The sequence below is a fragment of the Sprattus sprattus genome (assembly GCF_963457725.1).
Source record: "Sprattus sprattus genome assembly, chromosome: 16".
NCBI lineage: Eukaryota > Metazoa > Chordata > Actinopteri > Clupeiformes > Clupeidae > Sprattus > Sprattus sprattus.
In genome coordinates, this window is record NC_137914.1 from 28,804,600 (window position 1) to 28,948,778 (window position 144,179).

Sequence of the window (144,179 nt, forward strand, 5' to 3'; positions counted from 1 at the left end):
CATAGGGAGGTGGGGGTGGGTAGGGATGGAGAGGGTGAGCATACTTCACCCACATGCTGTATCTTCAACCTGAGGCCTGTGCATTCAGGACGGTGTGTCTGTGTGTGTCTGTTAGGAGGAGGGCATTGCGTCATATGCATGAATAAGTCAGGGGCTTCAGCCTGCACTACATGGAAGTAATAGGCAATGTCATCTTAAGAGCCTGCAGTTGGGCACCTGCTGGGGGGGGGGGGGGCTGTCAACAGGACTGTGTGCTCGCTTGGATCAGACAGCTATGGAGATTTCAGCTTTGGCCTGAGTTATGCGATTCAAGATGTGTTGTCTTCACAACGCTGGAAGTTGCATATGATTGCGTTTGTTTGTATATGAAAAAACCTACACATGACCCAAAAACATCCCAAACCTACATTTTATCCAAAAACTGATAATCTGATAGTGCCAGACAACAAGTAAAAAGACAACAACCAGTGAAGATGCAGTACGGTGTGCCTGTGGCTGCCTCAGGGTGCTACATGGAAAGAGGACATATCAAATGTGGGGCGATATATTTCAATGCAATTGCAAGTAAAATGGCAATACCCACATATCAGTGTGTTTTCTGCTTTGAAAGTGCAATGCGTGTTGAGATGCTCTCCATAATTATTCCTCCTCCTGTTATGAAATTTCTGAGCTGAATTCTCAGATGAGGCCTGAGTTCAGGGTGTATTTTGGTTAGAAATTCCTCGCACATCCAATTTTGTTATGAGGTCCGATGTTTATCCCAATCCTCAAAGCCAGCTGGGCAGGTTTTATTAATGAGGTACGTGCTTGGCCACACCCAGATCTGTGATCTACTGTGCTGTTGTGTGCAATCAGAGACTCCCTCCCTCCCTCCCTCCCTCCCCCACAGACACATACACACACACACACACACACACACACACACACACACACACACCAGAGGGCAGGCTGTGGGCTAGACCAGCTGATTTAGGACCAACTTGCAAAGCTTCCCTTGGTGAATAAATAATCCGGTTGTGAGCACTAACACACGATATAGCCTTCATACATTTTTCAACTTGTGCATTTTCAGTTACTTACCGAGTGTGCATGCATACTCTGCCTGTGAAGCATTATCTTCTCCATTGAACTCTTGCATTTTTTATACAGCACATTGCGCACCCTGAGTCATTCATCTTTTCCTGGAGATGGAGGGCAATGGGAGATGGAAATTGTTCCATTTCTAGGGGATGTCTTCAGCGGAGGGATCACCGACCGCTACATCACAGAATCAACCCTGAGATCCTCTCTTCAGGAGAACTTCCTTAGATTAGAGTGTCTGGTCCTCCCAAGGAGATCTCTCCACCTGCAGTGGTTGGTTGCCCCTGAGGGTAATCTGTGAGGAAGAGATGATGATGTGGGTACAACTGAACTCTGTTTGCATAGATGGGTTCTTTGGGCCAAATTCTTCTAAAGCAGTTGCACAAAGATCTATTAAGAGTTTTAAGGAGGGTTAGGGTTCTGAAGGGGGAACGTTTTGTTATAAGGTATCTTAAGCCCTTTTCACTCTGCTTGTTCAAGGCGGCATTATGGTGGCATTTTGACGACTTGACATTCTCTATAAAGCGTGCAGACTCTGTTTGTGGGCCATTTCTGATCTGGCATCATACCGAAGGAGTTGAACTGCCAAATCCGTTCTGGATCGTAGTCTGTGTGAAAAGGAAAGGCGACTCGGGGGCAAAAGGATCTAATGTTTTGACGAGCTCCTCTGCCCTGCTCTCTTCTCTGTCACTTTCTCTTCCAATGTGTCCTACTGTACAAACACATTGTTCCCATGGCACTAGATCTGTCATCAGTCACATCTTCTACACGATGCATAGCAACCTCGGTGTAGTCAGAATACTGTTGTGGATGGGCAGACTACCAAAAGCAGATCAATACTCGGTCCAGCCACCATTGATTTAAGAGAAACGGTAGAATACTTCCAATGCGTGTGTTACACGTTAAACGTCATACCAATGCGTGTGTTATACATGTGTTATTAAACGTCATATCTTTGGCACGGAATGCTGGAAGCTGCCTGAGAAAACAGAACACAGGCAGTATGGCTTTGTTTGGTACAGTGTGAATACACAAAGTCGTCATAATGAAGGGTCAACCTAATGCGATAGATACCAATAAATTGGGATCTCTGTCGGGCTGAAGTATCTTTTAAGGGCCAAGGTTTTCTCTGAAATGATTCAGGATAGACCTCATGTAACTGGGTGGTTCATCCCTAATCATACCTGGTTCATCTCTGAATGCTCTGGATGCTGAGTTCCCCCTCTGAATGTCCTTAGATTTCAATAAAATGAAGGAACCTGTTTTTTATTACTTTCCTCTGCTTTCCCAGCAAAGGGGGGAAGTGGGAGTTTCCCCGTTGTGATGGGTCAGTTGAAAGAGCCTCACACTGACGTGAGCTCAGCACTTGCCCTGTGAAGAGTCTCTACTTAGCTCTTCACATAAAGTTTTTAAATAGTTTGGGAAGGGTTTTAAATCTCCAGCCTGTGAGAATGGAGCTATACATACAGTACTGTGCAAAAGTTTTAGGCAGGTGTGAAAAAACGCTGTAAACTAAGAATGCTTTCAAAAATGGAAGTGTTAACAGTTTATTTTCATCAATTCTTCATTAATTAACAAAATGCAGTGAAGGAACAGCAGAAAATTCTAAATTAAATCAATATTTGGTGTGACCACCCTTTGCCTTCAAAATAGCATCAATTCTTCCAGATACACTTGCGCAGTTTTTGAAGGAACTCGGCTGGTAAATTGTTCCAAACATCTTGGAGAACTTACCACAGATCTTCTGTGGATGTAGGCTTCCTAAAATTCTTCTGTCTCTTCATGTAAACCCAGACAGACTCGATGATGTAGAGATCAGGGCTCTGTGGGGGTCATACCATCACTTGCAGGACTTTCTGTTCTTCTTTAAGCTGAAGATAGTTGTTATTGACATTGGCTGTATGTTTGGGGTTATGTTCCTGCTGCAGAATACATTTGTAGCCAATCATACGCCTCCCTGATGGTATTGCATGATGGATTAGTATCTGCCTGTATTTGTCAGCATTGAGGACACCATTCATCCTGACCAAATCTCCAACTCCACTTGCAGAAATGCAGCCCCAAACTGGAAAGGAACCTCTTCCATGCTTCCCTGTTGCCTGCAGGCACTCATTATTGTACCTCTCTCCAGCCCTTCGGCGAACAAACTGCCTCCTTCTACAGCCAAATATTTCTAATTTTGACTTATCAGTCCAGAGCACCTTCTGCCATGTTTCTGCACCCCAGTTTCTATGTTTTCGTGCTTAGTTCAGTCACTTGGCCTTGTTTCCTTGTCGGGGTAGAGCTTTTTGGCTGCAACTCTTCCATGAAGACCACTTCTGGCCAGACTTCCCCGGACAGTAAATGTCTGTACCTGGGTACCACTTGTTTCTGCCAGTTCTGAGCTGATGCCACTGCTTGAACTCTTCCGATTTCAAAGGTAAATAAGCTTGATGTGTTTTTCATCAGCTGCATTAAGTTTCCTTGGCTGACCACTGCGTCTACGATCCTCAACGTCTTCTTCAAAAGAGCTTGAACTGCACATTTTGAAACCCCTGTCTGCTTTGAAATCTTTGTCTGGGAGAGACCCTGCTGATGCAGTATAACTACGTTGTGTCTTGTTGCTGTGCTCAGTCTTACCATGTAAATGGATACAAAATAAACATTTATTGTTTACATTTTTCAAAGCATTCTTAGTTCATAGCTTTTTTTCACACCTGCCTAAAACTTTTGCACAGTACTGTATATATATGACATACATCTCTCTCCTGGTGTGAGAGAGCTGAGCAGTGGGTCGATGGATATTCTTCTAATATGACCCCTTAAGAGACCCTAGACAAATATGAGATTCTGGTTTAGTTAGATTATAACTTATATAATTATGACATATAACCATAAATAAGAATACTTTTGGTCCACTTTGATAAGGAAGAATAATGGACAACCTGAATTTATCCTGTACCCTGTAATTACCCCTGTATTGTCTTGAGCCTAATGAGTTCTCTGCCTGTCTTCATGAAAACAGACCAAATAGAACCATGATACAGACCTTGTTGACTGCCCCATCAGCTCATAACAATATATAGCTGTGAAGAACCCTTTGTAGTCCTAAATAATATTATCTTGTGGAAAGGATTCTTTGTAAGGCCCTTATATTTCTAAAGATACTAGGAAGATTTGTGTTATTTTTGTTTTGTTTGTTTTCTGACTATAAACCCCTGCCACGATCAGGCAGTAGCAGGCTGTAGCAGAGCACATGAGTGACCATATCCATCTCTGTCTGCTCATACAGCAGTACACATAGATGGGATCTTTGTGGTTAGTTGTGGTGATTGTTGTGGTCTTAATGATATTAATCCTCACTAACCTGTAGAATCAATGAGGAAAAGGAACAATATGGGATTGGCTAAGTCATTTTCTTACATTAACATTCTACTGATATTGTGCCATCACTTCTCCAAAGAGGATCTAATGATTAGAAAATGGAAATTTTTGTGGAGTTTGGCTTGTAAACACATTTCTTCACTGAGGCAAAATGCAATTTCAAGGACACACATATTTCCTTGCTACAAAGTACAGGACAAAGCATGTTAGTTAGACATATTCATTCAAAAAACAAGCAGTGAATTTATTAGCATGGTGCTTGGAGTGACAGCCCGCCACAATGTTTAAACTATGTAAAAATATTCATTTCAGCTCATTACTCCATGAAGCCATTTTCTTTCAACAATAGGGAAACAGCCTGTCAGCCACAGACAGGGGCATGTGAATGACTCACCAACAGAGTGAAAGCCATGACTGCCTGCACAGTACAGCCTTTAAGTGCCTCACTGCCATTGTCTGCAGGAAAGAAATGAGTATCCTCAAGAAGTATCCTCAAGAATGTAGGGATACTAGTCAGTGTGAAAATATGAAGCCTACTTTACCTGGGACTGTTTACAGTTTTCCCCTTAACTGATTGTTTAGTAAAATGTATGTTTATGTAACTTTTTTTGGTTTCATAGCTGTGCCGTGGACACAGAAGACGAGTTTATTAGTTGTGTATTCTCCTGTAGGAATCGTGCCATGGACACAGAAGACGAGTATATTAGTTGTGTATTCTCCTGTAGGGATCGTGCGAACCAGGGTGTTTTTCATGAGAGTGAGTTTGGCTGAGCGGTCATGCAGAAAATGTTGTGGTCAGCACAGCCGGTGCAGGTGCACAGGGAGAGAGATCCACTGCACTGGGTGGGTGTGACGTGAACTGACCTCCTCCCTCCCTCCCTCCCTCCCTCCCTCCCCTTCCTGGAGGGATATGGCCAGCCTCTCAGGAAGCGTATGTGCGCAGTTCTAATGCGATGGGATATCCTTGTGCACCCTACTCCTCACGTCTGTTCCCACAGACCCCCTTTCACCTCCACGGGAGGCCATCACAGCACATTGAGCAGAGACGACAGAGGACACGCCTGAAAGCCCTCAGAGGAGGGGAGGAGTGTTTCATGTAAAAAAAGGAGAGGACAGTGAGGCAAAGATGATGGAATAAGCGTATCAGCAGAGAGCATAGAAGAGGAATGAACTCCTACACCAACAGTCAAAGCATTGAATATTAACATGAAGCTGCTGGTGATGCTGGCCTGTGGGAGCTAAGCAAGGCTTTACTGACAACAAAGGATCTACCACAGGTTTCTGGCAAAGGAAACACAAAAAAATATATAAAACCAAAACCCCAAGAGCAAGCTTACAGTAAAGTCACCCTGGGTAAACATAAATGAGGTCACACTTATCATTTTACAGACACTGTATCCAAACTCTTGATCTTTTCCCACAAAGAATGACTTGTGTCTCAATAAGCATCATTGTGGTTTTTGTACACTGGGTATGCCTTTCATGGCTACTTTGCGGGTACATTTGAGAGAAAGTTTTCCTCTCCCTGTATTTCTCTCTCCCTCTATTTCTCTCTTCGTCTCTCTCTTTCTCCCTCTCTCTCTCTCTCTCTCTCTCTCTCTCTCACTCACACACATTCACAGTCAGCATCTCCCCTCTCCCCCTCTCATAACATCAGAGGGCGTTCACACTTGAACTTCAATAGAGCTCTGGCATGGCCCACCTACTTTTGATCCCATAATTACTGCTTGCCTAAGACATCAACATTATTACTCATCAAGGCAGGAGACAACAACATCACAACTCCACACACACACACACACACACAAACACACACACACACGCACGCACGCACGCACAAACACACACACACACACACACACACACACACACACACACACACACTTCAAGATGATCTCACATATCATAAAGCAAATATAAACTTCATGTATAATTCATCTGAAAGAACAACGAACTGTGTAATGCCTCTTTTTCTACTCTGATTTTGAATGGGTTCTGGGGAAACGACTGAGACTGATCAAGGGTGTGTTTTCAGGCTTGCAGGGAGTCATCCGGGTTCAACTCATCCCCATGCTAAATGCCCTCCCAATTACAAAAGGTAATTTTTCACATAAGTGGCAATTTCAATCATCGTAATTTATTTATTTGTGTTTTGCAAAAAAAGGCTCATATCTATTCTTCCACTGGGGATTTGCAACATGTTGAGATGATTCAATGCACCAATACTGCCCCCTTGTGTGTGACTGAAACCAATTGAAATGGGTTTGAGGCACTTCCTGAGCACTGCTATGGTTATTGTGTGTGTGAGTGTTGCAGAAAGAGAAAAAAGTGAAAAGGGGTGAGAGAAAGAAAAAGAGTTTGTTTATTTGAGAGCTAGTTGCGTTTCAGAATTAGCACAACACAGGAATCAGTAACATACAGAAGTTATTAATTAAATATGGAAAGGGATCTAATGTGGATGTTGACAAGGGAGCTTCACAAACAAACAACTGGTTTGGACTTTTCTAGTTTTCTAGTTTTATATTTTACAGTCAAGTCCAATCCTTTAAGCATGTGTAATAAATAACCTGTGTTACTCTGTGTCTGCTGTCCTGTAAGCATGTGTAATAAATAACCTGAGGTACTCTGATTCTGCTGTCCTGTAAGCATGTGTAATAAATAACCTGAGGTACTCTGTGTCTGCTGTCCTCTAAGCATGGCTCATAAATTACCTGTGTTATTCTGATTCTGCTGTCCTGTAAGCATGGCTCATAAATTACCTGTGTTATTCTGATTCTGCTGTCCTGTAATCATGGGTAATAAATTACCTGTGTTATTCTGATTCTGCTGTCCTTTAAGCATGGCTCATAAATTACCTGCCATCCTTGCTGGTGAAGCAGCTGCCACTTTTAATGCAATTAGCTAGGTTACTTACTAGAATTATCAGGTAATGGCCAGTTGCCTGCTAATGCCATTACATCTAGTAAGACAGGGCTAAATTCACAAGATGCATTGTTGGATTGTTCTGGATTGTTGGATTGTTCTGGAAGGTTGGATTGTTCTGGATTGTTGGATTGTTCTGGAATGTTGGATTGTTCTGGATTGTTAGATTGTTCTGGGGTAGAAGTACAGGACTGCACAAAGGTGAAGTCTCTCTAAGTCTTTGTAGGTTAAAAATGACATGCCTTTAAATTCATCTAATTACTCTCTGATTATATTCTGTTTTATTGACAGTGTTACGAGCCTTCTTCAAGAAAAGCCAACATTTGAAGTGAGTATTGATTAAAGTGTGAATGTACTGTTAACACACCCAAACAACTGACTGAAATGTGACCTCTAAGACTGAAAAAAAATATGTTCATGCAGTGATTTCCCTGCGGTGTGAATATCTGTCTCTGCCAAGAAGAAAGATTTGGGAAAATTGTTGCATGTGTCGTATTATTTTTAGTAGTTTGATAAGGGTACATAAACAATGGATTAACAGATCCCAAGCCTTCAGTAATTTACATTTCATCCAGAAAAACAATTCCCTAATGCAGCTTAGCCTCCATAGCACACAAGGGCCCGGAGCTTCCACATCTCATCATTAATCAGCAGAGCACAAATGAAGGAGGCAACATCCCTTAGGAGCAGGGAAAGGTTGTGTGTGTGTGTGTGTGTGTGTGTGTGTGTGTGTGTGTGTGTGTGTGTGTGTGTGTGTGTGTGTGTGTGTGTGTGTGTGATACAGCACATTTGTGTAATTGACTGAATGTGTATGAGAATGTGTTTGTGTGTGTGTTTATGTGTGAAGACTATGCTATGCTAGCAAGTGTGTCAATGTGGATTTTTTCTACTGCAATGTAATATTTAGTGTGGAGAAAAAACTCCATCTTTAATAGCTCTGTGACCTACTTTCCTGCATAGTCAACTGTTTTGGAGAAATGTCCTTAAACCATCTTAATGTCAGTGACATGTCTTTTAATTATTCAGTGGCTGGCTGTCTGTCCTGGTTATCATGGCACCTCTTAATTGTGCATGAAATGCCCTTTTCTGCATGGCTTCACTGTCAAGTTTGACAAACACTACACATATAATGTCACACAACATAGCATTTTTAATAAAGAGGTTGTCAACCAAAGGTCTGCCTGTTCACAACCCTCAGTAACACCAGACAAAATATTTATAGAAGCTCAATCCTGAGCCCCCTAGGAGCTTGCATCAAACTGCTGCGACAGGCTGAGGAGGAATTATGAATTATGAATACCAAAAACAATATATCTCCATGGCACAACCCTGATGGAGTTGTAATGTTGCACAGATGTCATCAGAAAAAAAGTAAGACATATTTAAAACCAAATGATTCTAACTCCACTGTGAGGCTTTTCAAATCAGTTGACAGGGCTGGTTGAGATGACCTGAATTAAACATAAATGTTGCAGTGCCTGTAAAGATGTTGATGAAATAATGCCATTTTCCATAACATGTAATCATCTCAGACATCTCAGAGTCCAACATGGTAAGTCAAGATAGGAAATATATTCACTGTTGTATATATTCACAATTATAGGGATATAGTGTGGGAGGGGGAAAGAGTGAGTAGACAGAGCTAGGTTGCCTTATATGCACATATAAACTGTATAATAATAGGTTATGGTGATGGTGAGGAATAATGTTGTCACAGCCATCAGGAATTTCAGGCAAGAGACAGGTTAGAAAACAGAATATCAATCATTTCACATGCACATCTCAGTTTCTGAACTATGTACTAAAAATCTAAACATAAATCTCATAATGCCATGGGCATGGCAATGGTACTGTGGAACATATGACACTTGATGGCATCCCAACTATCAGAACTTGAACTTGTGAGGAAGCTCTGCATAGGATTGAATATTTTCCTTTTCTTATTATTTTCTATATCGTCTTTTCTCTTAAGATTGTATCTGCAATCATACCAGAGAACTGACAAGCTGTTCTGAACAACTGAGAAGCTGTGTGGCCTCAAGTACTGATGTCTCATCTGAGACTGATACGTGGAGCTGTGATAATGTAACCCAGTTACACAGATCCCTCCAGCATGAGGCAGTTAAACACCCTTGGAGACCTCAATGTATGTTCAACTGAAACCTCCATTTGTCATTTTAGAAACAGTCAATAGAAAGAGCAATGTTTAAGATTACATTTGGATTAACTATGGCTCCAAGATGTAATGTATAGTTTGTAAAGTTAAGATTTGAGCTCAGCAGAAATGAGCCATTCAGTGATGGTTAAGGCTTGTAGGTTTCCTTTTAGTGATTTTTTGTGGTGAACAGCAAAATGAAAGAGCATCCCAGTTTGCCGTCTGTCCATCAGTAAGGTCAGGTGTGGGGCTGAGATTACCATCAGGCCCTTCCATATCTGCTGTTTTTCAAAAGAGAAACAAGCAATTCCTTTAGAGAACCATGATTTCTCACTTTTCTTTTTGGTTGAAGATCCTTCATCTGTCAGTGTGATCGAAGTGATACAGAAAGTACCGATGGAGACCAAGCTCTGGACTAGAGCTCTTCTGGCTGGACTGACAACGCCAAACCATTATGAAATGAAAATACACTTAAAGCAATACATGCAAGGGCGATCATGGTTTCCTCCACATAAGCCTTAAAAGTGCAAGATACTCTATGAAGTGTTTTGTCATGTTCTTAGCTGTGAATTTTTAGCCTCTATTAATTGTTGACCACTTGGGTATTTTAAGATGACAAGAATCTTTGTTTGTCAGTTATACCATGCGTTACGTTACATTACATTATGTTGCAGACCACATATATGACACTGATGTTATTCACAGACCAGACGCTTTTCTCCAGATAGACTTACAGTATCCTATAGTACAATGAAACAAGTTGAAGAAGGGTCTGATCCCGATCGTCCTGTAGATTGCAAGCGGGCAACATCTTCAACCAACAGCAAGCCCATCATTAGTGGAGGTCAAAGGGCACAAATGACAAATGGCCGTCGGCCCAGTGGGGACCCTTGCTTGTCTCCTTGGTTGGAGAGGACAGCTATTTTGCTGGGTGCAAGTGGAACATGCAATGTGTGTGCAAATGGCCAGTCAGCAATCTGTACGAATGGGGCCTTGAAGATCATCTAGTCCCCGGGCCCAAACAGGACACACAGAAGCCCAGACCAGCAGCCAGCTGCAGGGAGAGGGACTAAATATGTTTGCCATCAGGCCACTAGGCAGATCTCATGTAATTTGCTGCAGCTCAGGAGAGTGTCTAAATGAGAAGCTCTGTCATACGTGCTTCCCCTTCAACACCTTCTGTTACTAATAATGACAGTAATTAAAGTCATGTCATGATTTTCATGATGTGAAAAGAAAATGTGGAAATCCATTTACTGATGTTTGTTATAGTGGTAACAAGTGGCAGGTGTTTTTTTTTTTCCTATAAAAGGTTAAAAGTCCAAATTAGCATTTTTCTTTTCTCCCTTTTTAAAACCATGTAAACAGAGGATGATGCAGAGGGAACACATTGAAAATGGATAAATGCAGTATGTAAGATCAACTGTTGAAAAAAATCGTGTTTGCAACATGATTCATTAACGATTATGACAGGACTACAATCACTCATTAACCGACTATACAGTGGAGAAAATAAGTATTTGAACCCCTGCCGATTTCGCAAGTTTGGCCACTTGCAAAGAAAGTTTGATCTAGAATTGTAATGGTAGGTGTATTTTAACAGTGAGAAACAGAATATCATCAAAAAAATCCAGAAAACTGCATTTTATAAGATGTATGACTTTATTTGCATTTGATAAAAAAAATAAGTATTTGAACCCCCAAGCAAACAGCAAGAATTCTGGCTCCCAATGGCCAGTTATGTGCCCAAGAAGCCGCAGATTAGTCCTCATTAGGTTTAACAAGGTATACCTGATCTCAACTGGTGACCTGTATAAAAGAAACCTGTCCAAAGAATCATACTTCACACCTTCAACCTCACCACCATGGGCAAGACCAAAGAGTTGTCCAAGGATGTCAGAGATAAGATTGTAGACCTGCACAAGGCTGGAATGGGCTACAAAACCATTGGCAAGCAGCTTGGTGAGAAGCAGACAACTTTTGGTGCGATTATTCACAAATGGAAGCAACACCAAACAACTGTCAATAGCTCTAGGACTGGGGCTCCATGCAAGACATCCCCTCATGCTCTATCGGTGATCATCCGAAAGGTGCAGAATAACCCAAGAACTACACAGGGGGAAATTGTGAATGATCTCAAGGCAGCTGGGACCACAGTCACCAAGAAAACCATTGGCAACACAATACGCCGTAATTCTTTGAAGTACTGCAGCATTTGCAAGGTCACCCTGCTCAAGGAAGCACATGTACAGGGCCATCTGAAGTTTGCCAATGAACACTTTGTAGTAGAATGTCAGGCCACTAGGGGGCGCTTGACCATTGAGTACTACTGACTGATGTACGAGGCTGAATATGGTACGAACAGGAGTGTTATTTTAATATTTTGAATGAGACCAGTGCAACATAAGGGCATCAAAATGGAAATATTCTGGATAAGACAATCTTTATGATATTGACATTTACTTCACCATATTAGCACATTTGCATCATTATTTGATACTTTGGGCGTTAAAAAGAGCGCTAAAACTAGCCGCAAGAGCGTAGCCCTTTATTAGTGTGCTTGCCCGAAGGGAAGCACAGTATTGTTGTTGTCAAGTTTTCTTTCTTTATTTATTCTCCCCGTTTTTCTTGCAGCTAACTTCGCCTCGCCCGTTCGAGGTACAGACACCGTTGAAAAACCGAAACGTCCGTCCCGATCCGATGCAACCTGCTATATCTTTTCATGGCGGTACTCCTTGCCACTCCTTTTTTATTCCTCTTTTTCCATCACCTTTTTTCTCCATAGACTTGCATGGCAGAACTCTGTGCCATTATGACATCATAATAGGGTCATTAAACTGGCTTGCACCTGTGCTTCACTGACAACTCTCACTGACACCTGCGCACGGCTCCTCTTCTCTCTCTGTCCCTCTCCATTCAACTGTATAACTAGGAATATTAAGAGACACCTTCCATACCAGGGCTCTACTCACTCATGCATACTCACTCATGTTTACTCACTCGTGCATACTCACTCATGCATACTCACTCGTGCATACTCACTCATGCATACTTACTCATGCATACTCACTCATGTTTACTCACTCATGTTTACTCACTCATGCGTACTCACTAATGTTTACTCACTCATGCATACTCACTCATGTTTACTCACTCATGCATACTCACTCATGTTTACTCACTCATGCATACTCACTCATGTTTACGCTCTCATGCATACTCACTCATGTTTACTCACTCGTGCATACTCACTCATGCATACTCACTCATGCATACTCACTCATGCATACTCACTCATGTTTACTCACTCATGCATACTCACTCATGTTTACTCACTCATGCATACTCACTTGTGCATACTCACTCATGCATACTCACTCATGTTTATTCACTCATGCATACTCACTCATGCATACTCATTTGTGCATGCTCATCCAGCAGGAAGAGCTGGAGAGCTGACACCTGCCCCAATTCCAAGGCACTTGTTTTCTCGGTCATGGCCGCAACAGAGCAAGCACACTCTCGCAGTTCGTTCACGAAACGCATTCTAGTTAGTGTGCTTGCCCGAAAGGAAGCACAGTATTGTTGTTGTCAAGTTTTCTTTCTTTATTTATTCTCCCCGTTTTTCTTGCAGCTAACTACGCCTCGCCCATTCGAGGTACAGACACCGTTCAAACACCGAAACGTCCGTCCCGATCCGGTGCAACCTGCTATATCTTTTCGTGGCGGTACTCCTTGCCACTCCTTTTTTATTCCTCTTTTTCCATCACCTTTTTTCTCCATAGACTTGTATGGCAGAACTCTGTGCCATTATGACATCATAATAGGGTCATTAAACTGGCTTGCACCTGTGCTTCACTGACAACTCTCACTGACACCTGCGCACGGCTCCTCTTCTCTCTCTGTCCCTCTCCATTCAACTGTATAACTAGGAATATTAAGAGACACCTTCCATACCAGGGCTCTACTCACTCATGCATACTCACTCATGTTTACTCACTCGTGCATACTCACTCATGCATACTCACTCGTGCATACTCACTCATGCATACTTACTCATGCATACTCACTCATGTTTACTCACTCATGTTTACTCACTCATGCGTACTCACTCATGTTTACTCACTCATGCATACTCACTCATGTTTACTCACTCATGCATACTTACTCATGCATACTCACTCGTGCATACTCACTCATGCATACTCACTCATGTTTACTCACTCATGCATACTCACTCATGTTTACTCACTCATGAATACTCACTCATGCATACTCATTTGTGCATGCTCATCCAGCAGGAAGAGCTGGAGAGCTGACACCTGCCCCAATTCCAAGGCACTTGTTTTCTCGGTCATGGCCGCAACAGAGCAAGCACACTCTCGCAGTTCGTTCACGAAACGCATTCTAGTTTATTGGTGCTGTCGGCCAAGAAGACGTGTTGCCGCTCATAGACATATATAGTCTATGTTGCCGCTGGAAGACGTGATGAAAACGGAAGTCGTCACTTCTCTCCGGTATCTGGTTGGTTAAACCTTGTTATCTGACCGGAACAGAAAATTACCAGGACCTTTGTTTTATTCTTGAGGAACCAAGTCGATTGCCTGACGTTTAATGTTGTGTCACGTTGTTACAGTTCAAGTTCAATATTAAATGCGATTGAATTACCCTTCTGACGGTGTAATCCCTAGCGGTAAATAAACGTTAATACTTTGAATGACTGATAAAGGATATATGTTACACATCACAAACACACGTAAACGATGTTTTTTGGGAAAATTAGGTAATTGGTAACTGTAAGCTTATTTACAGTTATTTACACAAGCTAATTGACCTAGCTAGCTAGCTAGCAAATTAATTACTTGTGTGTCGGTGTAATCGCTAGCGGTAAATAAACAAAAACGTAAATAACATAAATGACTGATTAAGGATATATGTTACACATCAAAAACACATGTAATAGATCTTTTTTTGGGGGAAATTAGATAATTGGTCAGCTTAAATTACAGTATCTGAGGCGAGCTAATTGACCTAGCTAGCTATACGTTTTGGTAAGCTCAAGCTAGCACTCTCACAGACACACAATTGATGTTTTTGTCAAGAGGATTAACAGCAAAGACATATTTTTTTATAGCCTGTTTAGCTCATATTCACTAGGGGTGCCAATATTTGTGGAGGGCACTGTAAGTTGATTTACTTGCTTTGCAATTACAGATACAATTTGCATTTAACACGGTTCATTCACATAAATGCTGGATTTAATTGTGTGTTAACTTCTGTCCACACGTTGACCAATCCATCAGGTACTTATGGAACAGATGCACATTTCGCAAAGTGTCAAGGACATGGTCATGATCAACATCGGAATATGCCAAGCCACATTCCGAGACTTAAACGGACAACTGAGTTCATCTGGATGACCGGTGATGTAAGTAAAACTTTTTCAATCAGGTTGACGTTGCATTTCTTTAAATATGACAACCGAATGAAGTCTTTAGAAATGTAATAATGTAACACAGTATTTCATAACTGGCACAAATTGGTCTTGCAACATGAGAATGCATTTTGCAACTGGCAATTCAACTTTGCATTATTTTGATTGAAATGTAGAGGTTAATACTTGTTTTGACAGTGGTTCTGAGCAACCTACAACTTGAAACTAGAATTGCTATAATTATGAGGCTGTTTGATCACCACTGACAAGCAGGGCTTTGAACCAGAATTTTTTCCCAATTGGTTCGTTCCGAACAGAAACAGTATTTTAACGTTTCCGGTTTTCGTTCCAACCCTAAAATTGACGTTCCTGAACCGGTTAGAACAAAAAAATAAAGTTCCTGAACCGGTTAATAGTGTTCCATGTCAGCTGCGGGACATACAAATAAGTAGGCTGATCATTAGGACTTTAAAATAATCTTATATGTCTCTATCTTGTCATTAAACATTAAAAAAGCACTATAGGCTACATTATGTAAGCGGCAACTGTAATTCTGACATTTTGTAAGTATTATACATGAGTTAAGACAAGGAAAATGTATGCCATGTTGTTTATTGGGCAAACAAAACATAACAGCATTTGGCCAAACCTCGTCAGGGCCCAATCAGTGCATTTTTGTCAACAGAGACAATACAAATATTACAAAACTACAATGGTATCTACATACATCCATCAATGTTGTATTTGGATTTGTTAGTTGCGGGGTCAAATGAATAATGCTGCCGCATAGGATTCTCGCAATGTCTTCCCATCTGAAAACAAAAAAGTTAAAATTCCAAATATGAGAACTACCGTATTAGCCTACGTTTTAAATAAAGACTTAACAAACTAGGGTAGGTTATGCTGGGCAATAGCCAGGTAGTCTACTGCCAATGCTAACTGTATAACTTAGCTATAATTTCCTTAACTTGACCCTGCAGATTTTTACAACAATGCATTAGAAATTCGTAGCCTATCTTATAGAATTCCTATTTAAAAACAAACATGTGTGAGATACTTGGTACAATATTTACCTCTTCTTAAGATTGAGTTTGAGAGACTGGTGGCTATAGATTTGATCCGATAAGGCTACTAGCTGGCGGCCGCGGCAAGGTTCTCTAAGTGAACGACCGGAAGAGAACATCACCAATCATATTGCATTTAGGAATCTTGTGAAAGAGCGAAAAAATAACGTTATTAACCGGTTACCATTATTTTAGGGAAACGATTCTGATCCGGAACATAATTTTTTTAAAGTTTCTGGTTTCGTTTCTGTTCCTAGCAAAACATCAAAAGTTTCTGGTTTTCGTTTTCGTTCCGTGAACCGGTTCAAAGCCTTGCTGACAAGTACAAAAATGCTTTGTCAAGGTCAGAATTTCTTATTTCAAGCATCTCTTAAACCAACCTTCTCATCTCTTCAAAACGCTTCAAATGATTTTCAATTAGTAACTTCAACCTAGACACAGTTGCTATGGTAAGAACAGGTGCAAACACTATCTGCACATTCTCTATTATCTTAATGATCTATTTCACATATGCATTGACTTCCAAATTCTCCAAAACAAACGGCAATATCCTCAACAGGACAAGCATCTGCCCAGATGACTGTTTTAGGTTACCAACACTTGAAGTTAATGTACCAACAGAAATTGGGGATGGCCGATCTCTTACCCCTAGAGGGGAATAAGGGAAACCAAGAATAGCAGAATTCACTGAGTCAAGACCTGTCTGCCCAGACTGAACAAGATGATTCAAACCCATTTGATTTTTCAATGCCCTCCGGAATTGCATGCATAATGTTTTGCAGAGTTTGTTTTATAATATCAAAGCCTGAGAATTCAACTTACTTACTCCTTTGATTGATTGTGTATGTTGTAATTTTATCACACTGTCTGACATGTTTCACCAATGTCCTTTTAGTATATGCATCCTCATTGAAGTATGACTGCATTTCCACCATAGCACAATACATCGTTTTTTCTCGGTTAATAGTTTGCATTTTACCACCACTGTACAATGCATCCATGTCTCCCTTGATTCTATTCAATATTACATCTACGACTGATTGACGGAGGACTGCTGATCTAGCCATGGCAAGTAGCCTTATAACAACCAGTTGAGACCTTTTTTTTATTTAGGGTGTAGTATAACATTAACAATCTGTTTTCCAATGCAAAGGATCCTAGTGGATTACAGATCTCTCTTTTATCCGTGTACAAAACAATCTGCAATTTAGCATTGCTGTGTCTAGCCCTAGTCAAGACTTTACATTGCCCACCCCCCTCCTCACACTTTGCTTTACCTCCAATTCATTGTCTATGTTGTAAGAGCTCCTCTTATGCTGTTACCTAAGAACTAGCTTTGAGTCTTTGCTACAGTGCAATATTAAATGTGTTTGTGGATAATACAATGTAAAACTACACTCCATTGCTTAAGAGAGGTGGCCATTCAACTGTATGGACATCTTGGGGGATGATTAGACACAAACGTTATTTAAGCCCAGCCCCACTGATTGGCATGGGTTGGTCAAAATAATAGAAACACTCGTCAGTACAACGCAATACAATTCAATAGCACTACAAACTGCAGCCTCTTAAAAAGTTAAATGGTCTTTAGTTTATCATGAGAACCATCTTTTCCATTAAGTAGTAGTTTGGGGTGTCCATTATGTGTGCTAACTTCTGTACGCATGCTTCCAATCCATCAGGTACTGACGTAACAGATCTGCAATGCTGAAGCCAACAAAGACCCGGTCATGATCAGCATTGGAAGTTGTCGTGCCATGTTTCGCGACTTTCTAGCAGGCCCAGATTTCAACTGGCAGACCGATGATTTAGGTAAAACTTTTAAAAATACATTTTTATTTTACTTTTTTCCAATCATGTCGTCATCAGATTTCTTTTTCTTTGTTGTACATTGTGAAAACGTGCATTGCAGAATTGTTGCAGATCATAAACAACGTTCCACTGTAAGTAGTTTCTATTTTCTCTCTAGTCTGACAACCTACCAGTATCTGTTATTGTTTTGTAGAAGTTTACACTGTTGTAAACTTTGTATCTGTTATTGTTTTGTAGAAGTAAACACTTTGTCTTCACAGGACAAAGCAGTGTTCCACGCCCTTACTAGACGCATACACGTTGTAGTGTTCTGACTGGACAGCATATAGTTGTGTTACTGACGTGCTGTGTCAATGGCGTGGTGCTACTGCCCCGTCTCGTTGGTCTTGGCTCTCCTGACCGTGACAACTTTGTGTTTTCATTAACCTTGTCTTGTCTTGTCTCACTACCACCCCACCCATAACATGTACCTTTCAACTAAACAGCGTCGTACTGTAGCTGTACAGGTTTGGTCAGTGGACACCTGGGGTTAGATGCGTCGTACTGTAGCTGTACAGGTTTGTCAATGCCAGCCACTTGGAGTTAAAGGTATGTAAGCATAACTTGTATATTTCCACAGGCCTACAGAATTAAACACATCAAGACTCTGTTAATTTTGACTGACCACAGCATAAAAGATCCTCCACCTGAAGACTGGCATCTATCTCCCACTAAATAAACACACATTTTAATCAACAGCTCTCTAAATTAATTAAACCAATTAGGAATAGTATGGTGTATTTATGTATATTTTTGTATTTTGTGTATTTTTGTTGTCTTACAGGTGTGGTCAGCGAGCAAGGTCATCAGAAAGCTCTCTTAGCCTACAGAACCACCCCATTAGCTCATGGATTCTCCCCTGCAGAACTTCTGATGGGATGAAAATTGACATCTACAGTGCTAGTCCCACCACAAACTCTCAAGCCTAAGTGGCCAGATCTCCAAGCTTTCAGAAGAAAAGACACAAATCTGAAAGATAATCAAAAGAAAGCGTATGGAGCACGACACAGAGCAAAAGAGTTGCCGATACTTGAACCAGGCCAGAGGGTATGGATCAGGACGGCAAAGACCACTGGAACAGTCCAAGAACCGGCATCGTCTCCAAGATCATACAACGTGGAGACGGAGCTGGGAACGCTGAGAAGAAACCGGGCTCAGCTGACTGTTCTTCCAGAACCTGGCCAGCCGCAGGAAGACCAGCCCGACTCTAATGTGACTGTGACCAGATACGGGAGAGTCTCCCGCCCACCTGAAGGCTGGACTGGTAACACACACAACATTGTAGCTTAGTAGGCCTGCTGTGAAAAAGGGCAGAATAAACCCCTGCCGCAGAGCCGGAGGGTTTTAGTAGTCTACCATTTCCTTCAAGTTTAGAAAAAGAAAAACACTAATGAATGTTTTACACATGTTGTTCATGTTTGATGGAAATGCACTATGCTGAATGTTTGGTTTGTTCTGTGGCCAGGTTATTGAGAGTTAAATGAAGTGTTAACAGTAATATGGTTAATGACTAAAAGGGGGGGATGTAGTAGAATGTCAGGCCGCTAGGGTGCGCTTGACCATTGAGTACTGACTGATGTACGAGGCTGAATAAGGTAAATAAAGTTACGTGTGCTGCTGAAGAATAACCTCGTCGTTGCTGTCTGGTTTAACAGAGCTAGTTCACATTATACCATTGTACACACCTGAATGATTCTAAGGAGTATTGGGAGACAGGATGTGTTCAGATGAGACCAAAATCAAGCTCTTTGGCATCAACTAGACTTGCCGCGTTTGGAGGGGGAAGAATGATGAATATGACACCATCCCCACCGTCAAGCATGGTGGTGGAAACATTATGCTTTGGGCTGTTTCTCTGCCAAGGGCACAGGACGACTCCACCGCATCGAGGGGACTATGGATGGGGCCATGTAACGTGAAATATTGGGCTTGAACCTCATTCCCTCATATTGAAACGCAACCTTAAGGATTTGGAGAGGATCTGCAAAGAGGAGTGGACCAAAATCCCCCGAGATGTGTGTAAACCTGGTGACCAACTACAAGAAATGTCTGACGTCTGTGCTTGCCAACAAGGGTTATTCCACCAAGTACTAAGTCATGCTTTGCTAGGGGTTCAAACTTATTTTCTGTATCAAATGCAAATAAAGTCATAAATGCTATAAAATGCAGTTCTCTGCAGTTTTTTGATATTCTGTTCCTCACTGTTAAAATACCCCTACCATTATAATTCTAGTTCACAAATTTCTTTGCAAGTGGCCAAACTTCGGCAGGGGTTCAAATACTTATTTTCCCCACTGTATACCCACTCGTGATTTTGGAGGGTTGGCAGAGTGCCAACTATCACACCAGTCATGCCAAAAGAGAACACTGACATCTGATCGATGATCTGTATGAGAGAGCCAATGGAACCCTGGAGCTTCTGATGTCAAATGAATGATTTGACTGAAATAGAGACCATTAAAGCTAAAGTGCTTTGTGGCTGACATTCAGTCATGGCAAGGACTTCCAATGAGTGACACTAACATGCTGAAATGCACTCTTTGTATGTAGATACCAAAGTGTCACTTACAATACCAACACACAACAACTTACAATGGAATATGTAAGTTGTTGTGTGTTCCAACTGATGCTTAAACATTAATCATAATTAAAATCTTACTTAATTGGATTTAATTAAGTATGATTTAACAACTGCCTAGTCAAAATTGAACACCATAATTTGTAATTTACGAGAGTGCAGTGTATTCTAATGGGCTCAAAAGAAAATGGAGAGTTTTATTCCAATGTACCCTCTTCTAACTCCAAATGTTATGAATGCAGAGCCTGAACTGATGAAACGCAGAAGGGGAAAGAGCTCGAAAGACTTGATTCAGAAAAGGATTCAACTCCCTAAACTGTTAATGTTGACATTCTGGTCATTTGAGCACAATTTATTGAATGTATTGTGGACAATCAAAAATATTTTACTGATCTTATCTGTGAGATTTTAGGAATAGAAAGGTGAGTTAAAATAGCAGAGATTAAAACACCTCCCTGCATTTCACTCTTGATCAAAAAGCACACAAAAATTTCACTTGATTATGCAAGATGTACTTTGGCTAGACCTTTGGAGTTCTGGGAACTGGTTTTATAGAGTAATAACAATATAAAATGGAACTTGTTGGTCCCATAGATCCGTGGTATGTCTGGCATAATAAAGGCAAGATCTAGGACAAGAAAAAATACAATCCCCGGTCAAGCAAGTTTTTGGAGTATTTTATACATAATGAAAATAATAGTGATGTGTACAGCTGTTAAGAAGATATACAGGTAAACCCAATCTTGCACACAAAGTCAAAGAAACTTCTCCCTGTGCTATAGGCCTGTAGTACTATATTCTAGACCTATTTGGAACTATTTGTGAACTCAGCTTTCATATAACCTAATAGACTGTAGCCTACTAATTTGTAAATTTTCTTTAAATAATTATGTTTTTGTTGCATAACAAAAATATTTTGAAAGTTAAGTGGGTTGTATATTTTTCAATTAATTTGATATTATATTCAATTCAATATTATTTTAATAATTATTATTATACAATACTATGGGGTACAAGAGAGGAGGCAGTCTGCAGTCTGCAGTCAGGCGACTCGGTGGCTGATTGTCACGGGTCATGGTTGTGTTTTTTTCTCTCTCTCTCTCTCGCAGATAGTTCTGCGTCCCCTGCAAAAGTATTGCGAGGCAATGCATAAGCAGCTCTGAAAAAATAGTCACTATGACGCTTAGGCGGCTCTGTAGACTATCATAGAAATGACAGAAACTATTAGTCGACAGCAGCTTCCTTTGAGAAACCACAAGAACCAGGATGCTTTGCGCATGCAACTGTCGTACAGTAAAAAACATCTACAGCATCCATGGCCAGATATAGTTGCACTGCAACCAAAGCTTGACTGGTAAGCTTAATGTATTGACAGTTCCGTGTCATTGCTATTTTCGGATATGTGGTCTAGGATCAACACAAAACCTGGTGCATTGAAGAGGTAAGAAGAATAAAAAGCATCCTAACCTGTTATAGGTGAGACACTGGTAGATGTGTACTGCTAGCGAGCTGCCTGTCTAGTCAGCTAAGTTTGTGCTAGCTTGTTAGCCAGCTTTGTAGCACATGCAACTAACCGGTTGTCAGTATGACAAGTTAACATGTGTTGTAGCCTTTAAATGTCGAGAAGGTGACCGATGGAATGTGTAGTATAGAATGAGAATGGAATTAAACTTTTACTTAAATGTCCTAAGAACATTTCATTTAGATCTAATTAGAGGTTGTTCTACCCAGAGGGGTTATGGCTAAAGCTAGCCAAATGACTGAAATACTTGGAGGCAACTACATTTGCTGCAATAGCAAACGTCACCCAATCTTTGTAAGCAAGCAAATCCAGCTGTTGCAATTTATGTTATTTCAAAGGAGGTGAGTAGCTCACAGAATCCATCCACTTGTCATGTTTTCGGCAGTCAGCTCGATAGGTGTCGATGGTTCGAGCAAGTTTCCTCCATCTTCGCGTAACGATATGCTTCTTAGCTTGCGGGCTAATGTTAACTTGTCTCCAACTTATTTCCGACCATTGGCGTCACGTGAGTTGACACACGGAACTTGTTCACCTTATTTCATTTCTCGGGGTTTTAAAGTAAATGGCTTAGGCCAGACATGTTATATAAGTTATGCTTTGCATGTGCGGTTCGATAGAGGGTCTTCACATTGCACATAATTGGTCAGTTTATGGTTTCCACGTCGTTTTGATTTTGAGCCTAGTCAGTGTATTTGCAAACTAGCTCGCTAGTTGCTACCCACCTATTGTAGAGCACAACATCCCACATCTGTGGTTACCGTGCTAACTTTCGCAAGATAGGTGCCAACGTTGGAGGGAGTTATTTCATGGACAACGAACATTGAGTTTTAAAAGGTAATGACTGAATGGACTAACGTTAGTTAGTTATGTATTCAGACACACGATTGTGTCGTGGCACACATCTACTGCAGAGGCTATACTTGAAATGACCCATTAGGAACATTCACCTATGATGACACTGTCAACAAACATCATAGAAATACTATCGAGATTCATTCAGCAAACTATTGACACTAAATGTGTAAAAAAAAAAATGCTAAACCAGTGTGTCTCTTTGGTGTTTCAGGTTGGAGGCACGTTTGTGACACAGCGGTAGCCTACACTTCCCTTGGACGATGTCTGTATACCGGAGCACACCAGGTTTGAGGCCTCGTTTGGAATAGAGGGGTACAGCACAGACCATGAATCTGCATCAGGTCCTGACCGGGGCAGTGAACCCTGGAGACAACTGCTTTTCCGTGGGCAGCCTGAACAATGTACCTTTCACTGTAAGTCTTGTTTCAGCGCAATTATGTTCTAGGAACAGCCCTTCCTCAGCTCACTTCTGCTGAGACAGGCGGGAATGTGATGAAGAAGAAGACAGAGAAACTTGCATGCTGGTCCCCTGTGCACCCTGCCCTTATTTCTGAACACAGTGTTAATAGATTCCTCGGATCAGAGCTAACTGGAGTGCAGACCTCTAACTCTATGAATTTGATCCAGTTTAATTTTGGACAGTTGAGCTTAAGACGTGTAGGATATGTATCCTCTTAGATCATACCATTTGTTTGGTCATTAAATGCTAGGGCTAGTTGGGTCTTCCATAGTTCAAGGGCATTGCTTAAAGAGTCCTGTATACAGCAGCATCCGAATGCTTGTTCATGTGCCCTTGTCCTAGCAGGCTGGGTTCCTTGGGAGGTGGTGCACACTCACCATGTGTTGCATCCCCTGTCCACATCCCTGCTTGCATAACTCCTATTTCATTCCCCACCCATCTCTCTCTGAGTCATGTTTGAATAAAGCAATGATTGATTAGATTAAGGGGAGGGTGCAATTTCAACTCCCACTGTGTATGTTTTTGTTGTTTAGCGTGTATTTCTCTTGAGGTTTTGGGAACACTGCCACTTACTGTATTGTATGTGTTTGATGTAGCTATGTGTGAAGTTACATTTGCATGTCACTTTAGAACAAACCGCTGTAGCTTTGGATAGATGGGAGAACAAGACAAGAACCAGAATATCATGGGTTCCTCTCTGAGGCTGCATATATGCTGATTCATTTCCCTCGGGATAAATAAAGTATCCATCTATCTATCTATCTAAATGTGTTCATTACTTGTGATGTGTTAATTGTCAAGAAAGAATATGATATGAAATATGACGCTTTCTGTCAATAATGAACACCGTTATGGTTGTGTACCACAGGCCTATGCCTCCGGCTGTGATATTGTAATTCTGGGCAGTGACTTTGAGAGGCTTCAGATCATTCCAGGAGCCAAGCATGGAAACATCCAGGTGGGCTGTGTGGACTGCTCTCAGCTGGGTGGCCAGGTAAGAGACAGCTGTCCTTCACATCAACCCCTTCACAGCAGGAAGATATTGGACGTTGGAAAAGTCTGTATGCTTGTGACCTTTATTTATTTATTTATTTATTTATTTATACATTTTTTGCTGGCTTGACCTGTGCTTGGCTCACTGAGGAGAGGGTTTTGCTTATTGGGGCAGTATACTATACAACTTTACTCGACCCTGGAGAACCAGTCAGGCCTGAGGAGCTGCTTCTGTTCTGAGCCTCTGCTGATTTGGTAAGCCGTAGTTTTAGCCAGGCAACCAAAGGAACAGAGTGAATGGGACCTCCCTGCACTGACTATAAATCCTTGATTATATAGCATACAGTATCCGACGCTATCCTGTATTTCCCTGCTACAGTTCAGCAAGACCTACTTAAAGGTGTAACATAAAATAGAGGGCTGTACATTTTAAGAAATTAAATTGTTACACACAGAAATTTTGCTGCCGATCTTATAATCTGATGGTGTGGCATAATCTGTGGTTGTGGGTAGAATGCATAGGCTCTCTGTTCTTAAATGTAAACCGCCATCTCTGTTCGTGTGTGCTTTTTTCCATGTTGACTCATGTTGTTGGATCTGAAGACTCTGTAGAGTTCACAGCTAAACAGGGTTAACCCTAGAGACGTAAGTGTCTTTGTGTTTCCTCGCCATGCTGAGGCAAGGACTCCTTGCCTGCTGCTGGTTGTTTTAGTGAAGATCCTTCCAGCTCTCTGATCTGGATGACTAGGTCGTTTCTCTGTCTCCATTACAGCTAATATGGCTTAGCATTGTGCTAAGCCTTGTCTATCCACATATGCCATCCTTTTATTGTTCTGCGGTTTATGTAGACAGGATTAATGTCTGGGTTAGCATCAGTCCTCCTCTCTATGAAGCTTGTGGGTGACCCAGCTAGAGGTGTCCAACTGTCAACGGAGTAGAACTGTGATTTAGAGCTAATCTCCAGTTAACTTCACATAAGTGGTGCTCCTTTTCTTTGTTACTGAGCTGCTCGAGTCAGACGGGCTCACTGTAGAGGTGTGAGTGTTTGTGTGTGTGTGAGTGTGAGTGTGTGAGTGGTCATGTGTGTGCGTGAGTGGTCATTGTGAGTGGTCATTGTGAGTGGTCATCGTGAGTGTGTGTTTGAGTGGTCATGTGTGAGTGTTTGTGTGTCTGAGTGGTCGTGTGTGTGTGTGTGTGTGTGTGTGTGTGTGTGTGTGATTGTGAGTGGTCATTGTGAGTGGTCATTGTGAGTGGTCATTGTGAGTGGTCATTGTGAGTGGTCATTGTGAGTGGTCATTGTGAGTGGTCATCGTGAGAGGTCGTGTGTGTCTGAGTGGTCATGTGAGAGTGTTTGTTTGTGTGTATGTGTGTGTGTTTGTGTGTCTGAGTGGTCATTGTGAGTCACTTGTCTGTGACTGCACTGCAGCATCCTCATCTCATACAGATTAGTAAGATTTTGTTGTTTCTGGTTAATATGCATTAAGTGCTGTCCTGAGCACAGCTGTTTAGATGGATATAAATGTTCTGTTTCTGTTAAATCTATTTCAGTGTCCAGGTAATTCAGTGATGTTCTGATATAGCAGGTTTTAGATGCAGGGCTGGCCTACAAATACATGCCTATATTTATACATAGTTAAACACTTGGAAAACATCATTTGAGGGAAACGGCAGGTCTTGAGCAGAAACATGACATGGTTTCATAATGTTATGCTTTATGTGTAAAATGGATAAACCTCCAACATCTAGGAGCTAGTGTGAGACAAAAGGTGAGGCATGTTTAATAAGGGACGTAAGCAATGGAACGGTGTTAGACAGTGTGTTCCATACAGATAAAGTACTGAAGGATGACTAAATAATGAACAGATAAAGTACTGAACTGGATGACTAAATAATGAACAGATAAAGTACTGAAGGATGACTATAATGAACAGATAAAGTACTGATGGATGACTATATAATTAACAGATAAAGTACTGAAGGATGACTATATAATTAACAGATCAATTACTGATGAATGACTATATAATTAACAGATAATGAAGCTGCAAAAGGAACAGATCATTTTAGTATAAAGAAAATAGTTTCACAGTTTTGTCTCTTGGAATATGTGTTATAATAAAGGATTCTTGATGAGGTCATCTAGTCTTAATATGGGAAAGATTTGTAACACGATGCTTTTGATCGATTAAAAGATAAAACTAGATTGCAACATTACAGTATGACCGAGAGCATTTTCTCCTTCTTATTTAGGCCTACTCAATCGTTATCTTCCAACTAAATGTTTGATCTCCTCTTGTTGATTTTCACTGATGCCCACAGATAGCAGCCTCTTATGGGAACTCTGTGTGTGTGTTCGAGCCAGTCCCACTACTGAATCCTGACAAGACTCAAACGGTGAGTTTCTACTGCTGGTCAAATATCAAACACATGGCTGTGTTCTGGTGCTTGTAGTCTTATGTCATGTATTTTTGCTTTATGTACGTAGTAAAGCATACTGTGTGTCTGTGTGTGTGCGTGTGCAGCAGAAATGTGGCTACCAGTGGCAGAAGAGTGGGCAGTTTGTATTGCACTCAATTGCACATAACCTGGCATGGAACCCCGCAGGTATAGCACTGGATTGATTTTATTTTTGTGGAAAAAAAAGAAAAATGTTCTCTTATTTATTTTTCTGATACTTCTTAAAATGGTTATTTATTGTGAATTTGTACTTGTCTGGATCCAGGCGTGCAACTGCTGACAGGCTCAAGCAGCCTCCAGCTCTGGTCCAACGAGAGTTCCTCCTGGGGGGCCACGGAGGAGGGGCCCCTCCCCAGCACTGAAGGCCAGAGCTCATGGACATGCATCTGGCAGTGCAAGTAAGTGTGACTCTGGGGAGTGAACAATTAAATTCGCACAACTACCAGGGTACAAAAAGTGAGTTTGCCCCATGGTACAAACATGAAGCAGGTATACGCTATACGAAATAGTGCATTTGTAACGATGTGTGCAATGACTTATGGATCTAACATATTTCAGTGCAAAACTCAGCTGGTTCAAATGAACACGATATCTATGGATGTTTAATTAACATCAAATTACTGCTTGATGGTTGAAGCTAGTTTATTGTAATGAACGATTAGCATGCTATCGCTAGGCTAATGTTAACTTCACATATGTAAAACATTTAGAATGGCTTGCTGTCTAACGTGAACTATGCCTATAGCTGGATTATATTAAAGCCATGTCTTTAGGCTAACTGTGATGGCTTGCCATGCTATTTAAATACATGACAGTTTTGAGGAGTCTGAATCAGGAATCTGTTGGGTGTGCTCTGTTATGATGGAGATGTGTTATTTGAGTGTTAGCTGTACATTCCACAAAGTGATTAAGTGTTGCTGGTCCATGCCATTTGCCGTGTAATTAATTGTTCAGGGAACTATACCCATAGTAGCCTGCATGTGGTTAAGGTGATGCTGCCAGAGATGGGCTGTTCTGTCTGAAGGAGGAAGGTGTACTTTGTCATCTATTGGATTGTAAAGGCATTCCTGACAGGAAGTGGCTATTGTTCCCTACTCTGTAACTGGAGAATGAGTTGTGTGTGTGTGAATTTTATTGTGGTCGGGGTAGGTAAGGGGGGGGGGCAGGATGAGATGAGGTGTGTCAGACTAAGGTTAGGGATCAATTGATATGGCCTGGAATGCAAAACCTACCAATACCTTACAGGCTGAAGCTGCTGAATATGCATCGTGTGTGTGTGTGTGTGTGTGTGTGTGTGTGTGTGTGTGTGTGTGTGTGTGTGTGTGTGTGTGTGTGTGTGTGTGTGTGTGTGTGTGTGTGTGTGTGTGTGTGTGTGTGTGTGTGTGTGTGTGTGTGTGTGTGTGTGTGTGTGTGTGTGTGTGTGTGTGTGTGTGTGTGTGTGTGTGTGTGTGTGTGTTTGACAGAACTGCCTCCCCCATCCATTTCCTGAAGTTCTCACCTGGAGGAGAGTTCTTTGCTACGGCTGGTCAGGTGAGAGCTCATGAACACTCACTGGAAATTTGCCAGCTCCTTTTGATGAAATGAAATATTAAAATGTTTATTTTGGATCCATAAATCGATGTTACAGGTCTGTTAAGTTGTTTTGGGGCTTTTAATGGCATCTGCCGTTTTTTAAATTAAAAAGTTAGTGGTGTACACTGAGAAGCAGCCTGTACGCATGGTCCAGTTGAGATGATCATGTGTGTGATGGTTATGTGTGTTGATGATTATGTGTGTGATTTGTATGTGTGTGATGGTTATGTGTGTTGATGATTATGTGTGTGATTTGTATGTGTGTGATGGTTATGTGTGTTGATGATTATGTGTGTGATTTGTATGTGTGTGATGGTTATGTGTGTTGATGATTATGTGTGTGATTTGTGTGTGTGTGATGGTTATGTGTGTTGATGATTATGTGTGTGATGTGTGTGTGTGTGTGATGGTTATGTGTGTTGATGATTATGTGTGTGATTTGTATGTGTGTGATGGTTATGTGTGTGATTTGTATGTGTGTGATTTGTATGTGTGTGATGGTTATGTGTGTTGATGATTATGTGTGTGATTTGTATGTGTGTGATGGTTATGTGTGTGATTTGTATGTGTGTGATTTGTATGTGTGTGATGGTTATGTGTGTTGATGATTATGTGTGTGATTTGTATGTGTGTGATGGTTATGTGTGTGATGGTTATGTGTGTGATGGTTATGTGTGTGATTTGTATGTGTGTGATTTGTATGTGTGTGATGGTTATGTGTGTTGATGATTATGTGTGTGATTTGTATGTGTGTGATGGTTATGTGTGTTGATGATTATGTGTGATGTGTGTGTGTGTGTGATGGTTATGTGTGTTGATGATTATGTGTGTGATTTGTGTATGTGTGTGATGGTTATGTGTGTTGATGTTTTTGTGACTCGTTCTCAGGATGACTGCCTGGTGAAGGTGTGGTACGGCACCAGCAGCTGGCAGTGGGATGCTGGCAAACTCTTCACCCCACCGGAGCAGAGCTCTCCAGGGGGCCTGGACTTCTCCTTCATCTACCTAGCCCATCCCCGCTCTGTCACCGGCTTCTCCTGGAGGAAGACCAGCAAGTACATGCCCAGGTACAGAGGCAAGAAGACAATGGCCTGACCATGACAACAAAAGCAGCGAAACATCAAGTCATTTTAGTTTCAATGATTTTATGTAATTTAGTACATATTTATCTATTTATCTGTTCCTGCCTCCTTATTGTGAAGCAGTGTTATAAGAGATCTGTGAGTTGGGATGGCAGTATATGGTATATTTACAAAATGGACACCACAGCAATTTCTGAACACCTTTCACTGAGAAAATACACACACACACATTTGGGAGAATGACACACTGGATGTTTAGTGGGCCTCTGTCATATTCTTTCATACCTAAAGGAGAAGTGTACAGTAGTCATGTTTGCAAGTTAAGTGAGTAGATGCTCCTTTATGGTGCTGTTCCATTGGGTGGATTGTTCATGTTATGTTGCTGGAGAATTTAGTTTGTGTGTGATTGTAAAGTGCTGTGTGTGTGTGTGTGTGTGTGTGTGTGTGTGTGTGTGTGTGTGTGTGTGTGTGTGCGCGCGCGCCTTCCCTCAGAGGTGCGGTGTGCAACGTGCTCTTGACCTGCTGCAAGGATAGTGTGTGTCGTCTCTGGGCGGAGACACTGTTGCCAAGTGACTGCTTGCTGTCTGGACTCAAGCACAATAACCCTGGCAACCACCAGCACCATGGCGACCCCAACCGGCTGGCCAGGGACAACAAGAAGCTCCCAGCCAATGGCAGAACACCAAATCCATTAGAGGTGAAGGTTGAGCCGATCTCATCACACGGTCACATGCTGAGATGATGAAGGGCTCAGTATAGTATAGGTCATTTTAAAGGCCCACTTAAAGTGTAGGCCCTCTTATACTATACGTCCACTTATATTATAGCTCCACTTACATTGAAATCTGATTTTTTTTAATGTTGTGACGTATTGGCGTCAAGTGGGAATGAGAGCCAGTGTGGTTATAACGCCATAGTTGTACTGTCACTCTCCCCCCTGGCAACCCAGTAACCATGACGCCAATGGCTTAAGTGGGAATGGGAGCAACAAGATGCATCGTTTTCTTCTAAAGGGCGAGGGGGAGGGGGAGGGCGGGCTCTTTTACTACACTGCAATTGATATTAGAGTAAACCATTGCCTTGTGAATTAGGATTGTTTAATCTGCCATTGTCATGGATTTCATATGTTAAAGGGGCTTCACTGTAAAGAAAGTTGACGTGTGTGTGTGTGTGTGTCTGTGTGTCTGTGTGTCTGTGTGTCTGTGTGTCTGTGTGTGTGTGTCAGCTGAACCTGCAGGAGTCGTGGGGGGGTTCCCAGCGTGGCGTTCTGGCCCACACCAGCATCCTCCCACAGCAGCAGGGCAAACACTACAACCACAAACCCACCCAGCCCCACACCAACGCCAACGCCCTCTGCCACTTCCACATCGCAGCCAGCATAAACCCTGCCACAGGTGACACACACACACACACACACACACACACACACGTCTCAACCATGCCACAGGTGACACACTGACCACACACACACACACACACACACACACACACACACACACACCAGTCTTATACCTGCCACAGGTGACACACTGACCACACACACACACACACACACACACCAGTCCTATACCCGCTACAGGTGACACACTGACCACACACACACACACACCAGTCTAATACCTGCCACAGGTGAGACACTCACCACACACACACACACACACACACACACACCAGTCTTATACCTGCCACAGGTGACACACTGACCACACACACACACACACACACACACACACACACACACACACACACACCAGTCTTATACCCGCCACAGGTGACACACTGACCACACACACACACACTCACACACACACACACACACACACACACACACACACCAGTCTTATACCTGCAACAGGTGACACACTGACCACACACACAGGTCTCAACAGTCTAGAGCAGGGGTCTTCAACGTTTTTCAGGCCAAGGACCCCCAAACTGATGGCGAGATGAGCAGGGACCCCCTACTATATAAATTAAATACAATTTTGCCGTGCCACTGCCATTTATAAACATACATCTTGCAAACAACTCTGAGCTAACAATTAATAACAACTTATTAGAATAATTCACAGATATATGTTTTTATTTCATCATACATAAAAAAGGGGCAGTGAATCCTCAAGCATCTGTCGATGGCACACATCCTCCCACATTAGTGAGATGTATCTTCTTTTCAATAACTCCTGACTGACACAATCCAACGGATGACGGAGGAGGAGTCTGGCGCATGGAGTTGTGTTGACAACATAGATGTTATAGTGAGATTGACAGGTCAACAAAACAATCACACCGCTAGCAAGTTGTTAAGATTGTAGGTAGTAGCATACTAACATTAGCTAGGGGGCTCATACACCTCGCAAATCCTCTCAGACTTATTTTTCAGTTACAATTAACGTTTTTTGACCTTGGACCATTGTCTATTTCTATTTATTTATTTTTTTAAATCTAAGCCAAAAAATGTCAAACTAACAATTTAGAGGTACAAACAAGACCAGCTATGGAGTTTGGTCCACCATCTTTTATTTTTGATCTCCGCGCACTTTAGACTTGAGCAGAAACGCAATCTGATTTGCTAGTGCCTGTGCTGTCGTATTTGCATGAAAGGTGCTGTGAGTGAACCGGTGCCCAGCTTGAGAGAGCTCCTGTGGGTAGCTGAATGTGTCGATTGGACTGAAAGATAACGTCTTCTCGGTCAATTTATACGTTCGCTACAATATGTTGGATTTATGTTAATGTAAATTTAAAGGGAATAAATACAATTCTGATTCGGAAGACATTTAAATTTGTGGGAAAAAAAATGGTTGAATTTTTTTTTAAATTTTTTTTAGAAATATAAAAAAAAATGTCTTATCAACCAAAGATTTTGCGACCCCCCTGCAGTACATCTGCGGACCCCCTGTTGAAGACCCCTGGTCTAGAGACATACTGCACACCCACAGACATGCACAGTAGCTATGGCTTTGGTAGAGAGACTACCCCATCTTACATTTACATACATGTGCAGAGTTCTTTAACACTTCACCTCTACATATACAGTGTCACACTTCCTCCCTCCCTCTCTCACTCTCTCACTGTCGCTCTCTCTCTCTGTGCTCTGATGAATCCATACAAATGTCATTATTAGTAAATTAGTAAAGTTTCTGGTGGTCACTCTGTACTCTGTATGTGTTTTTACTTCAGATGTTCCTAATGAGAGTGACTAGGTGGTTGGGAATGGTGGTTGCTTTAAGGTCCAGCTTCAGTGCAGGATTAAGAAATTGCTTGAGAGAGGAGATTGATTGCTTTGATATTGTATCAAATGTTTACTTAACAGGCGTCGCACAATTTAATAATGCAAATATTGTCACTCATACTGGTTGTGTCTCTGTGCGTGTGTGTGTGCGTCTGTGTGTCTGTTTGTGTGTGTGTGTGTGTGTGTGCGTGCGTGTGTGTGTGTGTGTGCGTGCGTGCGTGTGTGTGCGCGCGTGTGTGTGTGTGCTCGTGTGTGTGTGTGTCAGATATCCCGCTGCTGCCCTCCATCTCGTCTCTGAATGGCTGTGATGAGGAGGAGCCTGGCGGGCCCTTCACGGTGCACTGGCTCAACAACAAGGAGCTGCAGTTCACTCTGGCCATGGAGGTGCTGCTGCAGACGCTCCGCTCCGCCCAGGAGAGCCCTAGTGGGGCCAACACCACGGAACAGCCAGCTGGTACAGAACACACGCGCACACACACGCACACGCACACGCACGCACACGCACGCACACGCACGCACACGCACACGCGTACACGTGCACACACACACACACACACACACACACACACACACACACACACACACACACACACACACACACCCAACACATCCAACACACACTGTAAAACTGACTAATCTGAGAGCAAAGGACTGTATAGCTTGTAGGGTAGATGTGGTGGTGTCGCCCTGGTGTGTCGGTAAGAACACAGTCAGAATGCAGTCTCAAGGATCTTTATCTTTGTCTTTATCTGTTTGTGTTTGTGGTCTATCAAAAGAAATAAAGTACAAATTATACATTAGTATGCATAAACTCTCACACACAGCAAATAGGTGATGACACTAAATAGTAGTGATTACACTATGTGATTTTACTGCCATCTAGTGGTCATTTAAATGCGCTTTAGTAATCTAATTATAGCTGCCATTAACTGGCATTCTCACGGTAGAAATAGAAAACCTAATTATGCTACAAATAATAATACAAGAAACCTTACACATAGTATCGTAGCCAGACCTATTATCCCGCACGACCTATTATCCCGCAAGCGCTGGTACGCGTTACTTAATATTGATTTTGGTGTCATCCAGGATCGCGGATTTCGGAAAACTTAAGTCCCTGCCCAAAAAGGGTATTTAAATTAGCTTTGTAGCAAAAATGCCACATATACAGCGTATTGAACTGTTAAGATCGTGTTGTAATACTGCGGGTACAAACCAGCCTGATACAAATAGTAGAATTTTGATTTTGCGACGTTCGGTGTAAATTCTTTTTCTTGTTGAGCTTTATTTCCAACGGCTTTTTAAATCAATGCGGGATAATAGGTCGTCGCCAACTTTGTTGCCATTTCGCGACTGTACAAAACAAATTGTAAAATACGGTAAGAAATGTTCATGCTGAGAGTCAAACAAGACTTCGTGCATTGTCTACACACCTGTCACTTCTGAAATATGTAAGGTTGATTCATTAAACCATATTTATATCGATAAAAACATATGTGTTAAGCGGATTTTTTGGTGGCCCGCGGGATAATAGGTCGCGTTACGATACACATGTCTAACTTACTCGCTAACATTATTAACAGTTCACCTAAACTTTGTTTAGAGTAGCCAGACATCTCCACATATTAACTAACATATTAACTTACACTTATATCTTAACTGCTACCTAAACTAACGTTATTAAAGTACAGAATTACACATTATACATTATATAATAGGAAATAAACACAGACTTACAGTTCGTCAGTGACGCACAAACATATCTGAAGGAATGTGAAACAGATCTTACTTCTACTAATAGACTAACAGCCAAACTAACACCGTGCAGACTCTTCAGGTTTTTGCCGCACCCTAACTCAAAACACAGGAGGTTGCTGGGCAACGGATTTCTGCGCGTGTACAATCTGCTAAAGTCTCTGGCCTTTCTAACACACACACACACACACACACACACACACACACACACACACACACACACACCCACCCCCAACACACACGCTTACGTTCACACACACACACACACACACACACAATCACACACCTCATTTGCACCCACCCAAATACCATTCTCCTCTCCGCCCTCTATCTTCCCCTCTATCTCTCTGTGTCCTCTCCTCTCCTCTGTCTGCCATCTTCATGCTGTCTCAGCCGCTGCCTCTGGGTGTGCGATCAGGTTGTCACACACACACCCACCCCAACGAGCCCCAGCTCTGTGTAACTGGCCCTCTGACAGCGGCCTTGATCAGTGGGCTGTATTTCATCTGCCGTCACCACACGGCCAAATGGGTTAGAGCAGGGATGGGCAACTTTAATGCTGGAGAGGGCCACAATTTTTCTATATCGCTACCAGAGGGCCGAGTCCCACTTGTGGGCAGGCTTTCCCCTAGAAAAAACCTATTATTTTTCCTGTGACCAAGCAAAACTAGGGGGGTCTGGGGGCATGCTTCCCCATAAGATTTTTTTTGAAAATAACCTTTTAAATAGTGTCTTCTAGTGAGTTTTAGGAAGAGAAATTAACAAATGTAGATTTAAAATATGACACAACAATAAACATATTGAAGACATCTGCTGAGATGTGATAATTATACTGTAGTATGGTAGGGATTTGCAGCTCAAGTGAGTAGGTTAACGTTGTAGGCTAGAGTTCAACTGAGTAAGGTAGCATAACCACAGGATCAATGAACGGCATGATACAAGAGAGCCATGACATCTAGAATTAACTCGAGATGATTTAACCATTTAGTTTCTTTTACTATTTTAAACTTTTAAACTTTATATCCAGCAGCTAATTATGGCAGCTTTCACCAGCTTGGGTCGGACTGTTGGTCCAAGTCTGTTTACTAAACGTTATCACCGTCTGTTCACCCACTCAATCACGACCAAACAGAGGCGTGTGCTTCCCATTGCAGTCTCAAACAGGCTGGATTCCTCTGCTACTCGATTCGCAGTTAAGTGTGAATTTGACGATCTCAAAATCAAACGTTTTTTTTTATTGTTTTATTGGTGGGGCCAAGGAAACTTTTGAGAGGGCACTTCTCAAGACCTGTACATAACTGTGTCTCGATTAAGTTGTTAAAGATATCCTCTGTTCAATTTCCGTGCCTGACAGCTGCAGGTCTGACACAGACCGCTATGATCCGTCATTTTCAGGGTTGAGGATAGCAACGACATCACGTACACGTAAGACAAACTCTCCCTCACTATATGACTTTTATATCACTATATGACTATATTCCCTGCCACCTGATACAATGCCAACGTGACCGTTTCAGAGTACTTTCAGAGTAATTTCCGAAAAAGCTGAGTCTGTTTCTCTGACTGACGATTCAAAGTATTTATGTTGTGCTTGCATAGCTCTGTGCCTTTAGGAAACTTAGGAGCTATGTTAGCATGGTGCTAGATTACGGTCATAGCTGTTCCCTCTACCACGAGACGTGCATTTTGAATGATGTCAAAGTAAAAGTCCGTCAACAGAAGGAAGCATTTATTTTATTTATTTATTTATTTTTTGAATGTATCGGCGGGCCGCAATAAATGAAGAGGCGTGCCGCATGTGGCACGCGGGCCGCCAGTTGCCCATCCTTGGGTTAGAGATATACTGCAGTGCCGTCTGGAACATCAGCTGCACACAAATCAAAGCCTGTCTTTTGGGACCGCTGTCAGTACTTCCAGAGTTGAGATGTTAGATCAGATTGGTGATGAGCACAGAAATATAATGTGTAGTATGCAGCACATGTTGATCTGAGACGGCCATCACTTCATCTCTGACCACCTGGCTGTGGCTCTTCTCCCTGCAGAGCCCTCGGTTGTGGAGGACGGCCCTGGGAGCGGCGGTCAGTCTCCTCCCCAGCTGGAGGCAGGGATGGACGGCGTGGCCGTGGAGCAGCAGGTGGAGCTGCTCCTGGAGGACTGGAACAGGAGCGCGGACATGCTCTACAGCATCCACCCCACGGACGGATCACTGCTGGTCTGGCATGTCGACTGGCTAGACGAGTACCAGCCCGGAATGTTCCGCCAGGCTCAGGTGGGGATAGCACGCACGCACGCACGCACGCTCTCTCTCTTTGTGTCTCTGTCTCTCTCTTTCTCTCTCTCTCACACACACACATACAATTATGCACAAAGCTTGTTGATGTTCGCTTTAAAATCTCTTCACCCTTTGTACTTTTGAAATATCAAGTTCCAGAGATGCTCACAGCAGCTCATTTGATTGACAGGTGTCATTCGTGTCCCGCATCCCTGTGGCATTCCCGATGGGCGACGCCAACTCCCTGAGCCGGAGCGTGGTGATGTACGCCTGCAACAAGAACGTGGACCTGGCCATCCAGCAGGGTCGTCAGCAGCAGCAGCATCAGCGTCCGTCCGCTGGAGGCCTGCCCCGCTCCTCCTCTCTCATCTCCTGCTACGGCCTGGGCAAGCCCTCCTCCTCCTCCTCCTCCTCCTTGTGCGGCTCCGGCGGCCTGCGCCTCAGCATCTTCACGCCCAGCGTGCTCATGATCTCCAAGCACGCCGATGGCTCGCTCAACCAGTGGACGGTGAGCTTCGGTGAGGACTCGGCCTTCTCCACGGTGCTGAGTGTGTCGCACCGCTCGCGCTACTGCGGCCACCGCTTCCACCTCAACCACCTGGCCTGCCACTCCCTGCTGCCGCTGCTGCTCACCACCTCCCACCACAACGCCCTGCGCCCGCAGCAGCCCGTCGGCACCGCCACCACCGTCAGGCCCACGCCCACGCCCGGGCACCACGGCAGGGGCTCGCTCAGCGCCCCTCCCCAGGACCCCAACGCCGTCTACAGTGAGCTGATCCTGTGGAGGGTGGAGCCCGTGGGCCCGCTGTCCTTCTCTGGAGGCGTGTTGGAGCTTGCCAGGATCAACTCTCTCCACGCATCAGCCTTCGCCAATGTGGCCTGGCTCCCTGCACTCATCCCCAGCAACTGCCTGGGTAAGACCCCCCTGTGTGTGCGTGTGCGTGTGCGTGTGAGTGTGAGTGTGTGTGCGTGCGTGCGTGCGTGCGTGTGTGTGTGTGTGTGTGTGTGGGTGTGTGTGTGTGTGTGTGTGTGCTGGAGTTCACATAACTCTTACTGAGGTCATCTTCACTAAAGTTGACATGTTTCCAGTGGCAGTCATTTTTCCAGCACGCGCCATGTTGCCATCTGGAATTCCTGATTATTGAGCATGGATTCCTGTCACAGGCAGTGTAGCTGCTTCATGTCCCATCTTAACTTTGAGCTCCTAGTTTATGTTCATCTGTGATCATTTATCATCAATAAACATGAGTGTACCGCCATGCCCAGCATTCTAATGATCCTCTGGCTCTCTTTAAAGGTCAGTACGGCAGCTCTCCCAGCGCCTGTTTCGTGGCAAATGATGGGCATTCTCTGCGCTTGTATCAAGCTGTCATCGAAGCTAAGAAGCTACTTAGTGAAGTCTCCAATCCAGACAATTCAGTGAGTCTTGATTCTCCTAGCCAATCCAGGGGTCTCATGTACACACACACACACACACACACACACACACACACACACACACACACACACACACACACACACACAGAACTGAAAACCTATAGTGTGCTACATATAATTATACTATTTATACTATAATATTATTATTATATGTTGATATTGTTGAAATGACATTTTCTATTCTCAATGGTTTTGCCTATTGGTGAGAAATGCTTAGATCTTCTTTATTTCATCTTCCCAGAAATCTGTAGGAGAAGCATTCACCATCATCAGCCAGCAGTCCACTGCCCGACCAGGCTGCATCATCGAGCTGGACGGGATCACAGACTTTGTACGTAACCACTCTGACCAATGTTCCCTCTAAATGTTTTTCAGCACTGAGCAAATATTTTTTATTCTGAGCGCACATTTCAGCACTGTGAGCAATTCGTAAACCACACGACCTGACGAAAATGACCACTAGCCTGCGTTAGCCATAGGTTTCCAAAGAGTTGACAGCAAATACATCAAGGTTGATATTTATTCAATATCCTTTATAATGGCTGGACTTTGGAACATGTTTTACCAGTCAGTTTAGTTGATCTTTGGTTGAAAATAAATAAGGTTTAGGGAGGTTATGACTGGTTCACTGGTTATGAATGATAATGAGATATATATATATATATATATATATATATATATATATACAGTGGGGAAAATAAGTATTTGAACCCCTACCGATTTCGCAAGTTTGGCCACTTGCAAAGAAATGTGTGAACTAGAATTGTATTGGTAGGTGTATTTTAACAGTGAGAAACAGAATATCAACAAAAAAAATCAGAAAACTGCATTTTATAACATTAATGACTTTATTTGCATTTGATGCAAAAAATAAGTATTTGAACCCCCAAGCAAACAGCAAGAATTTTGTCTCACTATGACCAGTTATGTGCCCAAGAAGCACACAGATTAATCCTCATTAGGTCTAACAAGGTACACCTGATCTCAACTGGTGACGTTTATAAAAGAAACCTGTCCAAAGAATCATACTTCACACCTTCAACCTCACCACCATGGGCAATACCAAAGAGTTGCCCAAGGACGTCAGAGATAAGATTGTAGACCTGAACAAGGCTGGAATGGGCTACAAAACCATTGGCAAGCAGCTTGGTGAGAAGCAGACAACTATTGGTGTGATTATTCGTAAATGGAAGCAACACCAAACAAATGTTAATCGCTCTAGGTCTGGGGCTCCATGCAAGATATCCCCTCGTGTGGTATCAGTGATCATTTGAATGGTGCAGAATAACCCCAGAACTACACAGGGGGAGCTTGTGAATGATCTCAAGGCAGCTGGGACCAGTCACCTAGAAAACCATTGGCAACACACCACACCGTCATTTTTTGAAGTACTGCAGCACTCGCAAGTTCCCCCTGCTCAAGGAAGCGCATGTACACGGCCATCTGAAGTTTGCCATTGCACACTCAACCACATCAAGGGGACTATGGATGGGGCCATGTAACGTGGAATATTGGGCTTGAACCTCATTCCCTCCCATTGAAAACACAACCTTAAAGATTTGGAGAGGATCTGCAAAGAGGAGTGGACCAAAATCCCCCCTGAGATGTGTGTAAACCTGGTGACCAACTACAAGAAACGTCTGACATCTGTGCTTGCCAACAAGGGTTATTCCACCAAGTACTTGTCATCACTTGTCAAGTCATTTTTGTCAGTCAGTTTTGCTAGGGGTTCAAATAAAGTCATAAATGTTATAAAATGCATTTTTCTGGATTTTTTTTTGATATTCAGCTTCTCACTGTTAATATACACCTACCATTACAATTATAGATCACACATTTCTTTGCTTGTAGCCAAACTTGTGTAATCGCCAGGGGTTCAAATACTTATTTTCCCCACTGTATACAATTAAAAGTATCCAAGGTGTTTAGTCATTTCTCAGCAGGTACAACATTTAAGTGGAACTTCATTGAAAGAAAAATGCTAATGCAGTGCTTTACAATAAATATAGTGATTATGGTGTAATTTTTCCTAAAGGTAGACTTTATAAATAATTTAATAACTGGAGTGGTTTGCAGCAAACTAAGCTAGAAAACATGTCATTTGAATTACATTGAGGGAGATAGGCCTAACTGGCTGTGTGGCTCATCTTGTCTGCAGGCCCATGGAAGACACATCTTTCTGACTAAACATTTGTCAATATGTTGTTGCAGTTACAGTATCAAAATCACTTTGAATAAGGCCTAATAGGTCTAATTGAAAATATTGGAAATTTCAAATCTTCTCGCCTCACGATTTTGTCTTAGTGGTATTCATTAGACTGAAACCGCGTTCACAGTAGGCGCTAGATGCTTGGAAGGTGCCACAAATGTCAAGAAGTTGTACCAGATCTGGAAAATGCGAACCCTCAGCGACCACCTTTTTTCATTAACCATGAACTTGAATTCGTTGTATTGTTGACATGCGTCCCGGGACCGCATATTATGCTTCCTCCAGAAGCGCTTTGAACCTTATCGCCAGATTGGTCACGTCATTCAGCCCATGATCAATTTCACTAACTGCACGATCCAACGTGTCCGGCTCAAAGGCAGCCCACTCTGCTCATTTTCAGGGAAGCGGGCATCCAAGTGCTCACAAACTTAAAGGACAAACAGAATAATGTCACTTTTGTTCACTGCATGTTTTCCCACGAGCGAACTCTTTTCGCGTTTGCCTCCGAGCATATGTAAATATGTCTGAACGTTTTATCCTACCTGAGTCAGTTTGGACTATTTCATCTAGCCGCTCATTTTTAAACGTTAGGCAGACCTTTTTCTGGGGCACCTGCTCTGCCTTTCTTTTCGCCATGGTAGCCTGGAGCAGAGCCCGGCAAAAGAGCTAAAGGATACTTTGTATGTAAACATTCTAACGCACATCCGCTTGGTTGTCAGACATGTCAGTATTTTAAATGTTTATTACCTAGCCTACATCCCCTTTGATGCTCAGAATTTTAAACCCAAAAAAAAAAATCGTTTGTGGGGTCTGAAAAATGTGCCCGGTCTGAAAAATCTATTGCGCGGCCACTTCGATTGACCTGCGTGGCCGCGCGCGCAGCTTAGAGGGAACATTGGGCCTCATTCTCGACCTTTTTCTGTAATTCTTCAGAAATGTTTCTTACACGACTTCGCAAAAACAACGTAAGAGAAACGCTTCCGCTGCATTCCCGCACGCTTGAAAATGTGTTCATAAGCAGCCGAAGTCTTCTCAGCTGGGTTCCTTCCGATTAGCTTCTTAGATTGATGCGCGTTCTCGTGAAAGTGGATTTGCATACATACACGCCCTGCCAGCTCCTTATTAGGAGACGCAATTTTAGAAACGTGTGCTGTCGCAATCTCCCGAATCCACCTCGTAACAGGTGTTCATTAATAAGGTGGAGATATTGTATAACGTTGAACGTCCGAAGTCCGTAAAACACATTTAAGTAGTCACTTTTTTTTTTAAATCGAAAAATAGGCACCATAGGTGTGAAGACCGGTCCCAAGTACGAGTATAAATTGTAGTCCGTCTTGTTGTTCGAAATGGCCACCATAGGGGTGAAGACTGGCCACCAGTAGTAGTATAAATCGCAATAAATTCATGCTGTAGTTCTTAGAGATTGAGCTTAGTGTTTATTTATTTATTCACTTACATTTGCAGTGTTCATGTCATTCACAATCAGTCTCTTAGCAGACGCGGCCTTTGTCCAAAGTGACGTACAAGGGAGAGAACAGTCAAGCTACGAGCCATATAGACCTAGTGTAACAATAAACACTACCTCGTATAATTATGACTATAAATGTGAAACGTAATTGTTAATGATACAAATATTCTCGTATTTATTATTATCATAATTATTTTAATCCGAGGATGTCTGTAGAGTTGACGTGAACGCAATCACCAACGGGTTCTCACAAATTCGCCCGTTAACCCTTTTACTGTAATACAGAGTTTTTTCAAATGTCATTCCTCAACGCGATTCCTGAAATAACCACAAGATGGCCCGTGGAATCGCATTTGAGAAGATTACGGCAGAGTTACGACTGCTATTTCGAGTTCTGAAAGTTGTCTGAAGTTCAGAAGAAAGCACAGAAGAAAAAAATAACGAGAATGCAAATGTTTTCATAAATGTTTCCGAAGTGGAGTTCCTTCTGAAATCCTTCGGAAAGTCTTCCCAACTGCTGTCGAGAATGAGGCCCATTGACTCTGACCCACTAGATTTGACCCAGAAAAGGCTGCACAACACATGAGAAAATGGTCGTAATAGCTAGATCATTTGGGTGTTTCTGGAACAGGCAGTCGAAAAACAATTGGGTCAACTATCCCAATGAAAGATATTTAAGGGAAAATCGTGCTAGGTGGTAACCCTGACGCTCACACACACACACACACACACACACACACACACACACACACACACACACACACACAGACAGAGGGCACATTTGTTCCTGCTGTTTCATTTGAAGGCTGCGGGCCCTCTGCCATGCTCTGTCCTCAGCAGGGGAAACAGACCCAGCTGCTGCACGTGTTCGAGGAGGACCTGATCCTGGGGAGCCAGAGGCCCAATGGAGAGCCACAGGAGACGCCACCCACAGACTCTGGTAGGGGGCCGCATGGAAGTTTCCGTGACATTCTCTTTGAAGCTCCCTGTATCGGAACAGTAGCATGCGGTCAAAAACTCTGTTCAGCACATGGATCCTTTAACCACGTTGTTAATTCCAGCTTGTGAAAGAACTTCAGGGTTGCATGCCACACAGAGCACACACACACACACACACACACACACACACACACACACACACACACACACACACTCACACACTCTCTCACACACACTCGCACAGCACTCGCACTTACACTCACACACAGCATATGTCAGGCAATGCATTTCAGCTTTTGGTGGCGCCCTAATGTTATAGGCTACTGCTAGCTGTTATTCCCCGTTAGTTAGTTGGTTTGTTATTTTGTTTGTTTGTTAGTTTGTTAGTTTGTTTATTGTCCTTACTGTCTTCTCTATCCTGGTCTAGCCTGTGGCCAGCCCGTGTTCTCTGCAAGGTTCTTCCTTGTGGTGATGGAGGCCACGCCCACGGGGAGGTCCCTGCTGCACATGTGGCTCCTGAAGGTCTCCGCTGAACCCATCTCCTCAGGTATGCATCTCTGTCTAACACTGTCCACTCACCCCCATCTCCACTGTCCACTCACCCTTCTGTCCACTGTCCACTCACCCCTGTGTCCACTGCCCACTGTCCACTCACCCCTGTGTCCACTGTCCACTCACCCCTGTGTCCACTGTCCACTCACCCTTCTGTCCACTGTCCACTCACCCTTCTGTCCACTGTCCACTCACCCCTGTGTCCACTCACCCCTGTGTCCACTGCCCACTCACCCCTGTGTCCACTTCACCCTGCCCCCACCTCCACTGTCCACTCACCCCTGTGTCCACTTCACCCCTGTGTCCACTTCACCCTGCCCCCATCTCCACTGTCCACTCACCCCTGTGTCCACTTCACCCTGCCCCCATCTCCACTGTCCACTCACCCCTGTGTCCACTTCACCCTGCCCCCATCTCCACTGTCCACTCACCCCTGTGTCCACTTCACCCTGCCCCCTTCTCCACTGTCCACTCACCCCTGTGTCCACTTCACCCTGCCCCCTTCTCCACTGTCCACTCACCCCTGTGTCCACTTCACCCTGCCCCCTTCTCCACTGTCCACTCACCCCTGTGTCCACTTCACCCTGCCCCCTTCTCCACTGTCCACTCACCCCTGTGTCCACTTCACCCTGCCCCCTTCTCCACTGTCCACTCACCCCTGTGTCCACTTCACCCTGCCCCCTTCTCCACTGTCCACTCACCCCTGTGTCCACTTCACCCTGCCCCCTTCTCCACTGTCCACTCACCCCTGTGTCCACTTCACCCTGCCCCCTTCTCCACTGTCCACTCACCCCTGTGTCCAGACACCTTCTCTTCTCCATGCCTGGTCTTAAAATTGACCTGCATACCAAACTGCCCCTTCTCTTGGAGCATCTAGATTCCTTCATCCCACCGTATCTTTTGTGTCTCTGTTTTACTGTAAGTACTGGTTGTGTGTTTCAGGCGGCGTGCCCACTGGTGTTGAGCGAGACCCGAGTGGCTCAGGGTTCAGATCAGAGATGTCCGGCTGTCCTTCTCGTCCCCAGCGGAGCGGAGCGCCCTCCTGTGGCCTGCACAGCGCCTGCCGTCTGGCCCTGCACAGTACGCGCGTCTTCAGCCAGGAGCTGGAGCTCCCCTCCGGCGTGGAGGTCATCACAGTCACACCTGCCGCAGGTGAGCTGCCGGCCGTGGGCCAGACGCGGACCAGACGTGTGCTCCCGAGGTGGATGTAGTGGGTTGGCAGGAGGTGCTTCTGTTTTTGACTCCTGCCAGTCAGACCTAATTGGCCAGTTTGTCTTTAATGACTGGTGCCAACCTGCTGGCATGCTGTGTCCTTTGTCAAGGAACTGGATCTGGCAGTCTGACAAATGTGAGGCACAGAGGAGGAAAAGAACCCCTCAGGCTGTGCTGGAGGCAGGGACGCTTGGAGGGCACCTTCTTGACAGATCGTGCAGCTCAGATTTCACACACGAGGCCCACAGTGCAATAGAAACCACCAAAAGAGTCAAGAGTAGGCTTAGAATGATTATGCGTCTAGCCACAGCACACAGAATAGGCACTATTGCATGAGGTCCTATCTGTTCTGTGCAACCTCTTTGTGATGTCCATGTAGTCCTGCACCATGAGATCTTGCCACGTGGGTTGGTTAGAATGCCAAGAATGTTTGTAGATTAAACTAAACTGACATTGTTATGCTCTAAAATCAAACCAAGTTCAACACAGCACATCAGTGCTCTTCTCCCATATATCTAGCGTAATAGAAGCAGTTTTGTTGCATAATCTAAATTAATTAATATTATTAATTAATAAACTAAAGTGTGCTTTACAAATAAAATCCATTATTATTATTTATTGTTATAATCTACTACTAGCAGTGTCATTGCAGCCTAACTGCGTGATTGCCAGATCACTGAATACATGTGTGGGGGTTTCACGTGGGGTGCCTGAGTGTAATGCCCTCAGCTGTGACCTCATGTGGTGTTTCTGTCCTTCCAGGTCACTTGAGCTCCTCGTCTCTCCAGCCAGCCGGTCGAGCGCCCTACCTGCTGGCCACCTCCTGCTCCGATGGCCAGGTGCGGTTCTGGAGGTGCGGCCTCGTGCCCGAGCCCCAACCAGAGAGTCAGTTGGCCTACGTGTGGGAGGAGTGGCCTCTCTTGGTGGAGGAGGGCTCGGCCAATAGCAGCGCAATCAGCATCCCCAGCAAACCAAGCGCGGTGTGCTGCTGCCACACCAGCCGTGTGGCCGTGGCCTACCGCGAGCCTGGGGCTCACCAGGACGGCAGAGCCAAGGACGCCCCGCTCCTAGTGAGCATCTTCCAGTGTGAGTCCACAGGAGGCTCCCAGTGGGTGCTGGAGCAGACCCTGCACCTAGACGGCCCCACGGAGGGCAGCTGGGAAGGCAGACTGTCCGCTGGGCCTGACGAAGGCAAACACGGAGGCGGGGAGGAGTGTCCGTTCAGTGGTCAGAGTGCTGTTCACTTAGACTGGGTGTCTCGAGAGGATGGCTCACACGTCCTTACTGTCGGCGTGGGCTCCAGGCTGCACATGTATGGGTCTCTTATGGTCAAGCCGCCCGAGCTCGGGCTCTCCGACGGGGGTAGGGACGGGGGGCGGGATGCCTCCCAGCTGGTTGTCCTGCAGGCCGTGGACCTGGTGTCATCTGTGGAGGGCTCACGGCCCATCCCGGTGTCCCTGTCCTGGGTGCGGGACGGCATCCTGGTGGTGGGCATGGACTGCGAGATGCACGTTTATTCCCAGTGGCAGCCGCCCGCCCCAGCCAGGTCTGCAAGTGTGTCCAGGGGGACGGACTCGGGCAGCGCGAGCTCGTTGGTCAACACCCTGAAGCAGGACAGCCACACGCCTTCCCCTGTGACCTCCAGGAAGCCGCTGACGCGTTCGCTCAACAGCGTGGCACAGAAGCTGAACGGCGGTGGGAAACGTGGCGCCGGCCTGGAGCTCCCGGCCCAGTTGGAGGACAGCGGCCTGTTTGAGGCGGCCCACCAGCTGTCCCCCACGCTGCCCCAGTACCACCCCATCCAGCTGCTGGAGCTCATGGACCTGGGACGGGTGCAGCGGGCGAAGGCCATCCTCTCGCACCTGGTGAAGTGTGTGGCAGGAGAGGTGGTCGTGCTGACGGGGGACGCGGGGGTTCGACAGCGCTCCCGGACCTTCAGCGGGGGTGGAGGCAAGGCGCGGGATGCCAAGCTGTTCCAGCCTCCCGAGGCCACGTCGGACTACACAGAGATTGAGTCCATCCCACCGCTGCCACTGTATGCGCTGCTAGCAGCCGACCACGACTCCTCCGGCATCACCAAAGACGAGCCGGCCAGCGTAGGCCCCGACAGCGGGAAAGGTTCCAGTCCCCGCAGTGACCCGCCCAGCACCTATGACCAGCTCTTCCAGTCCTCCGGGGTGCCTTCCGGCGCGGACGAGCCGCCAGACCTGTTCCATGAGGACGAAGAGGATGAGGAGAAGGCCAAGGTGATCGACCTGTCCCAGTACGGCCCCACGGCGTTCGGACTGGAGCATGCCCAGGTGCTGTCCTCCTACCTGCAGCAGGCCAGCCTCCCAGGCCTCACACGCATGGAGCAGATGTCCCTCATGGCGCTGGCCGACACCGTGGCCTCCACACGCACGGACCTCGGGGAGGGCCAGGGCGAGAGCCAGGGTGAGCAACATGGAGGTTCATTAGGTTCGCAGGTGTTCTTAAACGTGTATTTACATTGACATTTATAGGGCCATGATTTTCCGTTTAAAAATAATGCATTATCCGTTTCACATTTTGGTTCAGCTAATATTGTTCACCCTGAGGTAGATTGATGGCTTAAAATTAGTGAATAATATGCACCCCTCTTAGATTGTTGTTTGCCAGCCATCAACAGAACAGAAGACTAGAATTTTTTTTAATGCCATTGGGAAGACGAGCGAGTGAATGTGACCTGAATGTGGGTGTTTGCGTCAACCGTTGAAAAGGGGGCCGTGGTTGGAGCGGAGTTCAGCGCAGACGTGACATTTTCTCAGTGGTTTTGTTTTTTAATTAATGTTTGTTCATCATTGCAATCGTTGTTGTGTTTATGTGAAAGAAATATAGCCTTGCAGCCCAAAATACAGGGGAATTTGGGTGATTTGTATGCACAAAAAGATGTTTCCGTTTGAAAGTTGCAATTACGTTTCAAAGGGTACATTCCGCGAATTCCGTCCGTTTTCCGTTATCACGGAAAATCATTGGCCCTACATTTACTTTCTGGTTTATTTAACATTTTCGTGCCCTTGCACAGAATATGTTAGTGCAGATTTTGGACAGTCTTGTACAGCTTCTATATATTTCCTGGTCTAAAGTGTCCTCAGCACTGGGTGTGTGATTGACGTCTGTGTGTGAGTGTGTGTGATGTTTTGCTGTGTGTGAGTGTGTGTCTGATGTGTTGCTGTGTGTGAGTGTGTGTCTGATGTCTTGCTGTGTGTGAGTGTGCGTCTGCTGTGTGTGAGTGTGTGTCTGATGTATTGCTGTGTGGGGGCCGTGGGACAGGTGGCGAGACGCTGGATGAGTGCGGCCTGAGGTTCCTGCTGGCGGTGCGTCTGCACTCCTTCCTGCTGACCTCCCTGCCCCCTGCTCACCGCGCCCAGCTGCTGCACCAGGGTACGCCCGCCTCACCCGCTCTGATCTGCCCAAACACCTTGCCCAAGGGCAGCTTAAAATACACACACACACCCCCGCCCGTCAGCCGGCACACAGAACTCTGCACTAGGCCATACAGCAAACACAGGTCCCTGATCAGTCATACACTCACAACTCCTCTAAACAAAAACAAGCCCCACTGACTGGTTCCATCCACTTCAGTTAGACATAGTTAGTCAATGTGGAGAGTTATGATAAGCCACAGTGTCTCAGCCTGAATGTTGCATTGGCTCTGTTTTGATGTGGTCTGTAGACCAGTGAGAATCAGTGAAAGTGTTGTGGTTGCCTGTGCAGGGCTCTCCACGTCTCACTACGCCTGGGCGTTCCACTCGGAGGCTGAGGAGGAGCTGCTGAACATGCTGCCTGCGCTGCAGAAGGGGGACCCCACGTGGCCGGAGCTCAGGGCCATGGGTCTGGGCTGGTGGCTCCGCAGCACCCCTCGCCTCCGCCGCTGCATCGAGAAGGTGAGCCCAGCACGCGCTGCTTCAGCCCAGCAGAAGTACTCACGGCGGGCGGAGTAAGGTTGTTTATGATGCTTGCATTTATTATCCTGTCAATGCAGATGTCTTATAGGTGGCTTTGTGTTCAGTGTCAGTGTGTGTACTTTTACTTTTCTGTTCAGTGTTCATTTCTATTCTATGTTACGTTGTGACTTTATGTTTCATTACAAGAAGTTACCTCTGCCAAGGTAGTTGTTGCTGTCTGTCTGTCTGTAAGCAGGATTAAGCAAAAACTACCAGGCCGAATTCCATGAAACTTGGTTAAAGGGTGTAGCATGGGACGAGCAAGAACCCATTAAATATTGGACTGGATCTGAATCAACATGCAGATCCAGGAATATTGTTTTGCTTTCTTTAATATCGCGAGAGAGGGCATCCTGGCATTGGGGGAGGTCGGCGCTCTTTGAAGTTTTGATCAAATAATCGACTATTTGGACTATAAATGACACAATTATTCAGTGGCTAAGCGGTTAAGCGGTTCAGCTCAAGGGGAATTGTGCACTTTTTGAAAGAAACATGAATCTTCTACCATAGTTAGGTTATACCATGAGGTTCATTTTCAGATTTGGAGGGAAGTCAGATTTGACCTCTGAGTAGAGGTAGAGGTAAAATCCAAGATGGCCGCCAACAATATTCAAAAGTGCCTCACGTTGTTACGAAACACAGTAGAAAAACACTTAAGGTGTCATTTCACACTAACTTTTGGGTGCCCATTCTGTATCTGATACATTTGAAACCACTAGAATTCAAGAAAATGCATTTATGTAAAGGTCAAGGTAAAAAAAACATAAAAATATTCATTGCTCCTCCATCACTCCTGCAGCAATCAACGCATTATTGCCTCTCTTTCTTGACAATGCACATTCAGTAGCAATGATTCGGCACTCTATGGAAATCATCAAAATTGCAGTTCAAAATGTGAACCCTGGTCAGATTCCTGTCCTTGCTGCTGACCAACCACTGTATGCTCTCGCTTAACAAATACAGTGGTCCTGGCCAGACACTTATGGAGAAGATCACTTTGATCAGGTTTGGTGGTCTACATATTGAACTGGCCATGTTGAAGTTGCTGGGAGACTGGCTAGAAGGCAGTGGCTGGACCAATACCCTGGTCAAGGCTGACATTGCAAGTTCTGGAACCCTGTCATTGCATCTTCTCGTTCTGCGGTACATCAGGTCCATTCGTGAAGGCAACTTCCAGCTGTACGTTGAATCCCTGACACAGATCATGCCCTGGATGTTCGCCCTGGATCACATACACTACAGCAGATGGCTTCCTGTACACATCCGTGATATGATGACTCTTTTGGACAGACACCCAGCAGTCCTAGCAGAATTCAGGTCCGGACATTTCGTGGTGCACAAAACCAGCAACCAGTTCTCTGGCTGAGGAGCAACCCCACACATGAATGGTCTAAGGATGCTTTACTGTTGGCATGACACAGGACTGATGGTAGCGCTCACCTTGTCTTCTCCGGACAAGCTTATTTGCAGATGCCCACAGTCCTCAGCAGTCCAATCCCTGTACCTTTTGCAGAATATGAGTCGGTCCCTGATGTTTTTCCTGGAGAGAATGGCTTCTTTGCTGCCCTTCTTGACACCAGGCCATCCTCCAAAAGTCTTCGCCTCACCTGGCGTGCAGATGCACTCACACCTGCCTGCTGCCATTCCTGAGCAAGCTCTGTGCTGGAGGTGACCCGATCCCGCAGCTGAATCATGTTTAGGAGACGGTCCTGGCGCTTGCTGGACCAAAACATCCTCCGAGAGCAACTTCTCCCAACCATCTAGGAACAGTTTGGTGATGAACAATGCCTTTCCCAGCATGATGGAGCACCTTGCCATAAGGCAAAAGTGATAACTAAGTGGCTCGGGGAACAAAACATTGATATTTTGGGTCCATTGGCCAGGAAACTCCCCAGACCTTAATCCCATTGAGAACTTGTGGTCAATCCTCAAGAGACGGGTGGACAAACAAAAAAAAACTATTTCTGACAAACTCCAAGCATTGATTATGCAGTCAGGATGTGGCCCAGAAGTTGATTGACAGCATGCCAGGGTGGATTGCAAAAGTCTTCATGTAATTGCCAATAAAAGCCAGTGACACTTATTAAATGTTTGTAATTATACTTCAGTCTTCCATAGTTACATCTGACAAAAATATCTAAAGACAATGAAGCAGCAAACTTTGTGAAAATGCATATTTGTGTCATTCTCAAAACTTTTGGCCACGACTGTACATCTCATGTCAAACACGAGATGGAGACATCAACCACTTCTTTTCCCATGAAAACCAGGCAGCACCTCCAGCTCTGTCAAGTGGAGGAAAACTTCGGTTCGGGGTTAAAGCAGATCTGCTTCACTGCCTGGAGTCAAATCTGCCCGAAAACAAGAGTGTTCCTGAGACTGATGCAGTAATTCTAGATGGTGCAGCTGTGGTTCAAATGCTGAATCTAAAGACATCAAGAACATTTCAAGAGTATGGAGAAACAGTGTTTGTACCATACATCTCTGCTCAACTAGAGGTAGGCGCCCGTGTTGACCTTGTCTGGGATGTATACCTGCCAGCCTGGGATGTGTATCTGCCAGCCTGAAAGCCTCAAGACAAAAGAGGTGAAACAACATGAGGAAAAGGGTTGCTCCCCTTACTGTGATGCCCAAGAACTGGAAAGACTTCCTTTGGTGTGATGAAAACAAAACAGAGTTGTTTTCCTTCCTGGCCCGAGAAGCAGTAAATCTGCCTGTAGCACAGGGCAAGGAACTGTATGCAACAGATGGAACTGGAGTCCTCTGCTCTCCTGCTGACTTATGCCCGCCTTGCCCCATGTTCGCAAGAAGAGGCTGTCACTCGGCTACTTCTGCATGTGGCAGATGCTGTGCAGAAAGGTTGTAAGAAGGTGACCATACGTACAGTTGATACGGATGTGGTGGTGTTGGCAGTGGCTTCTTTTAGCAAAATAGCTCCTGATGAACTGTGGATTTCATCAGGAGCGGTTCATCGCTATTCACGAAATGGTTGCCACAATGACTCCTATCAAGTGCCTGACTCTCCCTGTCTTTCATGCTTTCACTGGATGTGACCCTGTGTCTGCATTTGCTGGCCGTGGAAAGAAGACTGCCTGGGAGACATGGAAGTCTTTCCCAGAGGTCAGTAATGCTTTCCAGGAACTCCTATGTAGCCAAGTCAGGGCAGTGTAGGGTCCATGTTACTGCTGGAACGATTTGTGGTGGTCATGTATGACCGAACCAGCGAGAGCATGGAAGTGAATGATGCCAGGAAACAGCTGTTCTCCCAGAAGTCCAGGAGTTTAGAAAACATCCCTCCAACCCAGGCTGCCCTCAAACAGCACATCAAGCGTACTTGCTTTCAGTCCAACATCTGGAACCAGTCACTGGTCCTGGATCCAGAGATGCCAGAGCCATCTGACTGGGGCTGGACAAAGGAAACCACTGGTTGGCAGCCACTCTGGACCACTCTCCCTGAAGCAGCAAAGTCTTGCCATGAGTTGATCCGCTGCAACTGCCAGAAAGGGTGCACTGGACGGTGCTCGTGTCTCAAAGGTGCACTTAAATGTACAGATCTCTGTTTTTGTTCTGGAGACTGTTAAGATTAAAAAAAAATAAAATGAATTATTAAAGAGTTAAATAATAAATCAGTTAATTATAATAATAAATACAATATTATTGGCATTATTATTGGCATCATCATTATTGGCATCACAATTTCTGTTATTATTTTGGAAATAAACAACCATTTTGGACCGTTCACCTCCTTATGTCTGCATGATTTGACCTTCATATTGATCTAAATGCATTTCCTTGAATTCTGGTGGTTTCAAAGGTGTCAGATACAGAGTGGGCACCCAAAAGTTAGTAGGAAATGACACCTTAAGTGATTTTCTACTGTGTTTGGTTCCAATGTGAGGCACTTTTGAATATTATTGGCGGCCATCTTGGATTTGACCTCTAACGGGCCTCAGAGGTCAAGTCTGACTTCCCTCATGGTATAACCTAACTATGGTAGAAGTTTCATGTTTCTTTCAAAATATGCACAATTTTCATGGTTATCCTCTATCAGTTTATTAAGTTTAGACAAACAATAAAGATGAGAATTGCATTCAAAAATGGCTTTTAATAAATGGTTTGGACTAATTGAGTGAGGGCAGCTTGCTGGGGAGTATAAGTCTGCTTCCTTTGAAGAACGCCATCCATGGTAGCATGACAAGATCCCACAAACCCATTCATTCAAATGCTCCCCACATTGGGCAGAAACCCAGACACATGAGTTGTATCAAATCCTCTGGAGTTCTTTAAAATAGTGCTCGATGCAACGTCTAAGCAGAGAAGTTCTGAACAGGAGACGGGCTCTCGTTTAACATGGTGAAGTTAGGGCCCTGGTTTAGCTTGGTGAAGTTAGGGCTCTGGTTTAACATGGTGAAGTTAGGGCTCTGGTTTAACATGGTGAAGTTAGGGCTCTGGTTTAACATGGTGAAGTTAGGGCACTGGTTTAACATGGTGAAGTTAGTGCACTGGTTTGACATGGTGAAGTTGGGGTACATTTGGAATCTGAACCGGGAAGTTGTATAGTGAGTAGTTTAACATGGTGAAGTTAGGGCACTGATGAAGTTAGGGCTCTGGTTTAACATGGTGAAGTTAGGGCACTGGTTTAACATGGTGAAGTTAGGGCACTGGTTTAACATGGTTAAGTTAGTGCACTGGTTTAACATGGTGAAGTTGGGGCACATTTGGAATCTGAACAGGGAAGTTGTATAGTGAATAGTTGGTTCTTACAGTAGGTTATAATTTGCTCCACTGTATGTTCACTAAACAATGTTACAGCTCATAATGTGAAGTAACATGGCTTTTAACATTAGCTAGATATTGATGGATAATGAACTTGACAAGACTGATGTGCTGCCACGCCTGGCAAGGTCAGCCTTTCCAAAAAGGTTGTGAACTCTAAGGCCTTTGGTGGTGAAGGTGTTGCCTCAGGTGTGTTCAGGGTCTTTAGGGTAGTGTGTTCAGGGCCTTTAGGGTAGTGTGTTCAGGGTCTTTAGGGTAGTGTGTTCAGGGTCTTTAGGGTAGTGTGTTTAGGGCCTTTAGGGTAGTGTGCTTTAGGGTAGTGTGCTCAGGGCCTTTAGGGTAGTGTGCTTTAGGGTAGTGTGCTCAGGGCCTTTAGGGTAGTGTGTTTAGGGTAGTGTGCTCAGGGCCTTTAGGGTAGTGTGTTTAGGGTAGTGTGCTCAGGGCCTTTAGGGCAGTGTGCTCAGGGCCTTTAGGGTAGTGTGCGTTAGGGTAGTGTGCTCAGGGTCTTTAGGGTAGTGTGCTCAGGGCCTTTAGGGTAGTGTGTTTAAGGTAGTGTGCTCAGGGCCTTTAGGGTAGTGTGCTTTAGGGTAGTGTGCTCAGGGCCTTTAGTGTAGTGTGTTCAGGGCCTTTAGGGTAGTGTGCTCGGGGCCTTTAGGGTAGTGTGCTCAGTGCCTTTAGGGTAGTGTGCTCAGGGCCTTTAGGGTAGTGTGCTCGGGGCCTTTAGGGTAGTGTGCTTTAGGGTAGTGTGCTCAGGGCCTTTAGGGTAGTGTGCTTTAGGGTAGTGTGCTCAGGGCCTTTAGGGTAGTGTGTTTAGGGTAGTGTGCTCAGGGCCTTTAGGGCAGTGTGCTTTAGGGTAGTGTGCTCAGGGCCTTTAGGGTAGTGTGTTTAGGGTAGTGTGCTCAGGGCCTTTAGGGTAGTGTGCTCAGGGCCTTTAGGGTAGTGTGCTTTAGGGTAGTGTGCTCAGGGCCTTTAGGGTAGTGTGTTTAGGGTAGTGTGCTCAGGGCCTTTAGGGCAGTGTGCTTTAGGGTAGTGTGCTCAGGGCCTTTAGGGCAGTGTGTTTAGGGCAGTGTGTTTAGGGTAGTGTGCTCAGGGCCTTTAGGGCAGTGTGCTCAGGGCCTTTAGGGAATTGTGCTCAGGGCTTTTAGGGTAGTCTGCTCAGGGCCTTTAGGGTAGTGTGCTTTAGGGTAGTGTGTTTAGGGTAGTGTGTTCAGTGCACTGGAGTGGAAGACTGTGCCCAGAGCCCCATGCATGCCAGAGTGTTTCTGAGAGTGTTCTCATGTACCTTAGGACCTCTTCTCTCTCTACATCACACTCTGCTCCTATTACAAGCTGTGCAATGCAAACTCATCTGTTGAGATGAAATGTGTTGGATCAAACCCCAGTGGCACACACTCACACGCACACACACACACACACATGCACACACACACACACACTCACATGCACACACACACACACACTCACACGCAGACACACACACACACACACACACACTCGCACACACTCATGCAGACACACTCACGCAGACACACACACAAACACTCACACAGACACACACACTAAAGCACACCCAGACACACACACACACACACTTACAAAGAAACACACAGAGCGCTTTGATGCACGCAGACTCCCTTCATCTCCCTTCGAATGAGGCTGAGGAAGTGGAGGGCAGAGAGGGGGTTTAAGCTAAATTGAGTTGTGCAAATCCTGGTGCCAGCTCACGTCTTCTGCTGTGTGTGTGTGTGTGTGTGTCTGTGTGTGTGTGTGTGTGTGTGTGTGTGTGTGTGTGTGTGTGTGTATGTGTGTCGCTCCCCCCTGCTGTGCCCCTGCAGGTGGCCAAGGCTATGTTCCAGAGGAACAACGACCCCCTGGATGCAGCGCTCTTTTATCTTGCCATGAAGAAGAAGGCTGTGGTGTGGGGCCTCTATAGGTACCTCCTGCTTTATCTGTCTTCCACTCTTTTATTTCAGTCTCCCTCTCTCTCTCTCACACACACGCTCACACACTCGCAGTCTCTCTCACATAACACTGCATGAAATGTGGGATTTACGACAGTATTCGACCCTGTGTATTGCCGTAGAAGCCCACATTGGTGTGAACGCCCCCCCACCCCTTCCCTTGACCAGGCCTAGGTTTTGTTATGTTAATTGAATTGACCTGGATTGAAAACAACCTAGCATAACATGCGATCTACCGTGGAAAACAGAAGGCAGGCGATTTTTTTTAATCAGTTCTCACCACACAACGACGTCTCATCTTTGCTCCTTGAATGTCCAGTGGTGTAGTCCAGTGTATACGCAGGTATACGGAGTAGCATTGGGTATACCCACTTCTCAAAACAGGGTGTTTATCCTGTGCTGTATGAATAAATAAAACGTATACCCACTTCTCCAGGGACCACTACCACTGTGAATGTCGATATGTAATGGTATGATGTTATTAAAACTTACTACGTGTAAAAAAGACTAGAAATTGAACGTTTATTATTCTAAAGTTTCTAATGTTGCCTCGGGCGCCTTTACGTGAACATAATTAAAACGTCACATAAGTCCACTAAACAATTCCCAATTCGCACGCTACAGTAACAGAAGAGAAATACGCCAGAGGAGGGAGGAATGATAAACCAGGTACGGGGGTTTTTGCCCAAATTGTCGGCCTCTGGGCCAATGAAATGCATCAAAATAGACACGTGATAGTGCCCCAAATGTTTTGCCATTAGTAGCTTCAAAAAAAATTCGTTGGCTTTCTCGCTTTGCTAAATAACGTCTCATCCACGACAGCCAGGATTATAGCTCAAAGTAAATTAGGCAAGGAGTGAGTTGTGAGTACTGGTAGTTACAGAATATGGTTATCTGTAGTTGTTAACGATTGTTACTTGCTTAAATGTAGGTTTACTTGAGGTAAATGAAAGGGAATATGGTATCATAGAGGGCTATATTAACACTAAGCTAGCTTTCTATGTTGTTAAAACTTTCTCCAGTGAGCAAGAGTGTGAACGAGCGAATTATATCGACATCTCTCTATTCTTTGCATTATTATATTCTAGTATTTCGAAACAATAATCAGTCCCTATAGAATGTTGTTTATAATCAGTTAATGCTACTGAATCCTGGTTTGACTTTATTATAGTGAATGCTTTGGTTGCCTTCCATTTCAGCCCAGCATACAGTATTTATCAGTTGATAAATAAGATGTACTCAGAATTTGTTTTTTATTTGAATTGTTCCTGTTTTTCCCCTTTGAATGGAATATTTGACACTAAACTAGTTAATCTGTATCTCAGTGATAGTATCCAAATGAGCATACAAATATCACTGGTATGTAAAAACTACATGGACAACAAAATAGTTATAATTGTTGATAAAATTCTTATTCCCTTCTGCTCATAATACAACAAGTAAACAACTCAGAGGTTGACACTGTCAGATCCATTCTCCATCCATAGTGTCCAAATGAGCATAAAAAATCCCTGGTATGTAAAAACTACACGGACAACAAAATAGATGTTAATCGTATTCCCTTCTGCTCATAATAAAACAAGTAAACAACTCAAAAGTTAAAACTTTCCCTTTAAGAATTATATACTTATAATTATATAGTTATATACTTAATTCACTTTGTTATATACTTTGTCATATAGCCAATTAATTTTTTTTCTACTGTTTTGTGCTGATCCTGCACTTTTACATATTTTTTTTACTCTTGAGAAGGTGTATGTAAATATTGTAAATATTTGTAAATAAAATACAAAAAAATTGTGAAAAAAAAAAATTGTTCCTATCTGTTACAGGGGCTGAGAAATCAGTAATTTAGTAGGCGTTGACACAATTGCTGAATTTCTAGAAAAACTTCAGGTTTTGGGGGCTTTTCTGAAATCGCCTATAGGTTTTACAGGCATTTTTTTCAGGCGCTTTAGGCCTAAATGGGTTAACCTGAAGAGGGCAGGTTCGAAGCTCGCGCAAGATTTCAAAATCTACCTGAAAAGACACAGGATAGATATTCACGAGTGGCAAACATGTCCCAAGTTGCGAAATGACTATCTCAATATCAGAGTAAGCCCGACTCTGTATAATTACATGCCAAAAGTGAATCTCAAGAACATTACAGAGAGGAAGCTCCGGAATATAAGTGGAACAGCCTCCAAAGTACATTGCAACCCTCGCACTCTGAAAATGAAAGGCAAAGCAAAGCAAGCATCGTGACATCCCCGAAATCAAAACCCTAAAGACAGAACTCTGAAAACGGAAGGTGAATCAAGAAATGTGATAACCCCGGACCAAAACCCTAAAGACAGAATATTGATTAAATTATTTTGAATTTCGTTTTTATGGGGCAATAGCTGTAAATGGGAAGGGATACGTTTTGTCAGTTGAAAGCTGACCTTTAGACAGAATCTCATTCCGTCTCATCACAGGACGTTTTAATTCAATTCCTTGTCGTTTTCAACCAATGGCTGCAGCAGGGTGTGTGTGGCTAGACTGCTGACAGTCAATATGCTAATAAGAGCATTTAGCACCTCTGTCAGCGGGAGGTGTGAATGCTAAACACATCGGCCCCCCTCCCCTTGCAGGTCCCTTCCCGGGAAATTCCGTCAGTATGCGGCAGACGGATATTTCGGGGGAATGTCCGCGATCAGCCAGGAATGGTGATCATTCGCGGCTGTATCACAGCGTATACGGGCCCGATAATCTTGCTTTTCGTGCAGTGTAAGCTCACACACTCGCAGTCTCTCTCTCTCTCACACATACGCCCACGCACTCACACGTTGCTCGCTCACTCACGCATACAGTCACTCACACATATCTAAACATAATTGTAAAGAATATACACTGACATACGTTATGTAGCTGTAACTCCTGGCCTGAACACACACAGAGGGACACACTGATATGCACTTGGTGTGTTTTCTGGAGCCACTAAGTGTTTTTTCTGGAGCCACTAACTGTTTTCTGGAGCCTCTAAGTGTTTTCTGGAGCCACTGACTGTTTTCTGGAGCCACTGACTGGCTTTCTCGGTTGATGTTGCAGGTCCCAGAGGAACACCAAGATGACAGAGTTCTTTAGCCACAACTTCAATGAGGACCGCTGGAGGAGAGCAGCTCTGAAGAATGCCTTCTCGTTGTTAGGGAAACAGCGCTTCCAGCACTCTGCTGCCTTCTTCCTCCTGGCAGGCTCCCTCAAGGATGCTGTAGAGGTGAAGAAACACACACACACACACACACACACACACACACACACACACACACACACACACACACACACTAACCCATATCGCTTGTTTGACGAGTGAACCTCTGAAATGGCATGTCTTCCCTGGTGTGTTCCCTGGCCTGTAGGTGTGCATAGAGAAGCTCCAGGACTTGCAGCTGGCGCTGGTCATCACACGTCTCTACGAGTCGGAGTTTGAGTCGTCCTCCACGTACAAGCGTATCCTGCAGAGGCACGTGCTGGGTCACGACGCCCACCTCCCACCCCACTCTGACCCCTTCCTGCGCAGCATGGCCTGCTGGGTACTGGACCGCTACAGCCGGGCCCTGGACACACTCCTGGAGCAACCCACGCCAGCAGTGGACCAATCACATTCCAGCGAGCACACAGCACAGCAAGGTACAGTTCCACCCTCTTGCTTATAGCTTGTGAGCACTTGTGAGCACTTGTGAGCTGCATTCTTCTTCATGGAAGGTGCTATATAAATAAAGTTTTTTATTATTATTATTAATATTATTATGTCTAACATTTGCACATATCGTACTCTCTCCGGCTTCCTCAGGACCAGTGGCCATGTCTCCATGTAACCCAGAAGTCTTCAACTTCTACACTTACCTGCGTACGCACCCCCTGTTGCTACGGCGACACCTGGGCTCACGAGAGAGGCAGGGCGGTCTGTCCACCGAGGGCCGAGCGGAAGACTCGGTCACGCTGGTGGAGAGGAGGCTCTTCTTCACGGCTGCCTACTCCCACCTGCAGGCAGGCTGCCCCCTGCTGGCCCTAGAGGTGCTGTCACGTCTCCCCCGCACCATCAAGCCCAGCGCCCCCCCCTGCCCAGACAGCCCCACACACACCCCTACCAGTGGGCCGGAGCAGAGCAGCGTGGCCGAGCCTGATTGGTCCCAGCCCCTCTTCAACGGCTTCGGGTCTGCCTGCGATTCACCGTCCTCAGCCAATCACAGCCGGTCCGACTCAGCGCTGAGCTTGGATTGGAGCCAGCCGTCGGTCAGCTTGGTTGACGAGCCGTTGGACCTGAAGTGGGACAGTGACAAAGATGAGGAAGAGGAGGAAGAGGAGAACAAGCAGGCGGAAGTGGATGTGAAGAAGGTGGATGAAGCTCCCGATCCGTCCAGCAGCGGCACCTTCCCTGACCCAGCGTCGGCCTCCAGCCCTGCCCACCCCTCCTCCTCCTCCTCGGGGGCCGTCTCCAGCCCTGCTCCTGAGGCGCTGGCAGGCGTGGACATCCAGGCGGCCCAGCTGAAGTTCCGCGCCTGCCTGAAGCTGCTGACCTCTGAGCTGCGCACGCTGGCCTCCGGCTGCCCTCTGGACGGGGGCCGCTTACGCCACCTGCTGGCCGTGTGGCTGCAGCGCGAGGTGGAGGCTCTGGAGCGCTGCTGTGGCTACAGCCCCTGTGCCCCCATCCCTGAGGGCTTCCAGGGGGACGGGGACAGCCACCTGAGCCTCTCCCCCATCGCAGAGGCCTTGTCAGGGGGAGTGGAGGCGGGCAGGGCGGGGGCGGAGGCCCAGGGCAGGAGGCAGTGGCTGCAGAGGAACCAGCAGCTGCTGAGGATCTTCCTGAGCTACTGCAGCCTCCACGGCTCCCACGGAGGAGGCCTGGCGTCCGTCCACATGGAGCTCATCCTGCTGCTGCAGGAGTCCCAGCAGGTACACACACACACACACACACACACACACATCCTTCTACACACACCTCATAAACACACCTCAACACACATCCTTCTACACACACCTCATACACACACCTCATACACACACATCTTTCTACACACACCTCATACACACACCTCATCAACACACATCCTTCTACACACACCTCATAAACACACATCCTTCTACACACACATTCTTCTACACACACCTCATAAACACACATCCTTCTACACACACCTCATAAACACACATCCTTCTACACACACATTCTTCTACACACACCTCATAAACACACATCCTTCTACACACACCTCATAAACACACATCCTTCTACACACACATTCTTCTACACACACCTCATAAACACACATCCTTCTACACACACCTCATAAACACACATCCTTCTACACACACATCCTTCAACACACACATCCTTCTACACACACCTCATAAACACACATCCTTCTACACACACCTCATCAACACACACCTCATAAACACACATCCTTCAACACACACCTCAACACACATCCTTCTACACACACCTCATAAACACACATCCTTCTACACACACCTCATAAACACACATCCTTCTACACACACATCCTTCTACACACACCTCATACACACACATCCTTCTACACACATCTCTTCAACACACATCTTTCTACAAACACCTCATACACACACCTCAACACACATCTTTCTAAACACACCTCATAAACACACATCCTTCTACACACACCTCAACACACATCTTTCTACACATACCTCATACACACACCTCATCAACACACATCTTTCTACAAACACCTCATACACACACCTCAACACACATCTTTCTAAACACACCTCATCAACACACATCCTTCTACACACACATCCTTCTATACACACACCTCATTAACACATCCTTATGGTGCACATGCACATGCTCTCCTAAAGGTGAACACTAACACAGCTTAACACATCTTAACGCATGCGCAGTGTTCGCCAACACCTAAGCTCTGATTCTCTTGGCCTGGTTTTACACCTCCAGAGGTATTAACGTAAAAAAACATCAACTTGTGCTTTCTGATGACGAGATGCTATTATCATCAGAGAGGGGGCGCCAGTGAGCTGTGTACAACTGCTTTAGACACACACACACACACACTACCCAATTATTAGGTATTGGAGGTTTAATTTCAGTTGGGATTGTTTGGCTTTAAAACAAAGCAGCTTCAGGTTAACAAACTGTAGTTAAGTTTCAAGCTCTGAAGCTATTTTGGCCTTAATCAAATGGGAAAAGATGAAAGAATGTTCACTCACAGTATGTAGGGTAGTTTGACCTGGAACTGTCAACGTTTATTTCCTTGATATTCTTTTTTGTCAGTCTTTGAGAGCACTTGAAACTGATTGAAGTTCACACATGTGGAGAGAGCTATAATGCAGTGAGCATTTTAAAAGAGCAGGGGATTGATCCATACTAAGGCCTGGAGATCCTGTATGAACACATGGGTGATGGGGAGGACAGGGTACCCAAGGACTAACAGAAGCATCAAAGTCATATGCTCAGATCCGGATGTGATGTGGCAACATTCTTACCACACACACACACACCCACAAACACACCCCGTAACCCTGCCCTATACCTGGTTGCTGAGCACCCTGTGTTTGTCTTGTAGGATGAGAGTGTGTGTTCCGGGGAGATGATCCCTCAGCCTCCTGCCACCATCCCTCTGCTCCTGTCCTGCATGGGCTGCTCCAGGACGGTGGTGGCTAACCCTGTGTCCCACCTGACCAGCCTCACTCACGACATCCTGCGCACCATCAACGCCCTGGACTCCCCACCGCACCCCGACTCCGTCTGCAGCAAGGTAAACACACCGGAGTCATGACACCTCACACTTACTGCTGCCACAGCCAAGCCCCCGCCACACAGCACACATGGAACGCCCTCCTGTTTCCCCACTAACAGCCTGTGATTGGCTATGGAAATTGAAGCAGGTTAAAAACACGCCAATACCATCATTACTCTTGTTTAAAAACATATAAACATTTTAAACTTCCCACTGGGTGGTCGATCTTAACAATGTATGGAAGCCCATTTGCGTTTTATTAATGATTAGGCTACCTATTCCTTCTTAACAGATAGGCTAAACAATAGGCCATGACCACATTATGCAAGTATAAAGTACAATCAAGAAAAAGCACTACCATGCTAAATTTGAGCAGTAAAAAAAAAAATGTGTCCATTTTGGCTACCTGTCCATCTATCCAGTAATGTTATTATTTTTCTGGCAGACCATTTCCATCCAACCCCACTGTAGAAAATGAAAAGTGGGTGCTGTTGGAATCATTGTTTTGGTCTTTGCTTGATTTTAAAGGTCCCTTTTACAGAAGCTATACCAATGTTTTCGTAATATTGCTATCGTTGAAATGTAAAACATAGTTGTGTTTTTACATTTATGGTGTGAAGATTGTTAATGTTCTAAACATGTTTGTTTTTGTCATGCGTTTGCAGATCTATGTGATGCATGCCCTAGCTGCCTCGCTGTCTGCCTGTATCTACCAGTGTCTGTGTGATGGACACCCCTATAGGTGAGTGTGTGTGTGTGTGTGTGTGTGTGTGTGTGTGTGTGTGTGTGTGTGTGTGTGTGTGTGTGTGTGTGTGTGTGTGTGTGTGTGTGGGTGGGACCTGCCTGTATCTACCAGTGACTGTGTGAAGGACACCCCTGCAGGTGAGTGTGTGTGTGTGTGTGTGTGATGGACATCCCTATAGGTGAGTGTTTGTGGGACCTGCCTGTATCTACCAGTGCTTGTGGACACCCTTATAGGTGAGTGTGTGTGGGACCTGCCTGTATCTACCAGTGTGTGTGTGTGTGTGTGTGTGTGTGTGTGATGGACACCCCTATAGGTGAGTGTGTGTGGGACCTACCTGTATCTACCAGTGTGTGAATGTTTGATGGACACCCCTATAGGTGAGTGTGTGTGGGACCTGCCTGTATCTACCAGTGTGTGTGATGGACACCCCTACAGGTGAGTGTGTGTGGGACCTGCCTGTATCTACCAGTGTGTGTGTGTGTGTGTGTGTGTGATGGACACCCCTATAGGTGAGTGTGTGTGGGACCTGGCTGTATCTACCTGTGTGTGTGTGTGTGTGTGTGTGTGTGTGTTGGACACCCCAACAGGTGTACCTCTCACTGTCCTCTCATCTCAAACCACATGGTGGATGCCTCAGCTGCCTGTGCTGACACCCCTCCACTGTCCATTAAAGGAGAGGTAGTGATGTCAGGTGTGTCACCTGCTTTGGTTGAGACACTAAGAATGCCTCTCGTTGTTACAACTGGTGCTTTGGTACATCTTCCGCAATGCATTCTCAGTAACTGGCATATGTTGCCTGTAAAGACCTACATTTAAATGTAGAATGAATTCCCTCAGAGGGTCTTTGTCATGAAGTGTCAAGCTTTGCTTCAGCAACAGGCCCCATTGGCACACACCTGAGCCCCTCACACACCAGCAGTGATGTGGTCCACAGGCGCTACCGCTAACGCTAGTCTCTCTGTAAAGATCCTTCTGCCTGTATCTCTCTCTTATTCACACACACACACACACCCCTTTTTTTATCCGTGTCTCTTCCTGTCTTTGTCTCTCTCTCTCTGTCTTTCTGTCTTCCCATTCATTTTTCAGTCTAATTTTCTCTGAGCACCGGGGTTTCTTTCTCCTGACTTAGAAGTCCTCCAGGGAGCATGTTTGTGCTCCAACCAGTTAATCTGCATAATTCATTAAAGTGATTTGAAGAGGAAAATCCTCCAATTCCATTTTCTCATTATGATAGCGAGCGAGCGAAGATGAGTGGGCTTTGAGACGGGCTGCTCCAGGGGCTGAAGGGGCTGAAGTCATCTCCTCCTGCCTGCTGTACCTCCACCCACCACAGCCAACCTGAAGGATATGTCTAGCTGTTAGAAGGAACAGGAGATGGCAGTTTAGCATAGCCACTGAAGCTGCAGTCCTGATGGTGTTTTTGTTGCCCCTGATTATATGTTTATTCCTATATTTTATTTTCAGTTTTTTCCCCTCTCTTTCTATCACTCTACTCTTCTGTATTCTCCCTTGCTTTCCCTCCCAAAGCCTTCTCTGTTGACCTACATTAGTGTAGCATACTTCTCACCTCAGCTTTCACACTCGTTACACTCACAGAGCATTTGTGAGGATTTGGATTGGGAGTTCTGTCTGGTCTAACACTGATGGGGTCAAACTGCCATTTTGGGATCCACTCTCCAGTGTGACCGTCATGTGACCCAGGAGTCATGTGACTGGGGGATGGCCCGTGGCCGGGCGTGACATTTCACAAAGAGAGCTTCTGCACAGAAATGGCTTTTTTGTGTCCTCACACTGTGAGCTGGTTGGCCATGGCAGACTCTGCATCTCATGATAAATCTTAATCTGTTCAAATTTTGAAAGATTATCTCAACTGGGTTGCCAATGAATCTTAAGCTTTTCTTAGTAAATGCAGGTTATGCCCCATTTTAAAGCAAGGGCTGTTCATACTGGTTTATTATGTACTGTTTTTATTCTCTTCAGTTTGCCATGTTAGTATTGAGTTATTTTACAGGATCCGAAGACTTAGCCCTCTGTGGGTTTGCATGCTAGTCTGCTTGTTAGTTAAATACACTAGTGAAATTGGATGTGTAGCTAGAGTGTGTTGTTCCCAGGGACTCTTTCCATCTGACTAGTGTGAGGGGCTCCCTGTTCCTCCAGGCTTACTCTCCTAGCAGAGAGCCATCTCAGATGCTGGAGACATGATACCCATCCCCAGAACAAGCCTGCTAACCATTTAATGTTCATCAGTGTTACAGTGCGTTCAGAAAGTATTAAGACTTCACTTTCACATTGTGTTGTGTTGCAGCCTAAATTCATTTTCAAAATATATTAAAAAGGAAAAACTGAAATAGCAGAGTTATTCTATTCATAAGCCAGTCTTGCGTTGTCTTGGCTGTGTACGTAGCGTCAGTGTCCTCTCGGGACTTTGCTTCATTCAGCTTCGGTTGCCAAGTCCATGCCACTGCCACCATCATGCTTCACTGTTGGGATGGTATTGGGCAGATGGTGAGCAGTGCCAGGTTTCCTCCAGACATAACACTTAGAATTGAGGCCAAACAGTTCAATCTTGGTTTCGTTAGACCAGAGAATCTTGTTTCTCAGTCTGAGAGATGCTTTTCTTTTTGCAAACTCCCAGCAGGCTTTTCTGGGTCTCACTGAAGAGAGGCTTCTATCGGCCCATTCTGCCATAAAGCCCAGATCAGATTGTTGTAGGGATTATTGTCCTTCTGGAAGTTTCTCCCATCCCCACCCAGGATCTCTGGAGCTCATCCAGAGTGACCATCGGATTCCTGGTCACCTACTTTTACCAAGGCCCTTCACCCCCGATTGCCCAGTTTGATCAGACGGCCAGTCAGCTCCTGGAAGAGTCCTGGTTGTTCCAAACATCTTCCATTTAAGAGTTATGGAAGCCACTGTTCATTTTTGAACCTTCAATGCAGCAGAACTATTTGTGTAGCACTCCCCAGATCTGTGCCTGAACACAACCCTGGCTCTGAGTTCTGCAGACAGTTCCTTCAATATGGATGCTCTGATATGCATTGTCATCTGTGACACTTTATATAAACAGGTGTGTGCCTTTCCAGATCACGTCAAATCAATTTAATTTTGCCACAGTTGAATTCCAATCAAGGTGTAGAAACATCTCAAAGATCAAGATAAATGGAAGGCACCTGAGATACAGTTTAAGTGTCAAAGCAAACGGCCTGAATTACATTGTTTCTTTTTTAATACATTTTCAAAAATGTCTATAATCCCATTTTCGCTTTGTCATGATGAGGTATTGAATGTAGATTGATGAAGAAAATCAATGAATTTAAAAGATTTCAGCCTAAGGGTGCAGTGTGACAAAATGTGAAAAGGGGTCTCTGAATTATTTCTGTGAGCACTGTGTGTGTGTATACCATGTCCTGATGTTTCTCTGATGTGTGTGTCTGGGTCTCTGTGTTAGTCAGGTGAACGGCCTTATGGGAACGGTGTACCAGAGTGCGCTGCATTCCCAGCATCCTCCAGGACGTGGCGTCAGCACAGAGGAGACCTACCTGCCCAACACCCCTCCAGCACAGTGGCCAGGTAATCACATTTAGGCCTATAGGCTTTTGGATGGATGCTTTCTGTCTAAGCTGATACTATACCCAACCCTCCAGCACAGTGGCCAGGTAATCACATTTAGGCCTAAAGGCTTTTGGATGGATGCTTTCTGTCTAAGCTGATACTATACCCAACCCTCCAGCACAGTGGCCAGGTAATCACATTTAGGCCTAAAGGCTTTTGGATGGGATGCTTTCTTTCTAAGCTGACACTAAACCCATCCCTGTAGCCCTGTGGGATGCTTGCATGCTGTCCTAAATGTCACCCTGGTTGTTGTTGTTGTGATAGAATGATGATGCTGGGATCATAGAGATCGTTGCACATAAATCTCTCTTCTGCCCCCTGCAGGTGTGGGGGCGCTGGTGCGTCTCCTGAGCGTGTGTGGTGGGGAAGAAGGCCGTGCCGGGCTGGGTGTGCTGCTGTGTGAAGTGCTGACGGCCGTCTTCCTCAGCCTGTTTGTGCACGGCCTGGCCACACACTCCAGTGCCCAGCTCTTCCGTGTGCTCGCTCACCCCCTCAACAGCAAGCTGTGGTTTGCCGTGTTCGGGGGAGGGGCACGCCTGCCTGTCATCAACACAAATACCCCCACAGGTGGGTGGCACCACTGCTGCTAGACAAGTAAAGTAGAGGGAAGAGAGAAGTAAGACCGTCTTGGAGCAGCCTCTCTTCAGATCTCATAACTCCTTGAGACAATTGTATTGTTATGTCGCTATATAAATAAAATTGAATTGAATTGAATTTCAAAAGTAGAATTGTTGAGCAATTAGGATCATAATAAAGGCGATGATGACACATTTATATTGGTGATTGTGCCAACAAAGTGAAGGAAAGAAACATGTTGTAAATGTTGGATGGAGGAGTGTATGATAAAAGCTGAGTGTTGGTGGAGGAGATGTTGATGGCTCTTGGACCTTGGTGTCCTCAGTGGCCGTGGCCCACGAGGGGTCTGAAAGGAAGCAGAAGCGTTTCCGGCTGCTCTCCTCCCGCAGTGGCTCCAGGGAGGCTCCGCCCGAGAGCCCCCCCAGCCCCCGCAGCCCCCCCTCTGAGCCCCAACCCTCCAGCGTCACCGAGCGCTTCGTCCCTCCGGAGCTCAGCATCTGGGATTACTTCATCGCTAAGGTTCCCCCTCTATTCATACGTACTTAGTTACTCACCTAGTTACTTTGTCTGAGGAACTAGTAGACATTTCTACTGTATTAGCAGATAATGACATTGGTATTGTTTAGATAGCCATCTAATTAACAATCTACTTTTCTTATCAGTTGAGTAGGTTCCCCCTCTATTCATACGTACTTAGTTACTCACCTAGTTACTTTGTCTGAGGAATGAGGAACTAGTAGACATTTTTACTGTATTAGTAGATATTGACATTGGTATTGTTTAGATAACCATCTAATTAACAATCTACTTTTCTTATTAGTTAAGTAGGTTTCCCCTCTTCATACGTACTTAGTTACTCGCCTAGTTACTTTGTCTGAGGAACTGAAGAACAAGTAGACTTTTCTACTCTATTAGTAGATATTGACATTGGTATAACCTGTCCAGTTGTAATTGAAATGTTTGTTTGTTTTGTTTGCTGTTGTTCCCACAGCCGTTTGTACTCCCCTCGGAGAACAGGTTAGAGTATGACTCGGAGGAGAGCCTCGCTAGTGAGGATGACGATGAAGATGAATACTCCGATGCCTTCGACTCCAGCTCCCCTCTACAGGAACATTCCAATCCCAACTCCTACAGGTGCTCCCTCACATGACTGTTTTTACCCTTAGTGCAGAAAAGAAAGATTGTAAATGTGAAAAACCAAGCATTGTAATTGAGTTCTGTTTAGTCCATTCAATCTCAGTTGTGTAGCATGACACTGAATGTGTTAACACATGCTCTCCCCTTAACAGCTGGTGTCTGATGCGTCTGGCTATGGTTCAGATGGTTCTAGCCAACCTGAGGTCCTTCTACCCCATGGCTGGCCACGATCTCATGGGTAAGGGTTCAGAACCTGGTGATCTAATCTGATGGGTTCAGAACCTGGTGATCTAATCTGATGGGTTCAGAACCGGGTGATCTAATCTGATGGGTTCAGAACCTAGTGATCTAATCTGATGGGTAATGTTCAGAACCTGGTGATCTAATCTGATGGGTTCAGAACCTAGTGATCTAATCTGATGGGTAATGTTCAGAACCTGGTGATCTAATCTGATGGGTTCAGAACCTGGTGATCTAATCTGATGGGTAATGTTCAGAGCCTGGTGATCTAATCTGATGGGTTCAGAACCTGGTGATCTAATCGTATGATGATTGGAGGAGGGTGGAGTAGCACTAATAAAGAATACATGGTTAATATGATGGTGTCAGTGCTGCTTTCCAGAGGACATCTTCCCAGTTCTTTCTCTGGACATCTGACTTCCTGTGACATTTGCCTTCACCCATGAGTGTAACACATCTGATGGTGACCTTTGGGTGCTGATTGTGGGGCAGGGGCACCATTAATGGCAAAAGCCTATGTTGTGCTTTGAGCCTATGCAAAAGCCTATTCTGTGCTTTGAGCCTATGCAAAAGCCTATGCTGTGCTATGAAAAGAGGCTCTTTCCTTGAGATGAACGGTTCACTGAGAGAGGAGCCTCTCTGTAAACCACTGGCTCTGTATCTGAATGAATATCTGTGTTGTGTGGTGAATCTGTGCTCTTATTTGGGATGTAGTTAAGGTTATGTATGTGGTGTGGGTTTCATGTTCGTGTATATGTGTGAAATTGTGTACAGATGGTGTGTTGTTGTGTGTATTTATTGAATGTGTTTGTCTGTGATCTCAGACCTTCCTGTAGGCTCTCCCCTGTGCCACGCTGTGCTTAAGACCCTGCAGCGATGGGAACAGGTGCTCCTCAAGAGGCTGGAGATATTTGGAGGACCACCCCCCAAATACATCTCCACCCACCCCAATGATGACAGCTCCACCCCCGGCCCCGCCCTGCTCCGCCACAAAGCTCTGTTTGAGCCCTCCAACACCCCCTTCAGGTACCTGCCTGTTACTCCCCCCTGTGTTTGAACCATCCAACACCCCCTCCAGGTACATGCCTGTTACTCACCCCTATGTTTGAACCCTCCAACACCCCCTTACTCACCCCTGTGTTTGAACCCTCCAACACCCCCTCCAGGTACATGCCTGTTACTCACCCCTATGTTTGAACCCTCCAACACCCCCTTACTCACCCCTGTGTTTGAACCCTCCAACACCCCCTTCAGGTACATGCCTGTTACTCACCCCTATGTTTGAACCCTCCAACACCCCCTTACTCACCCCTGTGTTTGAACCCTCCAAAACCCCCTTCAGGTACATGCCTCATAATGAATGCCTCCGATCCTCCTAAACAGGTTTGACCTTGTCTAGACATTGGATCATTGTTGAATTCATTCTCCCCTCTCAAAGATGAAGAAGTCTCTATGCTTCTTCAATGGAGTTGACCTACCACATGACCTCTGGACCACCACCCTTCTTCAGTCTATCGCCTACAATTTGACCTGCTGTCACACTCATGCTTCAATGCTTCACTCAGTTCAAGAAACTCTCCTGCATCATTCAAACAGGCTCTGGTCTCTCCTTTGCCTAAGAAAGTTTCACTTTACCCAACTGAAGTAAAGAATTATAGACCTGTCTGCTTTCCTCCCTTTTTGACAGAGATTCTTGAAAAGGTTGTCTTAAGGCAAATTTCGGATTCCTGTCTCAATCATTTTTTAGACCCTACGCGGTCATTCTATTAAAACTGCTCTTTTATCTGTGTAGCATTGAGAGTAGCAAAAGCCTCTGCTCAGTCATCAGTTCTGATTCTAATAGACTTGTCAGCAGCCTTGGACACAGTGAACCATGACATCCTTCTCTCTATTCTGTCTGAAATGGGAATTTCATGGAAAGCACACAGTCGGTTCGAATTGTACTGCAGTTGCAGTTGTTCATTCGATGTATCCTGGCAGGGACAAGTGTCAAAATCTCACCACCCATGTATCCCAGGGATCTTTACTTGGATCCCTCATATTTTCTATTTACACCACTTCCTAAGGTGAGATCATCCGTGCCCATGGGTTCTCCTTTCACTGTAATGCGGATGATACTCAACTATATTTGTCCTTCGCCTCCAGATGACTGAAATATCACTAAGGCATTCAGAAAATCGTGCCAAAATTGTAGTTTGACATCTTCAGCTCAATCTTTCAAAAACTCCTGATCTGATATTCCAACCAATAGCTTGGTTTATCTCCGTTGACCCAAACTAAAACTGCACAACTTTATAACGTTATAATAGCTTTGTTGTTATTATTGATGACAACTTAATTCCTCTGAGCATCGGTCAGCTTTGGTCACACAATTTGATGCATTATTTTTGTAAACCTGCGTTTGTAGTGAGACAGTTGGATAAGATTTAGGGCTATTTCCCCTGTCGGCCTCATTTGTAGTATTTCTGTGATGGCAAGACCTACCTAGTGCTCCGTTTCAGTGACAGCCTTGGTACATTTATAAAGTGTTTAAGAACTTGCTCTTAAAACATCATCCATCTAATAAGTGAATCTGTTTAAGGCATACTTTAAAAATATAATAATAGTTTTGGTATTATTATTATTATAAAAAAAAATGTTTAGCTCTGTTTTCGACCAGGCTTGTTTAATTTTTTCCTTTTTGACTGTAAGTAAGAAGCGAATATGTGAGTGAGTTCAAGTTGTCCTATGGAGCCACATGCTTTGAGACATCTGTGACCTCCATGTGGACATCTCTCTATGCCTATGGCTACTGACTGACTGTGTCCTCTGATGTTGGCTTGTGGTGACTGACTGACTGTTTACTAGGGGTGTAAATCACACCCATCATGGCGATTCGATTTAGTATCGATTTCCTGACCCAATGATTCGATTATTTTCGATACTCATGAATACACCACGATACGATTCGATTAATTAATTTGTTCTTTTTTTTTACCTTACAGGCTAGACAATGTTTCAGATTTGAAATAAATCAATGAAAGCTGTTATATCGTTATGCATTTTATTTGAGAAACAACAGCCAATAACAGAAGTAGAAAAGTTGTACTCCACCTAGGCCTATGACAACCTCATTCACTGAAAAATAATAATGCCCCTGTTATAGATTCTGAAAGGCCTTGCATCAAAAAGTACTGTACAAAGTACAAAGTGTTAAGTAACAAAAATAGGCCTATACCACATTCACTATAGAATAACAATACTCAACAAAATCAAGTGCAAAAGTGCACTAGCAGCAAACGGTAACAAAAAATAGGCCTGTAGTTAATTCAATTTAAAATGACAGTGCTCCACAAAATCAGTGCAATGAGTGCAAATGTGCACTAGTAGCAGCAAATGGTAACAAAAAATACCCCTGTAGGCCTACTTCATTCACTATAAAATAAAAATACTCATCAAAGTGCACTAGCAACATTTTTTAAACGATACTCCTGCGGACGTGTCTGCATCGTATCGTCGGCTGTTGGATCGATGCATCGATGCAAAGCGATTATTTTTTACACCCCTACTGTTTACCTGTGATGTTGGCTTGTGGCGACTGACTGACTGTCTCCTGTGATGTTGTCTTATGGTGACTGACTGACTGTTTCCCTGTGATGTTGTCTTGTGGTGACTGACTGTGTCCCTGTGATGTTGTCTTGTGGTGACTGACTGACTGACTGAGTCCCTGTGATGTTGTCTTGTGGTGACTGACTGACTGACTGAGTCCCTGTGCTGTTGGCTTATGGTGACTGACTGACTGTGTCCCTGTGATGTTGTCTTGTGGTGACTGACTGACTGTGTCCCTGTGATGTTGTCTTGTGGTGACTGACTGTGTCCCTGTGATGTTGTCTTGTGGTGACTGACTGACTGACTGAGTCCCTGTGATGTTGTCTTGTGGTGACTGACTGACTGACTGAGTCCCTGTGCTGTTGGCTTATGGTGACTGACTGACTGTGTCCCTGTGATGTTGTCTTGTGGTGACTGACTGACTGACTGTGTCCCTGTGATGTTGTCTTATGGTGACTGACTGACTGTGTCCTGTGATGTTGTCGTATGGTGACTGACTGACTGTTTCCCTGTGATGTTGTCTTGTGGTGACTGACTGACTGTGTCCTGTGATGTTGTCGTATGGTGACTGACTGACTGTGTCCCTGTGATGTTGTCTTGTGGTGACTGACTGACTGTGTCCTGTGATGTTGTCGTATGGTGACTGACTGACTGTGTCCCTGTGATGTTGTCTTATGGTGACTGACTGACTGTGTCCTGTGATGTTGTCGTATGGTGACTGACTGACTGTGTCCCTGTGATGTTGTCGTGTGGTGACTGACTGACTGTGTCCCTGTGATGTTGTCGTATGGTGACTGACTGACTGTCTCCTGTGCTGTTGTCGTATGGTGACTGACTGACTGTCTCCTGTGCTGTTGGCTTGTGTCTGCAGGTCCCAGCAGCACGCTGCCCTGCCAGTGCGTCGCCTGTGGCAGTACCTGGTGAAGCAGGAGGAGGTGCAGGAGACCTTCATCCGCAACATCTTCACCAAGAAGCGCGACCAGAACGAGGTACACGCCACACCCCAGCTTTCTCTTAGTGACTTCTACTCACTCACTCACTCACTCACTCACTCACTCACTCACTCATGATCGCAACTTCTCACCTGCCCATTCACCCGCTCACCTGCTCTCTCACTGAACTCTGCACTCACTGATGTGCCCCTTACCCTCTGATATGCCCACTTACCCTCTCATGTGCCCCATACCCTATGATGTGCCCACTTACCCTTTGATGTGCCCACTTACCCTCGGAGATGCCCGCTTACCCTCCAGGGACACTGGAGAAGCCAGCTGATTGTTGGTTGGCTATAAAGTCAGTTCTGCCCTGCACAAAGACAGAAAGTTAGCGTGATCACCTAGCCTGAGGCAAATAGCCACAGAAACGATTACTGAAGTTTGAACTCTGATATCACTTGTGTGTTCCATGTTAAATGAAGGGTCCTGCCCCTTTATGCCTTAATTCTTGGGTGATTTGCCTGTGGTGTTAAATCAGAACATATTGAGTTGCTTTTCTAAATGTCTGTGTTGGTGAAAGAATGATTAATCAGTTCTGTATGATGAGTTGTGTTTGTTTCAATCATTTGTGTTGTCGTTTTGCATGACTGTTTGCTGAATCATTTCATGACGATTAATATCAGTCTGTCTTCTTAACAATTTTTAGGCCAGCATATCACTGAGTAGCATTTTGTGTAATTGAGTATAACGTTGACACAGTACAGTGCCTCCGACCAAGACAATGCTGTTCTGGAAATGCATCAGAAAGACCACTGTGACACATACATGTTAAATTGGTGTCCAGTCTGAGGTTGTGTGTGTGTGTGTGGCTCTAGTCCGCCCACATGATCGCAACATTCTCTAACCCAAACCTGCAGTCACTCACCTGTCAGATTGATTGTGTATGCTGATTAACCTCCTAATTGTATGCTCTAGTGTGTGTGTGTGTGTGTGTGTGAGAGAGAGTGTGTGTGTTAATTTGTGTGTGCTGTTGATCCTGCATGCCTCATCACCTGTCTCCTGTCTGATGTCTCATTGGGTTAAAGTCGTTTGAAGACTGCAGAGATTATGGGAAATGTTCAGGCACGGAGGAGACTAATCCCAACCAGGTACTGCCCTACTGTCCGTCATGGGGAGAGTGTTTCGAGGTTGGGGACAAGGCTCTCGGCCATTACCAGCAGTGGGAAATGGTGTGGCCCAAACATCTACACAGGGATGCAGGAGTTATTCATAGAACTCACTCTCTTAAAGGGGCTTGATCCACACAATACAGACAACATTGGTGTGTTCTGTTTGTCTTTAGACTGTGTTGGAACCTCAGGGATGAACCTCTCTGAACACCCCATTTAACTGGCTGGGTTTATAAAAGTAGCATTGACAACTAATTACATCTAATTGGACGTTTGTGAGCTATGAAGATCATGTCATTGTTGAGATGTTCTTTTAAGAGCCTTGGTGCCACATGTAGACCTGGCTTTGTACTGCTGCAGCGCTCTGTCAGGCAGCGGTCAAACTCAAGTCTGCAGGCTGTGTTTTGTGGGTGAGAACCTGGTGTTCAGTTTTAGGAGCCCTATTGGCACTCAGCTGGAGCTCCCAAAGGTGAAAGACCACTGGGACACCTCGTTACTGCCCTCAAAATAGAGATGGAGTTAAAGTGGAGAAGAATGCTGTAGCTCAGAGCACCCAAAGCCATGCCCTCAGACCACTGTCAGACCTGCTTCTGACACACACACACACACTCAGTCTTGACTGGAGTGTGTGAACTGTCAGTGTGTTGTGGCCCTTCTTCAGACATGACCAGTGCTCTAATCACACTCTAACCCCTCAGCATACACATATACACAAACTCACTCTCGTGTTGACATGCATGCAGCGATGCCTTCATGTCAGTGATCAAGGGGGCATCCCAGTGGAGGGTAGGGGGGTTTGATGTTGGTTATGCACGTGTGTGTTTGATATCTAACCGTGGTGGTTCTGTGGTGTGCAGATTGAGGCAGATCTTGGCTACCCAGGTGGAAAGGCCCGCATCATCCACAAGGAGTCAGACATCATTACAGCCTTTGCCATCAATAAGGTACACTCACCCCCGCCATATCCCTGTCTGACGGGGGTCACTTCTGAGTCACTTACAGGTTACTTCTTCCAGAATATTAACATTCATTTGTGTTTAACTCCCTGCTGTTTCTGGTTACCAGGCCAACCGGAACTGTCTGGTGATCGCCTCCACACATGACATCCAGGAGTTGGATGTGTCAGCCATCTTGGCCACACAGATCCTAACCTGGATTGACGACGAAGCAGAGAACGAGACCAAAGGGTGAGAGAGACACACACACACACACACACACACACACACACACACACACACACACAAAAAAGCTGGAGGTTGTTCCTCAGGCTGAAATGAACTCGGGATTATGAGGACAGGTCCTCTGTCTTCATAATCCCAAATGTCCTCGTAGTGTCGGTACGTATTCAGGTAAATTGGGGTCGTAGTACACCAAGACCAACACACACACACCCACACAAGCGCAAATCTGATGAACACAAATGTTAGCCTAGATGTTAACCTGCTCACACACCCCAGAGGACCCATTATCCCCAGTATCTAAGGTTTGTTCAGTGAAGTGATGTTTTCTGTTCAGTGAAGTGAGTTAAGTGTTGAGGGGTTTGTGTTCTGTTTGTGTGTGTGTGTATGTCTCTAGTGGGGATGAGTTTCTGGTGGTCCATGCACGAGATGACTTTGCTACGCTCCATGGCACGACCCCCTACACACACAGCAGCCCCGGGACCCCCATCAATCTGCCCTGGCTGGGCAGCATGCAGACTGGCAGAGGGGCCGCCGTGGTGAGCACACATTCACACACTCACACACACTCACACACAATGATAAATCTATTAAAATATTCATACAAATGCATACACTCACACACGTATTATGTGCATGCACAAACCCTTACACATCCAATTATACACAGGCTTTAATTCTAGTATGCCAATATTTGCACATTTGCACTCATACATACACTTTCACACAGTCACTTCAAGACGCACACAGGCTCTCATTAAAAGACATATATTAACACTTGCACAAACACTCAAGTGTCTAATATAAACCTCGTATAACCACACTTGCTGCCTTGTTTGGTCCTGACTGGTGTTCAATTCTCCTCCAACTGCAGCTGATCAAGAGGAACATCACCAATGTGAGGAGGATGGCGTCCCACCCAACACTACCCTACTGTAAGAACCAAGACCACACACACACCCTCACCTCAAATGGACATTATCAGAGCTGCAGTCTTTCTTCCCTCACATTTCTCTGATGGATTTGATTGTCTAACATGTCTGCTTTGCTAACTTCACCTCCTGACATTACAGCTGATCATAAGTAGTGTCAAAGGAAAACCAATATGTCTAAATTAACTGGTATTTCATTGAAGTTACAGCACCTAGATCCACAGAATTATACCTATCGTAAGTGTAGTATTTAGGTTATTGTTCTTAAGGAATTGTCTGTGTCTGTGTGTGTGTGTGTGTGTCTGTGTGTCTGTGTGTCTGTGTCTGTGTGTGTGTGTGTGTGTCTGTGTGTGTGCTAGACCTCACTGGGGCTCAGGACGGCAGTGTGAGAATGTTTGAGTGGGGTCACTCCCAACAGATCACCTGCTTCAGGAGCCCCGGCAATTCCAGAGTGACGCGAATACGCTTCAACTACCAGGGAAACAAGGTAACGCACACACACACACACACACACACACACACACACACACACACACACACACACACTCCAAACCCAAGCTAATACAACGCACCTGGCCAACACCATGACAAACATACCAGCCAACTCACCTGTCCACATACACACATACAGCAGTGGCGGTCCGTGCATTTCACGACTAGGCCTTCAGCGATGTCATACACGACAGTTAAACTGAGTGAATCCATCTCTTAATACCATCATTATGACGCCATGGCTCTCGAGCCATATATTTATACAGAAAGGCAGTATAAGTGAGCATTGCATCACCTTAACATAGTCGAGTACAACAGACTTTATTAATATTTCCGGAGCATTAAAAATCAATACACCCGTATTAACAATTAAGAGTAGTAAACTCTCAGTTAAATTATCGCTTGGATACTGTCACAACTTAAAAATAAAAGCCGATTTTCAGGGATTAGTCTACAACGTTTTATTAAGTCCACCGAAAGTAGCCTATGTGAGCTTTAACAAGTTTTTCCACTACACACCGAATTGTCCCACCTGCAAAGCAGTTACATTAAACTGACCCGATCCTCACAATATCCAGTTTTTTCTTGAAAGGTCCGTCTTGAAAATGGCGTTTCTATTATATTAGCGACCAAATCGATATCTCCTCCTCCTTCAGCCATTGTGGGTTGAAAATAAACTGAAATTTGCGTTTTCGCTAATTCACAACCACCATTCGCCTACTAAAATGAGCACTTCCTGAGGCACTGCCTCAGTCTGCCGCACTAGTGCGTATCCAATCAAAGTACGTGTACGTGTCACGTTCAACGTGATGCCTGCTAGCTGGCCCCAATGTCGCCAACTCGAATTCTGATTGGTTATCACAACTGTCTGTTTCAGTTAATTCAATTTAAATGAACTGAAACAGCCAGTTGTGATAACCAATCAGATGTACAGGCGCCTTCACTGTTAATTCTGAAGGCCTCGGGGAAGATTTCTTGGAGCCTGGCAACACTACAGGCGCCCTCACTGTTAATTCTGAAGGCCTCAGGGAATATTTCTCGGAGCCTGGCAACGCATGATAGCTGAAATATGATTGGATGAAAGCTCTAACATAAATAAACAACGCTGGAAGCTATGAAATGAAGAAAATTGACTATGGAGAATATTTTAATACATATTTATGAAAAGAAAATATTATAATTACATTTATTTTATTAAATGTATTTTCTGATGATGTTTAGGCCAGCAGAGAAGGCCTTGCTGGCCCTGACGGACCACCACTGACATACAGACATGCATCAGCTAGAACATACATGGGTGCTCCTCATCTATCAGAGCATGGAGCCCTTCTGGAAGTCTAACAGCTGTGTGTTCTTCTCTGTGTTATCTGTGTTGTGTTTTTGTAGTTTGGCATTGTGGATGCAGACGGAGCGTTGAGCCTGTGGCAGACCAACACAACAGGAAACACACACAAACCTTTTCTGGTTAGCCACAAAACACACACACACACAGTTCATCATGTTTTGGATGTTGACCTTATTTGCATAGCTGCTATGTTACGTGTGTGTGTGTGTGTGTGTGTGTGTGTGTGTGTGTGTGTGTGTGTGTGTGTGTGTGTGTGTGTGTGTGTGTGTGTGTGTGTGTGTGTGTGTGTGTGTGTGTGTGTGTGTGTGTGTGTGTGTGTGTGTGTGTGTGTGTGTGTGTGTGTGTGTGTGTGTGTGCGCGTGTGCGTGTAGACTTTGCAGTGCCATAACAAGACCGCTCATGACTTCGTGTTTGTGGGCTCGTCCTCACTCATCGCCACAGCAGGGCTCTCCACAGACAACAGGTACTCAACACACACACATACACACACACACTTTTGGTCCTCCACAGACTACATCAATAAGCTGGGAAATCCTACTATTTCTGTTGACCACCCAATAAAGCTGACCAGAAACATCACAGCAATGGATGCATGAGATATGAGCTTGTGCTCTGCCAGTTGTGCTGATGTGTGTTCTCTCCCATAGGAACGTATGTTTGTGGGACACGCTGGTGACGCCATCAAACAGTTTGGTCCATGGTGAGTCCTATACACACACACATACACACACACACACACACACACACACACACACACACACACACACACACACACACACACACACACACACAGACATACACAGACATACACACTACACAAACCCTGTTCAAACATAGACATACACACTACACAAACCCTGTTCAAACATAGACATACACACTTCACAAACCCTGTTCAAACATAGACATACACACTTCACAAACCCTGTTCAAACATAGACATACACACTTCACAAACCCTGTTTAAACATAGACATACACACTTCACAAACCCTGTTTAAACACACACTTCACAAACATATATACGAACGAATATTTTCTTTTTTCTATCTCTCCTCTCCTCTCCTCTCCTCTCCTCTCCTCTCCTCCCCTCTGGTCCAGCCTTCAGCTGCCATGAGACGGGGGCGACGGTGCTGGCCATCTCCCCTAAGCAGCAACTGCTGCTGGCTGGCGGCCGGCGGGGATGGATCAGCGTGCTGGACATCACCCAGAGGCTGCAGCGCCAGAGCTTCCAGGCCCACGACTCCCCCGTCAAGGCCCTGGCCGTGGAGCCCGCCGAGGCCTGCTTCATCAGTGGCTCCGCCGAGGGCAACATCAAGGTGGGGCAGAGGGCACACACCCATACACATACACTCAAAATATAGGTTTGCTGAGTGCAGTGACTGAAGAAATGGTACTCCAGTATATAGTTTGGGATTGTTCAAGTATGTAGGTATGTAAGTATGTACAGTGGGGAAAATAAGTATTTGCCCACCTGCAGATTTCGCAAGTTTGGCCACTTTCAAAGAAATGTGTGATCTATCATTGTAATGGTGTGTCTATTTTAAAAGTGAGAGACAGAATATCAACAAAAACATCCAGAAAACTGTGTTTTATAACAGTTATGAATTGATATGCATTTGTCGCGGAAAATAAGTATTTGAACCCCTAGCAAAACATGACTTATTTTAGGCCCCGTCCCATTCATCTTCCCTTCACCCTACCACTTCATCGAAGTGAACTTCACTGCGGAAGGCCCCTTCACAACGGAGTGAGAAGTGAAGGGATTTAAATCTTTACCTGAGAAATGGGACACCACTCGATCACTCATATCCAGCTCCACTGTAGGCTACGTTTCACCAAAAACGCAATGCAAACAGTGTTCCTATGTTTGCGAATTTGAACACACGTCAGGTTTTCAGTTTCTCAGGTTTTGGCAAACATATATACCCTCATGTCATAAAATAGCGTTTTTTACATTTTTTTTACATTTTTTTTTTAACAATCATATTCTACTCAACTGTAAGGAATATTATTCTGCATAATGATCTGCTAAATATCCCGATGTGTTTCACATTTTTCAATAGTTATATGCGAAGATATCCATAGATTTGTAAACTTCTTTTTCTGCACTGGCAGCCATCTTTAGTACATTTTTGGAGTCCGTTGGTAACCAAGGTGATCGCAAGGCATCCTGGGAAATGTAATCTTTCCCTTCAACCGTAGTCTGGTTCTGATCACACTCCGTTTGAAGGGGTCGTTTGAAGGGTTGAACAACACTTCCCCTTCGGTCCAAAAGAATTGGGACACCCTACCCCTTCACGCGAATGCGCAAACGAAGTGGAAGGGCGAAGTGCTAGGGTGAAGGCCCAATCTCGATTCTTCCACTTGCCCCTTTTTCTTTGTCTTTGTCTTTGTCTTTGTCTTCACCCTAGCACTTGCAAGTGTAAGGGCCAAGGGCTGAAAACTTTGCCCTATGAAATGAGACGCCACTCGGTTTCGGGTACGTCACTTGGTTTCGGGTACATCATCATACATCGTCGCCAGCTGGCTGCTACGTCACCAGAGCGCCGAAACGCTCATGGTTGCAAATATATATGTATACGACTGTATAGAGCACGAAACAAGACTGTCGTCATTTTTAAATTAATTATAAGTCAAAAAGACTTACATTTGTGGGACTCCCTCTGAGCTGCTGCCGCCATCCTTGAAGATGTAGCATCTAGCTAGCAAGCTACCATATAATCCAATGAAGTGGTGGCATACGCGTTAGCTGTAACCTAAAACTACTGTTTGAAAGCTTCAGTTAAGACCTACAATACTCTGCATCGTTCGTGTAGTACATTTCAGATCAAACCGAGTCATTATAAACATATAAAAAGTTGTGTAGATAGCTTTATTCATGTAAAATATTCCTTACTTCAAGCAGCCATGTTTTTTTGAAAATTCTCGGACTGGTTTCGATGTGTGCTCTGGGATAGCGCTTGGAGGGGCAAGTAAGGTCTGGGATTATCTTGACTCTAAGGGCCATATAGCTCTAAATCTTATCCCTTAATCTTCATCAAATTGGGTATTGAGACACACCACTAGGGCCCAATCTCGATTCTTCCCCTTGCCCCTTTTTCTTTGTCTTTGTCTTTGTCTTAACCCTAGCACTTGCAAGTGTAAGGGCCAAGTGCTGAAAACTTTCCCATATGAAATGAGACGCCACTCGGTTTCGGGTACGTCACTTGGTTTCGGGTACATCATCATACATCGTCGCCAGCTGGCTGCTACGTCACCAGAGCGCCGAAACGCTCATGGTTGCAAATATATATGTATACGACTGTATAGAGCACGAAACAAGACTGTCGTCATTTTTAAATTAATTATAAGCCAAAAAGACTTACATTTGTGGGACTCCCTCTGAGCTGCTGCCGCCATCCTTGAAGATGTAGCATCTAGCTAGCAAGCTACCATATAATCCAATGAAGTGGTGGCATACGTGTTAGCTGTAACCTAAAACTACTGTTTGAAAGCTTCAGTTAAGACCTACAATACTCTGCATCGTTCTTGTAGCACATTTCAGATCAAACCGAGTCATTATTAACATATAAAAAGTGGTGTAGATAGCTTTATTCATGTAAAATATTCCTCACTTCAAGCAGCCATGTTTTTTTGAAAATTCCGGGGCTGGTTCCGCTGTGTGCTCTGGGATAGTGCTTGGAGGAGCAAGTAAGGTCTTGACTCCAAGGGCCATATAGCCCTAAATCTTATCCCTTAATCTTGATCAAATTGGGTATTGAGACACCACTAGCTCTCACATGAACGCGCAACTTCAAAGGTAAGGGGGAAGATAAGGGGCAAGGGGAAGAATCGAGATTGGGCCTAGCTCTCACATGAACGCGCAACTTCAAGGGTAAGGGGGAAGATAAGGGATAAGGGGGAGTATTGAGATCGGGTGGTGGTAATGGGACGGGGCCTTAGTACTTGGTGGAATAACCCTTGTAGGGCGTCACATTAATGCCAAAACTCGCACTCGCTCAATATAACTGATTAGCCAATCAGAAGTAGATTGGGGCGGGTCCTGGGAAAATGTGCTTTCACCACCGATTTTTGTCAATCGCTTTGCCTATGCTACGTAGATGCCCACGAAGAGATACTGTCACACCGAAGGAGAGTACGTTCAACAATCCTTGGGAAGATGCCCTCCTAGTTGATAAAGGATTGAAAAGTAAATGGCGCTGGGCATGGATAGAAGAGATAAGCCTTTTGGTACCCGTTGTAAGAAGTTAAGAGAAGCAGGTGCTTGCTTCTGCATTTTGTGCTCAAGAAAGCTATGCAACTAGCCGAAAAAAAGTCTTCCACTTAGACCCCGCTCATAGAGCAGCTGTTGGCGCTATCCAAGGCACAATGCATTTACCGGGAGCAACAACCACAGCTAATGTACCGGCATCAATAACTGACCGTGTGTGTGCCCTGAAAATACGTGTTTGCACGTTCATCACAGAGCACAATCTGTCTTTGCACGTTCATCACAGAGCACAATCTGTCTTTCAGGCCCGCTCAACCCCTGGTGAATTTATGCCAAAAAATGGCTGAATACAAAATTGCTTTGACTAAACTGTCAATAGGGTCATTCCACGCCAAATGGGACAATTTAAGGAAATGTCCCCACTCGACCGTCTCAGATTTGGCTGAAAAAATTTGGCTTGTTCATACACTTCTTAATAGGTAAAGTCCCCTATAGTTTTGTTACAAAAAGATGTTTTATGAGGGAGGGGCTGCCTGTACTTCAGACGCTTTTTTAGCAGCGTTTTCTGAAGAGCCATTTTCAAATGGCTATTTCTAGAAAAGTATTTAAGCTAGCTCCTTCACACTTTCTAGGCTTAACATCTGATACCATTACTTGAAGATTATGGACTTCCAAGGGTGTGGCTTGGGTAAATCATAGTATTCGGGGTGCTTGAATTTGCATGGAAATTGTACTCTATGCTTTTTTGCAGCATCTTTGAAGGCCTGTGGAAAGCTCAATGTTAAAGCTAGAGACTTGATATTATACACAGATTGTATACACAAATGCTAGAGACTTGATATTATACACACAGACCTTCATATGTATGCTCTGTATATTGTATTGAAAAACTATCCTTATGAGATGAATGGTCTGGAAGATATTACATTTTGAAAATGGATGAAAACCCATTTTGTTCAATTTTTGGCATTCTATAGCAAAACAATTACAGCATTTATGAACATGAAACAATTTTTTTGGGAAAGATTAGATATTTTTTCTTAACACATCAAAAATTTGTGATGGCCTCCTTTTCTCAAAATATTTTTGTACGCCCGTCATTCAATTGCCTATGGAAGCATATTCAAATGGTAGCAAAAGGTTAGTGTATGACACAGAGCTTAAACTGCACAAAATGCTTTAATTGATAAATGTTTAATTGTAAATTGTCGCACGTTTAGCGTGTAAGTCACTCCATGTAAAGTGTGACAATGGCTCCCACTTGACTGTCTCAGATTTGGCTGAAAAAAAATCAAGGTTGTTCATACACTTCGTAATAGGTATAGTCCCAATATTAGCTCTCTACTCCCAATAGTTTTGTCACAAAATTATGTTTTATTGGGTGATGAGGTGTCTGTAATAGCAGGGTTTTCTGTAGAGCCATTTTCAAATTGCTATAACTAGAAAAGTATTTCACCTAGCTCCTTCGACCTTTCTAGGCTTAAAATCTCATACCATTACTTGAATAAAATGGACTTCCAAGGGTGTGGCTTGGGTGATCATAGTATTCGGGTGCTTAAATTTGCTCGGAAATTTTACTCTATGCTCTGTTGAAGCATCTTTGAAGGCCTGTGAAAAGCTCAATGTTAAAGCTAGAGACTTGATATTATACACAGATTGTATACACAAACGTGTCATAAACGTACCTTTTGTTACCATTTGAATACCATGCTTCTATAGGCCATTGAATGCTGGGCTTGAACAAAAGTCCCATATTTTCCAAAAAATATTTTGAGAAAACGAGGCAGAACGTCATCACACATTTTTGATATGTTAAGAACAAATGTCTAATCTTTCCAAAAAAAATGATTTCATGTTGGTAAATGCTGTCATTTTTTTTTGCTATAGCATGACAAAAATAGCATAAAATGGGTTTTCATCCATTTTCAATTTTTAATATCTTTATACAATATGCAAAGCATAAATAAGAAGGTCTGTATATATATCAAGTCTCTAGCATTAACATTGAGCCTTCCACAGGCCTTCAAAGATGCTGCAAAAAAGCATAGAGCACAATTTCCACGCAAATTTAAGCACCCTGAATATTATGATTTACCCAAGCCACACCCTTGGAAGTCCATAATCTTCAAGAAATGGTATCAGATTTTGAGCCTAGAAAGTTTGAAGAAGCTGTCTTAAATACTTTTCTAGTAATAGTACTTTGAAAATGGCTCTTCAGAAACGCTGCTAAAAAAGCGTCTGAAATACAGGCAGCCCCTCCCCCCTAAAACAAAACTATTGGGAGTAGAGAGCTAATATTTGGGACTATACCTATTAAGAAGTGTATGAACAACCTTGATTTTTTTTCAGCCAAATCTGAGACGGTCGAGTGGGAGCCATTGTCCCGTTTGGCTTGGAATGACCCAAAACCAATCAGCATGCCAGCTATTTTAACACAAACGGCACAACACTAGTTAAAAAGACGTATTTGGGAAAAGCTAAAAACGGCATGCATTCCTTAAATGTCAACGAAGCCACCAACAAGAACAGGGACAATGTCCTCGTTAATTTTTTGGATGAAGATGACAACGCAGTAAAAACGCAACACTTGCCAGGCAGGGACATGAATATAGCCAATGCCTCAGCACTTATGCTAGAATTAAAAGATGTAATATTTTAAAACTACAGTATTTTCTAGAGTTCACTGTTGCACTTTAACGGTTTAAAAAGTGAATCGCTGTCCTTTTTCATATATCCTCAATTAAATGGTTGCAAATCAAATCTTCTTCCACTGACTGAATTTCACATACCCTTACCATGTCACCTTGTGATTGTAGGTCATCTTAAAATCTTTCAAGGACAAAGCTAAGCAGCAAAAATTGATATCAAAAGAAACCGTAAATGCTGTTATATGCATGTGTACAGTGCCCTCCACAAATATTGGCACCCCTGGTGAATATGAGCTAAACAGGCTATAAAAAAATATGTCTTTGCTGTTAATCCTCTTGGTTTTTCACTCAAAATATTCACCAAAATCTTACCTTTTCATTGAAGTAAAATTATTGAAAGAAAAAAAAAACTGTTGACATTTAAATAAATATGTATCCCCAAAACATGTGTGCCACAATTATTGGCACCCCTAGAAAAATCTTGAATTAAAATCTAGATGAAGTATATTTCCAGTCATGACTTCCAGTTCCACTGACGTACAAATATGAGGTGACACAGGCCAAATTCCATTAGTCATTATTCACTGGTGGTGAGGTTGAAGGTATGAAGTATGATTCTTTGGACAAGTTTCTTTTATACACGTCACCAGTTGAGATCAGGTGTACCTTGTTAGGCCTAATGAGGACTGTTATAATTCTTCACACTGTTATAAAATGCAGTTTTCTGGATGTTTCTTGTTGATATTCTGTCTCTCACTGTTGAATAGACCTACCATTACAATTATAGATCACACTTTTCTTTGCAAGTGGCCAAACTTGCGAAATCGGCAGGGTGTATGTAGTATGTAAGTATGTAATAAGTAATTAAGTATGTGGTAAATAAGTATGTAAGCTGTATAATGCCTTTACTCTCTCCCTCGTCCTCCCACACTCTTCCTTTTTTAACAGCATGTTTCTTTCTTTTCCCTCTCTCCCCGTCCTGCTTTTCCAGGTGTGGAGTTTGCTGACTCAGACCCTCCTCCACAGCTTCCCCAACGAGCACGCGCGCCAGTCTCTGTTCCGCAACCTGGGCACGGGTGTCATGCAGATCGAGGCTGCTCCGTCCCACCAGGTGTTCTCCTGCGGTGCAGACGGCACCATGAAGCTGCGGGTCCTCCCCGACCGCCTCAGTGTGCAGGCCAGCCGGGCCAGGAACAACGTCAAGTTCATCATCTAAAGATTGGACCGGGCCACAAACAACGTCAAGTTCATCATCTAGAGATTGGACTTGGCCAGGAACAACGTCAAGTTCATCATCTAGACGTGGATCAGGCCAGGAACAACGTCAGGTTCATCATCTAGACGTGGATGGTTCCAGATTCCTTGGGGAATGGTGATCATCTGGCGTCGGTTCCTCATCTTCTTCTGAACTGCTCCTATCTTAAAGCTTCATTGGCCTCATAGGGATCCTCTGCAGTTGAGAATTATCTGGACCAAATCCAACATGAGGACCGTTGGAAAATGTTGGAAAATGTCACGCTTATTCTGTAAGCAGTGCATTGTAGGAAGAGGAATCTCTCAAGTTCTCCCACCATGCAGATCCACTGTAAAAAGTTAGGACAAGTATCATGGCAACAGGCTATTAAAGCACAAGATCTGAGATGTCCAGCATCTGAGAATGCTATGATTCAGCTTCCTTTATCAGAGCCTTAAGTCGTCTGCAATATAAGCTGTCTAGTGGTATATAGTGAGTGTAGCATAGAATTGAACTGGTAAGTGTCCTTATAACCTACGTATGTTACTAGATTAGTCGGATCACATGGTATGGACTGGAGCAGCTCGGCTTCATTGGACCTGTAAGATATCAGGCACATCTGAACCCACTATACTGAACAGCATCTTCAACAGTCATGTGAAAAAAGCTCAAAACAAAAAACAAAGCACTTTCTCGTTGTGGATATTAATTTTCTTTTAGACAAAGTAGTGTGCATTTCTTGCAGTTTTTTCTTGTATGGTCATGAGAACGAAAAAAATTAGTGATGTGAAAACCCCTATGTTCTCTTAAGATTTATTCCTGCATAAACACCAACTTTTCTAGCTTTATTAGGTGGCTAGCTCCTATACCATATGGTTGTGTGTGTGTGTGTGTGTGTGTGTTTTTTGTTTTCCTTTCTTTTTTAATCTGTTAAGTAATATAATTAGTTCTGCATTTTTCCTGCTGCCAAAAATGTAACTTAAATAAGCATCGTCATTGCCTTTAGAGTTGTGATGTTTGGAGGTTGATGTAGGGAGGGCTTAAAGCCCTTCTGTGTAATTATGTAGCTGAAGCTGGCTCAAGGACTAAAACAGGCTCAGAAACCGTTTGCTTATGATGTGAACTCACACTGCTTAAGAGCACCAATCAGTAGACTGCTACTAGGTAAAACTGTACATTTGCGCCCCATTTGGAGGGAAATAAATGATTCATTTTATGATAATTATGATTAATATGGTAATTATGAATTATTTATGTAAATATAGAAATAGTGAAGAACATGCTATGATTGAAGAACTAATAACGAATCACAGCCTGTGCGTTACAGAACCCTTTCTGTTGAAAATGAGTCATATTTATTACAATATGCCTTACGAGGACTGGCATGCTTTTTGATTTTAGAAGTGTTGAAGATTTTTCTTTCAGTTTTATTACATAAATGACATCAACCCTTCCCCCCAGCTTCCAAGCAGGATCTAGACAGTTAATCATGAAGATATTCAAATGACTCTGTGACATTGACTGTAGTTCTTGATGTGATGGAAATGGGCCTGCTGTGAGATTCGATTGTGCTTCCTGTTGCTGGCTCTGTTGCCATGGTGAGCACAACACTACATGCCCTGGAGAACGGAGCCACAGCCCTCATGGACACAACAGGAAGTGACTCCCTCATGGACACAACAGGAAGTGACTCCCTCTCCCCGTGTAGCCTCTCGTGCTTATCCCCCCCCCCCCCCCCCCCCCTCTTCAATCTTACAAATGTGAATATACTCAGATAAATCTAATTTTATAAGTATAAAGATGATTGTAAATCTGTCTGTATAATATACATAAAATGTAAAGATATATTAAAATCAACTTGATTCAACATTAAGGAGACTGGCTGTGGTATTGAACTTATAGGCTTTAATTGGTCATTCATACTACGTGCTGTACATATTACATACTGGTGGTGTGTGCTGCAGGTGTTTACCTTTGTGGGCCAAAGATATCACCTACATAAACCAATGCCACCATCAGACAGAGATGGTGTTTAGATGGATGTACAGTGGGGAAAATAAGTATTTGAACCCCTGCTGATTTCCAAGTTTGTCCACTTGCAAAGAAATGTGTGATCTATAAATGTAATGGTAAGTGTATTTTAACAGTGAGAAATAGAATATCAACAAAAAAATCCAGAAAACTGCATTTTATAACATTTATGACTTTATTTGTATTTGATGCAGAAAATAAGTATTTGAACCCCCAAGCAAACAGCAATAATTCTGGCTCCCAATGACCAGTTATGTGCCCAAGAAGCACACAGATTAGGCCTGACAAGGCACACCTGATCTTAACTGGTGACGTGTATAAAAGAAACCTGTCCAAAGAATAATACTTCACACCTTTAACCTCACCACCATGGGCAAGACCAAAGAGTTGTCCAAGGACGTCAGAGATAAGCTTGTAGACCTGCAGAAGGCCGGAATGGGCTACAAAACCATCGGTAAGCAACTTGGTGAGAAGCAGACAACTATTGGTGAGATTATTCGTAAATAGAAGCAACACCAAACAACTGTCAATCACTCTAGGTCCGGGGCTCCATGCAAGATATCCTCGTGCGGTATCGGTGATCATCCGAAAGGTGCAGAATAACCCCAGAACTACACAGGGGGAGCTTGTGAATGATCTCAAGGCAGGTGGGATCACATTCACCAAGGAAACCATTGGCAACTCACTACGCCGTAATGGTTTGAAGTACTGCAGCACTTGCAAGGTCCCCCTGCTCAAGGAAGCGCATGTAAAGGGCCGTCTTAAGTTTGCCAATGAACACTTGAATGATTCTAAGGAGGATTGGGAGACAGGATGTGGTCCGATGAGACCAAGCTCTTTGGCATCAACTCGACCTGCTGCGTTTGGAGGGGGAAGAATGCTAAATATGAACCCAAGAACACCATACCCACCGTCAAGCATGGCGGTGGAAACATTAAGCACGAGGGTACACGACGACTCCACGGCATCAAGGGGACTATGGATGGGGCCATGTAACTTGGAATATTGGGCTTGAACTTCATTCCCTCATTCCCTCCCATTGTAATACAACCTTAAGGATTTTGAGAGGATCTGCAAAGAGGAGTGGACCACAATCCCTCCTGAGATGTGTGTAAACCTGATGACCAACTAGAAGAAATGTCTGACGTCTGTGCTTGCCAACAAGGGTTATTAAAAGTACTAAGTCATGTTTTGCTAGGGGTTCAAATACTTATTTTCTGCATCAAATGCTAATAAAGTCATAAATGTTATAAAATGCAGTTTTCTGGATATTTTTTGTTGATATTCTGTTTCTCACTGTTAAAATACACCTACCATTACAATTATAGATCACACATTTCCTTGCAAGTGGCCAAACTTGGAAATCAGCAGGGGTTCAAATACTTATTTTCCCCACTGTATATATAATGACGGTTTGCTTGGCCAATCCAGTTAATCATCCAACAGATGTTTCCATCTGAAGCTGTGGGTTTGTGTATAAAAAGTGAGCACAAGACCGTTTCCCTGCTGGAGAAGCAGAGGATGGAGCCACTGAGATTGGTCTGTTGACAGGTATGCCACTTAAGTTGTTGACGACGGGTACAAAGACCTGAACAGGGCAACCTGTTCTCCTCCTCTCATCCTAAACATCCAAAGAATGGCAGCAATAAAGATAGCTGTTTTGTAAGACTTAAAGTATACATGATCAGTTGGCCCAAAGGGGCGAACACTGAACAGAAGTCCCTGCAGAGCATCAATCATTTAGAGACTGATCCAACAGGCTCCCTTGTGGAATCCCTGGAAGGAGAAAACACAGGATAAGAGCCTGCCAGTGTCCTTGTGCCTATACAGCAATCATCAGACCCTAAAAGTACAAAATGTCCCTATCTACTAACTCCAAAAAAGAGAACAGCACAAGATTGAAGCACCCGTCAGGATTCTCCTGGCAGTCCAGCACTGTTCACACACATTGCAGCTGAAGCCGAATAAACCCAGTGCGGATTGGGTCTTTGCACTCTGAACAGTTGACATGTCATTCTGCAGCACAATGACTACGCTATCTGCTTATGAAAGCTTCCTCCCTGGCCATTGATGAACAATAACCATCATAACCTGTCCTTCTGAGGATCTCTAAAAGGTGTCTAAGATGAGACTCGTTGGAGGGAAGGCAACACAGAATATCTGCCTGCGGTTGAACTTATGCATTTACATAAGGTTTCCTAAGGACACATCCCAGACATTAGAAAAAGCAAACATTACCCCATTTTGAGGTGCAAACATGAGTCTTGATGAACAAGGGGTAATTGTTCAACTTGGAACCTGAGTGGGTTACTAGGGAGTTGGTCCCTAACCTAGAACTGGATGATAGAATGTGAACATGGACGCACATTTTACATCATCAATAAAACCTAGATCTTTAACATTTATTACACAAAATAACCCTTGCCGACAATGGGACCTGGTGGCTGAACAAAATGTTGAACACTCATATGAACACAAGTAGAAAGGAAAAAACCTTTATTAGTTTGATTCATTCTTTAGCAGGGTGTACAGTAGCTTTCATCAGAGATGCTCTTCAACTCCCTGCCCTCTGTTACCTCATTCCAATCTCATAACAATCTGGTCCGTGGCTGAGGACAGTTTGGTTCTGTTCTTACTCAAGTGGTTGAGCCAACATTCGTACAGCAGCCTACTTCAGAAGGGGCAGCACGGTCCACTACTAGCTCTGATGGAAGCAGAAACATTACTGAACAAACCTGCTCCCACACACTTGCAGTTTCGCTCACTCTCGCCACGGCATCTTTCCATGCAATCATTTAAAAATATATATTTATTACAAAATGTTTTTGGACAGAGTGAAACATAATACTGAGAATTACTTACAACTAATGAAGACAGCAACAAGGCACTGAATCACTACATTTAGTTCAAAGTGTTAACCTGTCCTTACACCTGAATCAGTCGAATGGATTCAGAACACTGATTTCAGTATTTTAGTCTTCAATTCTTCACTTTCATTTTATGGAGCTATATTAATTAAACTGAGGCAAGTGAGGGTGCCAAAATGTGATGCCATGGCAGTCAGAGCTGATGTAGTTTCCTCTCACACAGATCTGATCGGACGGTGAAATGAGAGGTCACAGCCCCCCATCCACACAGAGCTCCTCACAGCTTGGCGTGATCCTTCAGCAAGATGTCTAGTTTTTGGCTCAGCATGATATTCCCCCGCATCTTCAGTTTGCCATCGAAAAAAGCCTGTGGAAGGGCGGAGAGGGAAGAGAGGATGATCAGGAGAGCGGAGATGAAGGTGGAGAGAGGAGATGAAGGAGGAGAGAGAGAGAGAGACAGAGAGAGAGAAGGAGAACCGTTCCTGGAGCTCCTGTCTGGGCTCAGGCGGCCTGGCTGAAACCTGACTGATCGCTCCACTTTGGGAGGCTGACAAGTTCTGTGTTTTACAGCTCATTTATAATGAGCACAACAAGCTCACAGAGGCAGGAGGTGTCTTACTCTCGTCTGTCAGATGACAGGAGCGCTTACATTCACTTGAAGGAATTTCAGAGGCAGAATTATGAGAGCTCTGTAGTGTGTATGTCTCAGAGTGTGAATGTGTGACATCCATTATGCATCCTGCAATCATTTTTAGAGATTTAAGTCCCAATTCAACACACAACTCCACATGTGGTGGTGGCCCAGGCCCAACCCATTCATGTCGAGGTAGAGAAGAGATGGTACCTTCTGGGGGTTGATCTTGCCCTGCACCACCTCCATGAAGTCCTGGTCAGACACGGTGAAGGTGACATCAGCCTTCCCACTGTACGGGCCCTTGAGCAGGGAACCAGGCCCTGTCTTCAGGTCGATGGCTGGGAGACACACAGAGGGGAGGGGGAGGGGTGCCAGGAGGAATGGTTTCATAAAAAAATGCTTTTGATTTGTGTCTACATGTTCTACTCATGTTCAGGTCATGTTCTACTCATGTTCTAGTCTTCTATGATGATAATGTGGCTCAAGTAATATGTTGCCACTGGAGACACCTATATCCTTGTCCTGTGTAGTCCCTTAACCAAATCTGTTTTTTTTTTTTTCATCTTAACTATGTCAAAACATGATTTAGAAAAACTCATTCATGCTTTTATCTCAACCAAAGTTGACTACTGCAATGCTTTTTTCACAGAACTTTCTCAAAAGATCATCAAACAGCTTCAGTTTAAGTACAAAATGCAGCTGCTAGAGTTCTTACAAAAATGAAAATAACTCGTCACATAACTCCAATACTTAAAGTAACACAATGCAACAATTATACTTCAGGATTAGGGTTAGGATAAGCAGGTTAACCTTAAAATAGCTGTGCTGTTAGATTTACTTTTGTTTTAGATACAAATCGAACTTTTATTCTGAAACAGTAAGTGGTCCTAATGCCAGGAAGTAGGAAATACAGGTAGTTCGTGAGTTTTTGCAAAGTACATGTTTACTGTGGATTGGGGAGTTCATTTGCTGGCCATTTCCAGGGATGCTACTGGTAAGATCTGTTTTATAATAATTTCGATTATCTGTTGATCTGTGTAAAGTAAATTCCGATAATTTTTTAGGATCGGTTTAATGTTAATTCCGATTATTTGCTGATCTGTTTAATGCTAATTTCGATTGCTGTATTTTGTGTTTGTTTCTTGTAAAGGTTTTCAACCTATGAAAAGACTGCTCTAAAAAGACTTTGTATTTATGACTACAATAAATCAAAGAAGATTGAAGAACCGTCTTGAGTTGTTTCCATTTTAACCCTGTTGATGGCCAAGGCCTTTTTCAAGTTTGGGCAGAAATTACAAAATCCCCTGATAACTTGACAATAGCAGCTTGAAAAAAATTGGGGCACTACAATGACTTTTATTATGGAGTATCGCCTCCGTGCCATTGCCATACCAGGGTCCATAGGCATAAAACTTCATTCTGTAGTTTTGCCTGTGGCCGCCCAACTTTCTACTGTCTCCCGAACTAGTAAGTATCTTATTTGCCGTCTTGCTTTGTCTTGTGTTGCACTTGCTTGATGTTTGACTGTGTTAGGACAGTTGAGTTACTAGTTTGTCATAATGTCAAAGTCAGCACATTTCAAGAGATTTCGTTAGTTTTAGCTGCTAGCATATTGTTAGCGAATAGCTACTGATCGGTTGTGCTGCTTACAGTCCTTACATTGGCTTCCAGTAGGTCACAAAATTGCTTTTAAAGCAGTGCTGCTTGATTATAAGTCACTAAATGGGACAGGACCAAATGACCTCAGATACACATCTGCTACACCTCTGAGATGACAGGATCACCTACTGTCAGAACTAAACACGCTGAAACGGCTTCCAAACAACATCAAAGATGCCTCAACTATAACCAGTTTCAAATCTTCACTTGAACTGCCAAATTAATGAACATGTTCAAAGATGATTTCTGATTGATGAAATGCACTCTATGCTCTTTAAGCTTCCTTTTTAATCCTTATTATACATTTTACACACTCTCTTTTTTTAATGTATTTTCTTTGAAATCTCTTTTGTCTTTCAATCCTTTGCTTGTATTTATGTATGTTCACTCACTTCATGGTGTACACATTACCCCTTCCTCACATAACTTGTTAATGCCCTTCACTGTATGCAGATTCTTTGGCCTCTTCTTAGTGTGTGTGTGTGTGCATGTGTGTGCATGTGTGTGGACTCACCCCATTGTGAAGCTATCTGTCCATCCTTGGTAATCTCCCAAACAAACACTGCATTGACCTTCTTTACCAGGTTTGCTCCCATAGTTTCAAGGCGACGCCCAATTTCAGCAAACACCAGATCACTCTGAAGTTCCACTGCCTGCAAACATCACAACAGCATTACACTAACATCACAACAGCACTACACTAACACTAATGCAACACTGCAATAACATCACAACAGCATCAGGATCAGGATCAGTAACTGCTTTACTACAGTTCACTTTATGGCATCAGCATGTGTGTGTGTGTGTGTGTGTGTGTGTGTGTGTGTGTGTGTGTGTGTGTGTGTCTGTGTGTGTGTGTGTGCGTGCGTGCGTGCGTGCGTGCGTGCGTGCGTGTATGTACCTTGGGAGCAGTGCTGGGAGAGACCTCTGGAGGTCCATGTAGATCCACATATGCCCCAGATAAGACCACTGCATCTGTCTCTTTCACCTGGCGGCACAGATACACCAGTTTGACAAACCCACACTCACACCCACTAGATTACTCTGCCATGTCCCAATGCATAGCTACACACCTCAAAAGCACTACCGCACACATACGATCAATATTTTGGTTTTTCCTTCCTCAGCAATCTCGGTACCACTTTACAACAAGACTCCATTATAAATGGTCTATACATGGTTTATAAATAGGTTATTAATTAGGTTGTAAACACTTTGTAAGTCATTAATAAGCCCTTCTAAATGAGTTATAAACACAATTTGTATACATCGCTGTGCGCTCACTATTTGGGAAGATCCCCATCTTGGCAACCCACTGTCTATCCCTTAACTTGCTCTACTAGCTCAATTGCACACTCCCTATCATTCTTGTATCTGTTACTAGAGATTAAACCCCAGGAGGGGGGGGGGGGGGGGGCTCACAACCCCCCCAAAAAACTTTACAATAAGGCTCCATTTTGCCAGTTATAAATGTTTGTAACTGATTGCTAGATGATGATGTGTTTCACACTTTACAATAAGGCTCCGTTTTGACAGTTATAAATGTTAGTAACTGATTAATAAATGGTGATTTGTTGTGTAATGAGTAGTAAGCAGTAACTTTATCTTGGATGGATGGATACTTTATTAATCCAGAGGGAAATTTTAGGACTTTAGGGGGCTTCTTGTGTTTCCGTTCCATTCCCACTCCTTTTGAACGTGTTCTCCCTAAAAGGATGTGATTTGTGGATGTTGTGTCTGGATGCTACTGGATGTCCTAAAATTTCCCTCTGGATTAATAAAGTATCCATCCATCCAATATGAAGTAACTGCTTACTACTCGTAACACAACAAATCACCCTTTATAAATCAGTTACTAACATTTATAACTGGCAAAACGGAGCCTTATTGTAAAATGTGAAACACATCATCATGCACACTAGGATGGGCCTCAATGCAGTATGGTGTTTCTGCACACTAGGATGGGCCTCAATGCAGTATGGTGTGTTTCTGCACACTAGGATGGGCCTAAACGCAGTATGGAGTGTCATTAGCTCACACTAGGATGGGCCTAAATGCAGTATGGTGTTTCTGCACACTAGGATGGGCCTAAATGCAGTATGGTGTTTCTGCACACTAGGAAGGGCCGAAATGCAGTATGGTGTTTCTGCATACTAGGATGGGCCTAAATGCAGTATGGTGTTTATGCACACTAGGATGGGCCTAAACGCAGTATCCGGTGTCATTAGCTGAAAACATCAACCTTGCATTGCAGATGGATCCTATTGCCTTCCTTCCACATTTCGGTCTGCAGACTTTGTCCTGGAAGCACTGGTTTAACAAAGCGCACCTGAGAGAGGGAAACAGAGAGAGAGAGAGGGGGGGAGAGAGAGAGAGAAAGAGAGAAGAAAAGAAACATACACTAAGTCTTAACACTAATACCCTAGAAGTGTTGAGGACTCTTGGTGGCCTCTCATGTAAAAGAAGTATAGAGTGTGTGTGTGTGTGTGTGTGTGTGTGTGTGTGTGTGTGTGTGTGTGTGTGTGTGTGTGTGTGTGTGACCCTGACAGCTTGATATAAGATGAAGAGAAGAGTGGGGTGTCTATATGACTGACAGCTTGATGTAAGGGCATGTGTGTTACCTTGAAGGCCTTGAATCTGGAGACATCATTGTCGGCGAAATGCTTCAGGACATGTCGAGCAGCAAAGCCAAAGGAACAGAGGCCGTGCAGAATGGGTGCTTTGAATCCTGGGAAATTGAACAGTGCTGGTGAGATAAGACAGGCCGCACCTGTGCTCCTAACCTACACACCACACATGCTAAGACCATCGTGTGCTCCTCACCTACACACACACTACACACTCAGACCATCATGTGCTCCTCACCTACACACACACTACACACTCAGACCATTGTGTGCTCCTCACCTACACACACACATACACACTCAGACCATCGTGTGCTCCTCACCTACACTAGGGTTGTAGGGTAAGTCATTTTTGACCCACCATCACGATGGATGTAATTATCGTGATGCCACGCCCCCCCGGTCTAGGTTACAGTTTTTCTTCGTTTTTCCCACGTCAAACATTTCATGTTATTCACGTTAACTAAGCCTGCTCCTGCGTCGGGAAACTTGCTCATTGTCACCAGAAATATTACGTTCAAGCGAAAGCGAAAGCATTAACTTCAGTGCAATGGCTACAAAATAGAATAGACACGAAGGTGTTGATATAAACACGTTTATTAAAAGTTAAACAACAAAAAAAGTTTTTTTTCCAAACGATTTAATGTCAATGTTTCTGGCCAAAAAACCAACATATTCACCTTGTCTGGCTTTAATAAGCTGCGGATTGGGGTGACCACACTACCCGCGGTGCTAAACACTCTCTCAGAAGGCGTGCTGGTAGCGCATACACCGCGTTCCACATTATTATGCAAATTGGATTTAAGGATCATAAACATTCATTTTTTTGTTTTTCAATTAAAGTCATGGGTGGTTTTGTGTCTCAGGGCTAATTGAATGATTGAAATCAATCTCAGACACCTGAGATAATTAGCTTGCCAGGTGAGCCCAATCAAAGGAAAACTACTTAAGAAGGATGTTCCACATTATTAAGCAAGCTCCATGTTTCAGGCAAAATGGGGAAGAAAAAGGATCTCTCTGCTGCTGAAAAGCGGCAAATAGTGCAATACCTTGGAAAAGGTATCACAACATTGGATATTTCCAAAAGAATTGCGCATGATCTTCGGACGGGGAAGAAATTTGTCACTGATTCACAGCACAAGTGGGTTTGTTCAGACAAAGGCAAGATAAGGAATATTTCTGCCAAACAAATGCGTAGGGTCAAGAGAGCAGCCACTAAAATACCATTGAATAGCAGAAAACAGGTGTTTGAAGCCGCTGGTGCCTCTGGAGTCTCGCGAACTTCAGGATATAGGATGCTCAAGAGGTTGGCAAGTGTCCTTAAACCGTATTCGGCCACCCCTAAACCCAGCTCACAAGCAAAAAAAGGTGGCAGTGGGCTCAGGACTACATAAAGACTAACTTTCAATCTGTTTTGTTTACGGATGAGTGCCGTGCAACCCTTGATGGTCCTGATGGATGGAGTAGTGGATGGTTGGTGAATGGCCACCATGTCCCAACAAGAATAAGACATCAACAAGGAGGTGGCGGAGTCATGTTTTGGGCCGGAATCATGGGGAGAGAGCTGGTAGGCCCCTTCAGGGTCTGGACGGTGTGAAAATGACCTTGGCAAAGTATGTAGAGTTTCTGACTGACCACTTTCTTCCGTGGTACAGAAAGAAGAGCCGCGCCTTCCATAGCAAAGTCATATTTATGCATGACAATGCACCATCTCATGCTGCGAAGAATACCTTTGGGGCATTGGCTATAGCAGCCAATGCCCCAGAGGTATTCTTTGCATAAAAGAAGAGAAACTCATGGTGTGGCCCCAATCTTACCCTGACCTTAACCCTATTGAGAACCTTTGGAGCATCATCAAGCAAAAGATCTATGTGGGTGGAAGGCAGTTCACATCCAATCAGGTGCTCTGGGAAGCTATAATGGCATCCTGATAAGACAATCAAAGAACTCATGAGTTCAATGGATGCCAGAATTGTGAAGTTGATATCAAAGAAGGGGTCCTATGTTAACATGTACCTTCACATGTTTTTGATTAATTTTTTTTTTGATTTCAGTAAATATGGCCTCCTAATGCTGCAAATTCAACAAATGACAATTTTTAGTTCTTTAAAACCTATAAAATATCTTGAAACTCTGAGACTTTGAAACTCTGCATAATAATTTGGAACACTGCATTTTGAGTTTTTTATTTTTTTATTTTTGAAAAAAATACTGTTATCATTGGGAGGTTTGTTCAATACAATTTGAATTACACTCTAACAGTTGATGACTTAAAAATTATACAGACTGATTGTGCATTACTATTTAGGAAAATCTGAGCAAAGTGTCATTTGCATAATAATGTGGAACGCGGTGTATGCAGAGATACTTCCTAGCGATTCTTGCCATCAAAGGAAATCTGCTCTGGTTATTTGCCCACCATTTCAGTGGATCCTCTTCCCCGTCGATAGCGCTTTCCTGCAGATGGCAAATTGCCTGCCTCAGCTCTTTGCTCATCAGTGATCGTCAACTCTCTGGCCCCCCTCTTCCCTAAAAGGCTACCCGAAGACACTTTCTTTTTTTTGGGCACTGCTGCGGAGGTTTCTCCCGCTTCCTCTTCTCCGCCATGTGTCGGGCCTTCTTGTGTTGTGTTGTGTTGTCAGCCACGAGCTCTTCGATCAGCTCGTATTTTGTAGAGCGAAGTACTGGGGGGCTCATGTGGTCGCCTCTGTACCTGGGGTCAAGGAATGTTGCTTTACGCAGCATCCTCTGGGTGGGCTCTTCATATCTGCGCACCATCTGCTCCAGAACAACGCGTTTCAGGTTGGCGGTCAACTCGGTATCATCCTCACATCTCTCTAGCATGCTTTCTAGATGGCCCAGCATGGGAACAAGGGAGGACACGGTGACATAGTTTTCTCCGGAAAGAATGTCGGTAAAATCCGCCACTGGCTTCAGCGCCTTGTTCACGGATTCGAGAACACTTATGTCCTGCCATGTCAGCTGGGGCAGTGGTCGGCGGCTTTTATCCTCCGCAAGCACTCGTTTAATGGCTTGTGCTTGCTCCAGTATTCTCTCCACCATTTTTTGTTTGGAGCCCCATCGCGTGGCACAATCCTGTCAGTAAAGACACAGACTCAGTTATCCACATTCGTTAAGTTGGCCCAACAATGAGCTGCACATTAATTTAATAAACTTATAAAATTGGCCTAACCTATGGTATATTTCATGAATGTATTAATTATTTTACAAGCTATATAACTTATTTAGTTTTAATTTAAATGATAGTCTTAAGTTGTAACAATTGCTTCAAATATTACCGTGATCAATGAATGCTCGGGGAGGTTCATCTCCATCTGCGCTTTTCGAAGTTCACTGCGCCGTAGCCAGCTGTGGGAAAACGCAGCGTTGACAGCTCGGCAAACCGCAAACGCGCGGTCTGTGTGCGCCTTCTGTTGCGTCAGGGAGTTGTTGATGGCAAGGTTCAAATTGTGGCCAAAGCAGCTCAGCCATGACCATTTCAACTGTCGGATGGCAGCGACAATGTTCGCCCCATTGTCAGTAGTGATGCAGGCGATCTTTTTCTCCTCTATCTCCCACTCCATCATTGTGCTGTGCAGAGCATCTTCCAAATTGTCCGCCGAGTGCCTCTCTGGCATGAAGGTAGTCTGTAGGCATTTGGACTGCATTCTCCAGGCTTGATTTATATAATGTGCAGTCACGGACATGTATGGCATCATGTTGCAGCTGGACCACATGACAGTTGTCAAGGCCACATATTTTACCTGACACAGCTCGGTTGTGATGCCACTTCTCACCTCATTGAACATATTTGGTACAGCCGTATTCGAGAAATATTTGCGGCCTGGCAACTCGTACTGCCTGTCAAAGGTGTGTAGCATGGCCTTGAAAGTGGGCTTCTCCACCGTGTTGAACGATACCATTTCTTTGGCTAGGTAGCGAGTTACAACACCTGTCAGCTCCTTCCACCGGTCACTGTCAGTTTTATAATGAGTGCTTTTCGCAAACATCCCAGAAATGGTCGGTTGTGTTTTTTTGGCAAGCCCTGAGCGCACGTTGATCGTTGAATATTGTTGAGGGTGGTGAACACGCAGGTGATCGTGTAGGTTCGTTGTCTGTCCATCTTTGGCACGGACCACAGTTGCGCAAATTTTACATACACATTTAGTTAAATCTTTAGGCAGCCCACGCTCGTCTGGTTCAAAACCAAAGAAGCTTCAAATAGGCGAAGTGGTGCCCTTCTTTCGAACCAACTCCTGCGTCATGGTAGGTTACCAGCTGACGAATTTCAGTTGAACATTTGAAATGAATCCAAAAGGAATGGAACGGCAGCTTTTTATAACGCGCAGCGCGCCAAAGCGAACGAGGGCATTAGTAAAACAAAATATAGCCTATAGTTTTAAACGTATTACCATTACATTGCCGTTGTTAGTAGATTATTATTATATATTTAATGCTGGCCTAATTATTATTATTTATTTTTTTATACGATATCATCGTCCATCACGATGTTTCAAGGTAAACATCGTCTTCTGCTAAATAACGAGACATCGCCCAACCCTAACCTACACACCACACACACACACTCAGACCAACGTGTGCTCCTCACCTACACACACACATACACACTCAGACCATCGTTTGCTCCTCACCTACACACACACACTACACACTCAGACCCACAGCACCTGTGCTCCTCACCTACACACCACACATGCTAAGACCATCATGTGCTCCTCACCAACACACACACACATACACACTCAGACCATCGTGTGCCCCTCACCTACACACTCAGACCCACGTGTGTTCCTCACCTACACACCACATGCAAAACCATTGTGTGCTCCTCACTCACACACACTACACACTCAGACCCACAGCACGTGTGCTCCTCACCTACACACACACATACACACTCAGACCGACATGTGCTCCTCACCTACACACCACACACACACACACTCAGACCCACTTGTGCTCTTCACCTACACACCACATGCAAAACCATCGTGTGCTGCTCACCTACACACACACTAGTACACACTCAGACCCACTTGTGCTCCTCACCTTCACACACACACACACACACACACTCACGCTCAGACCCACAGCACTTGTGCTCCTCACCTACACACACACATACACACTCAGACCCACGTGTGCTCCTCACCTACACACCACACACACACACACTCAGACCCACTTGTGCTCTTCACCTACACACCACATGCAAAACCATCGTGTGCTGCTCACCTACACACACACTAGTACACACTCAGACCCACTTGTGCTCCTCACCTTCACACACACACACACACACACACACTCACGCTCAGACCCACGGCTGGATCAAGCTGCTGGTGGAGCAAGGAGTGGCCAAGGGCTGTGTGCCACGTGAGTGAATGATGGCAAGAATGTTTCATTACAATTTGCTTAAACTGAGCTTCCAGATTAAAACACAAATGGGCATATTTATGAAAAAGGAATGGAAAATATCCATCAATAATACTACTTTAAATCAAAGGGACACCACAAAACTACACCTTTAGCAACATTTAACTTTTAGCCTGGTCATTTGTGAGCGTGAGTGTGTGAGTGTGTGAGAGAGAGAGAGAGAGAAAGAGACAGAGAGAGAGACAGAGAGAGAGAGAGGGAGAGATCTCTTACCTCCCATGGCTGCGAAATCTGGGTCGATGTGGAGGGGGTTCCAATCCCCACTTAGCCTGTAGAGAGCCGCCTGAGGGAGCAGAATTACATTCAGGTTCATTCATTAGTTCTTCATCAGCATGTGTGCTCCTTAATTAACTCATGACTTCATCATCATCATCATCATCAGGTTCATTCATTAGTTCTTCATCAGCATGTGTGCCCCTTAATTAACTCATGACTTCATCATCATAAATCTGTTTCTGATCATCATCATCATCAGGTTCATTCATTAGTTCTTCATCAGCATTGTGTGCTCCTTAATTAACTCATGACTTCATCATCATCATCAGGTTCATTCATTAGTTCTTCATCAGCATGTGTGCTCCTTAATTAACTCATGACTTCATCATCATCATCATCATCAGGTTCATTCATTAGTTCTTCATCAGCATTGTGTGCCCCTTAATTAACTCATGACTTCATCATCATCATCATCATCAGGTTCATTCATTAGTTCTTCATCAGCATGTGTGCCCCTTAATTAACTCAAGACTTCTTCATCATCATCAGCAGTACTACAGACAGTGTCCATATTGCTGAGCAAAGCAACACATGACAACACAAAAGACATTTGAAGCATTCTAGTTATGTCCTCATAATTAATTGTATTGTTGTTTTTCGTCCATTGATCCATTTGAAACCCTAACCACAATAAATAACGCATTAATTTGACAGCATATCAAAATATGAGCTGAAGCCTAACGTCCATGGAGACACGGTCACGTCTACCCTGTGTGTACAGGAAGGTGGAACAGCTGCAGCAGAAGCTTGAAGTTAAGCAGCAGCCAGTGATGAAGGCGGCTAAAGACGCCATATCTATATCAGTGAGCTAGCGTAGGGAGGGAGAGAGCCCCACCACAGATGGATGTCTGGCCTGGCCACAGCTGCTGCCTCAGTGCAACCTCACTCACATCAGGAGGAGAGGAGAGGAGAGGAGAGAGGCTTCCCTTCGTTAAGCATATATGAATCCTTTCAGGAAAGGCTGCTTCTCTCCGAGGCTGTAAGTGTGTGTGTGTGTTTGTGTTTTTGGTCCTTGCCTGATTGCTGGAGGTTTCATCAGTCACCACAGCATCTGGAGCTCTGTTCGGAGCATCCACAGTACTCTGGAGAGGAAGAGCAGTCCATCATCATCATCACCATCATCACCAATAACACAGAGCTCAGGCTTTAGGCCTAACACAGCTCAGAACACAGCTCTGGTTTCTCTGGCTTAGGGCACTCAAATATTTACAGCCAAAAGCCAAATGTTGAAAAGTGCGAGGAAGCCAAACAGAGGAAAGAACACTGAGAGAATGAAGTAAAAGTGAGAGTGAGAATGGAGTGAGAGTAAGAGTGAGAGTAAGAGTGAGAATGTTGTGAGAGTGAGAGTGAGAATGGAGTGAGAATGGGAGTGAGAGTGAGAGTGAGAGAGAGAGAGAGAATGGAGTGAGAGTGAGAGTGAGAATGGAGTGAGAATGGAGTGAGAGTGAGAATGGAGTGAGAGTGAGAATGGAGTGAGAGTGAGAATGGAGAGACGTGAGAGTGAGAATGGAGTGAGAGTGAGAATGGAGAGACGTGAGAGTGAGAATGGAGTGAGAGTGAGAATGGAGTGAGACTGAGAGTGAGAGAGTCTACCTTCACTTGATCAGATGTTCTCTTCCCTCCGAAGCCCCCTGCTCCCACGATGAAGAGGGAGAACTGGTTGTAGCACAGCAGCTCCTGGTCTTTATAAGTGTGCACTGCAAGTACATATCAACACACATTACACACATTCTTACTGATGATCATATATCACACTGTAACAACAGAATACACAACATCACTCAGTCAGTCAGTCACACTCTCACACACACACACAAACACACACACACACACACTCACACTCACACACACACACACACACACACACACACACACACACCAAACCAACCCTAACACTGCTTAACTTTGTGTCTGTGTCTGTGATGTTGCTCTTTAAATAATAAAAGAGGCCACTGTTCTACTCTTAAAGTCACTCTGTGCTTTCTGTCTGAGGCCCAATCAGTTGTGTGATATGTGTTCAGCCATTCTCTTTAAGAGAAGACTCTGTGACATGAACACTCACCATCCAGCAGAATGACTGCCCCCGATCCTTTATCCAAAACATCAGCAACTGATGCTCTAGACGTGAGTGTTCCTGTAAAAGCATTAACAATGGAGTTAGATTCTAATCAAAGAACTCAAGAACCAAACTCTTCAAAGAGCCTAGAATGGAGGAAGGAGAAAGGAATGACAAGAAGATGAAAGAAGGGAGGAAAGGGCACTGAGTACAGGAGAAGGAAGAAGAGAGCACAAATGACGAGGGCAGAAGAGGAGAGCTGAAGAGGAGCGAGGGAACAGCAGAGAGAAGGAGGGAGGACGGAGGAAAGGGAGATGGATGCCCACCTGAAGCTGGGATTGGTTTGTAAACCTCCAGATACTGCTCCCCATGCAGCAACTGCGGCGACCAGCAAACAAACAAACAAACAAATAAACAAACAAACAGGTTGATAAACAGCTTGAGAAAAGACCTGTGAAAGTGATAACGAGCACACTCCACCACATGCAGACAGCCAAGCCAGCCAGACTGAGACCAATACAGAGGTGCCCCAGGCCATATGGAGCACAGGGCTTTACAGCAGCTCTCCAGCAGACATAGACCCCCCCAGTGACAGCCCACCACAGCAGTTTGATGGTCCTTTTCCCAGCTGTTTCACATTCACAGCACATTATACAACACTTATGGATCACCCAGTGGTGTGGTGTCTTGTGTTTACTATCACATTCACGGCACATCTGACCGCTTATGGATCACCCAGTGGTGTAATCTCTTGTGTTTACTATCACATTCACAGCACATTATACAACACTTATGGATCACCCAGTGGTGTAATCTCTTGTGTTTACTATCACATTCACAGCACATTATACAACACTTATGGATCACCCAGTGGTGTAATCTCTTGTGTTTACTATCACATTCACAGCACATTATACAACACTTATGGATCACCCAGTGGTGTGATCTCTTGTGTTTACTATCACATTCACAGCACATTATATCTAAACGCTTATGGATCACCCAGTGGTGTGTTTCTTGTGTATACTATCAATAAAGATGAGAAGGATTTATAGTACAGAGATGAATGACCTGGAACCTTGAAACAAGGAAGAGTATCTGGAACAGGTGATGTACTTTTAAAACGTGAACGCACTGTGAAAGACTTTAATGATCCCACCCATCAGGAGTGCCTTAACCTAATCTACACTCAACAGACACAACATTTGTCCTTGGGTGATACATACAACAGACACACTTGATATACAAATAGACACGTACATTAAAGATGAAGTGCAACCATCTCTGTTACCTGAGCTGGTGATGTGTATAGGGTTTACCGGACTGATGTTTTACTCATGTTAACTGCAGCCCAATGAGAGTGAGGCATACTGAGAGCAGCAGTACTGTGAGGGTGTGATGGCCTCTCTCATGCTCACCCTGGTCATGTCCAGATTAAGACTGTATCGTGTGAGGTGTAATGAGAGCAGCAGTACTGTGAGGGTTTGGAGCTCACCCTGGTCATGTCCAGGTTGAGGCCGGGCACAGAGCTGAGCCCCCCACTCAACATGGAGGCCTGGGAGGGGATGACCCCGAAGGTGGGGAGGACGCTGAAGTCTGCGTTGTTCTCATACAGGAACTTGAGGTGGTCCGGCTCCTTGGTGGACATGCCCACCCCCAGGGCGTACAGGATGCACTGGATGTGGGAGTAGCTGAAGGTCATCTCTGGGAGCGTCTGCCCCACCGCGTCCATCTGGGAGGAGACGGGTTGTAAATTCAGTACATTGCCTCGGTGTGCTATTATATACAATATATACCTGATATACAATATCAATGAGATCGTCCACTGGTTGGAAAATACTGACTGCTGTGATTTGATTGTCTTATTGGCGGCCAGTTTGTTGAGCGGGCCAACTGGCACTGCAGAAAATGTCTGCAAATGTGTCCAATTATAAGCACACTAAATTTCAAATAATAACACTATGCAACAATCTGCCACTTTTAGTGGTATGTTGTTGTAGGAAATAATTGTATTCACATTCATTTTGATGGTAAAAGGTGATGTGAAGAACAGATAAACACATCTGTCTTTATCTCTAGCTGCCCAGGCTATATTCTATGAAGTAGTCGGGAACACCCAGTGGACATTCAGGAAAAGCTTTCACAGCACATTGCCACTTATATTGCCAAAAGACATGAGTTAGCATGTTAGTAAACTTTTATCAGTGCCAAATGAACTGTTCCTGTTCGTAGTGTTTGCAAAATTGTGCATGACGTTCAGGTAGCTGGCTTGCTAGTGTTTGACCAGAATCCTTACTACATGTTTCTGTTTCAAATTCTGATTTTTGAATTTGGCAGTTGGAAGTTGCATCATGAGATGGGAGATCTCGTGTAATCAGTGGGAAAATACTTAGAATGTGTTCTAACCCACAGTATTACCTAGATATGAGGCAAAATGTAAATGTTCTTATTATATCGCACCCTTGTGGCAAGCAAATATGAAAACACCTGTGACAGGTGAGCCCCCTAATTTGTGAATGAGAAGAAATCTTGCCAAAAACAATAGGGTTCCTGTAGCTAATAATTAAACAACAGTGTTGCAGCAACTCTTTAGTTTGGACCCCAAGTAATTAACACTCCAACTAAACCTTCCCTTACTTAACCTTCCCCTCATGTTTGATGCTTATTTACCATTATAAGACAATGTGGTGAACATTTCAACCTCCTAATAATCACTGCAACTTTCAACAGAATGAAATCTGCATATCTCCTTCTGTAGAACCCAATAATGTAATGCAATGTAATAACTCCCAACCACGTCATAGTTTTGCCATTTATGTCCATCAAAAATGCAATAAAAGCCAACAATGTAATAAACTCCTAAAATGTAATAAAGTGTCTTTAAATAATTACATTTTTGGGAAATGACATTATTAGGTTAACCTGCAGCATCCCAAAATGTCCCCTTAACACCAAAATGTAATACAAACTGACAATGTAATCATTTGCCCAATAATGTAATACAATCTCTCCAAAAACATAATGACATTTGGGAAATTCAGTATATGTGAGTTAATCATTATTACAGAGATTCACTTTCTTTGAATAAAAGTGTGGCTTCTACAGTGTAATCAGAATAATATCATATCATTTAAAAGACAGAAAGAGAAAACAGAACAGTCAGGTGAGTTCAGTCCTTCTTGTTTATCTTGAAATATTCAAGATGATTTTTTTACTTTAAAATCCCTCCCCCTTTTGAGAATGGTATATAGATGCCCAGAAAATTATGATAAAAGACAAGTGCTCCATTTTATTAGGTCTCTTAATAAAAAGGTTGTTTGACATTAGTTTCTTCACTGTACAGTTCCATCCTATTCTTCTACAAGTGGTTGAAGAATGAAGTGAAGTGCGTTTGTTTAAATGTTGAAATGCAATGAACTTGATTCAGTGCTGCATACTGAAGGAATAAAGTCTCTTCATTCATTTATGGCAGAGTACTCGTACACAGAATGGCAGTATGAAGTGCAACTATCATTGCCATAGTCGTGGCTTAGTACAGATGCCATGATCTAGAATATTCTCTGTTCATATTTGGGCTTCAGCGCTGAAAATGGTATTCACAATCTCTGAAAAACAAAAACCAAAAAAATACCAAAATATGAACGTAACACATTAATCATAACTATTTCTAAAGAAGAGCTTGTACAAAAAAATGGATTCCAAAAATGTCATTATTGGTGGTATGTTATTATATTATTTAGTACATTATTACATTTTAGTGTTTCCTGTAAAAGGTTATTACATGATTGTCAGGTAAACCCAATAATGTAATAACTTTCATTATTTTATTATCACTTCGGACAATTCATTTCATTGTTGGGAGTTTATTACATTCTTGATTGCAAAGTATTACATTCTAGGGACGTTATGACATCTTGGGATGCTATTACAATAGTGGGTTCTCCACTCTCCGTAACGCACAGCTTCATACTGATGATGGCATGGAATCCAACTCTGTTTCTGTGAGTTTAATACAAGTCATGAGGGAGGTTCTAAACTCATTACTTTATGTATGTGAGTCTTTGCTTGTAACTGTGTAAATGTATGTGTGTGTGTGTGTGTGTGTGTGTGTGTGTGTGTGTGAGTGTGTGTGTGTGTGTGTGTGTTATATTATCATGACGTTCTGACATGATTGGGTTTGCTTGAATGTGTAAGTGTGTTCTGTATGTATATGTGTGTGTATACTCACAGGGCTGGGTACCCGGTCCTCTGTCTCTACCCTGGAGAGCACCTCCACCAGCGTCTGCAGAGACTCTACAGTGGGAGATAAGGGGAGGGGGCTGATTAGCGCTTTGGCTAATTAACCAGACGATGACGAGAGCATCCTGAGCTCCCCCCCCCCACCCCCTTTAACACAGATGATGATGAGCACTACAAAGACATGCTAATGAAAAGCCTCTCTTCTCAAGACACACAATCCTTCTCTCTGTCTGTTTAGCTCTCTTGCCCTCCTTTTCACTCCCTCGCTCTTTCCTTTTCTCTCTCTGATGTGATACATGTCCAGGGGGCTGACGCGGAAAGGGAGAGAGACGGAGAGATGCACAGAGAGAGATGGAAAGGAAGGATGAGAAGAAGGATGAAAGGTTGCCATCATTTGTTCTTGTCGTGTTACCTCAGGCTCTCTCACACATTCTCTCTGTCTCACACATACTTTCTCTCTCACACACACATTCTCTGTCTCTGTCTCACACACACACACACACACACACACACACATTGTCTCTCTCTTTCTCCTTCTCTCTCTCCTCCTCTCTCACACACACGCATGTTCTCTCTCTCTTTCTCTCACACACACACACACACACACACACACACACACACACACACACACACACACAATAGATTCCTCTTGACATACACTTGTGTCCCAAACCAAACCTGAACAGCAGGTGGTTTGATGCACTTGTATGGGAGTGTTTGTGGTGGTGTTGTTGAGTGTTTGTGGTGCTGTTGTGGAGTGTTTGTGGTGCTGTTGTGGAGTGTTTGTGGTGGTGTTGTTGAGTGTTTGTGGTGCTGTTGTTGAGTGTTTGTGGTGCTGTTGTTGAGTGTTTGTGGTGTTGTTGTTGAGTGTTTGTGGTGCTGTTGTTGAGTGTTTGTGGTGTTGTTGTTGAGTGTTTGTGGTGCTGTTGTTGAGTGTTTGTGGTGCTGTTGTTGAGTGTTTGTGGTGCTGTTGTTGAGTGTTTGTGGTGGTGTTGTTGAGTGTTTGTGGTGGTGTTGTTGAGTGTTTGTGATGCTGTTGTTGAGTGTTTGTGGTGCTGTTGTTGAGTGTTTGTGGTGTTGTTGTTGAGTGTTTGTGGTGCTGTTGTTGAGTGTTTGTGGTGTTGTTGTTGAGTGTTTGTGGTGCTGTTGTTGAGTGTTTGTGGTGCTGTTGTGGAGTGTTTGTGGTGCTGTTGTGGAGTGTTTGTGGTGCTGTTGTGGAGTGTTTGTGGTGTTGTTGTTGAGTGTTTGTGGTGCTGTTGTTGAGTGTTTGTGGTGCTGTTGTTGAGTGTTTGTGGTGCTGTTGTGGAGTGTTTGTGGTGCTGTTGTGGAGTGTTTGTGGTGCTGTTGTTGAGTGTTTGTGGTGCTGTTGTTGAGTGTTTGTGGTGCTGTTGTTGAGTGTTTGTGGTGCTGTTGTTGAGTGTTTGTGGTGCTGTTGTGGAGTGTTTGTGGTGCTGTTGTGGAGTGTTTGTGGTGCTGTTGTGGAGTGTTTGTGGTGCTGTTGTTGAGTGTTTGTGGTGCTGTTGTGGAGTGTTTGTGGTGCTGTTGTGGAGTGTTTGTGGTGCTGTTGTTGAGTGTTTGTGGTGTTGTTCTTGTGGGGTGTTGATGGCTTGTTCTGGAGCGTGGGGCTTTGTGCCGCTGCCATAGAGCGCGTGCGGGATAGAGTGGTGGTACTACTGCGTTCTATGTGGCGCAAGTATAGGTGTGGTGACTACATGTGTGATTATATTCTCGGGTTTCACGTTATATATGCTTTAGTAACATGGTATGGTGTGGTGTGGTGTGGTGTGGTGTGGTGTGGTGTGGTTCTAGTTTGAATAGAATGTGGTTTACCCTGGATGTTGGCGGGTTTGGTGGCGTCGACGAAGTCACAGATCTGCTCCCAGTGATCCCGCACAGCCTCAGGGTTGATGGGCTTGTCCTTCCTACGCAGGATCACGCCTGCGGTCCGCTCCCAGCGCACTGCAACACACAACAACACACATCAACACGCATCAATACACATCAACACACACATCACACCCGCGGTCCGCTCCCACCGCACTGCAACACACAACAACACACATCAACACACAACAACACACATCAACACACAACAACACACAACAACACGTATCAACACACAACAGCACTCAACAACACACAACAACACACATAACGCCCGTGGTCCGCTCCCAGCGCACTGCAACACACAACAACACACATCAACACGCATCAACACACAACAACACACAACAACACACAACAACACGTATCAACACACAACAGCACTCAACAACACACAACAACACACATAACGCCCATGGTCCGCTCCCACCGCACTGCAACACACAACAATACACATCAACACGCATCAACACGCATCAACACACAACAACACATATCAACACACAACAACACACAACAACACACATCACTCCCGCGGTCTGCTCCCACTGCACTGCAACACACAACAACACACGCTACATGCTACACGCTACACCCTACACGCTGCTCTCATTCTCTTTCATGCTTCTTCAAGTCTCCAATCGCTTCCCTCTCTGTCAGTTTCATGAGCCTCTTCAGCTCTGTTGAATGCTAGGATGTCTCCATCGATTTACTGTACTGTTTTGCTGCCGTTATTTTCTTTCAATCCTTCCCTTTCCTGTTGCTCTCTCTCTTTCTCTCCTCTGTCCACATGTGATGTGATCACCTTCAGAGAGGCTCTCTCTCTCTTTCTCTCTCTCTCTCTTCAAATTCAAATTCAAATAAGCTTTATTGACATGACAAGAGAGCATACAAATTCAATTCATACATAAGATAAACAAGACAGTGTTATGATAATAATAATAAGTCAGAAGATTATTAAGATAATAATAAAAATAATGATAAAGAAAAACAATTAGAATATATATATTAAAATATATATTTATATATATAGACTAGGATTGGATGTCTGATCTGTCACCTATGTGTTTTCTCTCAGCTTGTGGCACTTTAACACAAACTGTGCTGCGATCTGTATTGTTTGTTCTTCCTCACCTAGGAGGGTTCTCATTTTTGAATTTTCATCTAGTCCTGCAAATTGTGGACATTTTTCAAGAAATTTAGGGTAAAACATTTTTCTCAGTGGAGTGTATTTGGTGCACCTCAGAAGGAAATGTTTCTCATCCTCGACCTCCATGAGGTCACAGTGGGAGCAAATTCTTTGGTGTCTTTCTTGCCAGGATCTTCTATGCCGTCCAGTTTTAATTTGCAGTTTATGGTCGGCCAATCTGTATTTTGTTAGGTAACGACTTTGTGGTTGTTTTAATTTAGTCAGGTAATTTGCTAATTCATGTTTTCGATTTAATCTAAGGTAACAATTTATTTTCTTATTTTGTTGGGCATCTTGTAGCCATTGGGAAGTGTAGATATTTTTGTTTTTGTTGTGGATTTCTTTTAGTCGTATTGGTTTTGTGTCACTAATTTCATTGCTGTTAATAATCAAATTTAAGCGGTTATCTTTGTCTGGTTTTGTTGAGTTTTCAAGCAGTGCTTTATGATTTAGGTTTTGGGGGTCTGAACTTTTTAAATGCATCCAGAATTTAATTGATCTTTTTGTGATGGCCAGGGACATAGGGAAACCACCTAATTCGGCCCTGCAGGCGTGGTTGGATGTACTTCTGTGCACTTGTAAGAGGATTTTACACAGCTCCATATGTAAAATTTCTATTTGGGATTTATCCCAAGATTTTTTTGATTAAAGCTGGCCCCCAAATTTCTGATCTGTATAGGAGGATCTGTGTAATGACAGAGTCAATTATTTTTAGCCATTTTTAGATTGGGGGTTGAAATGTATTTATAGTTTTGCAAATTGCATAGAATGCTCTTCGAGCTTTGTCTCTGAGTGTTTGTATGCCTGTGTTAAAGTTGCCTGAGGCATTTATAACTAGTCCTAAATATGTGTAGCTAGTTGTGTGTTCTAAGATATTAGGGTTACTCTATCAAGGGGAGAGGAGAGACGCCCGTCTGCAGGATTTACTAGACGAGGTCAAGACCCTGAGATGAGTGACACTGACTGACTGTGAGGTCAGAGGGACATGATGAAGAATAGCAGAATAGGTGACACTTACGTTTGCCAATCCAGCCAGCTCCCACCTGGCAGAGAGCAAGCACAACAGCAGTTAGCAGGCAGTCCCAACAGTCACGGTCCGTACATGTCAACTACTTTGGTGTGTGATGTCAAAAGTGTTTGTGTGTGTGTGTGTGTGTGTGTGTGTGTGTGTGTGTGTGTGTGTGTGTGTGTGTGTGTGTGTGTGTGTGTGTGTGTGTGTGTGAGTGTGTGAGCGTGTGTGCGGGCATTCGTGTGTGCGAGCGTGTGTGTGTGCGAGCGTGTGTGTGTGTGTGGGTGTGTGTGAAAGAGAGATTGTGTTTGCGTTGACAATGCATACCTCAAACAAGCCTCCATTCTCTTGGCAGTCAGGGTGACACAGCCACAGAACCAGAGGAGCCACGTACTCTGCCTTCAGAGACTCCAGCAGATCTGAGAGAGCACAGGGAGGGAGGGAGGGAGGGAGGGATGGAGGAAGGGAGAGAAAGAAAGAAAGGAGCAAATGACACACAATAGAGAAGGAATAACCCAGGGGAGAGAGAGATGGAAAGGAAGAGATGATAGTTAAAGTGAGACAGAGAGTCATAGAAAGAGAGAATGACTCAGAGAGAGAGAGAGAGAGAGAGATGGAGAGGAAGAGATGATAGTTAAAGCGAGACAGAGTCAGAGAAAGAGAGAGTAAGTCAGAGAGAGAGAGAGAGAGAGAGTGTAAGAGGACCACATAAGTATGACAGCAGCAAACTGTCACACTCTGAAGAGCATTTGAGTTGATCAGAGGCTCACGCTGCTCTGACATGGGAAAAAAACTGTGTGTGTGTGTGTGTGTGTGTGTGTGTGTGTGTGTGTGTGTGTGTGTGTCTGTTTGTGCTATTCAGCAAAGGAGCAGGTTTAAGAGAGTGTGTGTGAAGAGCAGAGGTGAGCCATGGATACGAAGCTGAGCTGCATGGGTGTGAGGGGATGTGTGCATGTGTGGAAATGTGTCGGAAGAAGAGCTGTTGCCTATGTGAGAGGCAGCCAAGTGAGTGTGTGTGTGTGTGTGTGTGTGTGTGTGTGTGTGTGTGTTTGTTTTTCTCTTATAGACTTATATAGGGTTAGTCAGAAAAGCCTTTCATGTCAGCTAACACATTACAACTGTGATGACAAAACCTCCCAAACCCACCCTGCACAATTAGGAGCACCCCTGAAATAGCCACTTAGACAGCAACATCCAGACAACATTGCGTTTTTAAATAGACTTTCGCCCTGATTTAGATGCTAATTTATTTACTTACTTCCCAACTCATTTATTTTGCCCATGAGCCAAACAAACACTCCTCAACAAATCTAAAATGAAATTACAACAGAAATCGCTCCAGACAAAACCTAATTTGGTTTCTGTGTTGGCATGCAGGACCGGAGGCCAGACCACATAGTTCCGGTTTCGTCTGGATCTCCAGGAGGTGTGGCAATGGCCGTACTGACTGACCTGGGGGCATGACGGTCTGAGTGAGGCGTGAGCCGGCCGTGGGGGCGATGGTGTTGCAGTGGATGTTGTACTTCTGGCCCTCGATGGCCAGCGTGTTGGACAGGCCCAGCATGCCCAGCTTGGCCGCGCTGTAGTTGGCCTGGCCAAAGTTTCCGTAGATGCCGGCTGCAGACGACGTCATGATAATCCTAGGAGGGGTGAGTGGGCAGGCTTAGGTGGTGAAAGGGTAGGCCACGGACTGCTGTGCTATTGGAACACTAAACCATGTGGAGGTACACAGGTCAAACAGGGTCTTCATGGACGGAAAAGAGTCAACGGAAACTGGCTTCCAGTTCTATAATTATTAATGTACAAAAAAACATAATCTACAGTTACTGGCATTGATCCCAACCTTGTCCCCATTCTTATCAAACACATGAGCTATAAAGTGAAGCACTCAACAATGCCATATTATGAGTCATCTAAAACAGCTTAATCACTTCAGATATACCACTATAGTTTCATTCATCAGTCCCTGAATCTTTCAACATAAAAGCGTGACATGTTGCTATAGCTTAGCTGCTGGAGCAAGGCTTCAGATACAACCATGCCACGAGTACAAAGCACACACAGCAAGGTCCACACATTACTGATTACACCCCTCCCCCCCCCCTCTGGGACCCCGCCAGAGAGAGGCTACCTGCCAAACTTCTGCTTTTTCATGTGGTCCCATGCAGCCCGTGTCACCTGGAACGACCCTCTCAGGTGGACTTTGTGGATGAGGTCTGGAGAAAGAATACTGATGTTGATTATGACATATAACACTAAACTTCTGATAATCTATACTTATAAAAGATGTGTGATATACACCCATCACACTGCTGGGTTTCCTGTTTTAGCCGGTGACCGCTGATTTCAAATGTACAGATTAAGTCACTTACAAATGCAAGTATTTTCAAATGGACTCAGAAGTTGTTCTTGGCAAAAACTAAGAATTCTCTACTCTTTCACAGAAACTATCTTTTCCTCCATGGTGGGTAAACACTGTTTCACAGCGTGGTTATCAGAGTTATCATTGAAGTACATGGAGAGAATTATTGAGAGAAAGAATGTGTGCAGTTAAAAATGCTATTCATGCCCAGTGTGAACATAGAAATGACAACCCTGCCCTGTAACTTTAATATAAATCACTTTCTTGACCATGTGAAGGCAAACGCAGTCAGACTCTGCACCCTTCACCTACCCCAATCCAAGTCACTGGTTCTGCCAAACGATCTGTCTCTCAGAATCCTAAAATAAAGAACACACAATCCCAGGCAGTCAGATGAGAAAAGAAAAGTTTGCTGTTTGGTTTGTGCTTTTATAAAAAAGAGACAAATGTTTATTTTCTAAAGAATTAAAGAAGGGCAATCTCCTACTTCACTGCAGGCCGCATGCGGGTCAAAAACATTAATAATTAGGCCTTTTTCGGGAAAATGAAACAGACAAAAATACTCACCCTGCGTTGTTTATGACAACATCTGTGGATGGAAAAAAACAACAAATAATCCCAATCACAACACAGACATACTTTGCATGTGTATTTCCACTTCAAACTACACATTTAAATATAAATATTGAAGACAAACCCACCTATTCTACCAAAGGCATCCAATGCAGTCTGAATCAGCTTCTCTCCATCCTCTACTGATTCTGCAGAGCAATGGGACACAAATTCAGTGGCAAAAACAACCAGACAGGCCAGCAAGGCTCTATGGATATCCTACAGAGGCCTTAAAAAGGCTGAATTGATCAGGATTCTGTGGGCCAATTACACCTGAAAAAAACGTTCATGGGTTTTTTTCTACAAAGCAACTAAGGAGGCTCTTAGTTGCTCTGTAGAAAAACCCATGAAGAACGTTCTCACCACAGTAAGAAACCTCTCTTCTGATATTGAAAAAACAGACTAGAGTGAACTCTGAAAAATTATCTTCCTTAACATGTCATAACTATATTACACACACACACACACACACACACTCTATAGCCAAACAGAAATAGAAACACCCACCATAGTTGGCCACAGCCTTCCCTCCTTTGGCCTTGATCTCTTCCACTACTTTATCAGCTGCGGCCGAGCTCTTCCCTCCTCCCTTGATGTCCCCTCCAAGGTCATTCACTGGGAGGGGGAGAGGGTAGGGAGAGAGACGTGTCAGCTCCTCAAGTGCACATTATGCATTTACTCATTGCTCAGTGGCCCTGTCAATCAACTCTTTTTCAACCCAAACTCTGTATGTGAGATGTGCTACATTATATTATTACATTACATTATAGCAAATAGCCAATTAGCACAAACATTAGAAATCACACTCCACAGAAAACATATTGACTCCTAATGGAAGCTAATTGGCAAGTAAACAGTACTGTTAACGAATGTTTCAAAGGAATAAGACTTGAAAATGATAATAAATAAATACGTAGTAGTAGCTGGATGGTTATTCATCCAGAACAGTGAAAACATTTGCATTAACCTGCTAATGAAAAATATTTTGCTTAGCTGTAGAGCAGACAGTATAGGTTCATAGTCTGACTTTGCAAACTGGCTGACGGCCAGAAGAGAAGAAAAAAAACACACACTTCTGATCGTTTTAGTTGATCATTCTACAAGCACATACATATCCCAGTCCAGTCTTGCAGTGTTACTGAATAGGCTGTCTAACTAATGCAGGTCTATTTCAGAGGTTGGCCTCTGTTGAAGTTTCCTCAAATAAGGTTTTAGAAATAGTCTTTAATAACCCCTCTGTGTGTCTGAGCTGCCACTTCTCTTTCTGCAAAGGTCAGCATAATTAGCTAGTCATGTGTCCTGAAAACTACACATGAGCAATCTTATAATACTACAGTAGTACTGAGTTTCACCTGAGGACATAGGTTTGTGCAAAACAAACTTACCAACCACAGAAGCTCCTCTTTCTGCAAAAGCCAAAGCATATTCCCGGCCCAGCCCTGAAGCCAAAGGTGGAAGAACAGATTGTTAAGTAGCTGCCTACAGACAGTGAACCCCAAAATGACAAGCATTTACTTAGTTCCCATTTACTAATGTTTCAGCGGATGTTTATTACATGCAAAATGTTATGCTTGTTTGACCAGCCTTTAAACTTTTAGAAATAAACGGTCAGCCTTATTCAGATGTAAAGGACATGCTGTAGGACATATCAGTGGAACATCTTCCAAGCACCCACAATCTTACGTGTAATGTAGCTACTTTTATCGTAAGACAACGACAACTGATAGGCCTATTTTACAACTTTGACATTGAAAATGTTGTATCTCTCCAAGGTAAGATGTTCTCAGTGAGTTCTTCTGATAAGACGTTATGACTAATGAATAATCTATTCAAGAGCTAGCTCTAGTATTCAGGAGGAAGTTCCAATTAAGTTACTTCAGGTCATCCCATGAAGTACGTTATGACAACATTTCAAGAGGTGGTGATTCCCTCAATGGCTGATGTGCACCGTAGCTTGATGTTGATGACTGACATCGTTTAATTTCAAAATAACCTTTGACCGACTTATTGGCTAACATTAGCACATGACAGAGAGGAGTTTGCCATCTATGCAACCTATTTCGAACATTACGGCCACTGACATAGGAATAGATCACCTCGGTTCAACTAAACGCTTGTTTTGTGACCCAGGCCAGCATAAATAGCACATAACTGTACGAAGCAATACATTGCATCATGAAAAATAACATTAGCTTGCTGGTTAACAAGCTGTTCGGCAACTTACCTCCTCCAGCACCAGTGACTATCACTACTTTCCCATCGAACGATAAAGGCACAGACATGGCAAAACGTCGTTTTCAATTCCGGTTAAAGACTCGAAGCGACCAGCTAATGCATACAGTAAATACAGAACATACAAACTGCAGTATGAACTCTACAAATTCACCTAAGGACTTGCTTCAAAGTCTCTAGATTTTTTTTCTTCCGTGTGAGGTGGGACTTGGAGGGACGTTTCGTGTACGTCTTTACATCACGGATCACGTGTCTTGACAGACGCACGACCCTGTCAAATAGACTTCAATGTCTAGCACGGGCAGATTTCTCAATTCCCCAGTGCCCTTCAGAGGAAAGTGCATGCATGTCGATTACATCACCGTAATCTTATACGAATACATTTTTTTTTTTTTATAAATAATGTTGTTCTGGATGAGAATTTGAGCATTGTATTAGCAAGGCTTTACTTTTGACGTCATCCACACAACATGGTTGTCATCTTAATGTCAAGAATCAAGATAACCTTTGGCCTTAGGCCTGCTCCAGATCTGTAGATAACTGATCAGTTGGAGTAACTCCATTGTGGTGGAAAACAACATAGATCCAGGAAATGGTTAAATTAGCCTCCAATGCACCCTACCCCCAGCTCAAAGACATTTGTAATAGTTATGCTAATCCATTCTTGGAAGAATCTCTAGTAATTTCTGTCATCTGTACTTTCATCATCATCACATAGAAATATATGTATATATATTTTTTCTTTGTTGACTTGGTGAAAGGTCAAACAATATTGCAAAGAAGATATTTGCCCTTGGGATTATTTTGCTACTTGACTCAGCCCTTAAAAATTAGCACTTTATGTGTAGAGTGACAGTTTTGATAACAAAGTTTTGAGACAAAAAAGACATTTCAGGTAAAATGTTACTGTGCAGTGCAGTCAGTTAAACTATCTGTCACCTTTAAATATTTTGAACATGAGGCCCCTACCATTGCCATCTGATATTAGTATTTAGTTACCTCTAAAAATGGTCAAGTATATTCTAAAATGCTCCTGGAACAATGGTCACAATCACTTTGCCAAATCACTTGCATTCCGATTTTAAAACTCTAAAGTACATTTTGTCTTTTTATTTCAATTCAGGTAATACGTTACTACTGACATAGATGTTCGAACTTACCAAATTAGCTTGATAACTTAAGCTACATGAATAGCACATGTGCTCTAAGGCTTGATTGAATAACTCAGTCAGACAATATAACTAGACACACACAAAACAAGATGTGTAATGTTTAACAACTGGATTTTCTAGAACTTTACAGAATAATGATTAATTGCCGAATTCAGTAACTGTTCTTGAAAAAGCATCTTTTTATCCATATAAGGAGGTTTATAAAAATAATGACGAAGGGGAGAACCAGGACAAAGGTAATAATAAAAAAGATTGATTTAAGATGACGTCACTGGAGGGCAAAACGGATCCGTATTGACCGGTGAGGAGGGCAATACACGGCTGGCATGACAACCCATTAGCCAATCAGAATGCTCGTACTGTCGTTGCCATATAATAATAAAAAAGATTGTATGAGACGGAAAGCCACTATTTTGTTACTAACAATTCTGTCCTCTCAATGCAGCTGCATTGACAGATTTGGACAAAACAGTTAAGGTATAGTTGGAGCTACAGTAGAAAAACCACAATGTTACCTTTGTCCCTCCTCGTTGTGCATGATAAGGGTGAGGATAACAAACTCATCTGAGGCCACTGATCCGATCATCAAGACTTTTGGAGTACATCATACAGAAAGCTTGCTTGTTGCAATAGAGGAGGGTGTCAATAGCTTTGAAACTCCAAACTTCTTTTGCTTTGAAAGCATAACTGTTTCAAAAGCTTTGCTCAGCACATCCCTGGCTAATGTCAGGACTGCTAGCAAGTCAATATAACTAAGGTATGTTTCCAATGTGTATTTTGATACGTTTCTGAAGGGCCTCAAGTTTCTGTCATTGGAAACATTCAATGCTTAAAAATCTGGGTTTTTCTACATGTTTTGTAGGGCTACATGATTTGTTGTAAGCTTGTGACCTAACACAGACTTGTGTCTCAAGGACTAACACATCAATAAATCCACTAAACACCTCGCTAACAACTTATTTCAAATTTCTGTAATATGAAATGTATTACAGGCAACTTAATAAACATTCAACACCTTCTTTCAAATGTATAAATATGTTTTGTAGGGCTACGTTATTCGTTATAGATGACAGAGGTGCGTATCCACTCCTTTAAATACAAAAGCATGCAATGCCTGATAAACTCCTGTAAGAATATAATATGTTTAGGAAATACCGTATGCATCATCCTATTGCAAAAAGTGTGTAGCAATAACATTGTAAAAGAAACACTAAGTAAGCGAAGGCAGGTGGCCTTGTTATGTAAATCACAATCAACTCTGTTTAACTGGTGAAATAATCCCTGTAATAATACAGTTTCCATCGCCCATTTGTCCTCAAACCACATGGGCACACATACTGTGTTTAACAGAATAGAATACGCCAACAGATTGCTCTTATACCAACAGAAAATGTATTGATAATCTGTCCCTGCAGAGGAGATGCAGACTAATGTGATGTAACGATATAGAGATGGCTCTATACGTCAATATATGTTTGTTCTTGAATAGTTTGTTAAAAACAATTCTTTCACTGTTTCCGGTGCAATGTTTTCATTTCCATGTCTGATCCACGCAGTAGCCGCATAGGGATCCTCTACTACTGCTGAGCAATATACTTTTGTAGGGGTAAGATTGTGAACTTCAACAGAGCAAGGGGAGATGATTTTAAGCCCAAATTCGTTTTGAATCTGCAATGCTGTTAGTTACAGGGATGTTAGTCAGCTCACATGTAAACTAAGTTCAACACTGTTTCACTGTAGTAATATTGCTGTCATTTTCAGTTATCTACAGAATACACCCCTGCACACTAGTTGTATTCTATCAGAATACACCAACAGATAGCCCTTAAGCATTCAAAAAATGCATGTACAGTATTATGGCATGTATTGCAGTAATTTCAGCTCTAAATGCAAAGGATGAAAAAGGTTATGGTATTTGTCCAAAGTGACCTACAACATATTTTTGATCATAGTAAAAGTAATAATAATAATAATAATAACAACGATGGTATAGGGCTTGTAACAAATACATTAGAAAGACGGAGCTCTAAAAAGGTAGGTCTTCTGATACTCTTTGCCATGGCTGCCACTTGATCGGGTAGCACTAGGTCGGTCATTCCACCACCGACGTACCACTTATGAAAAGAGTCTTGATTGTCATCTCTTGCTGTGGCGAGAAGACAAAGACAACAGCCATTCAGAGGATTGAAGTAGTCCAAGTTATTTCTATATCTCGATAAGGTGCATGCATAGCACACAATGAATAGAGACCACGAACTCATTTTGAACAATGCCTAATTACTATTTTAGTAGCAAGAGTGTGTGCCAGTGGGCCATTAGTATTAGATAATCGCTGCCCTGCGCATGTTAGCATCCACATACGTAATTGCACAGGTTACGGTAGGCAACGCAATGACCAACTGCTGCGGCGATGCAATTACATTTTCATGTGGAGATTCGTGCTAGGATGGCTCCTCCTATAGACACAGATCTTGAAAATGACGGAAAAGGATAACCCATAAAAGCCCCTGAAGAGAATATTGAAGACGATTGCCAGCACGCATAATTATTATGGTTAATCTTTCAGTTGGCTCATTTTGAACATTGAAGGACTATGCTTTGTGTGGCACAGAACTTTCAGCAAAGGGTTCACCACACAGGACTCATACAGCTTCCAATCTTCCTATATCTGCAAATGTTATGCAACTACATGACAGTAACTTGATGAGTTTCTGATCGTCTCAGTCAATTCAGGTCAGACAAACCCTCTGCACCTTCTCATCACAGACCTGTGCCATCATAATGTATAGAGCTTTTACTCCAGTGACACAAACTCTCGCTCTGTGACGTGGACTGTCTCACCCTCTTCTCACCCTCTTCCCGCTCACAGGCATGTAAACCAGTGCAGTGATGCTTGCGCTGAAATGAAAGGATGATCATCCCTTTGTGTGAAGGGTCCGCAACGCAATCCAATCCAAAGATGCTATATAGGCCTAATATAAATGCATCTCAGACTGGATGATATAAATACATTAAATATCCCAAAAAGGCAGTTCATAAAAATATCTGGATATTTCCAAAAATATATCTAGACCTATAATATTAAGGCTATAGGCCAGTGGTTCTTAACCTTTTTGGAGGTACTGAACCCTGCAAGCTTCATCAGTGCATTCGTCGAACCCTTCGTAATTTGAAAAATAAAATATGATTTCTTCAAAACGACATTGCTAGTGTGAACCGGGCTATACTGTGTGTGTCTTGAGCCCTGCCGAACCCCTTAGAGTGGCTCAACGAACCCCTGGGGTTCGATCGAACCAAGGTTAAGAACCACTGATAGGCCTACATTATTGTGTCACCATCTCTGACAATGTGCTTGTATGCAATTATTCAATCTTTTTTCTCTTTCGAGTTATGAAAAGTTATTCTAGTAGGCCTATAGCCTATGTGTGCAGCCTGTGTCCACCAACGCAACTTTACTTCTTAAAAAAATACATTATTGCCGTTTTATTTGAGATTGCCTCATGCGCATGCGCGGCTGTTGGGACGCTTCCCCTCATTTTTCTGCAATGTATATCGGAGAAGAGGAAAGAACATAAAATCAAAATGCGTGAACAAAGTGCTTACGCTGAATTCAAAGGATTCATTCGAGATCCTTGATATTCTTTAAAATATCAAATAATGTCAGGGACAGCAAACCCGGACTCGGAGGGAGTTGTCTCCAAGGTAAAAGTCAAAAAACAGATCAAGACAATCGTGAAGGATTTAGAAAACGTCTTGGGAAATTTAAAAGATGTGGCAAAAGAGCTGAAAGAGGTTAGTGCTTCACTTCTTTTCTAAATAGATAGAACGTTTGAAAGAAAATAAATAGTATAGCTTTTGTGCATTTCTAATGGAGGGGATAGTGTGCCTTTGATTTGTGGCTATGGGAAACATCGGGGTAATATTCTGCAAATGTAATGTAAGAATTAAACCACGGGTTAGTCTGAGAGCCTACCAGTTAGGATACTATGCCCTGCGTCGGCCACTAAAATCATCTACCATTTTATCGGGAAATACTGACGCAATTACAGTCAGCAATGCAAAACAGTAGCCCATCAGATCTGTAACGAGGCCACCGACTTTTCCGACAAAGATCTGAGTCGTGAATATTTGTCCTCACCGTGTTGTTATTAGTCCAAAACAGCGAGGTTTACCTATGTGAACTACATCAAAAATATGTAGATATGTGCTAAGCCTTACGGGCTGTGAAGCTCTTCGCAAACATGGCTAAATCTATTCAGTCTACCCTGTTTTTTCCCAGACAGGTCATTTGTGGTTTTCATAGACTTATTTAGGTATTGTTAAACTGTCTTTCTTTCGAACCATTTAGTGTCTAACATTTCTGACAGACCATAACGACACAGCCTGGCCTCCCTATCCTGTGGTCCCCAGGTAGCCTCATTTAAACCCATACGGAATTGCTCATCATGCTTGGACGAGCCGAGAAGACACATCACCTTCAGTATGCTACGCGTGTGAGCGATTGTGTTAAACGGTGGGTAGAGGACCGTCTCAACGAGGTTACAAATACGACTGTATTTTGACCGTCTTTTTGTCCACTCGCCCCACATGGCTGTTCCACGTTAGTGACTGTGACAGCACATTCTGCAATTCTCACTGGCACGAAAAAATCATTAGGCTACACCGCTCTCCGTTATGTGCTCAGTTGAGGGTTGTGCGCGTCTGAGGAAGCCGACCGCTTGGCACGAATTCGAAATGATTGTGGTCGGTCATTTACGTTTCGTAATTTTGTGCAAAGTTGGAGGCATTTTATTCAAAGGCGTTATAAATAGTCAAGTGCCTATCCAATGTTTTTTTTTATGTTTTCAATTTTTTTCAAATGTAATGTTGTGCAATGACATAAAGCACTTTTTTTTGGTGCCTGGTCTGGTTTTGAAGAGGGGAAACCCGTATGTGGACATGTAGCCTACATTACTTGTTGAGGTCCTCATAAAATGGAAACAGAATCCTCAAGGCAGCGGAGGATGTTCAGCACAAAGAGATGTTGATGCTGGTCTCACAGCCTGCAGGTATCCCTCTCACCTCAACCATGAAAGTCAGGGTGACAGTGGGGTTTAAAAAAAAAAAAAAAGATTCATCCTTGGATTGCACACTAGTGTGTTTAATATGATGTCATCCTACTGTAAAAAAAAAAAAAAACTTAAAAAAGTATTTTAAGCATTTTTGCAACAGAATAGAAACTTTTTTCTGTAAAACCAAACCTGACTATATGAGAGTAGATATTTGAGCCTTGAATTCAGGAAGATCTAAAACAGTTAGGCTTCTGAGGAGAAGACTTGAGCGAGAGCAAACGTGCAACACCCTGTCCACTACCCTGGCACATCCACAAACCCCCAGTGGATTACTGGGCTATTTCACCCTGTCCACTAGCCTGGCACATCCACACACACCCAGTGGATTACTGGGCTATTTCACCCTGTCCACTAGCCTGGCACATCCACACACACCCAGTGGATTACTGGGCTATTTCACCCTGTCCACTACCCTGGCACATCCACACACACCCAGTGGAATACTGGGCTATTTCACCCTGTCCACTACCCTGGCACATCCACACACACCCAGTGGATTACTGGGCTATTTCACCCTGTCCACTACCCTGGCACATCCACAAACCCCCAGTGGATTACTGGGCTATTTCACCCTGTCCACTACCCTGGCACATCCACACACACCCAGTGGATTACTGGGCTATTTCACCCTGTCCACTAGCCTGGCACATCCACACACACCCAGTGGATTACTGGGCTATTTCACCCTGTCCACTACCCTGGCACATCCACAAACCCCCAGTGGAATACTGGGCTATTTGTTACACAAGGCAAGGCAGACCTAGTGCCAAAAGCACTGATCACAGTAAACATTTACTTCACAGGTCACTGGCTGTTCCATTCTGTTTCAGTTTCCTCTGTTGTTGGTGGAGGGTTGTGAGTGAGAAAGGCAGAGGCTCCCTCTTTGAAGTCAAGCCATAACTCAGTAAAAAGCTGCTGTTAAGCCAGTTTCTCTGAGGTGAAAAGGAATAGATTTCGATTTGTTTTCTTTAGAATTGCTAATTACTTTTGAATTTGTGTCACAGACATGGTGCAGTATAAGGGGAAGGGTGTTTTGTTTCTTATTATCTCAATAAAGGAACTAGGAACTTAAAAGTATGGTCCACCATTGCAATGGAAGTTAGCTATTTTGCACCTCAACAGCCAAACACATACAAAAATGATATCAGGGGTTGTTCCAAAGGCTCTTCTATTTTTTTTTACTAGTTGTAGAGCCTGGTGCAGTCGGAGAGACAAGATTTCTTCCTGCGGGGCATATATTTTCAAAGCTTCTGGAATGAATGAAAGATTTTGGCAGTTATTATGTTAATACATACGATAACATTGTGTAAATGAAGATTAAAATTTGATGAAATAGTTCACAATCATTCAGGTGTCTATTAGCTCTAAAACAATTTGACAACTTTTTTAAACCCTTTACCAAAACATTTATTTGTCAACATTTAGCTTTTTAAAGAACACGCAAAGACCCCTTTTCCAATTGAATTACAGCAGTACATCGGCGGGATAACGATCAACACAGAATGAATCCAGATCTAATCATCCAGACTAAATGTCATTCAGCTCCAACACCAAGTGTTTCTCGCTCCCATACCACACAGATGATTTCTCTCCATTCACTCTGTGGCGTGGTGTTTGCTTGGCTCTCTCTGTTTATTTGTCACCTTCTCCCCCTGCAGGTTGCCAGACTCCCGCAGTGCAGTCAGTCTAGAATGGAAACTGTTGCTAAGTGTGAAGCATTTTTGTTTTCATATCACGGAACGCTTCTCTTAATGCACTCTGTTGTGTGTGTGTGTCTTTCTGTTTGTTTGTGTGTGTGTGTGTTTCTGTTTGTGTGTGTGTGTGTGTGTGTATGTTTCTCTATGTAGGTGGTGCATGAGATAGACTCTCTGACGAGCACCCTGCGTCTGGAGGAGGAGATGACGGACAGCTCCAAAACAGACACACTCAATAGCAGCTCCAGCAGCACCACGACCACCACTACCGCCTCCAGCTTTGAGAAGATCCAGGCCCGTCCAGATGAGTGCCTGTGCCGACCCCCACCGCCTCCGTCGCTAAACCCAGGTGTCCTCACCGTCCTGAGAAAACCCCACCCCCCAGTCCCACCCCCTCGCCTCACTCCTCTCCGCCCGGACAACCACACCCACCCTCGCAGTCGCAGTCCCGGAAGGAAGCCCAACGGCACTCTGATCCGTAATGGTGTGTTTCCTGGGAAACCAACGGCACTCCACATCCTTGACTCTTGCTGCCTGCCCAGACCAATTCCTGTGGACAACAGCAAAGCGCTGGTACCCGTACCTTCAACCGTACCCCTGCCGCTCCCAAGGCATGAGAAGAGCAGGTGTCTGCAGTCGTCATCGCTGGCTTCCAGTGCTGTGGTTGCCACGGCAGCTACAACTCGTGAGCGTGTGCGGTTTAGCGAGACTGTGCAGTACCATGGCTACTGTCCAGACTGTGACCTGCAGTATGACGTGGATCACACGGACCTCCACCTGCACGACGAGGTCGTCGAGGAGGAGGACCTCAGCCCCACGCACCGCTGCTGCTCCTCCTCCCCCTCACCTCCCCCACTCCCCCTGGAGAACGGGGGCCTCAGCACCAGCCACAGCTTTCCCCCGAGTGGCCTCCCCCCACCTCCCTGCACCCCCCACTCCTCTGTCAAACCTCCCAAGACCATCCTCCGAAAGTCCACCACCACCACCGTTTGAAACCTACCCTGCCTCCATTTAGTATGAATATATATATACATATAAACATCTATTTTTCTTTTATGAAATAGTGGTCTATTTTTACAAGTACTGTCTAAATATGATGAACGAATTGATGGTCCCAAATGAAGAGAACTTACGGACGAATCTGACGCTGGTCCTGCATTTCATCTGGATGGTGAGTGTTTCATCTTGCTTCTCTTTGAAACAGTACGCTAGCATGCTCACTAGCAAGCATTGGTGCAGCCTAGCATGAATTCATAAGGGTTTGTTTGGCATGTTTCTGTAGAATAGGGCCTTAAGTTCCCCCCGGTGAGGCTCCCCTGTGAGGGTTATTTGACTGTTCAGTCTATGGCTCTCACTCTCAGCGCTGAAGAACCTTTTTAGACATGAGATGGGAACATTTTTGTTCTAGTGCTTGTGAAAAAGTGAGCGTTTATTTGCGGTTCACTCTAGAGCAAAGTGTGATTGTGGGTGGAAGGTTATCCTGTGGAGTGTGACTGAGTCAGTCCACTGAAGTACCACCTCACGTCACAGTAGGAGTGGGAGATAGGATGGGAGAACATGCTTAAAATAAAAAGGAAGGTATATATATACAGTAAGTATTTGTCATATGCAGGGTGCGATTTGCCGGGGGGGATGGGGGGGATTTACCCCCCCTCTGGTTTTTACATCCCCACCTCAGCTGGATGAATTTCATACATGGGGGGGATAACCCTCAATTATTAAAAAAACAATGAAAAAACAGACAAGTTGTGACAGCGTTTTCTTACACTTGCTTACATCGCTGGCACTAACTAGTAACTAGTACCTTACCCGAACTGTCGGCATTCTCAGAATTCGCTGGCTTTGCTAATTTCCGTGTATAGGCTACTGTACAATGAATATGAAAATATTTGTTCACTGAATTAGCGAGTTCTGTTCAAAACAGTTGCGTTTCAGTTTCAAAGTTTCAGTTTCGGTTTCAGTATTTCAACGTGAATAAGAGGGAGCACAAGAACTGAGCGTCTAGCAGCGATTATCATATCATGATAGACATATATGATATGAAGAGAATTAGGCCTATGTATTGCTTGTTTTTTTTTCATGATAAAAAAAAAAAAACATCCCCCCCTCTGGTTTTTGGACAAATCGCACCCTGGTCATATGTTCACATGGTCAGCTTTTTGTCAATGTGGACTTGGCTGAATATCCTTACTGACCTGTGTGCTATTTCACTATATCAGTATGAAGACAACATAACAGGTGTCTATAGACGGCCGTAGTGGAACATAACACAGCAATTGGTCAAGAAGAATCTCTTTTTTGTAATAGGAGAAATGTTGTTTTAGCCGTCTTGTAACTGAAATCAGCCTTCTGTTCTCCAACCATAGAAGCTGGATTGTCATTAGCGGCCATTGTAGACCAAGTCTTAACAGCGTAGTTCAAAGATTGAAATGTCATAACCTCAGGTCAGTGGCGACTAAACCGTGAGGGAAATGCATCGATTAGACATAATAAGTTTGAGGAACTATCAGTAGAGTTTGTATTTCTATATTTTATGATACTGGGTGGGCCTTTTAGTTGGACCAAACTGCTTCAGCACATGAACCATCAGTACCATGGCAGCCGATTAGTCTACCTAATTAATTCATTATGATATGTCTACTAAGATTTGTATAGTGTAGACTTAACCAACAAGCTCATTGTAATCTGGCTAGCGCTTTGACTAATGGTTGTACTTCAATCATAAATAACAATAATATAATAAGAATCACTGCAAACCTAACTTCAAGTCACTCCGTTCCACACTGTGTCACTACTACCAATGATCACTGCTCAAACTTAGCTAATCATTACATAATTACCTTGACTGATTAAAATGACAGCAATTTAAGCAGCATTCACTCATGATTTCCCATTTAAGGGAGACAACAGCGAGTACGAAACACCCTGCTCCGATTAGTGTGCGAGAGCAAAACAAACAAGCCTTCACCGACAGCCTGCTACAATTACGCCGTGCCATTTAGCAGCCCAACAGTCAGCACCTAACAGAATGCTGTCAGCTCATTATGGCTTGGGAGTGCTACCCATCAGCTGCGTACACGCCAAACAAACCTGACCTCCGCTGCTCCTGGCCGCCGCGCGCTGACCTCTTTTCTCATGGTGTGGACAGATGGCTATGAGAAGACCAGAGATGGGACAACCGAATGGATCCCAGGTCGTGTCCCAGGCTGTGGCCCTCAAACGCACGTGCAGGCACACTCTGGCTCTGTTTGCCAACAAAGTGCTGCCTGTGTTCATTCCCTCTCTCACTCTTGTCAATGTTCATCATGACTTTAAATGTCAGGTTAAAATGAGCACCTTGATTTGAACATATCTTGTAAGGAGAAACTGGGCATGGTTTTGCGGGATAACATATTGGTCTAATCCTAATACACTGAAACACACATCTGGCAATAGCATATAATAAATGTAGATATGGTATATTCTGCCAATAATTATACTAGACAACTCAACCATGTTCACAATAGGTGCAATGCACATATGTTGCATTGTTTGAAAAACAAAAAGAAGTCACAACCACCTTTAAAGGCACCCAGTGCAACTTTATGTAAACATTCAATGAAAAATAAACATTCAATTTCTAGTCTTTTTTACACGTAGTAAGTTTCAATAACTCCATACCATTACATATCGACATTCAAGGAGCAAAGATGAGACGTGGTTGTGTGGTGAGAACTGATAGAAAATCGTAAACAACAACAATCGCCGGTGGGGAGAAGCCATTTTTCCATTGACTGGAAGCCTGCTTTATTTATTGTAAGTTACAAAAAATAAAGAAAATGGCGGCGATTGTTGTTGTTATCGATTTTCTATCAGTTCTCACCACACAACGACGTCTCATCTTTGCTGCTTGAATGTCGGTATGTAATGGTATGGAGTTATTGAAACTTACTACGTGTAAAAAAGACTAGAAATTGAATGTTTATTTTTAAGCCTCGAAAGTTGCACTGGGTGCCTTTAAGTTCTTGGTTAACTTGGAGGGCTATAACCTCGCCTCCCCCCATTATAACAGTCTATACTTCTGTACTATATTTATGCTATTGCCGCCACCCTGAGTGAATGGCTGTGCTAACTTCTGTGCTGTGCTAACAACACCACTGTCTTTGTTACCACACCAGTCATTCATTTAATTTGGACAAAGTCAAAATTTGGTGGTTGTGGTTGTCATTTTTACTCATTTTATCCCACTAGTTTTAGACACAGGCCCAGTGTGGTGTCCAATTTACCACTTACTATTTATTCACGATTGTATCATTCAACAATGCAAGGAAAATCGTCAGACCTTCATTTTTCATTGAACACCAGTAAGAGCTGGAACATTCGAGGCGCAAATAAGGTTCCTACTCGGTAGCCAACCAGCCATGGCAGTCCCTTTAATGAGAGGCGCTGAGTCTGTGCGCTCCTCCCCCTTTCATTCTGTCAGTCCAAATATTGATAAAGCTCAAACATGGCCACAGAGAAGGCACCATAGCAAGAAGGAGCATGGCCCTTTCTCCACCATTCATGTTTCTCCTCGTTCCAAAGCTGAAGTGTGTTGGGTGCTGTCAGGGCCATGAGCTGCATGTTCTCCAGCGCTCCTATCTCCTCGCTCTTCCTGTCTCTCTCACTCTCTCTCCCTGTGCTTATGCAGAGCAGTGGTCCCACTGCATTCATCATTTAGATAAGGATTGCTGCTTACTCAAGTGTGCAGAAACTGAAACATGAACTTAAAATGAAAAGGGAGGGGAGGGTTGGATTTGAGATGGGTGGGTGGGCGGGCGAAGACATGGCCGTATCCATCCCGCCTCAGGCTGGCGTTCTTATTTATGTACGCAGATCAGACCAAATGACTTCATAGGGCGCCTTAGTGGTGGCCTGTGCTGGGTGAGAAGTGTGCCAACATGCACGCTGAGTTTTCACTGCAAGCCTGTTTGTTCAAGCGAAACCTGTTTATCCTGGTATAAGAGTGTGTGAACTAGATTTTCTGTTTGTACAGAGGAGATCACTGCTTCTATATTGTGCAAATGGGCTTCGTTGCCAAATGTGTGTGTGTGTGTGTGTGTGTGTGTGTGTGTGTGTGTCTGTGTGTAAGAGAGAAAGAGATTGAGAGAGAGGTAGGGGATTTGAAGATGACTGTCTGAAAAAGCAAAATAAATGATGTTTGTGTGTGCGCTCTGTAAAAAAGCAACGAACTCACATATACAAAATAAACAGTACCAGCAGGTACCTAACCTGAGTAAAAGACAGGAAAGAGACTAATGCTCACAACATTACGCTATTGAGAATAGACGTAGGAAGGGTTTTAGTTTAGATAACAGTTCCAAAATAATCTCACGTGTGGTGAGGAGAAAGGAAAGAGTAATGGGACAAAATGGGATGTCAACTTTTATGAGTGCTGTATAAAACCTCTTGATATTATTACTGTTCAGAAGAAAAATCCAACATGCAAGGTGTAGTCACGCCCATTGTTCTGTGTACGCGTTAATATGCATTGTTCTGTGTACGTGTTGTATGCATTGTTCTGTGTATGCGTTAATAAGTATTGTTCTGCGTACGCGTTAATAAGCAGTGTTCTGTGTGGGTAGGAGCGTCCCCTTTGTGTGCCTGCGTACATCGATGTGGGTGTATCGATGTGCTCTCGTCTCGAGTGTGTGGAGGGTGGTCTGACGAGTGAGCTGGAAGTCGTGGCTCAGAGAGAGAAAAGAAACATTCAGACTTCAACATCTTCATCATCTTCAAAGGCCTCAGCTGCTCCTCCAGAGGTGCTCCGTCTTATGACAGGAGTCTGTTCTGAACAGCTGTGGGCAGTGGCAAGAGGCGGTCAGTTGGAATCACATTGGTCAAGGAGCTATGAAGAGCAGGAGAAACAGGAGCACGTAGATCAGGAGCAGTGAACGTGGAGGTTGGGGAGTCCAATTTGAAGTCAGGGTCACACAGTCACAAAACAGCCTCACTCCTCTCAGAGAGGGGAGAGAATGAGATGCTCCTGAGTGCAACGTTCCAGGGATAGGGAGTGAGTGAAGGGCCTTTATTTATTTTATTTTAAGACTGATTTATGATGTACTAGATGTAATTATGCAGAACAGAGAGTAATGGGGAAGAATATGAATATGAGATTATTATATAACAAACATACATGTAAACATAATGTCAAAGAGATAGTATTTCCAACATGTTTACTGGATGCTTTGTTGTTTCTGAAAACAGCCTTGTGTACTGCAGGCAGGTGTGAGAGAAGTTTGCTAGCCACTGGGTCGTGGACGTTCTTTCTCTTCTATGTGGGTTGTAAGAAATCAATATGGTGCCTCACGCTGGCATCCCACACAGAGTGACCCTGTTTGCTCCTCCAATGCTCCCTCTCTCTAGGCCTCCCTCCACAGAGTATGGATATTCATAAGCAGGAGTATTATCATTATCCTAGATCCCTTCTGCTGCTGTTTGATCACAAGGAGAGAGGAGGCTCAACATTTCCCAGCTCTGACTCTGTCAAGCAAAGTTTTTATAACCTTGAATTAAGTAGGTTTTATAACTGAGAGACATTCCTTGAGTTTCAGTTCTTAGCCATGAGTGGATGCAAGAGAGGAGGTGAGCAACACTGACAGTGAGAAAGAGAAGCTAATGCTCCAGGCCTAACCTTATTTCAGGTGAACTCCCCGTGGTTGAGTTTCTACTCCATATGTGGTGAGACTGGCTCTTCTTCCTGTCTGAGGAGGTGGTCTCTCGGCTCCGCCTAGCTTTGTGCTGCCATCCAAAGCCAAGAACTGTCCAGAGGATTGGAACAGAGCAGTCTGTAAGGATTTGAGTTCGCTCCTCTCCAGTCAGAAGGCAGATCTAATCTAAGATTCATTCTGTTCTCTGAATGTTGAACCCAAGTGACAAGGCAAGATCCACCTGGCACTGCATAGCCCCACACCTCGGTACAAGGAGGCACCCCTAGGAGATGCGGGCAAACCTCTGACTGAGGAGGTTGTCTGGCATACGCTTTTGTTGTGTGGTTGTTCCATGCTGTGTTTGTGTGTGTGTCAGTGTGTGTGTGTATGTGCGTGTCTTTGTGTGTGTGTGTGTGTGTGTGTGTGTGTGTGTGTGTGTGTGTGTGTATGTGTGTGTGTGTGTGTGTGTGTGTGTGTTTGGTCCCTTTGCTTTGCAATACTTTATATCACTCATTATGTCTTCTATTCTGTGATGGGCTGATCTTGTTCTGGTCTGCTTCTGTCACAGTGTTGTGTTCTCCGCTCCTGTGCTGAGCACACGGACAAGGAGAGACGGCAGGCACATGACTGTCCAGCCCTGGGGGAAACTTCCAGTAACCAACGCCATGCTCCACTCATCACCTCCAGGAAGAGGGCGACAGAAGCATCCCTCATGGGGGCAACATACCACACATTTGGGTGGAGGAATCCTTCCATGTGCGAGCAAGCCCAAAGAAACGGCCAGTTCTTCCCAGAGGATTTGAACATGACCTGCCTGTTGGGAAGTGTTCCACAGACGATCTCAGCAAAATTGTCTTAATGAAACATGAATCATGACCTTTCATGAAGTGGCACATCATTGGTGGGTGAGGCTGTGCAGTGTGTGTGTGTCTCTCTCTCCCCTGTCCTTATGTGTTCACGTGTTTTTGATCAGAAGGAGAGTGAGCCGCATAAAGGCTGTGGTGTAAGATCCTGAGATTTCTCTCTGTAGCATCGGCCACTTGCAGTGGCCATCGTAGTGGGTAAGGTTTCACTGCTGCCACTAGAGGGGGTGAGCGATCTGATAGGAAGTGACGGGTTCTATACAAACACACCGAGAAGCTTTGGATGGAAAGAGGACAAATCCTTCTCAGCAATTTTAAACGCAGCAGGGTCTGACTTAAAACAGAGAGAGGAGAAAGATGTTTTAAGTATATAGTAATGTAATATATATAGAGAGATTTTTCTAAAGAGATTTTGAACAATACAAATATTTTTGATATTTCACAAGATGATTTTAAAGGTAGCCTACTACTTTTTGCAGTACTGTAATCTCAGCAGGGCATATATGGATTATTTATTTAAAAAGTACAGTTCAAGAAAAAAAATATTTATATGTTTCTTACGTAAGAAAAACAGGAAAAGTGGTATAAACAAAATGTGTAATAAAAGAATACAAATAATGATGCCAAAAACATGTTTTGTGCGCAGACAAGGCATGACCCACAGACAGAAGGCATGATGGACTCCTCTACATCATTCATCGCTGTGGTCTCCTATGCATTTAACTAGAGGTGGAGAGACGCTCTCTGGAAACGCTGTGACTGTTTTCGCCTCTATCCCTTTTTTCCCTTCCCTTGTATCTGATCTCCCTGTGTCTTATACAGAATGTCTGACGGTCTCCATCTCTTGTTTCCCAGCTGCTCTCTTCTCTATCCCTCACTGACCCCCCCCCCCCCCCATTCCATCATTCCCTCCCCTCCCTACCTGCCCCCCCCCCCCCCCCTCCCTCTGGTCAAAGAACCACACTTCCAATGGGTAGGCTAGATGCTGGCCATGACAGGTCAGCTTGATGATGTCAGTAGAGGAATGTCAGATAGACATGAGTTTCTACCAGACCTTGTGAATAATTGCACTTTGCACTGTAAATTTTATTCTTTATACAATGGGAGTATTTGTTCCCTTTAACATGTGAAATACAAAGTACATTTACATCTTTCTCTTTGTGTCCTTTCTTTTTTTCTTTCAAATTATGTGTGTGTGTGTGTGTGTGTGTGTGTGTGTGTGTGTGTGTGTGTGTGTGTGTGTGTTTTGATGGACACACTGCCTAACTAGTCTAAAAAGATATAGGGCTAACTGCATTTGAATACAATATAGAATATAAAATCTATGTACGGTAGTTTGTATTTCTATGGAGATTTGCATCTGATATTCTTATGGTCTATTTCGTAGTTGCTAGAGGTGACATTCAAAGCCATGCCATGTGGCGGAATCTCAGCTCCACAAGGACAACTCTTTCCTTTGTACTTATCAAAAGGAACAGGTCAAATGTGGCTAATAGTACTTCTTATAGGGCAACATAGCATTAACATTTAGCAACATTTTGAACCAGGGGGAAATAAGAAGCAACAAGCGTAACTGTTTTTTAACCAATAATGGTTTGACACCATCAGAATCAGAAAGGTTTTGCCAAGTAGGTTTTCACCTACCAGGAATTTTTTGTGGGACGTTGGCACAAACAATAAACAATACAAATATTAGTTATTATACACATATTAAGTTTATTTAAAAATGAATTAAAGGAAAAACTAAATATAAAATATATTTAAAAATGTACAGAATATATTGAATGGAAAATGCAGGACTAGTGTGCAATTAAGAGTTCAGGATTAGTCCGTGTTGGGGGGCTGGGGTCCAGGGCCTTGTTAATGAGGCCAGCCGCAGACTGGAAGAAGCTGCTCTGGTGGCGTGAGGTTTTGGTCCTGATGGACCGCAGCCTTCAGCCGGAGGGGAGGGTCACAAAGAGTTTGTGACCAGGGTGGGAGGGGTCGATCATAATCTTCCCAGCACGCCTCAGGGTGGATCCATACAGGTCCTGGAGAGATGGTAAATTGCAGCCAATAACCTTCTCCGCTGAACAAATGACACGCTGCAGTCTGCCTTTGTTCTTGGCAGTGGCAGCAGCGTACCAGATGGTGATGGGGAGGATGGACTCAATGATGGAGGTGTAAAAGTTCAACATCATTGCCTTTGGCAGGTTGAATCATCTGATGTTGACTAGCAGTATTTTCTAAAAGGTGCCTTGTCTGTCATCAGCCTGGTGTTTGGCTGATGCATGAAGCAATGTCTGGAGATCTGGAGATGACAGAGCTCTGCTCAACATCAAGCCAATCTCAAATGTTCAACCATGTTTGTTCAATGGGTTTCAGATACGCTTGCAACAGAACACTCTTTTCACAGCCAGAGGATGATCATTACTTTTTAATTACAGACTGTCACATTCAGTCAGTCAGTCTGTCAGTGAGCTTCTAGACAGAAGCGCTTGGTCCATCGGGGAACTCGACTGAAGTATTCAAGCGATTCATATGATTGCACAAACTGTAGTGAAGTTGACACTTGGAGATTATCAAAGCACAAAGCCAATTTCAAATTCCTCATATTACATTTCTTAGAGGAATAGATATCAGCAACAGTAATGAAATCAGTACAGTTTCTTTTTAAATAATTCAGATCGGCAGTGTAGAGGTTTAAAGGATCTTGAAAATATGCAATGGCTTACACTACTTACTTTGTACTAATATTCCAGTCCCATTTGCAATGTCCACCGTTAGCAGCACAGTTCCATAAATGCACACGAGAAACGTTGTTGAATAAAAATATAAATCTCCGGTTTTATTCCTTAATACAAAACAGAATGTGAGCTGACTAAAAACACTTTACAAAAACTCCTAAAAGTTGACAGTTTGCTGGCAGGCAGCTTGCCGTTGCAGGTAAGAAAACCGTTTGCTTCCACAGGTAACAAGATCTGAATCATTAAACTGAAAGTCAACGTAATTAATCCAGAGTTGGCCTGCTCTTAAAGAGGCAGTACACTATTGCCCACATATGTACAAAATCACATACATTCTAGCATGTTTTTAACCTATTGAGGGCCTGATTTACTAATATGCGAGCGCTGCTTAATCTGCGTTCGCAAATTAACGCACGGTGTTTTTGCGCATTTTACTTGGTATTTATCAAACCAGATCCCGCTGGGCAATCTGTGTTTACTCCGCCCTATATAGGGCCTGATTTACTAACACTGCGACCGCTGCTTAAACTGCTGTCGCACATTAACGCACGGTGTTTTTTGCGCATTTTCCGTGGTATTTATTTAGGAAGAGAAAATGAAGGTTCAGCGAGGTGGAGATATATATATATTGGTTCACGTTCGCTCAATCACTGAATCTGATTCAATGTGTGCGCTGCTATATTGTTGTTCTGCCCGCCATCACCTACAGCGAGTTTAAAAGAACACGATTATAAAGAATATGCTATTGGTGGCATTAATGCATAAACTGTCTATTATAACAATATAGATGTGTACATGGCGAGATTAATAATTTCTACAAGGGACATGGGTTCACTACAATATATATGGACGTGGGTGCAATCAATGGTTCCGATTACGTTCGGAAAGTTTGCGATTTCAAAGTCCACAATTGCGTTCAGAGCCGAACTCGCTCTGTGTCTCTGTGTGTGTGGGTGTGTGTGTGTGCGCGAGTTCAATGCCTCTCTCTCTCTCTCTCTCGCTCTTGCAATCAACGAGAGTGAAGTGTCTTTCTCCCGTGTCTGCGGGGCAACGTGAGTTATAAGTCAATGTTAATGTTGACGGTGGAAAGGGGAATTCACTTTTCCACAAACTAGTTGAAATTATCCGGAGGTCAATATTTGCAAATTAGTTTTAACAACTGATGGAATGGAATGTGATCGCTGGGTTGAGGGTTGGATGTCTCTCTGATCTGGTCCAGTAATTGAAGTATTGCGTGGCTGGTTAACCTGTACCGTCTAATGATTTGTGGTTCGCTTAACTGAAAGTGTGTTATACGAGTTGAAAAAAATATTTCTGTGCGCTGTCTCTGTCTTCTCCTTGCTCTTATAACTGCTGCCATATCAATTTTCAGACTCAATGAAAATGCGCTTCCTGTTAAGACGTGCTTTTATGAGGCGGAGAATTTAGCCCGCAAATCAGGGACGTGCGCTCGCCAGGCAGTTTAGTAAATTCCACACAATACATCATTAGGGGCCGATCACACAGGACGCGACTTTTAAAAGCGCGTCGCTAGCAAAACCATTGTTTTCCTATGGTACGGCGCGCCTTTCATGCCACGCCTCGCGCCTTTCTGGCGGATTAAAGGCGCGCCTAAAAGTTAAAATATTCTCAACTTTAAGCGCAAGGCGCGGAGGCGCACATTTTAGCAGTTTATAACTATGAGGAATTGTACAACTCCAGATGTAAGAATTATTCGAATTCTATACGGCGGACACATGCGTGGACCTGTGTGAGCAACCAATTGGCCGTCTCTACACTATGCCTTTTATAAATGCCTTTAAAACAAATAGGCTAGCATGCTAGCTAACTGTAGGCACCACTCCACAGGCGCATAGGCGCTTTTCCCCAGGAGCATCTTGCCAACGCGCTTTCGATGCGACTGCGCTTATAAAAGTCGCGTCCTGTGTGATCGGGCCCTTAGGCGCACTCCTCTCATTAAATAGCACGTTACCACCCACGTTTCGTGCCATCCCACTTGTTGGCAGGTACACACCCCCAAAGCGTTAATATGCGACTCTACTCAAATGCGCCCCCTTAGTAAATACCGTTTTATGTTTACGACCGCTATTTTACGCCAGAAATGGGCGCAATCCTGTTAGTAAATCAGGCCCTAAGTATTTTAACCATCAAATTAACTTTTTAATCAAAATGACATATCTTTTTAACATGAATTCTTATTCACAATACAATGATTTACACTTTGGCCTCTACATACCCGGCCCCTAATTGCTTTCCATCCATAGAAACAATTACAACTTTCTTTCTTTTAAGTAATAAAAGTCTGTTCGGTTAGAGAACCACACCTCCTCAACCCTCATCCTCAACACAGGCGTGCCACAGGGCTGCGTGCTTAGTCCTCTTCTCTACTCCCTCTTCACCTACGACTGCACTCCTGTACATGGTTCAAACACCATTGTCAAGTTTGCAGACGACACAACGGTGATAGGCCTCATCAGTGACAACGATGAGTCGGCCTACAGAGAAGAGGTCCAGCACCTGGCGGTGTGGTGCGCCGACAACAACTTGGCTCTCAATACCACGAAGACCAAAGAACTCATTGTGGACTTCAGGAAGAAAGTTGGCACACACACCCCCATCCATATCAATGGGATGGAGGTTGAGCGTGTTGCCAGCTTCAAGTTCCTGGGTGTCCACATCTCCGATGACCTTTCTTGGACCCTTAACACCTCATCCATTATAAAGAAGGCACACCAGCGTCTCTTTTTTCTGAGGAGACTAAAGAAGGTCCACCTGTCTCCTCAGATTCTGGAGAATTTCTACCGCTGTACCATTGAGAGCATTCTCACAAACTGCATCTCAACATGGTACAGCAGCTGCTCTGTTGCCGACCGCAAAAGACTGCAGAGGGTGGTGAAAACTGCCCAACGCATCACTGGTTCCACTCTCCCCACAATTGAGGCTGTCCAGAGCAAGAGATGTCTGCTGAGGGCACGCAGCATCATCAAGGACAGCTCACACCCCAGCAACAGTCTGTTTGCCCTCCTCCCTTCTGGGAGGCGCTACAGGGTCCTCCGTTCCCGTACCAGCAGGTTCAAGAACAGCATCATCCCTGCGGCTGTCACCCTGCTGAACTCTGCTCCACGGGGGTAGCCCCCCCACCCCTTCTCACACCTCCCCCTGTAACTGTCCCCCCCCCCCCCCCTCCAACAACTGAACTCTTGCACTATACCTACTCCCCCCCCCCCCCCCCACCCTGGCTGACTGCCACTCACCCTCCTCTAGCCATTGAACATTTGCACTATACTTAACTTCACCCCTCCCCCCACCCTGGCTTGACTGCCACACACCCTCCTCCAGCCACTGATCATTTGCACTACACCTCATTCCTTCCCCCCTATACCTGGCTTGACTGCCACACACCCTCCTCCAGCCACTGAACATTTGCACCTTAATGTCTTTTTAAAACTGTATCCACTTCACTGTATTACCTGTATAGATTGTACTTTACTACCTCATTCTCTTGATTTCACTTGTTACCATCAGTTTACTTTCACCTGCACTTTATATACTTATCATACCTCACTCTTAGCTCAATTGCTGCTATTCAATTTCTGTTTATATTACAATTCTGTGTCATATTCTAACTCTTACTGTACATATCATATTTATTCACTTAGTCCACCCTACATTTGCACATACTCTGCACTTTTATTGCTATTTGCACTTACTGGTTAGATGCTAAACTGCATTTCGTTATCTCAGTACTTGTACTCTGTATAATGACAATAAAGTTGAATCTAATCTAATCTAATCTAATAAGTCATACTGCTTCCTGAAGTAAGCAGAGTTTAGTTATCGGCCTCTCAAGTTCATTCGTCTTTGTCTTGACTCGAACCTTGCGGACCACTCCCTGCTCATCCTCCATAGTCTTGACGATTCTTCCCATCAGCCATGATCCCCTGGGGGCTGATTCATCGACAATCAAGACTGCATCTCCCAGGATGAAGTTCCGTGTTGGATGGTTCCATTTCTGTCTCTTCTGGAGTTGAGGCAGATATTCCTTGGTCCAGCGCTTCCAGAATAGATTGCTCATATACTGAACTTGCCTCCATCTTTTACACGCATAGGTATCATCCTTATGGAAGAGGCCTGGTGGTAAGTTGGGGTTAGTCTTAAGCAGGAGTAAGTGCTGTGGGGTAAGAGCTTCCAGATCATTCATGTAGTTGGAAGGCATGGTAATAGGCCTGCTGTTCAGAATGGCTTCACATTCACAAAAGAACGCCTGAAGACCGTCCTCATTCAAGCTTTGTTCTCTCAGTGTAGCACCCATGATTTTCCTGATGGAGCGAATGATTCTCTCCCACACCCCTCCATGGTGGGATTCGGATGGTGGATTGAATAACCATTGATGTCACATTGGAGCAAGCTGTTCTCAATTTGTGAAGTATTCCACTCCTTTATTGCCTTTCTGAGCTCATGATCAGCTCCAACAAAGTTGGTCCCATTGTCAGATCTCATCTCTTTCACTTGACCTCTTCTTGCAATGAAGTGACGCAGAGCTTGAATAAATGAGTCTGTTTCCAATGATGTTGCCATTTCTATGTGGGCCGCACGACATGCCAAGCAGGTAAATATCACCCCATATCTTTTTACAGATGATCTTCCGCGTTTAATGCTGAACGGCCCAAATAGATCCACTCCAGTTCTGGTAAAGGGTGGTTCGTCTGGTACAACTCTGTTTCTTGGTAAGTCTGCCATCATTTGTGTGCCCGATTCACCATGTTGTCTTCGACAGACAGTACACCGAGACAGCATTTCTTCTGATTGATGAGGGAGCATCGATAATCCAGTATTTTTGACGTACATGAGACAAGACATGATTACGTCCACTGTGTCCCAGCCGTTCATGTGAATCCTGGAGAATCAGATCAGCCACATGATGGTTCTAAGGGAGGATCATCGGGTGTTTGGCTTCGGCTGGCATGGATGCTCGACTGAGCCTCCCTCCAACACGAAGGATTCCGTCTTCAAGTTGCGGATTCAGTCTGAAGATTTGACTCTTCTTGATCGAGTCCTTTCTCCGAAGAGCAGATATCTCTTCCTGGAAACTACTTTGCTGACAATGGCTGATGATATCCGTCTCAGCTTGTCGCAGGTCGTCCACGGTCAGGTAAGTCTGTTTGAGACTCTTTTTGTAGCTCAACATCTCCATGTTCACCTGTTGTTGATCACTGTACAATCCATTCATCTCCTTTCTCTTCCTTGACAGGTTTACCAGGGTTCCCTTGAGTCGTGTGAGCCACGCCACAGCCTTCTTGAGACGTGTCCATGAAGAGTAGTATTGAATTAGTTGTTGCATTGCATCAGTGCTTTCTTCTGCTGTTGTAGCATTGACAAGTATGCCTTTCTTGACCTCAGGATCTTCAGCTGTGAGCTCTTCGAGGTGATCGTGCTTGTCTGGCCACCACAAAAACCTGAGCAGGTCAGCATCTTCTGGTGGGACTTTGACCTGGTGGAACATCGATTCCACATCCGCCATGACTGCGACTCGCTCTTGACGGAATCTAGTCAAGACACCAACCAGACTGCTTGTCATGTCAGGCCCTTGCAGTAACTGTGTATTGAGTGTGGTTCCTTGATATGAAGCGCCACACTTGTTTTTTATGCTTCTTAGGGTGGTAGACACTGTGATGCCACACCTTTCCATCACTCCGTTTTAGTTCTTCATCTGGGACTTTTACAGCGTAGCCCTTGTTTATCACCTCATTCATGAAGTGAACATAGTCCTCCTTGAACGTCTGATTTCTCTGAGGCTCCTTTTTCATGTTGAGCGCTCGTTGCTCTGTCATTGCTCTGTTATTGGGCATTTTAACATCTTTGTTCTTCAATGGCAGACCAATAGAGTAATGGCCGTTGACCAGCTTTGCCGATTTGGAGACTCTGTCCATAAACAGTTGGTCTTTCTTAGACATTTCTAACTGCTCTCCTTGAGCATTGTCAGGAAAATCATACTTGAATTGCTGAGTCCACAAGTCTTCAAGTCGAGCCACTGAGATCCGATTCATCTGGATCTGTGGGTATCCATTCTTTGTCCAGCTACTAATGTTCTCACGCAGCGGTCCGTTTACTGTCCATCCCAAAGCTGTGCGTACTGCATACAGCCCATCCTTGACGCTGCGGATTACCTCTTCTGGCTCCAAAGCCTTTGCCACATCAGTTCCAATCAGAAGACCGATATCCGCGTTGATCGATGGGATTCGTACACCTCGTAGATGTGGCCACCTATCCACATCTTCTTGGGTTGGAATGTTCTCTTTACTTGCGGGGATAACCTTCTGTGCGAAAACACCTGTGAGCTCGATAAAGTCATCACCTTCCAGGCTACTCACTTCCAGGTCTGGTACAGCTTGGCATTTTGGTCTCCTATAGTAGTGAGTAGAATGTTCACACTTTTTCCTTGCAGGTGAAGGTCGTCGCCAGCTTGTTGGTGCAGAAGGAGGCGTTACTCCCTGGATCCATTGATGCATAACAAGTCAGCATCTTGCTGCCTGTCTTTGCCTTTACTCTCACAGGAACGATGGCGAGGACACTACCTGTACCCCCGGCCCCAGTCTGAGAGCATGCCTGTCCTGCATCCACAAATCCACTGACAACGGTTTGCTCTTCCTTTGAAGACTCCTCTTTTGGCTCCTCCTGTGAAGCCTCTTCCTTTGGTAAGTCTGTAAACTTCTGCTTTACGTGTAAGAGCGTAGGGTGTGTCGCTGAACATATCTGACAACTCTTCTTTTCTTTACAGGCATTACTCATGTGTCCTCCTATAAGACAACTGAAGCAAAGTCCTTTGCTCTTAAGGAATTCAAGCTTTTCTTTGTGCAGCTTTCTTTGGAGTTTCTTGCACTGTTCCATGGTGTGATCTCCCTGACAGAAGATACAAGGTTTCATGAAGGCTTTGTTCATGTTTGTTCCCTTCTCCCAAGCTTTCTTGGTTCCGGCACCAGCAGCATCTTTCTCAGCTTTCTGTTCTTTGACTTCAGTGGCTAATGTTGTGACGTTTTTTTTCCACTTGGCCTTTCAGTCTGGCGCTTTGTTTGTCCTGAGATTTCACCAAACACAGGGTGTGCTGCCATTTCAGCCTGTCTGTTGACAAATGACACCACATCTTTGAACTTTGTCCGCCGATCTTGCTTTTTATGAATATCTATGGCAACACTCCTGAATCTCTCTCTCAGCCTGTATGGGAGCTTTGAGATGATTGTGCACATGTTAGCAGCATTTTCCATCTCTTCTAGGTACTCTAGATCTGACATTGCATTATTGCAGTTTGTTAAAAAGAGCGCGTATGCTTCAAGCGCCTTAGTCTCATCTGCTTTAATGGTAGGCCAGTTTAAAGCCTTGTCAAGTTATGCCATGGGTATCTTATATTTATCACCAAAGCGTTCCTTTAGCAGTCTCTTGGCTTCAGGGTAGCCCTGATCTGGGTCCATGTGAAAACAGCTGCACACTAAGTCATTAGGCTGCCCATCTGTGTGCTGTTCTAGATAGTAAAGCAGATCTTTGCTGGTTTCAATCTTGCTTTCTATGCGGTGCTCAAAGGCTCTAATGAAGAGACAATATTCTAATGGATCTCCCTTGAAAACTGGAATGTTCGGTGATGGCAATGTAGATAGTCTTTGTTGCTTTAGCAGGCTTTCAGTGATGTTGTTTTGGCGTTGCATGACGGTAACCAGGTTATCTGTTTTTACAGAATTGTCCACTGAAGTGACAGGAGCTTGTATCTCATCTGTGCTTCTTCCACTAGTATGGCTATGCCGAGTTCCACTGCTAGCTACACGTCTCTTACTGGGGCTGAAATCACGTTTCGTTGGTGCAGACATCAATACATCCACCCTACTGCCTTTGGTTCTACTTGACACATCTGAACTTTCATATTTTCTTAACACGGCTAATCGTGCATCAGTTGCAGCGAGCCCTGCTACCAGATCTAACTGTTTTTTTTCAACCTTGATCTGTAGTTCGTGCTCCTCTAAAGTCTGTCTTTTTTTCAATGTAGCTGACTTGGCTAACAGAGCAGCTCTCTCCAATTCAACCTTTAAGTGCTCAGCACGAGCTGACGACGTTGCAGAAGTATCCGAAACAGACTTAGATTTTCTGGACTTCTTGGATGTGACTGACACACTATCTTCAGGATGTATCTGATCATTAACCTTGTTAGCCTCTTCTCTGCGTAGAGTTGCATCCTGTATCCATACATTCACTTCTCTCACACATACTCTATATGTTCAAACCAATTCCTTTGATCTATGTTTATATTTTCTACGCAGTCAAGCTGGCAGAATATGTCTTTAACATCCGCACTTATGTTACTGAATTCCTTTATCAGTGTTTCATACTTGGTCAACAATTCCTTTTCTATGATTTCCACATTTGCATCATCATCCATTAAAGTATGCAATTTGTTCATTTTCTCAGTAAGTTGTCCTAGTATGGCTCTTCTGGAGCTTATTTTCGTTTGCAGATTATATTCCAATGCAGGCACGTGCACAGACATTTTGGGGGGCAGGTGCTCAAACCAATAAAAGGGCACCCATCGCCAAAATGATTTATAAAATTAATAATAATAAAAAATAATAATAATAATAAATAAATAAATATATAAAAAACACAGTAGGATATTTTCTCCCTCATTTGTTTTACTAGTTGATGGCTTGATCCAAGATCAAAGGGAGCTGCTACCCTGAGCTGCTTGCTGAAGTTCCCTGTCCTTTTCCTTCTTACTGTTTTCTAACAGAATTGAAGCATAAGCAGCATTACACTAAAAATGTACCACAATATACCTCACCAGACTAGCTCAACTTAAG

At 43.9% G+C, this 144,179-nt stretch overlaps 3 protein-coding genes across 5 annotated transcripts; 2 read left to right on the forward strand and 1 right to left on the reverse strand.

Annotated features, from left to right (window-relative positions):
• Window positions 1-21,754: 21,754 nt before the first annotated feature.
• dmxl1 (Dmx like 1) lies at window positions 21,755-87,652 on the forward strand. Of its 3 annotated transcripts, none has more exons than XM_080854014.1 (44): window positions 21,755-21,801; window positions 23,036-23,237; window positions 24,153-24,278; window positions 26,597-26,671; window positions 26,800-26,881; window positions 27,000-27,132; window positions 28,198-28,264; window positions 29,195-29,373; window positions 29,881-30,085; window positions 30,614-30,782; window positions 32,886-33,074; window positions 36,418-36,644; window positions 36,838-37,561; window positions 37,945-38,066; window positions 38,326-38,415; window positions 42,599-42,701; window positions 43,128-43,247; window positions 44,195-44,404; window positions 45,227-46,897; window positions 47,756-47,866; window positions 48,200-48,369; window positions 55,041-55,138; window positions 58,236-58,401; window positions 58,544-58,814; window positions 58,978-60,080; window positions 61,754-61,945; window positions 62,593-62,669; window positions 66,121-66,242; window positions 66,609-66,851; window positions 67,186-67,379; window positions 67,852-67,994; window positions 68,150-68,235; window positions 69,062-69,263; window positions 72,697-72,814; window positions 74,787-74,873; window positions 74,995-75,116; window positions 75,505-75,646; window positions 75,982-76,042; window positions 76,399-76,526; window positions 77,918-77,995; window positions 78,248-78,339; window positions 78,524-78,576; window positions 78,978-79,195; window positions 85,729-87,652. In XM_080854014.1, exons 2-44 carry the CDS (start codon window positions 23,151-23,153, stop codon window positions 85,951-85,953), a joined length of 9,081 nt encoding a protein of 3,026 aa, XP_080710140.1. In that variant the 5' UTR covers window positions 21,755-21,801; window positions 23,036-23,150; the 3' UTR covers window positions 85,954-87,652. The 3 variants fall into 3 exon arrangements, with proteins under 3 accessions (XP_080710140.1, XP_080710139.1, XP_080710141.1); XM_080854013.1 differs by having other exon boundaries at window positions 21,778-21,888; XM_080854015.1 differs by lacking the exon at window positions 21,755-21,801 and adding an exon at window positions 22,188-22,310.
• Window positions 87,653-90,540: 2,888 nt separating this feature from the next.
• Window positions 90,541-117,276, reverse strand: hsd17b4 (hydroxysteroid (17-beta) dehydrogenase 4). Its single transcript, XM_080853247.1, has 24 exons — window positions 117,098-117,276; window positions 116,259-116,312; window positions 115,381-115,488; window positions 114,963-115,022; window positions 114,829-114,850; window positions 114,574-114,620; window positions 114,031-114,115; window positions 113,352-113,539; window positions 112,227-112,318; window positions 111,909-111,933; window positions 109,648-109,776; window positions 107,807-107,871; window positions 105,074-105,310; window positions 103,905-103,956; window positions 103,585-103,656; window positions 103,116-103,219; window positions 102,539-102,604; window positions 101,460-101,529; window positions 95,784-95,890; window positions 95,405-95,491; window positions 94,064-94,150; window positions 93,677-93,815; window positions 91,714-91,841; window positions 90,541-91,236 (listed from the first exon to the last, which is right to left on the reverse strand). The coding sequence occupies exons 1-24, from the start codon at window positions 117,153-117,155 to the stop codon at window positions 91,147-91,149; spliced, it is 2,172 nt and encodes a 723-aa protein (XP_080709373.1). The 5' UTR covers window positions 117,156-117,276; the 3' UTR covers window positions 90,541-91,146.
• Window positions 117,277-121,934: 4,658 nt separating this feature from the next.
• Window positions 121,935-126,075, forward strand: prr16 (proline rich 16; the record flags this gene model as incomplete). Its single annotated transcript, XM_080854330.1, has 2 exons — window positions 121,935-122,069; window positions 125,236-126,075. The coding sequence occupies 2 exons, from the start codon at window positions 121,935-121,937 to the stop codon at window positions 126,073-126,075; spliced, it is 975 nt and encodes a 324-aa protein (XP_080710456.1).
• Window positions 126,076-144,179: the final 18,104 nt, after the last annotated feature.

Bases quoted from the DNA above. Each gene is read 5' to 3' on its own strand.
- dmxl1 (XM_080854014.1), top strand. From the start codon at position 23,151: ATGAATCTGCATCAGGTCCTGACCGGGGCAGTGAACCCTGGAGACAAC. The intron at 24,279-26,596 runs GTAAGAGACAGC...TGATGCCCACAG, and splicing joins GCTCTCAGCTGGGTGGCCAG to ATAGCAGCCTCTTATGGGAA. The intron at 75,647-75,981 runs GTGAGCACACAT...CTCCAACTGCAG, and splicing joins CTGGCAGAGGGGCCGCCGTG to CTGATCAAGAGGAACATCAC.
- hsd17b4 (XM_080853247.1), bottom strand. From the start codon at position 117,155: ATGTCTGTGCCTTTATCGTTCGATGGGAAAGTAGTGATAGTCACTGGT. The intron at 115,489-116,258 runs GTAAGTTTGTTT...TCCCCCTCCCAG, and splicing joins AAGAGGAGCTTCTGTGGTTG to TGAATGACCTTGGAGGGGAC. The intron at 115,023-115,380 runs GTGGGTGTTTCT...ATTGCTCTGCAG, and splicing joins GAAGGCTGTGGCCAACTATG to AATCAGTAGAGGATGGAGAG.